Here is a 111,646-nt window from a genome sequence, read left to right as displayed (position 1 = left end):
TTGATTGATTGCCTCAGTTGTATTATTCAGCTCTAAACATTTCTGAAGGTATCACAAAGCTTTATCCCTGTCCTTGTGCAGGTTGAGGCTGATTAGAAACACTCGTTGCAACATCACCCTGGTAACAAACCTGGAGACTGCGGACAACAACAGGAAGTGGAGGTGTCAAGTGACTACCAGAGAAGAGACTGCCGTGGTGTTTCTAGACTTCAGGTCTACTTTTCTGTTTGAAAGTTCTTTATTTGGCAAGAGTTTAATTTTTCGGCTCTCCCCAAGTGTCCTTTTCAACTGCCCATGGCTCGCATTCTGCTGTGTGTGGTTGTGACCATCGTCCTGGTCACAGTGGGAGTGTTTACATGGAGGAAGGAGAAGAACATAGTCAGAACCTCTGCAGCAGACCACCTCCAGACAGTTACTACTTCTGTGGGGCTTTGAAGTATTTCTAAACTGACGTAACATAAAAGAAAACTTTTTTTAATCTACCTGAACGAAAATGTATCTTGCAGAGTAATTGAAAACAAAGCAATAACAAAAATGATGAACTTTTATTCTGATTATTAGTGGTGACAGTAAATGTGTGTAAAAGGATTTTAATATGATAATAATGATAAATCTTATTTGACTGTGAAATCAACTCAGAATGGTTTGGGGTCATCAGGACTATTGTGCTGCAGTTAACAATGTGAATTAATGCTTTATTTTGTGTGAGCCCAACATGTCCAATAACATACATATATATGGTACTGACTTTGCTAACCTTTTTGTATTTTTGTTTAAACCATCTTCATTTAATAAAGTTTGAATTATGGAGGGGAAAAAATCATTCTAGAACAGTGGTAAACTAGTAGGTCGTGGACCCCCTCCCGAATTAAGAAAAGGCAATCCCGTCATGCGTGACTCCTCTCCGGTAACATTATTGCGGTCAGCTGAACCGTATCTTACCCGGATGGCTGATGTATGTTGTATTTTTTGATCTGCTTAGGAGTTGGAGGAGGTTGGCCCTATGTCATATACCAGTATTGGTGTGACATAATACATCTTCATGTGTGAGAATTACCATTTGTGGCGAGTAAGTGTGAAAAACTTAAAATGTATGTGTTACAATTGAGGGCTTCGCAGAGCAAACTGAAAATCTTTTCCTTTAAAAAAAATTGCTAAACACTCATTGAGGACACCGGACGGACATTTAACCTCTCTACCAGATCTACCAGTTTTGGAGGAGCCGTATGCACCTGGGTCAGAGTCTATCTTTATAGTTGAATGGTGTTATGTTCCTATCTCTATACAGAGAACTGCATTTTACTTACTAACTTTAATTGCCTTGCTATGAATGCTTGCAGTTTTTCAGTATAATATTCTAAATCTAAAGGTATCTCTTCATCTATAGAGGCATTATATTGACCCACCAAATCTAGGCCCATGTTTTTAAAATTGCTTGATATTATTATTTATTATAAATCTATATTTAGAGGTTATAAAACCATATTGAAAGAGGATCGCAAAAAGAAATGCAGTTACGAAGAACACACACTGAACGACAGCCTCAAATTACACAAAGTGACAAAATAATTTCATAATTTTAATTCATATGCCATCAAAAACTCCATGGCAGTTTCCTGATTAGGGTTCAGTTTAGGAGCACGATTTACTTGGTCTGACAACCACAGTGCTGTTGGTGCACATGGTTTTGTAGAAGCCATTCAAGAACATGTTCTTCAGTTTGTGGAGGAAGTGGACATATCTCACTCCTGGTCCATAGCTGCAGAACACATGAGACACCTGCAAGCAAACACAGAGAAAGAGAAATTACAGAGGGCAGGAAGACTTCTGATGTGAGAGGAGGTGGGTAGAAGACTCACCTCCTTCCAGGCACGCGAGTCGCGTGAACGGTCCTCAGTGGGGCTGGTGGTGTACTCTGAGATCACTGTGCTTTTGTCTGCACCAAGTAATTTAACTTGCAGCTGGTAGATGGAATCATGTAGCTGACTCTCATACCTGACAGAAATATTTGTTTTTGGTTGGTTGGTTTTGCCAAGCTTTAAGTCAGACTCAAAATCTGGGTTTGATGCTGTGAATTGACTGTAAACAGACATTCAATGGCTAGAATGTTTTTTTTAAAATGGTGCATTTTATGTTCACTTACAGTTTCTATAGTAAGTAACACATTAAAATTACAAAGAGAAGAAATTCATAAGGAGGCCAATAGCTTAGAGTATATAAAGAATGTGCTCGTTGATTTACCAGTCTTGGATATGTATCTCAGGCTGGAAATTATCCAGCAGTTCCTCCCACAATCCCTCTGCCTTCAGATCCACGAGTTGCTCCAAAGAAAACCAGCTGGGAGGAAAGCACAGTCACTAGACTGATCAAATTACATCCCCCAAAACCACTACCATGATTTATTTAATGGGAGGTATACAAGTATAGTTATTATGTTACTACCTACCTGTACCGAGGCAACCGACAGACCACGGCACCTGCTGGGATACCACTTCTATCATAGGGGAGGACCTCTGTGTTTGTGGTCCAACCGCTGAAATCCTCTGAAATCAAGGCAGGCACGTGCACAAAATCATTAGCATACATCCTGCTTTTTTTTTTCAGTTTAAAAAATAATGATTTGTCCTTCTCCTCACCATCGGGCTGGAACCGTGGTGGTCCAAAATCTGGCTCATCAGGTAAATCAGGCTTGTGTGGAGGAATGTCTTTGCTCAAACCTTAGGAAAACAAAGGCAGAGGTAATTTACACTGATCTATCTATCTATCTATCTATCTATCTATCTTTGTATTTTTGTAGCTATATGGATTTAATAAAGCTTGAATTCTGGGGGGAAAGAAACTCCCTATCGAACACGGAAGTAGGACGTTATTCCATATGCCGCTGGAGAAATATAAGTACTTAAGTACAATACTTGATGAGTACTGTATAAACAATTTTGTGATTCATTAAAGCAATATTTGGCAATAGTAATAGACCACTTTCCTGAAGGCAGAAGAGCGAAAATTATCTATACATTATCAACTATCTATAGCAGGGGTGGGGAACCTTTTTCATATCGAGGGCCATTTCAATTTTTATAAAGTCTCCTACTATTACGAACACATACCTAGGGATGCAAAAAAAAGACAAAAAAAAGTCTATAACCACTGTGTTACTAAGTCTCATGATTGCTGCATTTGAGTTTGAATTATTTATTTAGCACACATGCATATAAAATCACCAAAAAAATAGAATAAAATGACAAACAAGTAAAATATGTTTTCATGATCATACAAAACAATAAAAAAAAGAGGTGCAGAGTTGAGGCAAGAGACCCGTACGGGCCTGTTCGAGGCCTCTATTCACAAAAACTGCAATACAACAAGATAATCAAGAAAATAAATTAAAAGAAAGAAAGATAAAGACAATAATAATAACAACTAGAAAGCACTCGGAGAGCGCAGACCTCCGCCAAGCGCAACAATTCCTGGCATATTGTGATTTCCACCATAAATATTAGTCCCACATATACTTTGACTACATATTTAGATTCCTTGACCATAAAAACATACCGTTAGCCACTGGAATCATAACAATATATGTCTTAGTTAAGTAGTTATTCACGAAAAAAAATTCACACTTTGAAACAATTTTACGTTGTCCGGCGCGAGCGCCTCAGCGGCGGCTACGAGGCACGTTCACGTGAGGTTTCAGCTTCGTGGCTATTAATTCACTCATCACAAAACTTGCACGCGTAATATTCTCTCTGTCGGTACATGGTCGTGTGAAAGCTGCTTGTTGAACCTCCAAACTCCGACGAAGAGCGTTAATTTTATCCAAACTCATCTGTCCTTTCAACTCGTCGAGTTTAGCGTGTTTCGCTAAGCATTTTTCGTCCGTGTCAATCAGTTCAGCCCACTACGTACATCACATGCTGTGTTCACTGACCCTGACCTTGACTCGGACATAACATAACCGTCTGTTTTATCTCAGAAAACGGGAAAATATTTCCTCTTGTTACGAAAGAAATTTCAGGATACGAAAGGCAAAAATACGCTACCGCTGCTACTCGCAGCTCGCGGAGTTTAGCGAACGGTCCCACTGTATAAGTGCACATATAAAATATAAAAATCTTATTGCGTTGCGGGCCGGTAGAAATGGTCTCGTAGGCCGTATACGGCCCGGAGGCCGGGGGTTCCCCACCCCTGATCTATAGGTTCAAAAGTTACAGCACACCTCTCCTGCTCGCAGGCTTTAATAGGCTATTTCAAAAGAAAATAGGCTTGAGGTACCGAAAGGTGAAGGATTCCGTAGGAGATTTCTCCCAAACGGTTTGGCTTCATACACGGATTTCCAGTCCAGTCCGTCGGGCATTGGTGCACCCAGCAGTCCCCATTCTGATCCACATCTGTTCTTCCATTCCGCGTCTGACATGGTGCCACAGATCCCAGCAAACACACTGATTAGACCACACCCCGATCCAACTATGTTGCAACTACGGTAACCGGAAATCTTTAAACACGTCCCGTGTAGGAGATTTTTTGTTTGTTTAGCTACAAACTTCCCTTTGAGTCCTGCAGTTGTTTTCCATTTTATTTTTAAGGTACCAATCTAACTTAATAATATGTCAGTACTGGCGTCACCAGTTGACTCCTGCGGAAAGGAGCTGCATTGTTTTAGGCATGAAGAACATGCAAAAATTATTCAATAAAATCAGATTCACTGTTGAAGTAAGTGTCTTTCATTTATTTATTTATTCAACTTTAAGTTACCTTCTTTTTAAATAATATAGATTCTGGTGCCTGGAAGTCAGCTGGGGACTGAAAAGACCCTCGGCCAATCAAAGGGATCCTAACAGAGCCAACGTGTAATATGCTGTTCTGTGATTGGTCCAGCAGCGATAGGGGCGTATCCTGTATGCAGGAGGCTGAAAAAACTGGTTGATCCATTCCTTACAATATGTTGGAGTCGTGATAGCACGTATTTGAAGGTATTATAATTTGCGAATTTTAAAAAATGTCATCAACAAAAAAATCTGTTAAACAACTCTCACTTCTCTACGTCATATAAAAAATACCTTCCTCTTGTGGTCATTTTATTTATAACATCATAGGTTTGGAACAAGAGAACGTAAATTTGGACTGCTTGAGAATTTTCTTCATTTATATTGAGGAAGGTTTGGCACAAAAACTTACTTCTATCTGGGGTGATTTGTTCCTTAATTCTTTGAAATGGGGCATACATTTTTTTTAACGAAAACCTTGAAACATTTGAATATGAATATTTAACAAAAACATACCATTATGTGAGGCAAAAAAGTATGTTCGGACTAATTGATAGTCATCCTCATGTTTTTTGTTGTTTATTTTCTAAAAATGCAACATGACCATGGGTTCAATTTCCTTAAAGGTGCTAGAGATGCAGGGACTCTGACACTCATGACACTCTGTATATTCTCCTACTCTTCCCTACACAGAGGCATTCTACACGCTACCATTCTATACTGACTAGCAACACTCACTACTGTGCAGTCACTCATCTCCTTCACCTGACCTCATCTATAGAGGATGTAGACAATGTGTGTTCCTACCTCTCATGTTCCTGTATTCTTCACCAAGCCATTTACATCATTTTTGTGAGGTCTACTACCATCTGATTCCTGACCTTGTGTCCTGGATACCAGTCATAGTTAGCCAGTGCCGGCTCAAAAATTACACAATAAAAGTATTTAATAGTATTTCTGGTATTCCGTAGTTGCAACATAGTTGCGACAACAGGTTCGCTGTTACCCCCACCACACACACACACACACACACACACTCAGAGCATCACTGCCATTACTGCTCCTACCACCATCACTACTTCTATTACTAATATGATGGATGGATGGATGGATGAGTTGGTTTGGTTTGGTTAGGGTTAGTTGGTTGATTGATTGCCTCAGTTGTATTATTCAGCTCTAAACATTTCTGAAGGTATCACAAAGCTTTATCCCTGTCCTTGTGCAGGTTGAGGCTGATTAGAAACACTCGTTGCAACATCACCCTGGTAACAAACCTGGAGACTGCGGACAACAACAGGAAGTGGAGGTGTCAAGTGACTACCAGAGAAGAGACTGCCGCGGTGTTTCTAGACTTCAGGTCTACTTTTCTGTTTGAAAGTTCTTTATTTGGCAAGAGTTTAATTTTTTCGGCTCTCCCCAAGTGTCCTTTTCAACTGCCCATGGCTCGCATTCTGCTGTGTGTGGTTGTGACCATCGTCCTGGTCACAGTGGGAGTGTTTACATGCAGGAAGGAGAAGAACATAGTCAGAACCTCTGCAGCAGACCACCTCCAGACAGTTACTACTTCTGTGGGGCTTTGAAGTATTTCTAAACTGACGTAACATAAAAGAAAACTTTTTTTAATCTACCTGAACGAAAATGTATCTTGCAGAGTAATTGAAAACAAAGCAATAACAAAAATGATGAATTTTTATTCTGATTATTAGTGGTGACAGTAAATGTGTGTAAAAGGATTTTAATATGATAATAATGATAAATCTTATTTGACTGTGAAATCAACTCAGAATGGTTTGGGGTCATCAGGACTATTGTGCTGCAGTTAACAATGTGAATAATGCTTTATTTTGTGTGAGCCCAACATGTCCAGTAACATACATATATATGGTACTGACTTTGCTAACCTTTTTGTATTTTTGTTTAAACCATCTTCATTTAATAAAGTTTGAATTATGGAGGGGAAAAAATCATTCTAGAACAGTGGTAAACTAGTAGGTCGTGGACCCCCTCCCGAATTAAGAAAAGGCAATCCCGTCATGCGTGACTCCTCTCCGGTAACATTATTGCGGTCAGCTGACCGTATCTTACCCGGATTGGCTGATGTGTAGCTGTATGTTATTTTTTGATCTGCTGAGGAGTTGGAGGAGGTTGGCCCTATGTCATATACCAGTATTGGTGTGACATAATACATCTTCATGTGTGAGAATTACCATTTGTGGCGAGTAAGTGTGAAAAACTTAAAATGTATGTGTTACAATTGAGGGCTTCGCAGAGCAAACTGAAAATCTTTTCCTTTAAAAAAAATTGCTAAACACTCATTGAGGACACCGGACGGACATTTAACCTCTCTACCAGATCTACCAGTTTTGGAGGAGCCGTATGCACCTGGGTCAGAGTCTATCTTTATAGTTGAATGGTGTTATGTTCCTATCTCTATACAGAGAACTGCATTTTACTTACTAACTTTAATTGCCTTGCTATGAATGCTTGCAGTTTTTCAGTATAATATTCTAAATCTAAAGGTATCTCTTCATCTATAGAGGCATTATATTGACCCACCAAATCTAGGCCCATGTTTTTAAAATTGCTTGATATTATTATTTATTATAAATCTATATTTAGAGGTTATAAAACCATATTGAAAGAGGATCGCAAAAAGAAATGCAGTTACGAAGAACACACACTGAACGACAGCCTCAAATTACACAAAGTGACAAAATAATTTCATAATTTTAATTCATATGCCATCAAAAACTCCATGGCAGTTTCCTGATTAGGGTTCAGTTTAGGAGCACGATTTACTTGGTCTGACAACCACAGTGCTGTTGGTGCACATGGTTTTGTAGAAGCCATTCAAGAACATGTTCTTCAGTTTGTGGAGGAAGTGGACATATCTCACTCCTGGTCCATAGCTGCAGAACACATGAGACACCTGCAAGCAAACACAGAGAATGAGAGAAATTACAGAGGGCAGGAAGACTTATGATGTGAGAGGAGGTGGGTAGAAGACTCACCTCCTTCCAGGCACGCGAGTAGCGTGAACGGTCCTCAGTGGGGCTGGTGGTGTACTCTGAGATCACTGTGCTTTTGTCTGCACCAAGTAATTTAACTTGCAGCTGGTAGATGGAATCATGTAGCTGACTCTCATACCTGACAGAAATATTTGTTTTTGGTTGGTTTGGTTTTGCCAAGCTTTAAGTCAGACTCAAAATCTGGGTTTGATGCTGTGAATTGACTGTAAACAGACATTCAATGGCTAGAATGTTTTTTTTAAAATGGTGCATTTTATGTTCACTTACAGTTTCTATAGTAAAGTAACACATTAAAATTACAAAGAGAAGAAATTCATAAGGAGGCCAATAGCTTAGAGTATATAAAGAATGTGCTCGTTGATTTACCAGTCTTGGATATGTATCTCAGGCTGGAAATTATCCAGCAGTTCCTCCCACAATCCCTCTGCCTTCAGATCCACGAGTTGCTCCAAAGAAAACCAGCTGGGAGGAAAGCACAGTCACTAGACTGATCAAATTACATCCCCCAAAACCACTACCATGATTTATTTAATGGGAGGTATACAAGTATAGTTATTATGTTACTACCTACCTGTACCGAGGCAACCGACAGACCACGGCACCTGCTGGGATACCACTTCTATCATAGGGGAGGACCTCTGTGTTTGTGGTCCAACCGCTGAAATCCTCTGAAATCAAGGCAGGCACGTGCACAAAATCATTAGCATACATCCTGCTTTTTTTTTTCAGTTTAAAAAATAATGATTTGTCCTTCTCCTCACCATCGGGCTGGAACCGTGGTGGTCCAAAATCGGGCTCATCAGGTAAATCAGGCTTGTGTGGAGGAATGTCTTTGCTCAAACCTTAGGAAAACAAAGGCAGAGGTAATTTACACTGATCTATCTATCTATCTTTGTATTTTTGTAGCTATATGGATTTAATAAAGCTTGAATTCTGGGGGGAAAGAAACTCCCTATCGAACACGGAAGTAGGACGTTATTCCATATGCCGCTGGAGAAATACTTAAGTACTTAAGTACAATACTTGATGAGTACTGTATAAACAATTTTGTGATTCATTAAAGCAATATTTGGCAATAGTAATAGACCACTTTCCTGAAGGCAGAAGAGCGAAAATTATCTATACATTATCAACTATCTATAGCAGGGGTGGGGAACCTTTTTCATATCGAGGGCCATTTCAATTTTTATAAAGTCCTACTATTACGAACACATACCTAGGGATGCAAAAAAAAGACAAAAAAAAGTCTATAACCACTGTGTTACTAAGTCTCATGATTGCTGCATTTGAGTTTGAATTATTTATTTAGCACACATGCATATAAAATCACCAAAAAAAATAGAATAAAATGACAAACAAGTAAAATATGTTTTCATGATCATACAAAACAATAAAAAAAAGAGGTGCAGAGTTGAGGCAAGAGACCCGTACGGGCCTGTTCGAGGCCTCTATTCACAAAAACTGCAATACAACAAGATAATCAAGAAAATAAATTAAAAGAAAGAAAGATAAAGACAATAATAATAACAACTAGAAAGCACTCGGAGAGCGCAGACCTCCGCCAAGCGCAACAATTCCTGGCATATTGTGATTTCCACCATAATATTAGTCCCACATATACTTTGACTACATATTTAGATTCCTTGACCATAAAAACATACCGTTAGCCACTGGAATCATAACAATATATGTCTTAGTTAAGTAGTTATTCACGAAAAAAAATTCACACTTTGAAACAATTTTACGTTGTCCGGCGCGAGCGCCTCAGCGGCGGCTACGAGGCACGTTCACGTGAGGTTTCAGCTTCGTGGCTATTAATTCACTCATCACAAAACTTGCACGCGTAATATTCTCTCTGTCGGTACATGGTCGTGTGAAAGCTGCTTGTTGAACCTCCAAACTCCGACGAAGAGCGTTAATTTTATCCAAACTCATCTGTCCTTTCAACTCGTCGAGTTTAGCGTGGTTCGCTAAGCATTTCGTCGTCCGTGTCAATCAGTTCAGCCCACTACGTACATCACATGCTGCGTTCACTGACCCTGACCTTGACTCGGACATAACATAACCGTCTGTTTTATCTCAGAAAACGGGAAAATATTTCCTCCTGTTACGAAAGAAATTTCAGGATACGAAAGGCAAAAATACGCTACCGCTGCTACTCGCAGCTCGCGGAGTTTAGCGAACGGTCCCACTGTATAAGTGCACATATAGAATATAAAAATCTTATTGCGTTGCGGGCCGGTAGAAATGGTCTCGTAGGCCGTATACGGCCCGGAGGCCGGGGGTTCCCCACCCCTGATCTATAGGTTCAAAAGTTACAGCACACCTCTCCTGCTCGCAGGTGGGCTATTTCAAAAGAAAATAGGCTTGAGGTACCGAAAGGTGAAGGATTCCGTAGGAGATTTCTCCCAAACGGTTTGGCTTCATACACGGATTTCCAGTCCAGTCCGTCGGGCATTGGTGCACCCAGCAGTCCCCATTCTGATCCACATCTGTTCTTCCATTCCGCGTCTGACATGGTGCCACAGATCCCAGCAAACACACTGATTAGACCACACCCCGATCCAACTATGTTGCAACTACGGTAACCGGAAATCTTTAAACACGTCCCGTGTAGGAGATTTTTTGTTTGTTTAGCTACAAACTTCCCTTTGAGTCCTGCAGTTGTTTTCCATTTTATTTTAAGGTACCAATCTAACTTAATAATATGTCAGTACTGGCGTCACCAGTTGACTCCTGCGGAAAGGAGCTGCATTGTTTTAGGCATGAAGAACATGCAAAAATTATTCAAAAAAAAAAATTATTCTGTTGAAGTAAGTGTCTTTCATTTATTTATTTATTCAACTTTAAGTTACCTTCTTTTTAAATAATATAGATTCTGGTGCCTGGAAGTCAGCTGGGGACTGAAAAGACCCTCGGCCAATCAAAGGGATCCTAACAGAGCCAACGTGTAATATGCTGTTCTGTGATTGGTCCAGCAGCGATAGGGGCGTATCCTGTATGCAGGAGGCTGAAAAAACTGGTTGATCCATTCCTTACAATATGTTGGAGTCGTGATAGCACGTATTTGAAGGTATTATAATTTGCGAATTTTAAAAAATGTCATCAACAAAAAAATCTGTTAAACAACTCTCACTTCTCTACGTCATATAAAAAATACCTTCCTCTTGTGGTCATTTTATTTATAACATCATAGGTTTGGAACAAGAGAACGTAAATTTGGACTGCTTGAGAATTTTCTTCATTTATATTGAGGAAGGTTTGGCACAAAAACGTACTTCTATCTGGGGTGATTTGTTCCTTAATTCTTTGAAATGGGGCATACATTTTTTTTAACGAAAACCTTGAAACATTTAAATATGAATATTTAACAAAAACATACCATTATGTGAGGCAAAAAAGTATGTTCTGACTAACTGATAGTCATCCTCATGTTTTTTGTTGTTTATTTTCTAAAAATGCAACATGACCATGGGTTCAATTTCCTTAAAGGTGCTAGAGATGCAGGGACTCTGACACTCATGACACTCTGTATATTCTCCTACTCTTCCCGACCATAAAGGCATTCTACACGCTACCATTCTATACTGACTAGCAACACTCACTACTGTGCAGTCACTCATCTCCTTCACCTGACCTCATCTATAGAGGATGTAGACAATGTGTGTTCCTACCTCTGCATGTTCCTGTATTCTTCACCAAGCCATTTACATCATTTTTGTGAGGTCTACTACCATCTGATTCCTGACCTTGTGTCCTGGATACCAGTCATAGTTAGCCAGTGCCGGCTCAAAAATTACACAATAAAAGTATTTAATAGTATTTCTGGTAGTCTCCTGGTTATATTGGTTTCAGTTTGATAGGGAACTTATGTGTAAAAGTTTTCTTTTTTTCAAAATGGTAGAAGAGCAACATTGTACGATGGGTACTTTTCGAATGGATTACTCAGACATCACTGACTGTATTTGTGGTAGTAGCCTACCATGTATTACTCCAGACTTCATTGTGAATTATGAATAATGAATTATAATACAGCAACTGCACTTTGCATCTTTTCATGTGGACATTTATTGTCTCAACAAGAACTTTTTGTTCAATAAAACTATTGTAAGTTATTCAATTATACTGCTAAAATGTATACATTTGTTTATAGAAAAGCCAAAAGAATGTTTATGGGGCTCGTTCATTCGAACAGAATTAAAGCGAAACGATGATTCTCCAGCAGGGGGCAGAAAAGCACAGCTCGGTAGCTATTCTACCAAAAAGAATAAAAGAAGAATCTACGGGGTGTGTTAAGGGACTTGATTAGAAGTGATTCCTGAACCAGGAATCTAAAAACTGGTATTTCACTGATTATGGCTGCTCACTTAAAAAAGCGAGTGTATGAGGAATTTTCTAAAGTTGTACAGGTGAGCACCAGAAAATGAATAGAAGCTCTTCATTTACATCTCAAACTGAGAATTTAAGTCGGCTCAATTGTCAGCTAATCAAAGATGGCTAATACGTCTTAAGCTATGCCTGTGAAAGAACACAAAACTGGTTTAATGCCACTAACCGACCTGAATCATTTGATACTTAAGTTTATAAAATATCATTTGTGGTGTAATGCTATGTCGCATTTATGATATCATATCATGTGCTCTCTTTTATATTTCACCCATCAAAAGTCATCAGCCTAATTCCAAATAGACCACAGCAAGATGTTTATCCTCACTTTAACGTAACATTAAATTCAGTTTCTCTTTAAATGAATGACACATGCATGGTTGTGTGGTGCCTTACTTTGAGGGGGTTTTTTTGTCTTCACAGATTCCCCATGAAGAAGCTCCAGCCAAGAAACTACGTTTGTCCAAACCCAGCAAATCTGCTGCTCTTCACATTGACCTTTGTAAGGCCACCAACTCCACAGATGCGCTTCAATACTTACTTCAGTTTGCACGCAAGCCTGTGGAGACGGAGAGCGTGGAGGGGGTCATCAGGATTCTGCTGGAACACTACTATAAGGTAAAGAACGCGTGATGGCCCACAAGTGTTCTCGCACAGATAACTCTTTTCTGTGGCAACAGGTAACCTTCTCATTTGAATGTGAACTGTATAATATATATGTGTGTGAAGCTCTATAGACATGTCAGTTTGGTTGGGTCTAATAAAAGAGACATGATGCTGACGACAACAATGTTGACAATTGTCTTTCTACTCTCAGGAAACGGATAATTCGGTGAGACTGAAGATTGCCTCGTTGTTGGGTCTGCTGTCCAAAACACAAGGCTTCAGTCCCGACTGCATCGTAGACGATTTCATCAACACACTCGCCAATGAGAGTAAGATAAACCTGTTTACACCCCTTAAGTCTTTAGTTATTGTTGGTCTTATGTCAACAGAATATTTGGATACTTGTACACTACCAATACATGATGGATGTAACTTTTATTAGATGTTTGATGTAAATTTTTAAGCACTGTAAATTGATAGCACATGTGAATTTAGTGTTTATATCTTCAGACATACTTTACCAATTTTAGCTAAAAGAGCCCAAGCAAATGTAAATAAATGTTTGTTACACTTTACAAAAATATTCTGCAATTGGGTTATTAACTCAAAAATAAAAACTTTCACAATAGTGATGTTAGGATGAGCACGTGGGTTAGATTATTAGCAGCCTTCTGTGTTTAGGTAGAACAACACTGCACGGGAACAGGTGAGCAGCCAACCTTGACCTCTCTCGCTACAGTCGAGAGATGCACAGTAGAGCTTCACCTGTTGCTTGCAAACTCAGTAATCATGTTTAGATTCAAACAGATTATCCTGATGCCTCGAGTTGTTTGTATCGCAGAGTCACACCAGGTCCTCGCCCAGCTTCTTGACACTCTTCTGGTGATCGGTACTCAACTACCCGAGAATCCTACAGTCAGGCATCGACTCATTGAGGTGGCCTGCAAGGTATTCAATACACAAACAGCCGACAGCGTGTGTACACTCTATCACTATAAATCCTTTTTACAAAAGAAATCCAGAAACAAAAATATAGTGACATTCAATTTCAACCTATATATGACGCCATAAATATGCTTTTATCCTAGAACAATGATGAGGGATATGCATTGCTGAATATTGAGAATCTTCCTTTCCCATCTTTCAATTTTTCAGCACCTGTCAGATATGTACTTTGGGGTGAGGAACAAGTGTCTGCAGCTCCTGGGATGTCTTGGCCTGGTGGACTCTCCTCTAAGTAAAGATGGTGAGGATTTGATCTTGTCAGTAGGGTTGTGTCTAAGTACTCCACACACTCTTAACTCTCTAAACCGCCAGCATGAAGCAACACCTCATGCTGACCCCTAAAACTACATTTATTAATTCTGAAACTGCAGTTTGGTTGGGGGAAAGATCCCCATGCAGCTCAAGAATTAAAGTATGAAAAAATTGTATTGTTTGTAACTAAGTAATGTTTGATGGCTTTCTATGATTCCTCCGTCGCATCGTGCAAATCCAGGAGGACCGAGGGACGTCCAGAGTATCATCAGCGACTACTTCGTCGACCAGGATCCACGAGTCCGCACTGCAGCACTTAAAGCCATGGTAAGACAAAGCTTGTGCAATAATCCAACATCCTATTGGTGGTTTGGTGCACTAAGGAAGCAAATCTTCATTCACGCTTCAGTATGTGCATGTATTTCACTTTTCCATATATTTACAATACAGTATGTTCCACATGTTCGGTTTCTCTCTGACTCGATTTTGAGCTGCTCTGAATTGTAACTCATCTGATGAGGAGACAAGTGCAGGAAGGCAGATCCTTTAGGGTGTTCTGTACAAGCTTTTATCAGGTTCTCCCTCAGATTGGGACAAAGTATTTAATAACATCCTGATCCAGAGTCCTCAGACTGGGTTGGAGGTTCACCTCTAAGAGAGAGGGACTCTAAACGCGCAGCCAAGGCAGCACAGAAGTGTTTTCAGGACAAATCTGAAACAATCAGACAGTAAGAAGGATCCTACAGCTGCTAAATAACCTTTAGAGACCTTTAGTTAAAGAAGCAGCTGTGTTATAAAGTACTAAAAGCTTTTACACGACATTTCCTCCACTTAGCATTTACTTCATATATTCACAAGGGTTGGTGTAAAAAAACAGAACAAATGAAAGATTAAAAAAAGAGGTTATTTTAGCTTTTGATCTTTGAATGTAACCTTGTCCCGATCAGGTTACACATTCAGTTCCAATGTTCATCTAAATTTGGTTCCAGGCAAACTTTTGCAGGCTTTAGTCACAACCTAGTGAGAATACACACGTTATTAACGTTTCACCATTGAGCCTGAACCAAAACTCTCCTCACTAAAGAGCTCTTTGAACAAGTTTTCTTTTTCTGTACTTACTATGTATGTTTATTGCGTATAGAGTTTATTACGTGTGTTCTTTGGTTTCTCAGTTGCAGCTACATGATGGAGGTGTGAAGATACACGAAATCATCTATGAACAGGTACGATTGTGGGTTTTCTAAAATTGCCTTACGCAATTAAAAATAACGACGCACCCGCGCATTCACGTTGGTCACGTGCACAGCTTTGGCTGACGCCAATTTGTATTTGTGCGTCTTTGCAGGCCTGCAGGCTGCTGTCAGATGACTATGAGCAGGTCCGCTCTGCAGCAGTGCAGATGGTTTGGGTGCTCAGCCAGCTCTATCCTGAAAGGCAAGCTAACTATGCTTCCTTAAAACTTAGATTGGACACATGGAGAGAGATAAAAATTAGATTGGTTTCATTTAAAACGACATTCAGCTTCCCAAAATCTTCCAGTGAATTATCACTGTGTTTATGTCGTTGTCATGGTGATATGAAGCGTTCTGATTTGTTCCCTGGTTAACCTCCTGCTGCTAAACTGTCGCTTGTGCCTGGTTTAATCAGCATTGTGCCCATTCCTTCATCCAATGAGGAGATCCGGCTGGTCGATGATGCATTCGGGAAGATCAGTCACATGGTCAGTGACGGCTCCTGGATGGTTCGAGTCCAAGCGGCCAAGACGCTGGTGAGGAGCAGGAAGCCTTTCACATCAGGCTGAGGCAAACAAACCTATAAAAGTGAATCTTTTTTGGGGTTCAGGGCTCAATGCTGCAGGTCAGTCCTCATTTTCTGGAACAGACACTGGATAAGAAGCTAATGTCAGATCTGAGGGTGAGTAATTAGACTTTTTATTTTCAATCAATTTATCTCTCTTCTTTGTAAATAATAATAAATGAAAGGGAGTCACAATTTCCTCTCTGTGTTTAGAGGAAGCGTACTGCCCATGAACGTGCCAAGGATCTTTTTGCTTCTGGAGAGTTCTCCTCAGGCAGGAAATGGGCAGATGATGCCCCCAAGGAGAAGCTAGACAGAAACACGGTCAACCTCATCGCCTCGGGCGCGTGCGGCGCTTTTGTTCACGGCCTGGAGGACGAGATGTTCGGTAAGGCGACGCAACTTTATGTCGAGAATCGGGATTTTACCGAACGTGGTATTTTTGAAACGCGCCTTTTTGTGATCTGCATCCAGAGGTGCGGATTGCGGCCGTGGAGGCTTTGTGCAAGCTGGCGCGCTCGTCTCCGAGCTTCGCAGAAAAATGTCTGGATTTCCTGGTGGACATGTTCAACGATGAAATTGAGGAAGTGAGGCTGCAGTCGATCCATGTGCTGAGGGAAATCTCTACCCATATAACACTGAGAGAGGACCAGCTGGACACGGTCTTGGCTGTATTGGAGGTGGAATCACCAACTATACGTCTCACTCCTTCTTTGTTTAATGGTCTTTCAGCCTGATATCTGATGACACTGTTGTTGACCTCCAGGATTCGTCTCGTGACATCAGAGAAGCTCTACATGAGTTAATTTGTTACACCAACGTCTCCACTAAAGAATGTGTCCAACTGGCTCTGCTGGAATTGCTGAAGAACCTCAGCAAGTATCCAACAGACCGTAACTCCATCTGGAAGTAAGAGTTTGTGTGGAATTCAGCTGGTTTGGATCCCAAAACTAAGGTTTTTACACTGACTGTGATGGTTCGGACGTTTCTTATTTTCTCTGTCAGGTGTCTAAAGTTCCTGGGTTCCCGTCATCCAACCCTGGTGTTGCCGCTGGTCCCTGAGCTGCTCAACACACACCCATACTTTGACACTCCAGAGCCTGACATGGATGACCCTGCGTGTATCCATCAAAAGCAAAGCCCTGACCTGACGGTGCAGGGTTGCCAGTTATTTTGTTTACGAGATCTTTGATTTAATTCAATTGGTGAGAATGTTCAGTTAGAATTTTGGGAGAGTTGGAGTCTTTCTGTCTTGACTCGTCAATAATCTCAGACATCGCTGTGCTGGTGTTGGTGTTCAACGCTGCCAAGTCGTGTCCCACTATGCCAGCCCTGTTCTCTGATCACACCTTCAGACACTACGCCTACCTGAGAGACAGTCTGTCACACCTCGTACCACCTCTGAGGGTGAGTGCCAACATCCTGATGCACCTTATTTCATAAATATTGACGGTTTCAAGGCCATTGGCAAAACTGAAATCATTCAGTGTCCATCAATACTTACAGTTACACAGAATCTTGATCCAGGAAGTGAGAGTTTGTTCACAATTTCATCTTTCAGTCACTGTGTCCTGTTCTTTAGTTGCCTGGCAGCGGTCTAGACTTGGTGGACTCCCGTTATGGTTCGGGTTCTGTGGAATCGCCCCAGCTCTTTCTGCAGCAGAGTCTGAACAGGGTCAGCACCATCCAAAACCTGGAAGCACCTGGAGCTCAGGAGCTGCTCGACCTCACAATACGGTAAACATGTCTACAAATATCCACATTAGCAAAATTTATCATGCAGAATTCAGCTTCAGAATGATCAAGTATGCTTGTAAATGACTGATGCAATTTCTATTCCTGCCTGTTGCCCCGTGACTCGACTGTTAATGTCGCGTTATGCTCTCCTCCATGTTCCAGAGACCTCCGGCGGCTCGGAGAGCTGCAGACCGAGTTAGCTGGAACCGCTGATTTCTGCGCGACCTACCTGCGCTGTCAGCTACTGCTCATGAAGGTAGAAGCATCTGTGTGTGACTCCTGATTGTGGTCGATTGTGAAGATGATGCCAGGAAGACTTTCATTTTTGCTGTTTCCTCAGGCTCTGCAGGAGAAGCTTTGGAACATGGCGATCCCCCTGTGCTTCAAACAAAACGTCACGGCAACAGCAGCGGCTCAGCAGGTCGGCACACATGCATGCGTCTACACCGTCCTAATCATGCCAGCACAGCTGTGAGCTGCGTCCAGCCTGCGAAATGTGTGCGTTGGTGTTTGCAGATCTTGGAGGAAACGTACAAACTGGAGTTCCTGTACAGTGGGTTGAAAAATAGACAAGTCGCCACGATACATCACGTCCGTCTCCAAGCCAAAGCTCTGCAGCTCATCCTGACTGCACGGAGCAGGCCAGGGTTAGCGCGTGCACACACACACACACACACACACAAAATCAGTGTTGACGAATGCTCAGCTCAGATGTTCCTCTCTTGTCTCTCCCCAGACAGGAAACTCTTATCAGCAGCTGTGAGAAGTTTGTGCAGGACATGGCATCTTTTCAAAGGTAAAAACTTTATCTTCCACAAGTATTAACAGGGATTTAAGGTTGAAAAAAAAAAGGGGATTTAAAGCATCGTTATCAAAAGGAGCGTCCACACAACTATTTACTGTCAGCTGTACATGATCAAGCTGGGTTATTTTTTGCATATACCGTATTGGCCCGAATATAAGACGACCCTGATTATAAGACGACCCCCTCTTTTTCAAGACTCAAGTTTGAAAAAAGACTTTTTGAACACCAAATTTAATTTTTATACAGAAAATAATTACAGTACATATGAAACAAATGATTATATCTTCGACCCACTTTTCTCCAGATTGTCGCTACATTTCCCTATTTTCTGTTATCTCTTCTCTTAATTTCTTCTCTTTTCTTTCTTACCGCTATTTTTACTTTTCTTCTTCGTGCTACCGCTATTTTTACTTTTCTTCTTCGTGACAGGGGTTCGCTTTGGCCTGGGACGTTAAGTTCAGCATTCGCTTTAAATATATCTGGCGCCATCTAGCGTTGTGAATGGGTATAATGTCTAGACCGCGAATGTAAGACGACCCCCACTTTTTCAGTCTTATTTCAACGCAAAAAACACCGTCTTATATTCGGGCCAATACGGGTAAATAGTATTTGAAGGTGCGGGTCCCTTCTGCACAGTTGAACCCCATCCTTTTATTTTTCTTTGCACCTGACTTCCTGTCCCACATGCGCCACATGTGCCAGATTGCTGCCTCGTGCTCTGCCGCCCGGAAAAATAGTACCGGAACGCCAGAGCTGCAGCGGAGTCAGAATGGAACAGAGCTGCTGTTGAATAGCAGACAGCTGATGGGACTAACCTGTTAATTGGGGGCCCAGAAGGGGCTACTGCTCTTCAACCAGACCTACTAGCTGGTTCTCCCTGCTGCCTCTAATGATGGCAGAGTGTTGGGTCTGCCCCCCTGCCTACTAAAGAAATATATATGAATATATTCCTGTGAATTCACAGGTGTTTGTTGGTAAATGAGGATGTTGAGCTGAAGATGCTTTGGGGGTTTTATGAGAGTGAAAATGTGTTCTGGGATTCTCCGTGTGCCCGTCAGGCTCTTTGCGTTGGAGATGCCTCACCTGCAGGACAGCTTTGCAGAGAAGCTGTTGGAGGTGATGCCCCGGCTCTCTTCCTGTAAACCGGTGGAGCTGGTAAAGATCCTGCAGACCACCCTGAGACAGAGCAGCCTGCTGCAACTGGCGCTACCTGAACAGGTACACGTTAGAGAACCGCGATCAATGTTGTGATCCGCTCATTCATGTTTTTGGATGTGTTGCGGCAGATTCACAGAGCGACAGCCACCATCATAGAGCCAACGGGGGAGTCTGACAACCCACTGCGCTTCACTTCTGGTCTTGTGTTGGCACTAGACATTGATGCAACACTGGAACACGTCCAGGACCCTCAGAACACCGTGAAAGTACAGGTGAGCTGGATGTGAAGCTAACCCAGAGGCCTCCACAGGCCCTGGAACCGTCTTATTTTACCCCTCAGAATTCTGCCTTAAACTCAGAATCCTACTTCAGGCAAACAGCGGTTTATCAAAAATCTAAGGGTTAATGCGTCTAAGGTTAGAATTCTGACAGCTGCTGCTGTTTTAGCAACAAATTGGGCAATGTCTGTTTCTTCAGGTTCTTTATCCCGATGGCCAGAGTCATGTGATCCACCCCAAACCTGGAGACTTCAGAAAACCAGGACCTGACAGACACAGACTGATCACGCAGGTTTACCTGTCACACACCTCATGGACAGGTCTGTAGAACTCAGAGGAGCATATTTAGGTCAAATTATTGTTCTGCATTAAACCTGATGGGTTGTCTTCTGGTTTATTAGAGCCTCCTCCAGAATTCTAATGCCACAGCTTTGATCTGCTCGATTTACCTCATGCTTTTTCTCACTCCCATTAATCTTCTCTCTCTCTCTCTCAGAGCCATCTCAGATCGAGGTACGCCTCCTGCTGGCGTACAGCTCCTCCTCTTCCTCGTCTCTTTCAAAGTTGGGATGGTGTGACAGCAACGACTCTCTCCCGACACCAGAGGCGACCGTGGAAGGAACCATCCCCTTCAGCAAGCCCGTCAAAGTGTTTATCATGCCCAAACCGCCGCGCCGCTAACGGAGACGCGCTGAGTTCTTCGTCTCCGACACGAGCATCAGCGTCACTGGAACCGGACTTTAAATATCCAGTCCAGCATGACATCTTTGTTTCTGTATCTCTCTTTGAAATATAAAAGTTGTAGATTTGATTCATTTTTGGCATTTATTGTACAAAAATTGCTGTTTGTGTCGATTTTTAGAGAAACAGCCCGCTCTGAAAAGGTTCTGTGTGCCTTAGCTAAGGTGATTGCTAAGGTAATCATTGATTAATGATTGCTGAAGGTGTCTTGCAATCAAGGAGAAGCTACACTGATGTCAGAGGACAAGCAACCATCATCGCCCTATTTCTTGCCCTGCTGCAGGAAGATAGGCATCCAGGGCCTCGCTCAGGGGCCCACAGTGGTGCTGAGGGTGAGTGTGGGTGAGTGGTGGTGCTGCACCCATCGGCTTCCTGGCCATGACCTGAAGTCCATTTTTTTTCCTTCTTGGTACTTGCTGGTCCCTACATGAGCCTGGTCCTGCTCCAGGTTTCTTCCTGTTAAAGGGGAGTTTTTCCTTGCCACTGTTGCTTGTCTGGGGTCAGGCCCTGGGATTCTGGAAAGCGCCTTGAAACAATTTTGATTGTATAAGACGCTGTATAAATAAAGATTGATTTGGTCTTGGGTTTGAACCAGCAATCTCCTGATTACAAGCTCACTGCCACCACCACCACCCATTAGCATAAGCTGTGCACACACTCTCCCTTTGTGGATGCACAAGGTAACTTTACCATCCATGTTGGTGCTGGCATGTCGCAGCAGAATCCCTCCCAGGTAACCGTCCTCTCTCTGAAACATTAAGGCTGAAAAAGCAGGAGCCAGAATGGCGTCTATATGTGGTAACTAAACATACACATGTAGTTTGATTTTGACTTGACTTTATTAATCGCGTATCATGAATGTGTTGAATCAGTGGGTTCAGCGACATGCGGTCAGGGGAGGCACGCCCTCATCGTGGAAAGGGGGGAAAAAAGTTAAAAGAAAAAACGCATTAAATGGTTATTTATTCAGTGATTTGCACTATAAAGTTATTTTCCATCTGACTTCTCCAGTTTTAGATCACAGTTCTGCCAGTTCATAACGATGTCTCACCAACACCTCCACCCCCTCCCCGTCGCTGTTCAGTTTACCATTCAGTTAATAGTACTTACTAATCTTTTGATAACAGAGGATTATATTTCTTATTACTGGTTGGCTGAAATCCATTTCCCCCTGTTGAGGTTATAAAGAGAAGAGTTCAGTGGTAACCATTTTGCTTCCTTCTGTTCCGTGGGTCAGTGGAATTGCTCAGCAGGTGGAATGGAAGACTCCGCCCACTTTGGCACCTTTGCCAGCTAGTTTATTGTATTCAGCCACAGCCTTTTCTGTCTGCAGCACCGTGACGTCAACGCCGGTCTGTTTCACAAACTCCAGCGTGGCCGAAGGAACCTGGTGGAACAAAGGAGGACATTCAATCAGTCCTTCCATAGAACCAGCCAGAAGACACCCAAGCACTTAGCTTGTAATCATACTGAGAACCTAGAAGCACGTTTCATTTAGCTGATTAAATGTGCCAGAACACAAAGCATCTTGAAGGTCTTCACAGCATCCAGTTTTTGAAATTACACGCAAAACTGAGCTCAGGTGCATCCTGTTTCCTTCAGATGTTTCCACAACTTGATTGGGCGCCATCTGTGGTAAAATCAGTTGATTGGGCATGATTTGGACTTGCTTCTCTCCAAAGGTCTGCAGCATTGAAGGTCCTAATGAGCACCGTGGCCTCCAGCCTTCAGTAGAAGAGCAGGGAGGTGACCTAGGACCATATAGGTGGTGCGTTGCTGTGTGGAGATGGGAATTGGGCTTCTGTATTTCTATTTTCTGCCACTTTAATCTTTGACTTTACTACATTTTGGATAGAGATGCTTCTATTATGTTTAACTTCAGCTGCAGGTAACAAAGTAACAGTTGTGAATTTGTATTTGTACTGCAGGTATAAATACAGGGGGTTTGCTTTCTTTATAAGTTCTCATAGTCAATGGGTTAAAACTGACAAACTCTCTTAAATCTTCCAAATATCGATGCCTCACCTGCAGGGCCTCATTCATGCCTCTACCAATGACCAGCGTGTCGATACCCTTCTTCAACACCTCCTCCAGATCGGCAGGCTGGACTCCTGGGTGATGCTGGAGAGGGAACAGTGAACTGAAACTGTTCTACTTGCTTTTCTGCTTGTGTGTAAATTGTGTTTAGTTCCACTGACGTTAGTCCCAGTCTCTCTCCAGTCCCAGGCTCGGCTGCCTCCAGGCCAGACTTTACAGTCCTTGTAACTGGTGGAACATCCCTTCACCTCCATGTGGCCCCAGGAGAGAGAGGAGATCTCAGGAGACGACATGTTTCCGTGACACCACGGGCTGGAATATGAAAAATCAGCATTGCGGTTTTTGACAGCAAAAACAGTTAATCATATAAAACTTGCTAATATAGCCACGCTAGCATGCAAGTTAAGTGCAATTATGACACTATTTTGTAAACATCAAAATTAATCATATTAAAAACACACTGTTCAAAACATTAAACTGTGCCACTCGAAGTGAAATTTTCACAAATCTGTAACAGAAAAGAGATTAAGTTCAATTGTTCGTGGAGAGAGGAAAAGTGGCATGCCTGAAATCAAGATCAAAACCTCAAGAATAAAGTTGTTCTTCTTGAGAACTTGTGAAAAATTCACCCTAAATAAAAATAATAACCATCAATGTTAAAGGAGGAGGGTTTATAAGGGTTTATAAGATCGGTTGCATTTAACTTGTTTTGTAAGTTGAAACCTACAGTCAAATTCTATTTTTATACACTGAATCTTGTTGCCCAGAAAATCGGGGGAAAAATATATAATATGACTTAATACGACTGATGCAATAATAACATGTTAAAGCTGCAAAAGAGGAAGAAAACTGAAGTTTGAAATGCTGGAAAAGCAAAATGTAGGAGTGCCTCTTACCTCGTCAATCTTCCTCCTCAGATTACTCTTCCTCCTGCCATTAAAGAGAACCATACAGTCGATATAAATAGTAATGCTAAGAGGATGTCCTTTTTGTTTGTTTTTACTATTATTTGGGTGTATACATTCTGTATATTCCATAAACTATACGTCAAAAGTTACATATGGTTAAGTTGCCTTATAAGTTATTTTTATTTAACTCTGTCCAGTAGAGGGTGCCGGAGAGCAAGGAACATTTGTAAACAGGCTTGGAAATCAACTCATTTATACACAGTAACATTAACAGGACATTCTTTGAAAGGGGTGTTTTTAAATGCAGCTAGAAACCTGTCATTGTGTTTAGAGTGTTGTGGACTATTGTATTTAAGCTAAATAGCTTATGTTTCAGTTATGATAATGTGAATTAGTGGAAGATTCTGCTTGCACGATGTGAGGCTGTGTTCGCTGGGGCATGTACGAGGGTACAGATCTGAATTAGGCTGGAACGGAATTACTAATATAACTGAAATGATTAATTAGAGTTAACGACAAAGCGCAATGAATAAAACTACCGCATTAACTGAGAATTGATTTGCACAATGGAACCCAACTGCAATATTGCATAGGATTTATCTCACCTCGTTCAGTAAGTTTTGGTCTGAGCGCTACGCTTTTACAAATAATTATTTTTCTAAATTTCAAGTTTCTACACAGGGCTAGAACCGTCACAGCGGAAGTCCGACATGTGTAGTATCACGTGATCCGCGTCGAGCATCCTGATTGGATATTGTTGTTTGAGGTCATTTCCTGTCGCTTTTTCGGCCCTTGAAAATACAGTCTCTACCCTCTTTATATTATTTTATTGGGTCTTTATGGTTTCGTTTTAAACGTGTATTTCCAGAAAATTCGGTCTGGACCCGTTTTTAAGGTTTTTAAGTTTTACCTTCACTTTCGAAGACCTTGAATCACAACAGCACGCACGTGATTGACACGCCCCCTCCGCCTGAATTTATTACAAGTGGGAGTCGCTCCTTTATTCTCTTTAAAGATGTTTGTTATCATATTTTACAGGTAAATATTTTATTCACTGTTCACTCATCAACAAAGACAGATCGGAATTTCCGGACCGATGTAGCGGCCTAAACACTATGTTGTCATAGTTTCATTTCTCCATGTGTTTTAAACAAGACAACAACGCTGTTTCACTACCTTTTATTAAATCTTCATCCTTAAGTACAGCACAAAGATACTCTAGAAACTTCTTGATGACGGACAGCTTATCAGCTGACTGAGATGACCTCAAGATTGAGGAGAGGAAGTCGTACTTCTGTCATGAAAACTGCAATAATGCAGCTGTTTAGCTGACACAACCTGAGCTTTTAAGGCTACCACATCTGGATGACAGGCACCACAGGCATGGTCACACATGAACACGTGTTCGTACCAACATGAAATGATCCGCGAGGTTTAGTAGTTGCAGAACTGTCTGAGGAGACCAAAGTGGAGTAAATATAATAGTAAATATAAGGCCACGTATCTGTTGTAGCTGAAAACCTGAGAACAGCCAAGTAATTTGGAAAATATTGACATTTCCTGTCTGTTCTTGACCATTAAGGCTTTAACATCTGTGCTGTAGAAACAAATGGATGTAGGTACACCAACACAGCAACACATAACAGTGGGCATTAAAAAGTTACAGAAAAACACTTGTCAGTTGAATGCCATCACCGTGTACAGATGTGATGATCTCTTGCATGTACAAAAATTACGCTCAAACACACAGTGATCCTAACAATAATAGACAAAAAAACTTCTATTTCAGTCTATTGGACACAGTGGAATTTGAATATCACGCTGATACTTCCCTAATAGTGTCACATGGCAGGATGTCAACACCTATACAACCATATTCCAATGTAAACATGTATGATTCTTTTTTAAAAACCATTTTGTAAAAGAAAAAACAACAAAAATACACAACAGTTCAATCTAAAGACATAACCCATGAGTCTCAGTGGAATCTCCCTATTGGCAGTTGGGACAGTCTGGAGTCCTATATTCAAACTATCTCCTCACCTACTTTAATTCTTATGAATGAAATAGCATGAAAGAATGATGAAAAATGAAAACAATTGTATATAAATGTTAAATGTCCCTGGTTTCCAGCTGTGTGAGACAAAACTGGTAAAATAGCAACAATAACATTTCTCACATTCTCTTGTTGTGTTACTGCAGAATTAAATAACTGCGGTAGTCTTTTATTAGAGAGCATGTAGAATTCAGTGATCTACGTGATTTATTCCTATTTATTGCTCCTGGAGCTGATATAAAAAAGTGGAATAAAATCTGGAAAAGCTCTGACTTCAACAGGATAAGGTGAAACTCCAGTGATCCCTCCACCATGAAGTAATTGGAAGGCCAGGACTCCATCACACTCGCTGGTGGCTTAGAGTTCCTCCATCACTGTTTCTGTATCATGGCTGTTTCCTGGCAACAGGGGAGCTAGCTCTAAAAATAAAGAATAATGCATATTACTGGCAATATTAGATGTAAACATAGTAAGTGCTGGAGTCTATCCCAGTGGGAATACACACCAGTCTGTCACACAGTGCATGCATGTGCACACACACACACCTAGTGGAAATTTAGCATGTCAAATCCACTTGATCTAAACTGCCACAATGAAGCATAAGGAATGGTTTTTCCTGATCTGACAGAACATGGTGGAGAGGCAGTGTTTAATAGCTATTCTCAAACATCTTTCCCTAAAAGTGGAATTATTGTTTAAATAGACTACTTAACAATACATGTGATCTCATAGTTGATAAATAAATAATCAGAAATCAATATAGTAATTTGAGTTGCATATCAACATTACCACCAATATTAGATACTCCAAGTCTCTTATTCAAGATGCCTGTGAACAGGTACGTTAAAGTTCACCAATAGCTGTAACCACACCTATATCCATCACTATACACTTGATGATAACTTCAAAATGCAAACTTTAATCATCATTATAGCATCTACATATCTGTAAATAGCACCAAATTGAAGGAAAGGCATCTCCTGTGCTCGCTCTTACCTTTCATCTCAGTTTCCACCTGGTCCTGTTTATCTGTGTCTGAGTTGGGACAGTCCTCAGCTCCTTCTGCTTTCTGTCCTGAGGAGCTCCGGGCAGGCTCAGCTGCTCTGGGTTTCGCCGGCGCCTGTTTACTGGCTGCTTTGTTCCCGTCCACGGTGTCCATTTTCACAAGGCAGAGAGTCTGCAGCAGACGCATCGCGTCAAAGTTCTCTCTCGAGTACTGGTCTCGTCTCCTCAAGAGCTCCAATACCTGACACGACCAAACAAAACTCCGATGAGGACACACTCACCTCGCATCATTGCCACGTTCGTTGTGTTTTGATGGTTCTCATTTTAAATTAATATCAATAATATTGTGCAGCGCACCGATGTTGCGTGTTTCCAGCTGTGTGAGACAAAACTGATAAAACAATCAACAACAATAATATTTCCTGTTGTGTTACTGCAGAATTAAATACAGCTGTAGTGTTTCATTACAGAGCATGTAGAATTCACAGTGATCGACATCTACCCGCTCAGGCCCAACGTCTCTGCGTTGGTCTGTAGCTCACATTTTATTACTACAACTACAGTAATAAAATGGTGCAAAGATTTATTCCTATTTATTGCTCCTGATACGAAAAGTGGAAGAAAATCTGGAAAAGTGCTGACTTTCCCAGGATATTCCAGGGGAAATTCTAAAATCTGAAAATAAATATGCTGTATCTCATAGAGAATATCTGCCTGCGCCTCCTTCATAAATCAATAATCTGTAACGCTGAGATCAACGTGAACCCATAAAACCGTGATTGCTGTGCTACCACACCTTGATGTATTTGAAGGACTTTAGCTCACTGATGTTTTCGTCAAGGAACAGCAGATATATAGAGAGATCGTCCCATTGGCCATCGGGGGTGGGCAGGACACCCACAGTGGGCAGTAACTGGTAGGTTTGGAGTGAGCGGGTGTACCCGTGGCACAAGAGAGGGCGCAGGCTGGCGTAGATCACTGCGGGAATCAGTGCGATGAACACGACCAAGTTGACAAGGCTGGGAGAAGAGAAACAGAGAGTGTGTGAGGAAATACGGTGAACATCTGAAATAAAAAATATTGATGAGCACATATTCAATTACCTGGCAATGTAAAATTTATGATTAAAAATACCAAATGTGCAATATTTTACAAAAGCAACTGAGCATAGCTTCACATCCCAATACCTGAGCAGAGAGAAGACCCCCACAGCGATGAGCTTGCACTGCACCTCATCCGGGACGTACGGGTCACTGACAAGCAGGCCAACGCGCAGCGCGCAGCCAAACTCGTCTGTGAGGGACGCCAGACGCAGGTAGTAGCCCAGGTAGATGCAGGCGCACAGCAGCGTGATGCAGGTCAAGCCGCGACACAGCAGGTAGTAGAGCAGCAGCATCCTCGAGCTGCGCTTGGTCATCAGAAAGGTCTCCACCAGTGGATAGTTGAAGCAGCCTTCAGTTGGGTCACTTAAGGGGGAGGTAGAGACAAGGAATGATACGTGATTAATAAATGCACGCACGCCTGATATGAAGTCATTCATCCTACCCGTCCGAGGTGAGCAGTCCTGACGTGGTCATCCGCTTGGCCAGAGTAACGGCGCGGTTGTAACAGTGGTCCAACTCTTCCATGATGAAGCTGAGGTCCGACTGCAGGAGGGGCGCCGCTGAGAACCTCCAAACCAGCGCGGGGGTGTACATCAGCACGGCCACCAGCAGCAGGATGTAAGGGAAAAACTGCAGGGTGCAAACGGACCTCTTTAGTCCCACTGACAACTACTAAAGTCACACAAATCAAATCAATCTTTATTTATAGAGCGTCTTATACAATCAAAATTGTTTCAAGGTGCTTTCCAGAATCCCAGGGCCTGACCCCAGACAAGCAACAGTGGCAAGGTGGCAAAAAACTCCCCTTTAACAGGAAGAAGAGGAGAGGAGAGGAGAGGAGAGGAGAGGAGAGGAGAGGAGAGAGAGGAGAGGAGAGGAGAGGAGAGGAGAGGAGAGGAGAGGAGAGGAGAGGAGAGGAGAGGAGAGGAGGAGAGGAGAGGAGAGGAGGAGAGGAGAGGAGAGGAGGAGAGGAGAGGAGGAGAGGAGAGGAGAGGAGAGGAGAGGAGAGGAGAGGAGAGGAGAGAGAGGAGAGGAGAGGAGAGGAGAGGGAAAATATCTACTTCTCTGCCATCATGTTTGTAGATGGACTCAGGTTAGTGGAAGAGTGAACTCACTCAAGAGTGAACATGAGTGTGTGTGGATACATGCGAAAGAAGAACTGAAAGGTGCAGACGGGTTAAAAGCTAATGATCACTTTTGCTCTCTTGACGCGTCGACACATGTCCATCCATCATCTTACTGTGAACAAAGTGTAGCGACCCTGCAATAATGTAGCACCTTTACAGACTTTGGATTAAAGATAGCAGGCAGCTACAGTGACGCTTTGCATTGGTTAACTTCAATATTAATGCATGATGCTTTATTTTAGACCAACCACTTATATAACCTTGTATATACAACAACACTGAATCAGTCACACATTTGTGTGATAATGCTCACTCAATCAAATCCGCTGACTTGACGAAGAGTGTGCGGTTTGGATCTGCTCTTTGATTTCTGCTGGTTTGTTTCTCTGGCTGGAGAGACAAACAGTCCCATCAGTGATGAGCAGAGCGATGGTGCTACTGAACCCATGCAATACTACTCTGACACATGATGTGGTACGCTTTAGATCATGAGATCTCATCACAAGTTAAAAGCTTTGGGCTTTTTCATTTTTTTGGACAGTCTACGTTCCTCCTCTTGGATGTTACTTATTAAAGTCTTTCCTTGTTCAAGTCCAAAGTCAAACTACATGTGTAGGCTTAGTTACCGTAAAATTACCTTGTGCAGCCACAAAGGGAGAGTGTGAGTGTGCACAGCTGCCCAGCAGTACGAGTCCACATATGCCGCTTGCTTCCACGTGAAGTTAGCAGGAGCAAAGCAGCTGATCTGAGTCCCTGAGGAAGAAATATAAGATGGTGTGAACATGAACAAAGCATCGAACGGCTTCATTGCAGACCTGAAGTGATGTTTAGAGCGTCGCCACTCACCAACAGAAACCTCCTGAGCAAAGGCCAGAGAGATGAGCAGGAGGGGCAGCCCCACCGCCACACAGGTCACCAACTTGTCCAACGCCAGCTCCGTCCGAACGCTGCGGTACCGAGCCTGGTTGGGCTCTTTCAGCAGAAAATCGCTGAACACATACTCAGTAGCCACGTGTGCGATGGCCATCTCACCCTTCTTCCCTTAAAGAGCAGAAATTAGTCCTGGATACAGACATAATGAAAGGAAAAAAACAAAACATTTAATCATCTTTTATTCGGATGACCTGAGAAATTCTTTTAAAAAAAACAACTGCTAAAGACAACTAAAAGTGGTAAATTTAGTTTACATTTAGAAGCTCATTAATGCTTCCAGAGCATAACAAAGATCACATGAAGGAAGTCATCGAAGTCGAAGTATCTGGGGTAGATTAATGTCGCCGTGTTCATAGGTCGACAACTCTTCATAATATGTTAATAAATTATATTTCAACCCCTTTGTTAATTACAACCAACAACAAAAGTGCGGTTGCAACGTTTTTTGTTGTTACTCACTTTTTCGAAGCGTTTTTGTTTTATAATACTGTGGCTGCACAACGCGTAAGTGATTCAAATTCAAAGATTTGAGTGCAGCTTCTTGAAAGATAAACAGGAAAATCGTGAATTTCTTCTTGCAAAGTGCCACATTTGTTTGACTTCTGCAGACACAAACCTCGAGTTTTAATTAATTCACATTAAGACGAGACCTTCCCTTTATTTACCAGCCGACAGATCCGAATAATGGAAAGCACCAGCAACTGACTTCCATGCATCACTTTATAGAACCAAATTCAAATATTCGGAAAGAGATTTTCAGAAAAGTTAATAACAAAATATAGCCGTCTTACCTCGTCCGCTCTGGTTGTTTAACTGCTGTTATGCATTAAAAAGTCATAATGGAACTAAATAATGCGCGTTATACAGATTATTCTACTTCCGGTACGGAAACGTTTTCCGGTTACTTTAAAAACAGATGCGTTCAGGTGCCATTTCGAAAATCCGACATTCTGTGATACTTTTAAGTGGAGCTCGGAATTTCTCTGATTTTAAATAACGATATACATTGTCTGACAGATATATATCTGGTGTATACCCATAAAGAAACAATGGCAGCATTGGGATTTAAAAACAAAATAAACCAAAAACAAGTTTTAATAAACACGCTGGACCACGACCGACATCTAAGACAAAAATTGTCTGTTCTTCTGATTGAAAGTATGGAATCACTTTGCTTTTGATGTAAACATGCACCTGAAACAGGAACATATATAAACAAACACATTTTTAATCAATGCCCAAACCCGTAAATTAGTGTCAGAAGTAGGGCCACTGGGCCGTGTTTACAGTCAGAACTGTTATAAAGTTCACAGATAAATTTAAAAAAGACAAAACATAACAAAATCATAGTTGCTGGTCTAAATTTATATGCAGTAGAATTCTTGTGTGACAATTCTGTTTTCAAACAGCTTAAATCCTTGCTATACTAAATCCATTTTATTTTTGTCAAAATTGTGATTTTTTTTTACCTAACTTTTTTATTTCTTCTCTACAATAAAGTAAAAATTCAGGCTTAGTGTTGAATATTTGTACCAGTAATAATTCATTTTCACAGTTTTACTACCTTAATATATGAGATGCATATGTTACAGCAGGATTATGGCAGCACTAACTATCATCAGCAATATATGTAGCTTAATCTGAAAATGATAATTCATCTCAAATCACCTCAAAAAACTACCATTTGAAAAAGAAAGGTTGAATCAGATGGACACTTTTCCGCATGAAAATTTTAATTCTGAGTTTAGAAGACAGCACAGAGACAACACTTGTTATCGAATAAACTCCACATCTTTCCTACCAGCTTGATTAGGTCAGTTTGGAGAGAGGAAGGTTGTGCACTGGAAACAGGAGGACACAGCTCAGGCGACACAGTAACCGTGTTCCGAGTGGACGAGGGCAAAGAGCTGCTTCCCTTCTGCCCAATGAGACCGAGACTTTTCTAAAAGAGCATTTCTCAGAACAACTGATGTGGATACTCTCAGGCTGGTGTGGCAGCTGCAGAAACTTGCCTCTAAACTGGTCATCGGTGCCAATTTTACCACTGAAATCCAAGTCAAAATAAAATCTTGTTCCTTCTTATAAAATGTTATGGTTAAAATAAAACTTTGAAACTAAAAACACAGGGTTGGCTAAATTCGGCAGCATTTCGATAGCAAACGCTGCTCTCATTTCACAATAAGTCTGTTTTAAAGTAAAAGCAGTAAACCTCTGATGAAATGGCAGTCAATATATTACCAAGCCACACGACACTCACGGCAACATGTCTACTCCAAATAGAAAATATAACATATCATTTACAGTAGAACTAAGAGGTGGCCAGCTATTATCTGTACAGAACAGGCAGAGTATGTACAACCCAGCCGAGCAAACGATTAGCCAATTTCAGGAGATTTTTATCTTCACAACATGGAGAAGCATCGATGGAGCCGTGTGAGGGGGTTTGTTCCATGGAGGCTGTAACAAGGAACGGATGATGGAACTTGCTCATTTTAAACAGTATATAGTCAGTGTGGCCCGTCTGGATAAGGCAATCACTGCGCGATGAAGATAAAACCGCCCAAATTCTTTCAATTCCTCAGTGTTCGCCGTTTTCACATGTTCCCTGGACCAGTAAAGTACAAATACCACCCTGAGCATCAAACAGCTGCGATGTGAATACGGTCAAATGCAAGAAAGACAGGTTGTAGCAAAGGGGTGATCCACGAGCTGGGCTCCTGGACAGATTACAATAATGAAATTCACTTTAGCATGAACATTTAAAGCCTAATAAAGGCAGAGCTCCATCCGTGAGTCAGTAATCTTGTGGTAAATGCGATGGATTTGACGTGGTGGTGACTAAAGTGCTATGAAAATGACAAAAATGCTTGAGATTGTGGCGTTCTAGCAACCGCAGACCATCATCCCGATGAACAGGCCCAGCAGGAGCATGTTCATAGGTCACGACAACAGGCGTGTTTCCACTGCAGACGTCCCTGGTCAATACTGGGGGCAGGAACTTTACAGGAAGCATTCTGTGAGAGCAGTTGTGTCTCCCCCGCGGAGTGGGACCCCCCCGGTGGCGTCGCGGGTTTCGATCGTGGCGTCACAAAGCAAAAAATGATTAAGAAAACAGCGGTAATGAGCTAAACGCGGAAGGAGCTGTGGCCATGTTCCAAGAGGAGAAAGCCCCTCAAAGGATTTGAAAATGCTCGTTTCTGTGATTTCTGGTGCCCGATCCAAGTACCCCCCCTGGATCGGGGACTCGGCTAGGCCCTGTAAAAGGTCTTAATAATGGTGGGGAGGTTCCTATTAAATTGACTCTAATGTCCCTGCAGTGGAAACGTGCCAAACCTCTGCTGACAGATAAAGTGCTTCATCCTGCCGCCACATTGTTTCAGAGGTGAAGGTTGAATGGAAGCGTGCACGAGAGCGAGCGCGACGGTCGATCAGAACAGTGATTCGACGCAGACGTTTACAGATGTTGGGGGTCGGCTGCGGGTAACAAGGCATAGAAGTGGAACGACAAAAGGACACGGAGATGCCATCACGAGCGCGGACTGTTCTGGGCCGAGTTTAACGAGTCTCTGTGGCTCCGCCCCTTCTCCCGCTCTTCCTCCTCTTCTGAACGTAAGGGGCCGTTGAGGATGCTCTGTCCGTCTACATCTGCACTGTCCGGGAAGTTCAGGGTCCAATGCGAGCGGTGTAGGACCAGGCTACATCCCTGCCCTTTTTCCTGAGCATCACCGACATGTCTGCTGTCGGCTCTCTCCTCCGCCACCAAAGAGTTTTTCGTCTTTTGTCTCGCTTCCTCTTCCTCCTCCTCGTCGTCAGAGTCAATGCGGTTGAGTCTTTTGCGGACGGGGCGGTCCTCGTCGGAGGACGAGTCCGACTCCGACTCCTCTTCCGACTCCTCCTCCATGCAGCGCCGCCGCTTTTTCAGCATTTGTGCGAGGCGCTGGCGCCGCTGCTGGGACAAGATCTCCCTCCTCTTCCCCCTGCCCATCCTCTCCGGCTCCTCCTCTTCCCTCTTCAGTCTCGTCCATCTGTCTAGGTCCTTCTTTTTCCTTTTCAGCCACCTGCCCTGGCCTCCGACCTCCTCATCTTTACTTCTCCTCTGCTGCTCCTTTCTCCTCTTTTGCTCATCTACCGCTGCATCCTCGTAGTCGTCCTCCTCATCAGAGTCTCCAGAAGAAAGTGGTGCTACGCAAAGACAAGAGGACAAAGGGTCATATGCTAATCCTCCTTAACTATCAAAAATACAGGCCTATGCATAAAGCAGTCACTGAATACTACAGAGGAGGATTAGGGACATTTTTAGAAAATATACTGCAGGTGCAAAAGGTTTCTGGGCCCTTTGGCTTCCTCCCAAGTACCTCAAGACATTCAAAGAGAAAAATCTGTCTATTCTATCCCGTCCTCATGTGTAAATGTGAGGTTTGGTTCTATTTTGGCCCTGTGAGCTGTAGCCCAGAATGGAGATTACTTCTTAAGGTGGCAGAGAACATGTGAGGAAGGTTCCTCTGGGGCTTCTGTACAGGAGGTGGTGGCAAACAGACAGATATTTTGGGAGTCGATGATGATCAGAGCTATAAAGGTTATTAACGGTTATTAACGGACGAACCATCGCTGTAATCGCTGGACAGATGCTCCTCTCGGTGCCGTCTGTGGAGGCTGACTTTGCGCCTTTTGGCGGACGCCCGCGAGTTGTCCGATGAATCGGAGACCTCGCAGTAGTTGACGTCCTGGCGCTGCCCCCGTCTCAGGCCCCGCCTCTTTTTGTCAGAGTCACTGTCGGTCATGTCGCTGCACCACTCTGCGAGAGACGAGGGCGAAAAGGCAAAGGTTAACGGGACGGTAACGCTAACCCTCGCCACGACCCCACCCGCAAATACTCGCCCATTTCTTCCTCGCTGTCGTCCTCCTCTTCCTCGGAGGAGCACCTCCGCCTCCCTCGCTGCCACTTCCTGGCCTTGCGCTGGGTTTGGATGGGTTTGCGTTTACACGACCCCCTGGAGTGGGCCGTCCGTCTGGAGTGGGCCCTGCTGTCCACGCTGCCGATGTCGCTGCCAGCATCTTCATCTTCGTCATCATCATCTGCCACTGACGCACCGAAATCTTCATCCTCTGAGCTTTGGATGGGAGGAAATGAGCCAAATGAAGAGTGACAGAAAGAGAACGTCAGAGTCTTGGAAAAAAACAAAGCACAATTTCAGCCGAGAGCGCTGGTAAAAGCGTTATATTTAGTTCTTTTTCAGTCCTAACAAAGTAAAATATACAAAAACATCTTTGTTACAATCCATCATGTCCTTGTTTAAACAAGTTTAAATGAAATATTTGATGACTTTCTATCAAAAGTGATATATTTACTTTTATACATCAACTATAGGGTAATTAAGTTTGGGTTTTTTCTACAACTCTTCTTCTTCCTTGATGATTTTTTTTGTGTCTCTTGATTTTAAAGACCATTTTTCAGATGACTCAAACTGCACAGATATATAGTTGATGATTAAATACTCATAAAACTATCTGAACTCTAATTTGTAACTCATTATGAACGGCTCTAACTTAAAGAGCTTTATTTAAAGAGCTTTTGGGGGCCGTCTGCACGCTGTGATCACCTGTTGCTGAGCAGAAACTCGTCTTCACTCTCTGCCGGTGTGCTATCGCCCTCCAGGTCGTTGAATCGCCGCCTCTTCCTGTTGATGGCAGGACACGTCTGGCTTCGAATGGGCCGCTGACTCTCTCTGTTGTCCTCTGAGAAGTTGGCCAAGTCTTTGCCGCTTCCTGCTCCAATATCAAAACGGTTCCCATTATTTCTGCTGTGATTTTTGATATTAGCTGCCAGCACAACACTTGTCCCATTTTAAGAATAATACATTTTCTAAAAAAACAAAAAACAAAAAACTGGTTCTTCTGTAGAAAGAGCAGGATCCTGGCTCAGTGTAAAGACCTCAACTCTATCAGGAGATGGGTGCAGCAAGACTCAGATGGATTTAAATATAAATATTAATTGCTCTATTTCCCTGCCAGGACCTGTCGGTGAGCTGTCCGCCCTTCTGCTGCTTATTTTCTCCCCCCAGCCACCAGGCCACGGGGAGAGAGCTGAAATGGGCCTGTTAGAGCGCAGTTTAAGATTTATACAACAAGATTTTAGCAAGACATCCTCAGAGAGTTGACTTTTTTATGTGCTCTTGTGAGGACATTTTGGCTGGGTCAAACATCAAAGAGCTGTTTGAGAGTTCAGACAAGGTTTGATCTGAAGATATTTGATGTGATGATGGGCTTGAAATTGGGAAGTGAGCTGTTTGTGACTATGTGAAGGTGTTGGATGTGTAGTATAAGATCTAGTGCTAATTTTGTGGGTTTTAATCCCCCAAATTGTCCACTCACCGTCACAGAGCTCCCTGATGTCCTCCTCTATAGCCTCATCAATAGCATCATCAAAATCATCAAACCTGCCAAAGACAGACACAGAGTTACGGTACATTAGTGTTTTTATGGGCCAAACTTCACCGTAGTTCATCATCTGTTCATCATTTGAACTGATACAAGCCATCAAACCAACAACCAAAAGCAAGCCCCCACGTTAGCAGCAGTAATTAGAGATGACATCATGCTCTGTATCTAGTTACAGATGCTGACAGTCCCACCGACCTGTAGCTGATGTGCTTTCTGGTTCTCGTTGACCTCCGTCCCAGACCTTTGTTTTTTTTGGATTTGATTTTTGCCGACGTCTCGTCCTTCTCTTCGTCTGCGTCTCCGTCCTGAAAACAGCAAATCAACCCGTTTATTGATGCACACGAAGTGACAGAAACAAGAACGTGATTCTTGTTTCTCAACTCACATGAACTTTCAAACAACACACTCGTGTCACTGCATTAACTTGTATTAAAGGTGGACAAAGCTGTGCTCTCCCATTCAAAATAAAGCCAGCCTGAACTATCCACTAATTCAACAACAATAATGGTTCTATATCACCTCTTTATCACCCAAATTCAAATGAATGAAAAAGTTTCAAAGCACATTTCAATATATCTTTCATCAAGAGCTTCATATTGTATGAAAAAAAACACTTAAACTCTGTGCTGAGACAACAGAATTGGTCTCAGTATTAAAGGAAAACAGGGAAAAAATTTAAAACAAAATTACAGTGAATAAGTTGCAGTTTACAGCCGGGTGAATATCATGATGTGTCCTTGTTTGATGGTTTGATATTTGGTGAAATGCCTGTATTGTGATAACATAACACACATTTTATATCCAGAAGACAAGCAGAGAGAAGATTAACAGTGTTTTTCTTGTCATTATTGCCCCTGGATGCTATGATGTGATGCCTACATGGTGAAAGTCTACATTTCTGTCATTAACAAACCCAGATTCTGGCCTCCACTCACCCGGATGATGTTCTCCTCGCTGATTCCCACGTACACCAGCCTCTCCCTCCTGGAGTGAAAGCAACAGCAACATGAACAACCACATCACTTAGTCTCCCCGCGGTACAACCACCACGCGTGTTGGCCTTCACCTCCTCTCCGCGCGCTCTTTTTTCTTCAGCGCGCTGTCCAGGTTGTGCAGCTGCTCCTCCAGCTTCTCACACAGCAGCTTCTGAGCGGACGACAACCAGACGGCACAAAAAGTTAAACGACACCTACGTGTGTTTTTGTAATCAACATCTTTCTTTTCACTCCAGAACATCTCCTACGCGGCTCCCACGCTTGCTAAAAACTGCGTTCTGGTCAGGTTACGGCTCATTAGTCGTGTCCAGGTGACATCGGTATTGTCTGTTGCACACATACAGCTTACATGCTGGCAGGGCGGACAGAACCACTCTCCGTCTGGAATCAGCATGAGTGGCGGCCTCAAGCAGGCGGTGTGGTATCCGCTATCACAAGAGTCACACAGCAAAATCTGGAGGGGGGGGGACCACAGACAAATATAGATATTTGAAACAAAACATCGCCATGACGTGGCTTTTTAAATGCAGGTCTTTGCTGGCGGCACAAGACATCTGACATGATAATGCGACGGCTTCCTCAAAGTTGATCCGTTCTCACCAGTTCGGGGTGGTTGGGCAGACCACAGTGACTGCAGGCGTCCTCTATTGGATTTTCTTCAGACTTACAAGATTCTTCTGAATTCCCTTCTTCCTGCTCTGCTTGGTTCCCATCTCCTTGTTCCAAGTCTCCTTCTCCGTTCAGCTTTCGCTTCTTCAAGCGGAAATTGGACCAGCGGCGACGGTGTCTCCTTTTACCCTGAAACCACCGCGGCCGAACGGTGAACGAGCAGAAGCAGAAGCTAAAAAGTTCTAGCGGCATGTAACAGATTACCCTCTGTTTCCTGATGTGAGTGACAGAGTCTGCGGTCCCTGGTTTCTTCGAAGCCGAGTCTTGCTCGTCTTCGTCGTCCTCTTCCCTCTCCTCTTCCTCCAGCTGTTTCCGCAGTGGCTTCTTCCTCGTGTTCTCTGCTGCCTTCGAGCTGGGCCTACAGGTGGACAAGAAGGTTCACGTGTCTTTATTAACATGAACTAAAAGGACATTTTCCCAGGTGTGTATGAGTGTTTTCCAGCGCGTCACACACCTGCAGATCCTTGCAGATCTTCGCAGGGGCATGCCTTCATCCTGCACATCCTGCTTGCCTTCTTTCTCCTGCCTGTCTCCTTTCCCCTTGGACTTGTTTCTGCGCTGGGGGGGGATTTTGATCTTTAACCTGATCCCTTCTTTCTGGAGCTCCGAGAAGGCTTTGTCGGGAGGCCGTCGTTTCTCCTCCGCCTCCAGCCGGCTGTCCTTCACCCCGGCTTTGGTCTCCTCCACCTTAGGGTCCTTCTCCAGGTTCTGTGTAACGGGTGGAACCGTGACAGCCAACTCGACCTCGGGCTCTTCTGACGTCTGGATGTCAGGTTTCTGTTGAGGGCTGGGCTCTCTTTTCTGGTCCAGTTGGTCTTCTCCTTTGGCCGTTTGTTGGTCGGAAGCCTCTAAGGAGCGTTTCACTACGGAAGCATCTACAGAATCCGGCTGTCTCTCGGAGGTTTCAGGCTGATCGGGTTTTGACAGATTAACGTCGATTTCTGGCGCCGCAAGACCCACCATCTCGTTCTCAACAGCTCCTTTCCTGACCAGCACCGTCTGTCGCCTGACCTCCCGCTCATCTTCCGCAACTCTGGAATTCTGAGCGTCCGAACGGGACCTGTGTGGTTCTTCCGGCTGGGCGCCGAGAACTCTGTGATGCTCGGAGGGGCTGCAAATGACACCTACGTGACCCACGAGCCCGATGACTCCGTTTTGTCCCTCTCTGTGGGGCAGGGTTTGGGATGTTCTCCCGCTGGCGAGGTCCTGCCTTGGCGTCGTCACCGGGACTTGCTGTTGCTGGGAGGCAGCCTGACCAGCGATCGAGTCGGACGCGTTCCCCTCTCTCGCGCTGCCGTCTTTAGTCTGAGTCACTGAAGGGTTACAAACAATGATACTGGAACTGTTGGTGCTGGTGTGGTGGTTGCTGTGGTAACTCTCTGCAAGCTTAAGTTCTCTCTTCTTCAGTGGTATCTTCGCCTGCTGGATGCTCTTGACGACCGCTCGCTCTGCCTCTTCCACTTTGTTCATTTCTGGTTTTGTCGTGGTGGAATGAGGCGCCATGACGACCGACACAGAGTTTCTGGGGGCGTCGGCGTTCCTGACTTCCGATTTGATGACGGTCGTGATGGTGCTCACGCGGTTATTAAAGGGGGGGGATTTGCAGCACAACTTCTCCTCTTTCACTTCGGTGCTTTCCAGCTTGATGGGCTGCATCTGCTCCTGCTTTACAACTGCAAAATAAAATACACACAAGTGCACATCAGTACAATACAAAGTCAAGGCATCCAATAGGTCTTTTGGGCGCCAGTAAAGCACCAATATTTAGTGTTAAAGCAGAACTTAAAATAAAAGACAATCCAATCAAACTGAACTAAATTGAAGTCAGTTCAGTCCAGCTGATCTGAACTGAAAACATGGATTACTTTATTCCCTTTCCAGTCTTTCCAGTCAATTTGAAACCTTCCTTCCTGGAAATTGAAGTCACAGTTCTCGATAGCCGGGGGCTTCTGACCTCTCCAGCAGTCGTTTTTAAAGTGGAGGCCGAGGTTCATAATAATAAATGTGTAATACAGGATGATGACATTTGATTTATTTAGCTATTAAAGTACAAATATTAGTGCAAATCCTCGCTGAAAACGCAGCACCTCAGCTGAATTGTAGTTTGTGATAAGTTATTTTGGGCTCTAAGACAGGGAGCTACTGCAAACAGAACCAACCTGGGTAAACTAAATTTCTCAAGCATTAAGGCAGCGTAAACAAGGTACGGATCCATTGGGATGATTATCCCAAATGCAGGTCAGAGACGCCAAAAGCCAACAAGATAGCTGTCAAATTCCAAAAGAGCTGCAGCAACAGTGAAGTGACCACTCTAATCAAACAGAAAACCAGGAATCTATGTGCTACTATGCAAGACTCAGACTCTCTCAGCAACCAGATGGGGGCTGGTATTGAAGGGCCGCTACTTTATTTCAGTCCGCATCGATAATCATGGGGGCAGTTCTGAATGGTGCCTGTAGTGTCTAAAGGGACAGTTCTGTCTTGTTAAAACATGTTGACAATAGGCCAGAATAATTATCTTCATGATAATGATCAGATACACTCAAAGTTTTCCCAATTACGCGTTATTTTGTGTCTAATATCCCTTTTGTGGAACAACACCGCCACCTACCGACCAGCTCTAGTATTTCTAGTCACTTGGTTCTTTGAATAATCTTTATTCAAGAAGTGTCAAACAGAAAGTGTCAAACTTCCTCATCATCATCACTCAAAAGCCCACCTCAGCATCTGCACAGCTCAGATCCTTACTGGTCCTCAACGGCCACTTTGGCACTGCCCCTTCTCATTCAATGACCACCGCATTTTAAATCAACACACGTGTCAACTCAAAACAAGTTCACAAAATCAGAAACTTACTTTCTATATTTGGGAGGAGCAACTGTATGAGTTACACAACACAGTGCTGAATTTTTCAAGTCAAAATGTCAGCAGAAGAAAGTTATAAATAAATGCTGACATTAAGGCCATGCTTTCCTAAACAGCTCGGGCCTCATTTCCAGTCTACATACCAGTATCTTTCTGCATGGGGCTGATGCCCCCCAGTCCAGCCTGAGTCTGCTCCTGCTCCTGCGTCGTGCTTGGATTCACCTGCGCCTTCAAGAGTTCCAGAGCGTCGGCCAGGTCGTTACGTGACCTGAAGCGAGATTGAAAGGTCAAAAGGACTATTACAAAGGACTAATTAAGGATATAAACAAGGAAAATACAGGAAAAGGATGCAAAAAGCAGCTCCAATTGCAAATTTAGTGCTGGTTTATATGTATAAAGATACAAAAGGGATGCTGGAACTACCTCACGATGCACGTCCACGTGGACCCGTCTAAATCATCCTGCTCCTCTGTGTATAACCGGATATTCTGCTCGTGGTCCAGCTGAAGCCAGTACAACAAGCCCTGCCGGTCCCGGCCTACAGGCTGCAGCCGCATCCTCTCCGGGTCCTCCTCATTGATCGCCGTCTTGAACTTCAAGTTCTCGTCAAACTGACACTCGCACAGGTACTAAAGGGCGACACAACAGGTGTGGAACACAACAACAGCAGATGAACAAGGCCCTTGAGTCTTGTGTTGGAGAAATTAGGCTGAACTGGTACCTTAAGTATGCCGGATTTGCACTCCATGGACATTTCCTGATACCCCTTCTGCTCCAGCTCCCACGCCCAGGTGTTGTTGAGATCCTGGCAAACCTACAGGAAACAATTGCATCCATGACTGGGTCGCCGGGAGATCGCCAAAGCTCACCGAGCGGACGGCACTATACTTCAAAACCTGTTTGAGATTCAAATGCAGCGCATGGCAAACGTCTGTGAAGGTGGACGTTAATATCAATCGCTAGCGTTTTTCAGGTTTCACCTCTTGGGGAGCGTAAGAGAAAGAGCAGAATTATCTTTAGGGTGAGGGTTGACTGAATATAGCTGCATTCCCAAGGACAACTGCGCTTCCCTGTATCACTTTCAGGGTTTGGGAGACGGACAAGACACATCGGAGGATCTGCGCGTCTGAGCTGACGTTTCCTCGCGTCCGGTGAGGCGAGTTGGGATAAAAACGGCACACAAACGGCGGGACAGTACTCACCTTAGCCAGGTATTTCTCCCAGCGGTCAGTGGTCACAGACTTCCCCAGCTTCCTGAGCAACTTGATGTGCAGCTCCACAAGAGGTTTGGGAACTACAGTGGTTAGAAGAGAGAAGAGTTTAACACAAACACATCACGCTCTCTTATACCAGAGCTGTAGCTCTACACCACCTCCAGATGTGTGCAGGTGTTTAATCAACAACTATAAATTAGAGACCTATAAATTACCACACGTGGGGGGGGGGGGGGGGGGGGGCGCGAAATTGATCCCCTGAAATAAGTTTCTACGTCACATCATCAAAACAAATGAACCCTGAAAGGGACTGTTGCCATGCAATAATCATTTAATAACGGAATAACCGCTAACGATGCGGCTATAGCGGGCGCCCAGGCGCGGCTGATAACAGCCAAGTTTCGCTTCCTAAACACGTTTGACCACCATAAAACATCGCGGTGAACCAGCCGTGGGGCTCCGTGGAGCGGATCGAGCGAAAGTCGAGCGGCTCGGTGATGCTAGCTACTTAGCCAGCGGCTGGAGGTCCTACTGCGCTTGTGCACGTTTGACATCCGCTCCAGCGTTGGCCGAATAACCGTCCGGTCGTTAGGTCGCATCAGCCGCACAATGTGCTCCGAAAGGAAGGGGGGGGGGGGGGTACAGGAGTTCCACCGCACATGAACATAAAGATGCTGATGTTGGTCAAATGGGACAGTCTGGCTGGCAGGGTAGGCCGGTGGGTGGGGGGGGAATCCCACCTGACAACAGTGTTTGCTAGCTGCTGCGCTGCATCATGGCTCCCACTCTGGTGTGAACAGCAGCCCCGACAACATCGTCGACGAGCTGTCACAAGAAAACATTCGCAGCCGACTTGTGTTGTTCGGCTCGGCTGTGTCGGAAACTTTAGCTCCGACACGCTGGTAGCCGAACTGTGTTAGCTTCCGAGTGTGTTCTCCGCTCATTTCTGTCCGAACGTCCATCTGGAAACTTCTCACCTTTGGCGGAAGAAAAACCAAGCGAATCCTCAAACAAGCGGCGAAACGCGCGATGGATGTCATATATTCCTACCATATCTGCCCCGCTGACTGCTATTTTTTCCTCCATTATCAGAGAAATGGTGGCGGACGCCTTCGGTTTCTAGTGTCGCAGCTTTCTACACTTCCTAGCTCAGGCAACAACAACACGGGCGACCTCTCACCTGCGGTTGTGTCCCGCAGATAGCGCTCCATCTGCGGGAAAGTCACCTCCGGGAGATCCAGGGCACCCCCGTAGCGCTCCAGGAACGAGCAGACCTCCGCGAAGCTCGGGCAGAGCGCCGGGCCGGAGCTCCTTAGCACCACCGGAGCCGACATCTTTCCAGGCGGAGAGAACAGGAGGGGAGGGCTCGGTACAAGGATGCGAATGAAATGAATGAAGTGTCGTCTACCGGTGTCAAGCTGCGCGCGAGAGAGGCGCCACTTCCGGTGGGGACCTAGAAAATAAAAGCGCTCCGAGCGACGCTGCTTCGGCTTCATGCACGAAGATATTGTCGTGCACGAATCATTGTTATTTGTCTTGATCTAATACTTCCTCGACTTTATTCATTGTTGTGTGTTTTTTGTTCATTTTTATTGACTTTATTGGAGCATTTCACATCAGTCAGTGTAAGAATTGTAATGAAAAAAAGATGGTAAGAGGGGAAAAAGGTCAGTATGGGGGAGGGGGGAACCCTATAATATCTTTGGTATGTCGACCTTGACTTTGCTGGATTAGTGTCATCATTTCTGATTAGAAGTGGTTGATTATTAAATCACTGTTTGTATTTTTTAGTTTTTATGGATGAAATCCAGAAACTCCTTAAAAATCAAGGATAAAATAAACCTAAAATAAATCAAATGGATGCTAGAGTTCTGTCACCTACGTAATTCTGAACACATTTGTGGTATTAGACGTTCAGGGAAGAACGTGAGAATGAGCTCACCAGGAAAATATAAAGGCTCACCGTGGCAACTAACAAACTCTGATCACAGAAACTAATGTAGTAAAGTTTAAGAGTAAAACAAAATAAAACATAAACTAATGCATAATGATAATCCAATAGGGTTATAACTGCTGGCTGTTGACAGACCAGTCTTGCAGGCCAATAAATGTCCCTGATAAGGCTGGAGGCCACAACCTCAGGAGGATAGTCAGTAGCCCCCTGACTCAAGACCACCATCTATGATCTACATGGCAGGAGAGGACAAGGCGCTGTTCATGGGGCTCCACTATGCTGACATGGAACATAGATGTGGGAATCTTTGAATTCGGGGTATAAATAAACCCAAGGATAAATAACTTTGGACAAAATGGAGGGACCTACGATTACCTGCGTTACAAATGATTCATATACTGTACATTTGTGTAAACGCGAAATATACACTGCATAACCAAAAGGATTTTGGAAGCTTTGCAAGATGCGGTGGGGTTGGCCAGTAGGTGGCGCTGCTACACCAAAACTACACCAACTCACGCTGATAAAAGAAGAAGAAAAAGAAGGCGAAGAAGAAGACGCGCGTCGGCGGAAGCGTTAATAAACGAAACAGCGGTTTTTTAATCGGCCAATGCGCGACTTGATTTTCACTCGTTTATCAGCTTTTACCTAATGCATGCAGTACTTGTTATTAATTAGTTAATTAGTAAATCCCACCGACATCTGCGCCGTTGCTGTAACATACCCCAAAGCTGTGGCGTTACCGATTAGAGGAAAGTCGCCAAAGTTCGAGCTTCGTGGCTCGAGGAAAAGAGTCATTTTCTCCCAAAAGTCCGCTGGTTTGACCTACAATGGGGCTCCTGAAAAACCTCGTTCCTCCCACCGAGGGAGTGCGACACGAACAGCCCGAGACTACGGTGGAGGTGGACGGCCAGAAGCTGGGCAGCGGCACGCTGTTCGTAGCTGAAGCGTAAGTAATGCACATGGCGCTAACCCCCAACATTGGCTATAGATTCCTGTTACAGATGTATTATTCTTATGGATATGAGGCTAAATCAGCAGCCTCAGTTTTTTAGGCTTTGTTTTGAAGCTGCTACACTTTGTCGAATACGCGGCGATCATAGTTGGTTTTAATCATCTCATGATTTGATCAAGCGGGCCTCCGTCGTCAAAACCAATAGAAATAAATGTTGGTTTCTGCTCCTTAGGCTTTTGTCGTGGTTCGATGGCTCAGGAATGGGTTTCTCGCTGGAGTATCCCACCATCGGCCTGCACGCCATCTCCAGAGACACCAGCGCTTACCCACAGGAACACCTGTATGTCATGGTCAATGGAAAGCTCTCAGGTCAGGCTCAAACCATGCATGAGGATGTATTTATGGAGCCAAATCACGATTATCACCTCCTGAACACTGACAGATGCACGTGTGTTGATGCTTGTCCACATTTCTATCACTTCACTACTGCTGCTAAGCATCATGATTTCATGATTATTGAAACCAATATTATAGTAAAATACGATTCAAGGCCTTTTGAACCTCAGACCCCTTTGAATCTTGCACCAGATCTCCTTTTGGATTCCAGTAGGACCCTAAATTTGCGCATATATCCTTAAGGACCAATATCACTTGAGCTCTCTGGTGGTGGAAACTGTTAGTCATTGTTAATAATAATAATAATACAGTCCAGAATCTTCATTCAGGGATCTTGATAATTAAAAAGTCCCCGAGTCTGCTTCCTCTCCAAACCCTTGACTGATTTCTCCTACAGAGGAGGATTTCTTTGTCTATTTTTTTAAACTATCTTTTGGTGAGAATATATGGAAAACCATGTGACACATTCCTATTTATTGGAAGAGGCACGCCGTCCGATGTGTCTGAACGCCTGATTTTGTTGCAGAAATATTTAAAATACATTTTTTTCAGTGGAAAAAAACACTCCAGGTTAAGAAATGACCCAAAGCTGATGTTGATGTGTTCTCCTCCCAGATGAGAATGAGGCAGAGATGAGGGAAAAAGCAGCCGGGGATGAAGCTGACAGCGGTAACAGCGACGATGACGGCGATGATGATGATGATGACGGGGTGATCACAGAGGTTCGATTTGTGCCGAGCGACAAGGCGGCACGTGAGTGATCCCACTAAAACTGATGACAACCGGATGTTTCACAGAATCCCACTGGGATATTCTCATATTCTGAAAGTATTTTAATTCAGTTTTATAAACTTTGGATGCTTTAAATGGTCAATCACAGTATTGATAAGATTTAATACACATGTAGATGTGTGATGGCTCTGATTTTATTCCATTTTTATGCCTCAGATGAGCAGAGCTCTGCTGCTTTTCTGTATGTTGTCTTTAAGAGAACGGAATGGTAGATGCAAAATGGCTCTCCAGTGGCATAAAGTATTGCACAGTGTCATTTCTTCCAAGTAAATCTGCTGGTGTGAACTCTTTTGGAATTCCTGGGAGTGTTTAGGTTCAGCTGAAGGCTTGACTGGTCCACGTCAACATGTAGATGGCGTTCCGATAAAGGAAATGCACGTGGAAATATTGAAGCAGTCTAGAAGTAAAAAGAAGAGTTCTAAAATGCCCAATGACCCCAAGTGCATCTGGGTGTTGCCAGATTAGTGAAGGAGGCGGTGACGCTGACGCCACAATGTGTTGACCTCAACCCAGAAGCAAATATGTGGCAGAACTGGAAAACATGTACATGCCGGGGGAGGGGGGGGTCGTTCACAGCGCTCAGCTTTAGGCATGTAAACGCACAAGCACTCATTTCTGTTTAATTAACTCCCGTTAATAAGTGCCCAAACGTGTGTGTTTTTACAGTGGAGTCCATGTTCTCAGCCATGTGCGAGTGCCAGGCCCTTCACCCAGACCCGGAGGATGAAGACTCCGACAATGACTTTGAAGGAGAGGAGTACGACTTGGAGGGGGCCGGTATGGGGGAAACATTCCAACACACACCCAACACAACACACACACAAACACACATAACTTCAACAGTAGAAATTTGCTTTGTTTGCATGGAACTTACCAGCCACCAGGACAACTTTTAATTGTTAATGTAGAGTTATTTGAAACAAATAAGTATTCTGTGTAATTGAGTCATTTGGACAGACAAGGCTGACACTCTTTTCTCTCTATGATCCATCTCCATCCTGTCTGTTTGGCATCGGACTGCAGAGGCAGGTAAGATCTGCTACTGGTTTTAAAATAACTCCTGCCTTCATGTAGAGCATCGGCGAACTGCCTCTTACGTGTCCGCAGCATGTTTGTTGTTGCTAAATGTAACATGATTGTGGCAGAAAACATGTTTATAGCTGGGGTGCTAGTTTAACTGGTGATCAGGCTGCAGCCATATAGTTTGAAAAGGTGTTCTAACATGTTAGGCTTTAGTTGGAACTTCTGACATCAGTACCAGGGCTGATGGGCAAGCGATTTCTCTTTTGGCGAGTTCAATCAGTTGATTTCCATTAAACGTCCAGCAGGCGGCGTGGTTTTCATCTGCTTCCTCTCCTGCTTGGAGAGAACGTAAAAGTTGCTTTAAAACTCTTCCAGTGAGGCCGAGATATTATATATTGTGTTCTGCTACTAGAACACGGCCACGGTGACGTACCGACGTTCTACACCTGTGAGGAGGGTCTATCGGCTCTGACGCAGGAGGGCCAGGCCACGCTGGATAGGCTGGAGGGGATGCTGGCGCAGTCGGCGCAGCCCTTTCACATGGCCGGTGTCCGAACGGAAGAAAACAAAGCTGAGTTTGAAGGTTTGTGTCGAAACACCTTGAGATTTTAGGGCTGTGGCACGTTGAAGGTTGGGAATAGCTTATCATTGCTGCTGCTGATGATATGACCTGTAAGGGTTCTCTAAGAAGGTCGTGTGTGTTCACAGATGGAATGGAGGTCGACGCAGCATCAATGGAACCAGGACAGTTCGAGGATGCAGATGTGGAACACTGGTAAACAAACACAATAGTTGGGCCTTTTAGTTCATTGTCACAGTTGGATCCAAAATCTGCAAATATTAACTCATCATAATGATGGTTTAACATTAAAATCTAACTTCTAGACTTCCTCTAATTAGCTGTTTCGTTTATCGTATTCCTGGTGTTCAGCCAGTTTAATCATCTGTTACTCAGTGGTGTCTTTATTTGTTTCTCTCTCTCTCTAGATGGAAATAATCCTGACGCACCAGTTGCATCATGGAACTGAGGAGAAGCTCTGAGCTCTTATCGCCACTCTCACTGTACTTAACTGGTTTCTCTTCTTGGATCTGGTCCTGTTTTAGTCTTTGGAGCACTTCTCATGTTACTGCTGAAGGCTGTCGATTCAGATTCCTGGATCCTGTTATTATCGACCAAAACTAGACTTGTTTTGTAAGTAATTAGAGAACTTTGTATGATTGTCAATAAATGCATAGGTTTTGTATGTTTTCCAACCTTTTTTTACACTTCTTATCAAAGCGCGGAGGAATCTGCTGACAGGCAAACACACACACACAGATAATCTGCATTTTTCAGCTTTGTCAATTTATAGTCAAAGTCCGACGGAGTCATTTTAAAAACCATTATTCTTCAGCGTCTCAGCTTTCTGGACGTGCATGCTTCAGTCTCGTGTGCTATTGGACATTAACAACCTTCTAAAAACATTTTAAATATAAATTTCACTATACAGTCATATTATGGCAATAAAACCCTTAATTAGCCTGTTGGGGCTTGTTTAGTTACGACCAAAGGGGATTTTTTTTTATTTTTTTTTTAAAGCTTTATAAACACTCAGAATCCTCTTGTCCCAACAATCAGCAGCCATGGTCCCTCTGAGCATTTGAAACTGAAAACGACGCCCACAAACGAGTATTTTCAGTTACCCATTTGCTCACTTCACAATCCAATTAAAGAACAACAGTGAAGGTCAAAATAAGGCCTGTTGGAAAAGAAGGTCCAGAAAGGTCTGGCAGACTTGGTTTGTGGTTCCCAACAGAGACATTTCATGAAAAGAACAAATTGATAATGAATCTAAACACATCTGGAGATGGATGACTTAAAGAGGAGCAATGGGAAGGACCCAACATGCTTAAAAATGGGTTTACTGTCCCATTTAGAGCCCTTCTTCTGTTATGCTGCAGCCAAAGGTGAAAAGGTGTCAGGCTGCTCCTCTCCCTCCACACAAGGAGGAGTGTGACAGTTTCAGCTGTCCAACAGCTCCCAGCTGATGGGACTCAGCCCTATATGTGCAGCTCCACAGAGCCAGGGGGGACAGAGGTCCTGAGCCGGGCCAGGAGCAGATTAAAATTGTAAAATGGAATAGATACAATCATCTCTTGGCTTTTTTTCTTTGCAGATTAGCAACACATGAATAGTATTTGCTCTTTAAAGCCTGAATATTAATAATGAAGCTGATTCTGGGGGAGAAAACAGCTTTCACTGAAGGCTGAAGATAAAAAGTAATAATACATTTGGTGACAATGCAAGTCAAATAAACAAGCAACTATATAGTAAAGAATTTAGTTGTTTTTTTTAAAAAACAAATCATGCTACACTTTTCTCATATTTTCTTAAATTTATTCAATTTTTAACTCTTGATAAAATACAATTGAATGGTGGAAAAAGTACAAATAAAGAGATGAAACATTTTCACAGGCGATAAAGTCACAGTAAAGCAACACAAACGTACGTACGTTTGCAGGCAGTTGTGCGTTTTCAGTTTCTACCCTCCTCCAAACATTAGCCAGTCAGCATAAACACAGAACTCTGCTCCCTGCAAATATCGGAGCGACCTGAAAGACGTGTTTCCTGCTTGTGCATGCACGAGTGTGCATGTGTGCTCATGTGCAGATGACAAAAAATAATCATCTTAAGTGAAAAGAAAACTGGTTTTAGTTCAAGTATTAATGACTGCATCTATTCTGGTCTCCTGGTGATTAAGAAAAGGTTAAAAACCAGTCAAAAATGTTTAATCCGTTAATCTTTTAACTCCCTACGTTCTGTCCCACGACCTGTCCAGCAGAGCAGCCTCTGCTCGCCTCCAGTAATAATAATGTTATACATGAGATAAATGGAAAAAGACCCCTGAATCTTGGTCTAAACTCCTGTTTCTCACCAATTCGGGGTTTGAAACGGAACTAATCCCACTGATTTACAGCAGATTTGTGCAAACCTGGAAAACTGCTGAATACGAGTGTCTAGCTTTAAACAAGCTAAAATCACAAATGTCCAGTAAAAAAAGAAGAACTGTGCACAGGCCACAAAATAGTCTGTAGACTAAATTACAACTTAGACTAAATTAGACTAAATTAGAACTTCACAAATTGTGCTTTGAAGATTAACGCAGCAGGAGGCGTTCAGGCGTCTTAAACATTGAGGTAAACCTGGAGACACCGAATATTGACTCATGTCATCTTCTTCTTCTTCATTGAAGGATGAAGCTGTGGAGGTTTCCTCGTCATCGCCGGGATGATCTGATCACACATCAGCACCGAGGCCATCATGCCTGCACACAAGATCAACGCGGTTTTAATCTACAGGCGCCACAAAGTGAAGTAAAGTTGCTGCGCAGGTACGTTTTAACGGATACGTGTGCAGCAATTTGGGCTTCAGATAGTTCTAACAGGACAAAACCTGTTTCTGCTCGCTCAGGACTTTGACCTTCAGCACAGCGGAGCGGCCAAAGAGCCCTGGACGGGTCTTAAGGGTGCACGTGAAACCATGATGGCCTCTCACCTATGAGAGGGCTGATCCAGTAGACCAGGCTGTACTCCAGAAAAGTGTTTCCACCGCAGGGGAACTGAATGGAAAAGGCCAGAGCTGGGTTACATACGGCTCCCGTCACTTCTCCACCTAGACACACACACGGCTGTTAGTGAATGTCCAAACACTATATACAGTAAAGTTTCTACAACATTCTACAAGGATATGAAGCATTAAAGTGCTTGAACACTTGTGTTTTGGTCCAAAAGGTGTGTCTCCATCCTAAATCTTGTTATTTTCTACCCGTGAGGCCCTTCTAGGTCGACCTCTAACCCAATAAGTACCGAGAGATTTGTTTTCCTTCTTATCCAACCATTGGACTTTGATTCGGTCCTGTTTGATCAGATAGCCCCGTATCGTGCACGGCGACAGACATCGTACCTGCGTAGACCACTGCGGTGATGATCCCAGCTACCGCGTGTACGCGGTATTTCTCCTTCAGAAGGCTCAGGTGCGTGATGACCATCTGAACCGCAAAGGCGCACAGAAACTCCACGGCGACAGCGTGGGGCAACGGCGCGTTGATGGGGCTAGCGCACCGGAAGCCGAGCAACTTGTGCCGCACGTGCAGTCCAGACAAACCCAAGCCCCACAGCTGCGGCGCCGCGGCACGCGCGGCGGCCGCAGCGGCGAACTGGCACGCGATCTGCCGCAAGGCGCAAGCGCGCGAAATCCTTCGGCGGTACGCGTTCTCGAGAGTGCCGGAGGGGTTCCCCACGGCCCCGCTTAACGTCAGCACGTGTACCACCGTTACCAGGTAGGTCAAGGTGAGCGCGAGCCCGGGCGCTATGCCGCCCACTTCCGACAGCAGTTTCAGCTCGTGCGCGCAGCAGCAGAGTTGGAACGTTGACACGAGCTCCACCGCGTACGACGAGAGGCCGGTGCGCGCGAGAGCCTTCGAGGCGACGCTGCGGGTGACGTGGCTCAGCGCGACGATCCCCGCCACCAGCCCCAGCGATACGAGCACGTCTGCGGCCATGGTCGCGCTCCGGCCCCGGTCCCGAGGAGTGGATCCTCCCGGGGCTCCAGCAGCATATGTACGGCGGAAGTTATGCGCCTTTCCCTCCTCTCTCCTCCCTCTCCGTCAGCTGTGCGGAGGAGAAACTTTGTGCAGTTTAAAAAATAAAAGCACTTATTTTGCAAATGAGTGTGTGGGCTGCTGATACAGTTTTCGGATTGATCATCTTCATTTTCATAAATAAAGCTGAGCTGTGTTGAGGGTCCAGCGTGCAAATAGTTTGACATTGTTTGTTGAAAGAGCAGTTGGATAATTATAAGTATTTCCGGTGGCTTGTTTTTCTTTTGATTACCTATTAAACTGGTATCTTACATTTAAAAAGAAGTTACTCTTCCGGACTCAGATGACCCAGATGTTAAGCAGGAAAACAGCAGCTTCTGTTTTTCCACAATTTTGGTTTCTGATGTTTCTTGTGTGCTTCGGAGACCATTTTTAACAACAATCTGGGGTGCTTGTGTCATGTTCGATGGTCTGTTTCTCTCACTTTTTTTGTCATTGCCTTTTGTTCCTCTTGTTGAACGAAGAGGAATCATAAAAAGAGAGCAATTATATTAAAAAGATGACAGTGAGATTTAATTCTAGTCGAAATGGAACTCAGAGTCTAGCATAATTACATTTATATTACTCCCATGTGTCTGAATGGATAATAAATGATGAAAAACGTGCTTCTTTGCAATATACTTGCCAATTTCTCAATTTAATGAATAACATATTACATAAATATTTAAAAAAAACTCATGAAAACTAAATGATAAAGCAGAATATTACTTCTTGTTATATTTAATGAAAAATCTATTGCTCAAAGATTCATCAACCCTGCAATTGATTTCAAATGAGAACAAAAGTTGTCTCTTAGAAAACATGGACCAGTTCTATTTTCAAAAGAGTAGCTGTCTTCACGGATAGTTCCTACTGTCACTTAATGTCGATTAAGAAGAAATAACAGGTATGTTGAGAGAACCAACAATAGGATATCCAGCAAACACATCATGATTGTTGTTTCTAGCAAATCTGATTATCTTAAATAAACATGTATATTAATAAATACGTTGAACCTTGACTTCTGTGCATCTCTTGTGTGCCCCTGTGCATCTGCCCCAGGCCTCAACAGATCATCCCTGGCTGTCATAGGGGATCTGACCTCACCCATGCTTCTGGTCACCATGGTTACACCATGTGGCACTCCTCCGTTTTGGCTCGATGTCCCATTAAGAATCTAAAATAAGATCCCGGAGCTGCATTTGGTTGACATTAAATATTTTTCAGTGTTATTAACATGATGTGATTTTATGGTTTTTGGGAAGCCTCCTGTTATTGGGCCTTCTGAAAGATCGTCTCTGTGAAGCTACAAACTGTGTTTGGGCTGTTCTAGTCAAACGTACTTTCTTATTCAATAAGACAGCAATGAAATTAGATCCGTCATGTGGTCAGACTTATCTTTAATCCAAGCCACAGTACGACAGCCTTACCATCCTGACCCTGAGATATTTTTAATTTCAGCTCTGAAGTCACACATGTTAAAATCCTGCTGCTTTTGGATGCAATATTAACATCATAATCTACGCATTTGGATAAAGGACACATGAATCATTTTGTATTTGTGCTTTGACTCAAATTAAAATTCTTTGCAGGTTTTTTATTATTACTTTTTTTTATAAGAAAAAGCTTTATGTTTAGTAAGACTATGATTTTTTTTTTTCTTTCAAGATCTGCAAAACAAATCCTGAACCCCAGCAGGTTACAGCTGAACTGGGTTGTTGAAAATATATTTACATAATACATTACTAATATTCTCTATATATAGTATACAAATTTGCTTATCCGGTTCTTTTCATACACACCTGGTTTGCTCTGTCTCAATTAGTCAAGTTTGCGCCAATTTTAGTTGCAACATTACGTAATTTTACCGTATAATATTACGGACCAACAGCTCCCCCTGTTGGTGTTTACCGGGAGTTACAAATGCTGCGACGCACAATCGTTTAAAGGCTCGAATAAGATGATTACACCCGTTTTCGTTTTTATTCATTGAATACTTTTGGTTTATAAGCATTTTCAATAATTCTTTCAAAGCAGCTGCATCTCGAAATCTGGTTTGGTGAAACTCACAACATATATCAACACATACAAATTGCACGTTTATAACAACATGAAAAACAGACTAATTAGGTGTAGGACAAACAAGATTAGCGCAAGCATTTCCAACGTCAAATATTGGCCATAGGACCTAACACTAATGTAGATTTTACATAGTATAATATTTCAGCACTATTTTTTTTTAAAAAAAAGTCCAGCAATCAAATCAAACATTACATTCAATTAATACTACATTCATAAGATACAAATAATTATCTTTGAACCAACACAAAAAAAATGGCAACTGGATAGCAGTTCATGTGGGAAAACTTAAAATACTGCGTATTCTGTGCAAAATGATCTGTGATTAAATAATGCAATCGAATGTATTTCAAGTAAAAACAAATGAAGAAATACACATTAACATTCAACACAACTGGCTAACTCGACAGAAGATATAAAAGTGGTTTTACAGACAATATATAAAATATGAAGTGACTTATTTAATACCAATCGAGGTTCTGCCAGTGCAGCTGAAGTTTTTGTGCTTGTGGTTGCAAGAGACAACAGTCTCAGAGAGAAACGTCTCAAGAAGACGTTACAAGCAGGACAGAGTGGCGGTCAGGACATTTTCTTATGTCACTGTGGTTTAGAAATTCCATTTCTGTCCATGAAGTCTTTGAGCCTTGTGGGAAAATCGGTCATCACCCCTGTTGCACCTAGGTCAAATGCCCTCTGAAAGTCCTCCTCATCATTAAGCACCCAAATGTAGACCTGGAATCAGACGCGTGCGCAGAAGGGATATCAGTTTCCAGCAAAGACAAGGCTAGAAATGGTGTAAAGGGTTTAAAAGCAGAGTCGTACCTGGATGCCTCGGTCTGTCAGGTGCTTAAACAGAGATTTCCTCATCAGCAAACTGCAGGACAGAAAACAAAACCCTCATCTAAGGAAGTAGTGTAACGTTTGATGCAGCTGTAAACAAGACATATGGATAAAAGTAGACGTTTTTTCCACGTGGCTTACATGTCAGCCAGCCAGATGAGGAGTCGCTGTCTTCTATTTAACCTGTTAGGACCCCGAAGCCTACAGAAAGAATTGTAAAGCGTGTATTAAAATTGTGTAAACACTGGGGTATTTTAAAGAAACAAATACTTTTCCTAATGTGATAAACATCTGTAAATATTGTCAGACTAATGTCAAACTACTCTGGACTCTGAAGTACAATAAAGACTAAATTTGTTTGATCACCTTCGGAGTGCAGTCATGCATTTATCTAGTTTACTCTGTTTTTAAGATGGACGGATGTGTATCTACTTGGAGATAATGGAGGGCATGGGGATCTCCAGGAACTGCTCTTTCAGGGGGACAAAGGGCAAGAGGCCAGTGTAGAAGAGCCCCAACAACTGTAAGACCCTGGGAAGGCTGAACAGCACTGGAATACTCGGGTTCTACAAAAGAAAAAGAAAATAGGAGAAGGGACACATCTTTATTGCACCAATATTTCTAAAACGTCCATAAAAATGAACATAACCTGAACATTTATGGATGTTTCGGTTGTGCGTGTAAGACAAACAAACACACCTCTTTGTAACACTTCTTTACAATCTGGTTGCTTGAATTGCCCCAGACAGTCAGATGCTCTCTGTCATACTTAACAACCAGCTCAGAAACCTGTCAGGAAATGGAGTTATTGTCATTATTATATTATGGGATATTTTAGGATTTAATTCAACGTACTGGACGGGGCGAATGGGACGCACTTTTTTAATGAGCGTGTCGTCGTTGACTTTGATGTCTATGTTGACAGGAGTGTAAGGAAATGCCTCAAAAACCTCTCTGAGGAGGGGGATGCGGGTGTCCTCTCCCCCCTCGCAGAAACACTCTGCATAGAAAAGCACAGCAGCGTTGGTTCCGACTCACCTACGAATCCTTGCAGCCTCCATCAATAGATCAAAGAAAAGTCAACCGCATGATGCATTGATGATAAAAGTACCTCTCTGAAAGGTTACGCCCAGCTTGCACAGATATGAAGGGAGTTCCTGCGGACAAGACAAGATCAGTAAACGTGACTCCGAAAACACGACTCATGTCACCCGTAAAGCTCATCAAATGATTTCTGGCGTCACATTTCTGTGAAGTTCCTCAAAAAAAAAGACCTTTTCTTGATCAGTTGACTCAGGCGAAGATACGCGGCGAGTCAGGTGACCTGGAGCACATGATCCATCAGCCCCAAGGTGGGAAAGATGTAAGCACAGGTTCCCTCTTTGATTCCAGTCTAATCATTGTTTTTAAGCTCAAGTTACTTTTATGGTTTCAATATTTGTCCCTTTGTCTGCAGCCAAATCACAGAAGATGATCTGGGAATCACGTCAACGGGCATTTTCTCCATTCCCGGAGCTCTGCTCTGTTATTATCACTCACGGAGTAGGCCAGCTCAGAGACCCGCGTGTCCGTGCCGGTGCACCTCTCCAAGTTGGCGTCGTGTGAAACCACGACCTGTTCGTCTTTGGTCAGGTGGCAGTCCAGCTCCAGCATGTCGGTGCCCAGATCCACGGCGCTGCAGGGAAGGAGGTAAAAGGACGGCTGATGGAGAATGTCCGGCAGGGACGTGTTAAAGAGCAGCGCGAACCTCAGTAAAGTCACAGAATTTGCAGTTGACAGTTGAAGGTTCGACTCACAAAGAGTTCCCACTTCACATACACACACACTGACCACAGTCATGAGGTCGCGTCACACACACTTGCGCCACGATCCAGAAAAAACAAAGTCAGGTGAAGTTTCAACTCACTGCTTGAAAGCTGCCATGGTATTTTCCAGGTTCTCACCTGCGCCTGCAAAGTAAGACAATCTTAGAGCTGCATCTTCACCGTCGTTGGACTACTTGATAGTATGAACATGTAGCTCTTGATAGTATGAACATGTAGCTCTTAACATCCCATAGATTCAACTCTGGCAACACAGGGATGCCGTGGCCCTTAAACCAGGTACTGGTGCTTTTGGTCAGCATCTTTATAAAGCTAGGGAGCAAAAGCTAACGTGAAGCTCTCTAAAATCTGGTAGGTGCTGCGCTGACCTTTGACCTGATAGAACATGGCTCCTCGAACCATTCCCGGTGGTGGAAACTACACCGAACCAGCGGCAGCTTGGATTTTGAGCACCTCCGCTTTGCCTCCAGACAGAACCAGACTCAGAACCAGACCATTTACAGCAGGGACGTCCTTGAGGTCGGGTTTTCTGTCCTACCACCATGGATCCTACTTTACTTGGTGAAAGCATTCGGCTTGGTACGATAGAAACCCCGGCTGGATTGTGGCCCTCAAGGTCCGGGTGTGGACGCCCCTGTTTTACAGGCTCAGGGAACCTTTGTAGGTGGTTTGAGTTAATTAACTAACCACAGCGTGACACCATGAGTCTCCAAGAGCTACTTTCTGTCCCCATAAAGTGGGTCTGGGGAACTGCGGCCCATGGAAAGGTACCGACACCAAGTGCAAAGTGGTTTGCAGACTTCTGAACCCAATAATTATTGGATGTCAGCGGTAATTCAGAGCCGTTCCCAGCGAGAGGTGGCCTGTGTCAGGGCGGCCAATGCTGAGCTCATGATTCCTCCTGGATCTCATCTCTAGCCACAGCTCATAGGTGTCAGCTTTATGATCCGTCTTCCAAACGCTGTAGTCCTGTCGGTGAGCTTCACTACACCAGTCCGTAATTAATCCTGAATGCATGCAGGGATTTAACAGGAATCGGGTTTACCTGCATTCATGAGCTGTGAGTGGTCACCAAAAGGATAGGATCACTCATACCAGCAGCTGGAATTCATCTTTTCCTCTGGAGGGGTGGTTTATTTAGCCTTAAGAGATCGGGTTATGAGTTTTATATCACAGGGATGCGCCGATTTCCCTGGCAAGACGTGTTGGGTGGTATTTTCAGACCCCAGAATCTTTAAAAGTATTCATAAGTTACTTTGTATCTCATCAATGGTGCTACAATCTGATTCAAGCTATCAGTTATTTCATATGAAATCTGTGTCTGGACTCATGGAATCATTCTTGCAACACCGAACAAAGTGTCAAGGCCAAAAGGTGGATTTTTGACAGACACAGTCAAAGGAAACCCACTGACCTCCCCGATGGGAGATGTGTCTGCTGATGAAGGTCTCTTTCCTCCTCCGGTGCAGCAGACCGGGGCATTTCAACAGGAGGGCAGAGGTCAGCATGTAACCCGTTACTGTCGACAGGATATACACTGCAACACTCATCTCTGTCTGCTGGAAATACACAAACCCAACACAGCCATTAACCTACAAATGCTGAGCAGGTATTCACTGGCAATTATAGCTCGAAATGTTAGCCAGGCTAAGAATGAACGTCTTACCTTGTTTCGCTATATTGTTGTGTTTGGTGTCAGCATATGGTCGCTTCTATAGAGCAGTGGGAAAAAACGCTGTTATAAAGATAATCCAGCCTTTGAAACAGTTTGCGGTTCACTGCTGAGTGACCGGCGCTGAGTGACCTGTACGCGCATGCGCAGTAGTCAGAACTAGCTACTTCCTGCTTTCAATCTGTTTTCATTGGTCAACTCGTTACACGCGCGCACGCAGATTATATAACGTTTTTACGGCATTAACCTTTTACACAGCAGCGCAATAACAAGTTTACAAAGACGCTAATTAGTAAGTATGAAGTAAGGGGATAATGAAACAAAACTCAGCAGGTGACATATAATGCTTATTTGTACAGGGCACAGGTCATTGCCCCCATATGCTATGCAGCAAAGTCACTGAGTTATAAATTACTTTGTACTTGTAATCAAAAACAATCCAGTGTGACTATTATAACGTCTCAGTGCGTTGAAAAAAATATTTTTCCTGCATATTTTCTGGTGTTTAACCTTATCGATAGCGTTTTAATTTTTTCCTCTTGTAATTTCTGTGTGACAAACATGTGTATCGGGATAACGGACAAAACAAGGTCCTGTTAGTAGAACTTATTTTATATATTAAGAAATGTCAACTCGAAAGACTGATCTCTGATCCTATTAACCCACCATGTTATTTTTCTATTTCGTTACCACACAATACACACTCCAAGTCACAGTCAAAGTTCAATAAAGTGCAAAGTCACGGTTGAGGGAGACTTTTGTCCTCGTGTCCACGAACCGATCAACCTCTGTATTTAACTGTTTCATCCACTAGATGTCGCTAATTTGCAGCTGTTCAGCGGGAGCGCCATATGAAGCAAATACTTCCTGGTAGTCACGTTAATAAGAAGATTAATCGTTTTTTTCCCCCCCTTATAGACAAATTGCTGGAGGGATTCATCCTAGACAGGATAATCCATTTCATAAAGTCACCTTTTATAATTATCAAATACCTCCTTTAAAAGCGTTAGCTCAGAAACACCTCCAGTGCTTAAGTGTTGACTTCTGCTACATTTAAGAAGTTGGTTGTTGTGTCTATATTGGCCCTTCACTGAGCTGATGGACTCAGCCTCTGGCCCGAAGGTAGCTGGGATATTTCCAGTTGTGTATCTTATTAGCAATCAACCAATCGTGAATGAAAATGTCCTACAGAACAATGTCCAAGACAAACTGTCGCACATATGTGTCAGTCAAAGTTCACTATATGCAATAAAGTGTGTGTGCAGCTGTGGTACACACACTGAAGAAAATCACTTCCTCTGCTCCGGGACTTTTCTTTGGGAAATGTACCATTGAAACAATATTGATGTGTAAAAAAATAAGCCTGCAAAATGCTGAAGGGTTTATCGCTTCATCTGGAAGAGTGGGACCGTCTTCAAGGCGAGTATGAACAACTTCAGGTCAGTTTTATTTTGCTTGATTATACAAATAAAGGCTGGTAAGACCTACTCAGATAGAGTAATCACTCTTCTAATCCAGGAGACTCACAGATTATACCTACAGAAACTGGAGGAAATCTCACAACTACAAGACAAATGCTCCTCCTCCATTTCTATTCAGCACGAACGGCTGAAGGAGGTGCACCAAATGGTGAAACGGTAAGTTGCACTGAAATAGGTGACATGGTGCACAATGGCATCTGTGTTTGTTAAGAGTGACTGATATCAGTTAGATACATCTAGGCTATATGTAGCATATATGTTTTTTTTAACAGACTTTATTTATGTCGCCCATAAGATGCAACACAGGAGCGTCTGATGAAGATGCTAAAATCCTGGCTCAGATCACAGGAAAAATACAGACCATCCCAAGTGCTTTTGTTGAAATGGAAACTTTTCTTCCCAAGAAAAATGGGTAGCGCCCCCATTTAAAACCAATCAAACAACAACAAATAAACCTGATCTCATATTGGCAAGTTCAATTTAAATGACTACAAATATATGCAATATTGTGCAATGTTGCAGATTATACCTCCGCCTGATCCTTGGAAATGTGAATGTGACTCTTCTCAGCAAACAGGCTAAGTAATAAAAGCTTGAACTTCAGTGCTCTTAATCATTTCTGTAAATAAAACATGACTGTTTGCTCATCTTATTAAATTTTGAAACAAAGACTTGCCTACAAGGATGAGTACGAGAAGTTCAAGCTGTACCTCACCGTCCTCCTGCTGCTGTTGTCCGTTGTATGTTATTTCTTCGTGACCTACAGGTCAGTACCATCATCATCATCACATCATCATCATTATCTTTTCAATCATCTTCATCATCTAGCCACTTTAGCATCGTAGCTAGTGATTGCGCAGGTCCTAACGCAGCTCCATATGTCACTGTCTTTAGAGTTCTTGATGCAATCCTCAATTTCCTGCTCTTGTGGTTCTACTGTACTCTAACTGTCAGGGAGAGCATCCTGATTTCCAACGGCTCCAGGTCAGTCACACTCTACCAATCTCATCCTACCAAAATAAGCAAAATCGATAAATGTTTAAAAAAAAAGAGAGGAATTAGTCATTATTCAGGTAATTTTGAACTATTTTGAGATAACAATGTATTTGTTTTATAGACAGCTTAACAGAATCACCTTAAATCACATAAACATGTTAAGATATTAGTAAAAATGAGGGTTAAAAATACACAATATAGGAAGAACTATGCACAATAACGCGAATGTGAAAATATAATAATAATGTGTGGGGTAAGAAAGTGGGTTTGGAGATGTAAGGCCTAGCAGCTAGAAGATTTAACTCCAACCGAGCGGATGATGGGATGGAAAGGAAGGGAGCAGGACTGGACTAGAGTTTAGGAGAGGATGAGGGTGTTTCTAAGCTCTCAGTGGGGTTTGATGAGCAAGATTATGCCAGAGCAGCAGGCAATTAAGGCGTTTGAGGAGTGGACAGAGTTATTAGATCTAAAAAGATAAAAATATTTGCTTATTGAGCGTCATTGATTGATTTTTTATTGTCTTCTATGGCATTGAAAATGCTCAACATGCTGTTTCAGTATCCAATATCTTGTCTTCTGAAACCTAGAATCAAGGGCTGGTGGGTTTTTCATCACTACATTTCAGCATTTCTGTCTGGCGTCATGCTGACATGGTGAGTGGAGGAGAGGAAACACCCAAGACAGCAACTATGAGAAATGATGTTGCAGTAACCATAGTGATCGCTCTTTTCTTTGACTCTTAAGGCCAGATGGGAGCCAGTACAGGACATTTAGGAACCAGTTCCTGGCCTATTCTTTCTACCAAAGTGAGCTGAGATGATTTTAAATACCCACATTACTCATCTTTGATAAGTAAAAGCAAATGCTGTTAATATTCATGCTCCAATCCTCTTAGGTTTTGTTCAGTGTTTGCAGTGTTACTATCAGAGCGGCTGTCTCTATAGACTACGATCCCTTGGAGAGAGACACAACTTGGATCTAACCGTGGGTGAGATAAACCGTTCAAATGCACACAACAAAAGCACAATTACAAAGCTAAATATTTACTCCCCATTGGAAAAAGTATCTAAAAGTCACCATTTGGTCAAATTTAAGATGTCATTCACTATTCCTATGGATAGGTAATCACTATTATAAATGTGGAAAATGGCTAAATATCAAGGCGTTGGCCAGAATATTACTCTTGATAATGCAGAATTAAGATGCCCCTGGCATTAAAAAGAGTGAAAAAAACCCAAAAAACCCATTAAATATTTGACAAGCTGGATTTTAGCCATGTCTGCTTTGCCCAAGGCAAACTGTTCCTAAAGGGAGCAGACAAAGTGTGGCTCACTAATCTGTGTACTCTGGCTGAGAGAGACAGGTTAAATTTGCCCTGGATAACATCACAGGGGTAACATAAGAGTATTCCAGCATCCCCTGAGTGCTGTAAATTTAAGTAAAACCAGCTAAATTAAAAAAACAAAACAAAGCAAAAGCATAGATGTGTGTGAGAAACTGGGTGTTTTTAAACACAACTCTGATTTCAGAGGGATTTCAGTCATGGATGTGGAAAGGGCTGACATTTCTCTTACCATTCATATTTTTTGGTCATGTGAGTAGACTCATGATTAGTTGCTCAGCTCTCGTTTATAGAAATGACTTCTTCTTTTTTTTGCAAGGTAATGGTACGCCTTCAACTTTACACTAATTGGACTTTTTTAATCTTCTTTGGTAGTTCTGGCAGTTTTTCAACAGCCTGTCTCTGTTTAAAATGGCTCGAGACCCCGACTGTAAAGAATGGCAGGTCAGTGCCTTCAGGACGCTCAACTAGTTGAACTTTTAGTGTCATTTGCTGACAGTGTGGTCATTCATTGATGTAGTCACTGAAATGACTTCAATAAGCTTTTATGTTAACTCACAGAGTGCCTTGTGTGTTTTAATTCTAGGTTTTGATGTGCGCCCTCTGTTTTCTTGTCCTATTCATGGGAAACTTCTTCACCACTGTTGCTGTGGTCCACCAGAAGTTCAAGAACGGCAATCAGAGATTAAAACGACTGTAATAACAATGAAATGTATCGTAAATATTTTTCTCTGGAGTGAAAATCTGTCTTTATTGCCCTCTCCAATGTTATTGTAATTTCACACAGGTAAATACAGAACGATTAAAGACTTCCATGATGGGAGTGAAATATTTTGTGTGTCTAAAAATCATTTTGTAGCTTTGATGCTTGAATAAAAAGTTTTTAGAATTACTTACCAACTTTTACCAAGCACTGACTTCTAAGAATGCAAGAAATACAATCTCAAGAAACAAATACAGCCAATCCAAGAGTGATTTCATTACCTTCACTCATCATCACTTAGTTATATTATAGTAGTACCAATCTATAGTATCTACCTTCAGATAAAGCATCATCAATGTCTATCCTCTTAAGTAGTAATTCCTACAACTACATAAATCAGAGTGCTTTAATATATGGTAAGAATTATTTGATATATTTAGAATACATAAATTCAATGTGAATCATGGCCTTGTAATCAGCAAATAAATTTCCAAATGAGTTTTAAAAAATATACCCCCCCTCACTTCCATTTCATTTCGTAAAGTAAAGATGCACAAATTCTTTAGCTCGACACAGTGTCAGACATAATAACTTCCGCCGAGCCAGCTTTCTTGGTTTTATTACATAACAATGACCCTTCACATATACAACGGAGATGATTATTTATTTATGGGAGTAACATACGTGCTCACGGGTGCAATTAGGTAATGCAGGGTGGACCGGTCCACATGAGACACGTGACCGCGGCATACAGAACTGTAAGTTCTTTGTTTTTAACCGGGTATATTTCAGACCTTTTTTCGGAATATATATTGAATATATATTGTTTTTATATTTCAAGCAGACATAAAATATCCGCGCATTTAATGCACTTACAAGTTAGGAATAAAAGAGCACCCCCTTAGTTAGGCTGCACTTGGTTTGATCCCACATGGCGTTAAGTTTCCTTCCGCGTTGAGCGGCGCTTGTGTGTGGGCACGACACGAACTGGGGAGGCCGAGGTAAGGACCTAACTATTATCCGCGATATCGCTTTGCGTCGAATTAAAGTGTGACATTTTGCGAGAATTATATGCCAGCTCTCGTAGGTTCACATAGAAAATCAACACTCCGGGTAAAGAGGAAGTAGAAGAACTTCCCCTACGAAAGTGCGGATTCCCAACCAGCTCAGTCACAATAAGGTTAGACATAGTTATCTTCATCTTAGTCCTGTGTGAGTTAAATTGCTTTATCCATCATGGCATTTGTACGGGATGTTTAAAATCGCCGGTTTCCTTCTTAAAACCTGCTGCTATGACAGCGGCAGAGTCGTGTAACAATGTAATAGGCTTCGTCGGCCGTCCCTCAGCTTTTATTCTGTCATGTTTGCAGGGTTAAAGGAGCTAAACTGCCCTGGTTACTTTGCCAGCGGTTATTTTGCCAGCCAACAGTGATTGTGTTCACATGACTGAAGATGAACCCTTGTTCCTCTCACCCACAGCGAAACGTGCTAAATATGCTAATTTAATAACTTCTTAAAGTAAACAGTCCATCAGCGTAACATAAGCTTTGTTTCTAACAGCGATCCCCACCTCTGAATTACGTCACAATCATAATATTAATGAATAATAAGTTTTAATTCGGTTAAGGCCGCGATTTTAATTACATTGATGACCTGTGGGTCAACATCCTTTTTAATAGACTTGGAAAAAGGTTGAATAAGTCAAATGTTGCCTTACAGCTTTATTATTTAACGTTTAGTGCAGTGCCTTTTGTATTTAGTGCCTATAATGGTTTTATTTAGGAACTTATCTACTGTCATTGATGCAACTCGGGCTGATAAATCACTGATTATTTTGGAAGGTATTTCCTAACTTCCGTGAACCGTAGTGAGAGTTCACAGCTGGGATCACACAGAGCCTTTTTTTAAATTGTGAAATGATCATTTTGCCACACAGGGAGCCGCCTCACATGTATGAAGTCTAAGTGGTTACGTTCTGATACCCTGCAACACCCGCCAACAGCTGTCTTAGCATGGGGCGGCTTGCATACATCCCTACAACATATAGGAGCTTTAAAATAAATGTATATGATTGCGTTGAACTCGCTGGGATGTGAGCATTCATGGGATGTTTTCATATCCATGGCCCTATCACATCCCTTAAAATGCTCCATGAAAAAAAGAATTTCAAAGTCAGGTCCTTCACTTGGCCTCTTTTTATACTCCTTCAAGCTTCTCTGAAGCAAAGTAAATCTCTTTTTTTCTTTGTAGGATCCTTAGATAATAAACATGGATGCTGAGACCACCACTGAGAGCACACCCTTGGGGGAGGAAGTGGAGCCTCTTTTCAGCAACCTGGACATCTTTCTCTTTTCCTTAATTGTAGGCATTGTTATTTATTGGTTCATGTTCCGCAAGAAGCCGGAGCCTGTCCCCGAATTCAAAAAGATAGAAACACAGTGAGTATCTATTGAGCGCCACGGCCGGACATTATCTTCAGTAGTAACAACTACGTATTCGAACATTCTACATCTTTTATTATATTTCACCTCCGGCTGGGTATTGTTAAGCTTTTAAGTGTTCTTTAATTTATCCTTTGTGGTCTGAGTGAATTGAAAGTTTTTCGTAGTTGGAAGAAATGCAACACTGATATTTTCTTATTAAAATTGATTTTAATATCATCTATTTGTTATGGTACTGTGAATGAAAGTGCGTCTCTGAGCCAACATTCACGTTTTACCACTTGTTAAGAAGTGACCGGGCGTACTGACATTTGACACTGTTTCCCCAATTGCAATTTTGCTCTAAAATCAATTTACTCTATAATAGAACAGCGTGTAATTTAACTTTGGACATCCGCCCTCCGCCGCTGCCTTTCTGCGGAGCGTGACCACCTGACGCTTCATTATCTGCCTTTCTAACTTTGCACTGGACTCGTGTTTGTGTAGCGTAGCGACGTTGCAGCTAAAGCTCCTACGGTTGTTTACTCCAAACTCACTAAAAGTAGTTTGCCCGTTTCACTGGAGACCTGTTTCACAGCAACACTACTTACAATGCGTCTGTGAAGCTGCCACATGGTTCCTACTGCTAACGTAGCATAGCAGGAAAAAGAGTAGGTTTGGGCGAGGAGTGCACACCTTCAACTCTGATTTGACAGGCAGTGACCTTTGTTTTTGCTTTCTTGTCAGTGTTCTTTTACACAGTTTGTACTCGCTGTGCCCCTCTCTGAATGCCCATTCCGTCTCCGCCTGTGTCCCCTCCCCTCCGCAGCTACCAGTGACTGCAGAGGCCCGGCTGAGTTTATGCAGACTCTCCTGCCATTGGCCACATTTTAGTCCCTCCCCAACCACACACGGGTCTTTAGGGTTACCAGAGTGAAAGACAGAGCTTGGCCTCACCCAAACGTGCCTTTTGTCCCAAGTCTATCTCGGAATGTCGAAATTCAAAAAGGATAATCTTGGGTGAAAGTTGGAGATTGGCTAGAAAGGGAAGTAACCTCTGACCCCCTGTGCTGCCTTAGGGGGGAAAGGGACAGGGAGCGTAAAGCAACACCAGACGGCCTCCTCTTCTGGGAGCTGTGATTACCTAACTGTTAAAAGGGGTGTAGCCTTCAGTCTTTCCTGTGATTTTGTATTTGGCCCTGAACCTAGGTTCTGGACAGAAACCTAATAGGGCTCCAAGCTCCTTTTGTGAGCCTTTTCCAAAGGTGGGAAGCTGAGGCAGAAGACAAGCAGCTCTTTGTTTGCTTCTTTTTTTCTTCCCGTTTTCGTGTTCCTGGTATTTGTGTCTCTGTTCTGTCCGCGTGCGTGCTCATTCGGCTGGACAGCTGTCACAAATTGAATCCTTTTATGATAAATGAGGTTGCCATAGCAGTGATATCCCCCACTGCTTCAATGTGGGCGGAGAATAGTCAGGGGGAAAAAATACCATTCAGAACCCCCACCAACAGGCTGTCGCTACAAACCATTGGCCTTTTAAGATTGTTTTTTTGGTTCCAGCCCAGAGTGAGGAAGAGGGGACAGACATGCAGAGTGTTCTCAGTGTTTTTCATGAGTCAAAATTGTGTGGCAGCTCTGCTACATTTTATGGGAAAGTCAGTTTCCCACCATTGTGTCCTCATTGGTTGCCAGATACTGGCAGAGCTTTGTGTGAATGTGTGTGCGGGGAACAGACGCTGCTTATTACAGAGAGCGGTGCAGGCAGAGAGGAAGGGTTACGATCGTCTCAGAGCTTCTACGGTCGAGGAGGACAGCTGCTGAAACTGTCTAGCTCCTGTTTGGACTAGGTTTATGCCCTTTTTTCGTGGTGGTGGTGCGCTGCCATCCTGGTTTTTTTAAAGTGTGGCGGTTCCAGGTGTGGTCTTCGCCTCTGGAGTGAGTGGCAGTAGTGAGCAACAGGGTTACATGCCATGGGCTGCGTGTTCTCCCTCCCAGAGGATAGGACAGATGCTGCTAAAAGGTCAGTAAAACAGTTACATTTATCTCTCCCTCTTTGGCTAAGAAGGAGAAACGAGTCTCAAAGGGTTGCACGCAATTGCGCTCTACTTGTTTGCTCGACTTCATCAGACTTTGTGGTCTGTTTTATAGTGCCGGAGCTTTGACTCCGATTTAGCGGCTAACCTTGTCACTGTTTGTTGTCATTTTTCTGTTTTTGTTTATTGACGAGACGCTAAATAGTTTTGAAGACCAATTTTCCCCGTAGGTTATGTAACAGATGCTGGTGAAATCGGTTTGACGACAAATTTCTGAGCCTTGCAACAAGGTCTCCGCATGTTTTTGGTTAAAATGTTGACACCGTTGTCGTGGGTGGCCTGTTTTGTCGTGAGTCACAGGATACCAGCGTAATGTTTTATTTAATTTCCTCGGGCATCTTTAAGCCTCAGATCTGGTTAGATGTCTTGATGTCATTTATTGTAACAGCAGAGATCACCTCTGATTGTCGGTGATGTAAGCATTATTGTTAGAAACATGAATTATTACCCGCTCGAGATAAAATATCATGCAGAATGAAATGGGGGGAAATGAGATCTCAGGCTGATCCAGCTTGTTGTGGCTTCTACCTGCCTGTATACACTGGAACACTCTGGGCATGGCCCTGATGAGGCGATGGATGTTCTCAGGCATCTCCTCCCAAACCTGCATCATCACGCAGTGGTTGACGCAAAACTCAATGTCCCAGAGTTGCCTTGTCAACGGCATCGATGCCTTCCAGGAGCTGCTGACACACTCCAGCAACGTGAGGCCTGGCGTCGTCACGCAGCAGGAGGTCCAAGAGCCTTCTCCATCTCCCTGAATCTTCTCCCAAATGTGTCTAGACTCCCGCGTCCCTCAGGTCTCCCCAGTGTGAAGAGATCACGGTCCCCGCTGTGGCGTTCTCTGGGTGGGATGGTCTCGTTTTGGGCATTTCTCATCCTTTTCCTCCTCCAAAAGAGCAAAGTGTCAGGTTCCAACGGCGTGGTTGCCCTCCTACCCTCTGCTCCACGCCACGTGGTGCACCGGCCAGAGACGATAAATTGTAGCCGCCACCTGGAACCCATTTCTTAATAGCTTGACGCATTTTAGGCCTAGGCATGTGTGTAAAACACCAGTGGGGGTAGGTTAATTCTGTGTTTTGGCATAGGAAGAAGGTAGCTAGGCTAAAAAAGAGTTGGGTCAGGCTTCTTTAGAGGCACAAGCTTTTATGGCAAGTGGAATGGACTCCACTCACCTGAACTCTGTACACTGCAGCGTTATATATTGACAGTATATTAATCCATTTAATCCATTGTGACGTCTTTTCGGGAGCCTTGTGATGTGTTTTACATGATCCACTCAGACCTTTATTCCTCTTAAGTGGTCTTTCCTTTGATTCGGCTCTCCAAATGAGCCGTGTGCCCTTCTTTCTTCAGCAACCCTGTGATTCTTTTCATCCAGTCCTGAACACCAGCTTCAACTGGGAAATTCTAACTACCGTGTAATAATTGGGAAATAACAGTTGTTACTTGTCTGTGAATATAAAGCACTGTGGTTTATATCGTCAGACCTGCCCTAATTGTGCTGACGTCTTGTCTTCCTCCCCCTCAGAGCACCTTCCACAAGGGAGACCAGTTTCATTGAGAAAATGAAGAAAATGGTGAGTGAGTTTAAGTGGTTTGTGAAAATCTCTCCTTTACTTAATGTGATAAATACATTAAAAGTTAATTTGTGTAGTCTGTAACGTAATCTCTTTGTTTTCTCTACTGTTTGTAGCCTTTAGCTCTTAAAATCCTGCATATATAGAGCTTTTGATTCGGAACCCGCTTGTTTTGCTGTAAAATAAGACAAAGAAATAGTGACAAAAAAGTAAAACTTTGGATGGAGGTTTGGTTGATACTCAACTGGCACCATATGAAAGTTCTCACAAAAACAGGAGCAGATGGAGCTCCATGGGGCTATTTCCTTGTTACAAACGCTGTGACGGGTAGCAAATTTACAGAGCTAGCGGGTTTATTTTAGCCTGCAGACTTTTAGAAAACGGATCTGAATCTCTTGTTTGTTTGTGTTTGTTACCAGGGCAAGAACATTATTGTTTTCTATGGCTCCCAGACGGGAACAGGAGAGGAATTTGCTAATCGGCTGTCTAAAGATGCTCAGCGGTATGGAATGAAAGGCATGGCAGCTGACCCAGAGGAGTACGATATGGTAAATTCACAAAGAATTCATCACCAGCGTGATGTCCAAATACATACACAATATTATTGTATCTATTTTGGCAAAATAGGTGAACAAAATAAAATCTTGCGACGTATTTTTAAAAATGTACTTAGAACTTGACTTTTTTTAGATCAATAACGATGTTTGTGGGATGTTTCAGGCGGAGTTGGCTCGCCTGTCCGAGATCGAAAACTCTCTTGCCATATTCTGCATGGCGACGTACGGAGAAGGAGACCCGACCGACAACGCCCAGGACTTCTATGACTGGCTGCAGGAGAATGACGATGAAGACCTCTCTGGACTCAACTACACCGTCAGTCTGAATTTATTTGTTATTACACATGCTTCAAAACGTGCCTGTTTAAGATTTTAAAAGGGCAAAAGTAAATAGTGTGTTTAGATTTTACAGAAAATCTAAATGAGACTTCTGGACACATTCGCTTTTCCTTCATTTATGCTGCATAAAAATGTGTTTTAAATCATCTTCTAGGGTAATTAGGCAAGAAATCGGCTGTAGTTCCCAAATTCTTGCTGTGTGCTATCTTCAGGTATTTGCTTTGGGGAACAAGACCTATGAACACTACAACGCCATGGGAAAATACGTTGACAAAAGACTGGAAGAACTTGGGGCCAAACGCATCTTTGACCTCGGCTTAGGAGATGATGATGGCAAGTGAGTGTGGCTAAAGAAATGATCTCTACGAGCCTGTAATAGACGCTAATAGAACAGGTGCTTTGTCTTCAGCAAACGGGCATTTTAAAGTACTTACTACTGACAGTTTTTCCCCTTCATTTCAGCCTTGAAGAAGATTTTGTTTCATGGAGAGAGCAGTTCTGGCCGGCAGTATGCGAGCACTTTGGAGTGGAGCCCTTAGGAGATGAATCAAGGTGAGTTAATCCAGTTAATACAAGCAGGCGTCTCAGTGGTCAGTACTTGAGCTAACATCTTAGCATTGTCTTTGTCATTTGAAAGGTGGATTTGATATGATGTCCATGTTAAGCAGAAATATAATTATGCCTTTAAAAAAGGGAGGGGGATTAATGTAAATTTAGATCAGCAAAGATTTCTGTCCTTCATAAACATCAACATATGCGTGTCACATAAGCATTAGCACCGTAATTAGCCAAGTAGGCTCTCGCATCTCTCATAATTTGTGTTATGTCTGCGGAGATTAATGGCCAGTTATTTTTTTCTTGCAGCATACGGCAGTACGAGCTGAAGGTGCACACTGATATTAACATGAACAAGGTGTATAGTGGAGAGATCGGGCGTCTGAAAAGTTTTGAGGTCCAAAAGCCGTAAGTACTGAAGAACTCATGACAGCACCTTGTTAAGTGTTTGTGTTAGCTGTAGCTCTGCCCCCTAGTGGACATCTTGTTTTTTCTTTTTCTGTGGTTTAATTTCTGCATTCAAATATTGCTTTTGTCCGCTTTAGACCCTTTGATTCAAAGAACCCTTTCCTGGCCCCAGTCACTGTCAACCGCAGGCTTAACAAAGGTGGCGAGAGACACCTCATGCACCTGGAACTGGACATAACAGGCTCCAAAATCAGGTCAGTTTGGTTGTCTCTCATCTCCTGTAAATGTTTCATGGCTCAAGGTCACGTTTTGGTTGTATTTTCAGGTACGAGTCGGGAGACCACGTTGCCGTTTTCCCCACAAATGACTCAGCACTGGTGAACAAGCTGGGACAAGTCCTTGGAGTTGACCTTGATGTCGTAATCTCTCTCAACAACCTTGATGGTACAGCGCTGAATCCACACAAGGACCTTGAGCTCATGTGTTGTCACGTATCTGAGCGTGCAGGATCGCCTCATTTAAACTGATGTGAATTGCACGCTATTATCTCTGTATACCCATGTTTATCACGCAAAAGTCATGACAGAGACGGGTCATTAATTTCTTTGAGAATGTTCTCATGGTCGTATACTGAATAACAAAGAGGACTTTTAATGGATTATTACTTGAGTCTGTAAAATATGCCTTAATTGTTTGTTTGTTTTTCCAGAGGAGTCCAATAAAAAGCACCCTTTTCCCTGCCCCACCACCTATCGCACGGCTCTCACGCACTACTTGGACATCACGCAACCGCCTCGCACGAACGTCCTCTATGAGCTGGCGCAGTACGCCACCGATAGCAAAGACCAGGAGAATCTGCGCAAAATGGCCTCCTCCTCACCCGAGGGCAAGGTCTGTGGCACCTGTGCAGGGTGTGGTGTTACAATGAAGGGTTTAGACATGGAAGTTAAAGGTTTTTATGGACTATAGCGACGCATATGTTGGCATATGCCTACCTGGAGTGCACGGTGTTTCTCCTCTAATTGTTTCTGGGACGTTCAGTTTATTTTTTTTCTTTATTTTTGCAGTCACTCTACCAGAACTGGGTGTTGGATGCCTGCAGGAACATTCTGGCCATCTTGGAAGACATGCCTTCTTTGAGGCCTCCTATTGACCATCTGTGTGAGCTTCTACCTCGTCTCCAAGCTCGCTATTATTCCATTGCCTCCTCCTCTAAGGTAACTTAGGACTTTTAATTCAGACACGTCTCGGTAACTTAAATTAATCCAATTCATTGAAGCGGTTGTCGTTTTATCCCTGTGGAGGCCTTCGAGAACTAACAGCTGCCGCTTAAAGGTCCCCTTTGGAAGGATATCTGTTTCCGTGTGGTTTATTTCCTGCTTGTCACAATTCCTGATTATCATTTTCCTCCTTTCTGAAGGTTCACCCCAACAGTATCCATATCTGTGCAGTCGTGGTGGAGTACCAAACAAAGACCGGCCGCCTTAACAAGGGAGTTGCCACCAACTGGCTGAAGAACAAACTGATATCTGATAACGGCCACAAGTCCATGGTTCCCATGTATATCCGAAAGTCCCAATTCCGGCTGCCCTTCAAGGCCACCAACCCGGTGCTCATGGTCGGCCCTGGGACGGGCATAGCTCCCTTCGTGGGCTTTATCCAAGAGAGAGGCTGGCTCAAGGAACAAGGTTTGTTTGTCCTTGAGGGGGTCAAAGTCCTTGAGATGGTTCATATTTTTCTGCCCGTTCTTGGTTGCAGTAAAATGTTGGCATAAAATATCTGAACAACCATAAAAGAAGGTGTAAAGGTTATTTTATTATTTGTTATTTATGGATACGTTTTTAAATAAATAGTCAGGTCATTGTGGATACAGGTATAAGTACGATGACACAAAACATAGAACTTTTTCATGTTTGCTCAGGTTTTCAGATTTGCTCAGAATAGGTTTTTTTTGCAATGTTCCAATTTTTCTGTGCTTTTTTCCCCTATTTATAGGGAAGGAGGTTGGAGAGACTGTGATGTATTTTGGCTGCAGACACAAGAATGAAGATTACCTTTACCAGGAGGAATTGGAAGAAGCGGAGAAGAATGGTGCACTGACGCAGCTGAATGTTGCCTTCTCCAGAGACCAGGAACACAAGGTGGAGTTGACCCACTCTTTTTAGGCATCTGAACTGGGCTGCATGCAGGAGTCAGCTTTCAGAATAAACTGATGAGCTAAGTTGTCATCTTCATGAATTGGTTCTTTTTTCTTTTAAAGGTCTATGTGCAGCATCTGCTAAAGGCCAACAAGGAGCATGTGTGGAAGTTGATCCATTCAGAAAATGCTCACATCTACATCTGTGGGTAAGTTGACAAACGAAACACCGGTGTTGGTTGAATTTGTCTCAGCGTTGGTCAAACGCCAAACCCACCCTCAGGATTTCTTTTCCATTAACCACACATTGTTGATGATGTGTTATTAGCGATGCCAGGAACATGGCCAAAGATGTACAGCTGGCCTTCTACGAGATAGCAGAAGAGCAGGGAGAAATGACGCGGAGCCAGGCCACAGATTACATCAAGAAACTGATGACCAAGGGACGCTACTCGCAGGACGTCTGGAGTTAAACGACCTCGGGTTCTGTAGCAGTTGCAATATTCAACTGAAGATTATGCTTCTTTTTTTTTTTTTAAACCTTTTGTCGTCTTTTATCACAGTAGAATATATATATATATGTGCGTGTGTGTACATATATGTGCATGTACATGAGAACCATCAAGAACTACAGGTAGCAAGATGGTAAGCCCTACCTCTGCAGGTTTTGTTAGTAAGCCCACTAAATTTAATAAATATAGTTGCCGTTGAAGTCAAACCTGCCAGGTGTGTTTCAAGTGAAGAACTCTCTAGTTTTGTTTACTTGCAGGTCTGCACACTTGTGATATATTATCATAATGTCAATAGGGTTGAGTGGTTCCCTTTGTCACCTGATGAGAGCTCTCTTTATGATCCAACATTTTAAAGGGTTTACGACACAGACTGGCTGCACCAAAACTTAAGATGCACAAAGTAATAATCGGAGGTTGGACATTTCAAACCTACGTGGATAAACAACTCTCCCGCAGTAAACACTCATCAAAGTCGATGCTTTGTAGGTGTCACGCCGTGATGGATCGTTTCGATCATTCGTGGTAGTTATGTTGACCTTTTTAATGAGAGGTTTTTCCTCTTATGCATGTACTACTTTTGATTTTATTCAATAACACTGATATCTTGAGCCAGTTGCAAAGGATGCCATCTTTTCAAGATATAATGTATGTTTTTTATTTCTCATTAAAGCCTATCTTTAAATGGACTGGAAATGGAATTGGGAGGAATCGTATTTTTATAAAAATTCTGAAATATTTTAAATGATCCTCAAACCTGACTCCCCATCCCCGAAAAGGCAGTTCACTTTTATATGCATTAGACAGTACTTGGATTTGTTATATGGCAGCAAAATGTATGTTCATTGTTTAAATATATCTATATACATATGCATTATTGCGTGGAAACAATGTGTGAAACATTTTCAGTGCCTTTTTAACACTGCCTTATATGTTGACATTAAAGTCAGATGTTTTATTCTCTTTGTAAAATGCATTCCTTCCATGTTTATATTGTGATGGAAAACCACTTTACCCCATATTGTCAGCTTTCTTTCAGCTTATTGTGGAATTATTTGACTTTAATGGAAATTTTGGATGAATAAACTTGAATAAATTGTCAATCATGGTGTCACTAATTGCGTTTGAGTAACTTTGACAACTGATAACCAGTATAGTAATGGAAATACACTCACAAGAGAGCCAAAAATATGGAAAATCAATAAATTATGCACTTTTTTCATGCGCCAAGTTGGTTTCTGAAATGCCATCATGTATTTATATACAACACAATAACTTGGAAAAATAAGTGTATGAAGATAACACCACATATAATGCATACATTATTCCTGCCCAACTACGTGAAAATGTATTGATATAATGTGAAAAATTAGGTAAATAAATTGTTAAAATGAACAATTCATTTACAAGCTGTAAATGTATTGACCGACATTCATTATAGTCAATCCTCAGTCACTAACACAAGATGGCGATATTGTGATTATTTTCACTCATTTCGAAGAAGAAGAAATAGCTCTAGAAGCAGCAGAAGAAGAACTACGGAAGTAAAGGTTGTAGTGTGCGTTTAGCCTTTTGTGGCGCAATACTGTCAGCTTAAGTTTTTAATTAAAAAAATTATACTTAGTTGCGTTTCCAACACATCACATAATAAAAGATGGCCACTGGTAAGTCATATGGTATAATAAAGTAATTTGAGTTAGGTTGTAATTTTTGCGTAGACGTTCTTGAAATGTTAGTTAAACTGTTAGCTACACCGTTTAGCTCCTATTTAAAATAAGTTATCTAACTTATTTACTTGAGGAATATTTCAGTGTCTAGTAGAAGCAGGCATAATTTGTAATAAACATTATCTCTGCCTTACTAGTTAACGATATTGATTGGGCGGATTGGGCCGTTGTAGCTAGCGTTAGCAAGTGTCCCATGCTAGCAAATATGAACATTTCTTTGTTTGTAACTCTACTTCATGAACCAATGAATAATACACGTGTCGCGTCTTTTGGTCGAATGTTGACGTAGTGTGTTTAGATTTTGTTTAAAAAAGAAAAGTTTTAAGATCATTTTTATTAAGCATTGCAGCAGGCTTCGTTAGCTTTAGCCTAAACCGAAACTTGGTTGACCACCATTTTAGCTGACTGCATGGTTCACTTTGTTTTTTCCAGAGGCTAGAGACGGTAAAAAAATAATCTTTGATTAAAAAACACACCCCATCCCCCAAGAGGGATACTTAAACTATGCAAATATTGCAGTCATACTTGTCGGCCCATATGCAGCACGGAGCCAAGCGCGCGCGCTGTGCTTTTCGATTAGCAAGCTATTTATTTAGCTATTTATAGCCTCTCTGTCGTTTTTTGCCATATTTTTTGCCATATTTTTCGCCATATTTTTCATTAGCAAGTTGCTATATTAACTTTTTATCTCTTCCCACCTAAAAATGCCGTCCCTTACTTCATCTTAATTTGACCGATCATTAAATTGACGATTTACCGGGTCGCTTCTTGATTTGCACTCACGTAAATCCGCTTCCCTTTCAGATTCGGGCTATGGCGGCTCACAAAGGTAATCTTAATTTAGAAACGCACTATTATTTCAAATGTCATTATCCACTCGTCGTTTGTGTGCCTGTGTAGGAAATCCCAACTGGATTTTATTTAAATGACATGCTTTCTATTTACAGCTATGGAGCCTACGGCGGTCAGCAGGAGGGCCAGGCAAGTCCTCTCCCCAACTTGCTGTTATTCTTTGGAAGTTTCCAACATTTAAAATCAACTCAGTGCTTTTTGTTTTACAGAGCTATGGCCAAGGGAATAATGGCTCTTTTGGAGGACAGAGCTACAGTGGCTTTGGACAGCAAGGTGCAACTCAAGGTATAGTGGGATCTGACTGTAAACAGCATCTTTTTTCTTATAAACGTGCGGCTTTTAACGTGCATTTCTCTTGTCATTTATCAGCTGTAAATTCGAGTTTTGTATTTTCCCATTGCATAGTACCTGATCAACCTTAGTATCATCTTAGTCTGAAGATGCGCGAAAGATTGTTTTGCAAGAAACTGTTACTCATCTAACTCTGGATTTTGACAGATGCTTACCCGCAGTCTCAGAACCAAAGATATAACTATGGAGGTGCAGATTCAGCTGGGTAAGGGTCTAGTACAGATCAGCTTCATCTAAATTGCTAACTCGAAAAAGCCCAGCAATCATTCATTGGTGCTATTGGATCTTTCCACTAAAAAGGTATGGAGACAAGTCATCCTTTGAGCAGCAAGGTTCTTATGGCGGCCAGGGCCAGGCGCAGGCGCAGGCGCAGGGAGGAGACAGCTATGCACAGCGTGGCGCCTATGGTGGCCAGGGGCAAGGAGGAGACAACTATGCACAGCGTGGCTCCTATGGTGGCCAGGGGCAGGGAGGTGATGGCTATGGACAGCAGAGTTATGGAAGCCAGGGGCAAGGTGGCTCTAGCACCTATGGAGGAGGCCAGGGACAAGGCGGCTCCGGTGGCTATGACAGATGGAGCGAATGTACAAGCAATTTCTTTTTTTTCTATAAATTTTCTATAAGATTTGCTCCAAGGCTGTTTGGTGATTTAGCATTTTCTGTGCATCAGCCGAAGGTAGTGGGAGGTTTGGACGTGACCAGGGAGACCGCTCCGAGGGAGGAGGCTACAGAGGCAGAGGGCGTGGCGGCTATGACTCTGGTGGTTATGACCGCGGCAGGAGGGGTCCTCCTGGTATGGGGTAAGTCAATGTTGTACTGCTGCCTTCAATCTAATGGCCAGTAACGTGATACGTGACTTATTGCCCCTCTGCACCGTGTCTAAACCACCATCCGAGCACGTTGATTTTGACCAAATCTGCATTGCGTCACAGATTTATACGTCGTGTTTGTATTTATGTAGTGTCGATACGCGGTACGGTTTTGGAGAATTTCCAGAGGTGTTGTTTTCCTGGATCCTGATCAAAACGCACCACCATAAAGCCATGTCAGCAGGCTGTTGGCCCACACAAGCGTTCTCCTTTCTGCAGCACATGAAAAGGCGGTGGTGGTGTTCACACTCTGTAGCCTGCAGTGGGAAAAGACACTTTAGAAGTGGTGTATTTGCAGGATCGCTGCAACACTCGGTGCTTTTTGGTACATAAAACCAAACGCAGATAGCGCTAAAGCAGCGCTCAGCCTTGGTAACGAGCCAACGCTCCCACATACGTCCACTCTTTGTAGCTGAACTGGAAAGAATGGCTTGTTTTTACGGGGTATTTTACTTGGCAACCTTTTTTCCATGAGATTGTTACGAGGTTATTAACATCTTATTGTTCTTTGGTGTGGTTCTTGTTTTCCGGAATAATCTCAACAGATTCTTTATTAATATCCAAAGCATGTGCACCCTTTAGATGGGAGTGAGGTATTACGCTAACATTCAGCCCCCTGCATATCCAGGGCTAATTCGATTGACTTTGTCTCATCACAGTTTTGCTTCTTTACTATTTAATTGCAGAACAAGCTGTCCTTTACTCTTATACCTCGTGGCTGCAACGTCAAAAATCGGAAGGGGACAGTTTGCTTTGCAGCACAATATTGACGAAATCAGTGGTTTTTACCTGCGCAAACGGATTCTTGAATTCAGTTTTTGAAGACGAGTCAAAAGATTTTTGTTTTTAATGATCAGAACAATGTTTGAATGAACCAAAGGGTTCGAAGTGATGGACAGAAACGGGAAGCTTTGGTGTTTTTGGTGGTTGAACTAAGTGTCGGCCTGACATGACCCCCAAAAAAAATCGCATTTTAGCTGCCACCAATGTGAATTCAACAAAATAACGGCCAGATCAGACAAGCGGTCGTCTGAAAATAAGTTTCCAAGCAAAGGAAGTTCCTCCAAAAGGAGTGTGACGTTTACCCGACAGGACAAAAGGACGTAAAACTCCGTCTGAGTTAATCGGCGTCCGTCCTTAATCACAACCGAGCCACTTCCTGTTTGTCGCACGTCGAGGCGAAGCACATCTCCAGTCTTCTGTTTTGTTCTGCAGTCTGCATTGGTGTGCATCTTGTGTTCTGAGCTCCACGTGTTAGTTTCCCTGCTCCCGTGTGGACTAGAACACTTAACTCCAGCTCAGGCTCGGAGACCCGCATCTCCGGTTGTGTCAACTTCAGTAGGTTTCATTCAAATATGTCTATTTGACGATGGTGAACGTTTGTTAACATGGATCTACATTTTATACTACAGGTATTCAGAATGATGTAAAACGTGGACGTCAGTTAAAGGATCTCATATCCGCACGCATTGGAAGATGGTTGTAATTGGCGCCGTGCACCAGTTTACGATTCCCATCTAGCTGGTTTTGTAGCTTTCTCTTTACAATCTGGCCACGGAGACAAAGTGCCAAATTCTCTGTAACTGGTTACATGTCATAAATAAATGCCTTCACTCATCTGCCAATTCTCCAGTCAGACCTGCCGAATCATCTGTTCATTGATCTCTAACAACAAAGACTAATTCATTCCTCGTGTGAGACATTTCCACCATAGTTGTACACCCAGGAGTGCACACTGATGATGGGGATGTAGGGGAGCTTTGAGCTCTCAGTTGGGACAAAGGAAAAGCCATCATATCTCCAATTTTTCCTCTGCAGAGGTGGTGACCGTGGTGGCTACAAAAATTATGGTGGTAAGTGATGAACATCAGAACTGTCATATGGAGAAGACAAAACTTGATTTAACAAGAGGGGCATTTTGTCAGTGAAGCCAAGTCCAGATCCCAAGTGACTCCACCTATTATTCTTAGCGGGAATTCTCAGATGACTTCAGATATGGTAGAGAACATGGAGCATGGGTTGTAAAATAATGGTATTTTGCATGAACACGAGGGCTGATTGTAAATATGAGGCGATCCCAGGATGGAGGAGGAGATCTTTCTAAAACATCCCAACATCTGGATGCTTTTATCTTTGGTGTAAAGTTCCAAAAGCCTGGAAATAATGTTGTAAGGTGTTGGTCTGTGGTACACCGGTGTGAAAACATCCACCAGAGAGCTGTAAACAATAAGTTTTTTGTTATTAATATGCATTGCTAGGGATGAGGATTAAAACATTGTTTAAGATAGAAAAGTGACCGATTCCTCTGGCTCAAGTGTTGTCTTTCATCCTCTCCCCTGTTTTACAGGCTCTCGAGACTACGGCTCACGGGACGAACTGGGTAAGAGCCCACGCCGGTCACGGGAACCCAAAGGTCCTCCCGGTGGTCCCAAACGTGTCATTTGAGGCTCGTGTCCATCTGTGTCTTCACAGGCGACGAGTCGGACAACTCTGACAACAACACCATCTTTGTCCAGGGTCTAGCAGAAGATGTCACCTTACAGGAAGTCGGTGACTACTTCAAACAAATCGGCATCATCAAGGTATCGTTAATAATTATTACTGTTGTTATTACCACTCATGTTGAACGTTACAGAACCATCATCCAGCAGAAGCCACACATGTCCTGCTTGAGTCTTATTTCTTTGACCTCAGATTAAGTTTTAGTTTAATTTTGGTGGTCATATCACGATGCATTAGATCAGGGGTGGGCAAACATTTTGATTCGTGGGCCACAATGGGTTCTAACACAAGGGGCCGGACCAGGAGCAGATGGATGGATGGAGTGCTTTGGTAACCTCACCTCATTGGAGAAAACATGTGCTTTAATTTCAAATGAAAATGAAGAAAAGCATTACAACAAAATATCTGACTTTGGAATGAGTCTTAAAACACTTAAAATCAAATGAATAAAATTAAAAAAATTAATAACCATTTCTATTTTAAAGCACTGAAAGTTCTGTTATCCTTCAGGATATCACCATCACTCTCCTCCTGACTGTCTTTTTTCTAGTGGGAAAACACCAGAATTGCAGTGAAAATATAACATTAACAAGGTTTATTCATTTAATTTTTCAAGTTTGACGGGCCGGATTAAAACGTTTAACGGGCCGCGTGTGGCCCCCGGGCCGTAGTTTGCCCATGCCTGCATTAGATCAATAAATCTGACTTTCGTTCTTAGGTTAACAAGAAGACCGGCCTTCCAATGATCAACCTGTACTCTGACAAAGCCACCGGGCAGCCGAAGGGAGAAGCGACGGTGTCGTTTGACGACCCCCCTTCTGCCAAAGCGGCCATCGATTGGTTCGACGGTAGAGCCGCCTTTGATCCTCTAACTTCGCCTTTTCGCAGCTTCTTCGCGCCTTGAACGGCTTCTCTTCCCATCGTTTCAGGCAAGGAGTTCAAAGGCAAATCCATCAAGGTGTCCTTCGCCACCCGCAGAGCCGAGTTCACGCAGAGAGGAGGAGGAGGAGGCGGCGGCGGGGGGAGAGGGGGCCGAGGAGGTGCGCCATCAGAAGAATCCAGCAGCAGACGCCATCTTTTGACACGTTTGCGTGGCTGAATTGTGCTTTTTAATATTGTCAGGCTTCAGAGGCCGCGGGGGCGGAGGAGGAGGAGGCGGACCGAGCTTTGACATGAAGGGGGGAGACTGGCCGTGCCCCAACAGGTCCGTCGTTGGGTTTTAGCCACCAGGTCCGCAGGAGTTTGTCGCTATTCATACAAAATTCTCGATTTCTCGTGCAGTTCTTGTGGAAACATCAACTTTGCGCGGCGACATGAGTGTAATAAATGCGGTGCCCCCAAACCAGGGGATGCAGGATTTGGATCTGGAGGTGAGTGACGGCCTTAATTGATAGTTAAAGGTAGTCGAGAAGGTACGACTCGCTGACGTTGGTGTTTGCAGATCGCGGAGGCCGGGGAGGCTTCGGTGGGGATAGAGGCGGCGGCTTCCGAGGCCGTGGGGGCGGCTTCCGCGGAGGAGACCGTGGTGGATTTGGAGGAGGCTACAAAATGGGAGGAAGGTGGGTTTTTACTGGATTGATGTCTTTCTGTAACCACCAGAGGGCGCCATCAACCAGCGAATCAACGACATGTGCCGGTTTTGACAATTAGGTTTAAATAATTTTCCTTTTTTCAATCATTATGAAGCCAATTATTGTTTAATAAGGTAGTTTTTTTATTTCACTACATCTACGGGCCTAGTCACATTCTGTGAGTCTAGTTTTTCTACCTACTTCACTTTGTTATAACCAATAACAGAAGAACGAGTTCTCTTTGTTTTAAGGCATCTGGCATCTTTACAGTTGCGTGGTCGTAGAAATGCCCTCTGGTCTTTGGAAACTGCCCCACACACCTTTATTTCTCTCTCTCTCTCTGCAGAGGTGACCGCAGAGATAACAGAAGAGAACGGCCATACTGAAATGTCCCGCAGGTGAAAACCATTCTAGCCCTGGATGTCACCGTACAGGGGGGAAGGGGGGGGGTTAGTCTAGAGAGCCAGGAAGACCCCAGACGAGGCATTCTGAGCGGTGCCCTTCTTTAGCAAGTGCATCAAACAGTTTTGGAGTGAAACAAGAATGGATTCACACTGCTGTATGGGACTTAAGGGGCTGTCGCGTGGTTAAATGGTTGTTTTTTTGAAATGTAGTGTGTTTTGTTTTATTTCTTTGTATATCTTTTTAATTTTCTCAGAGGGTAGTTGGATCTGTCTGGTGGGGTAGTCTATAACCATTGTTTTGTATGAGAGGAATAAAGCGTTTTACTTGTTTTTCCACACTTATTAAAAACTCATGTCTTCTCTTCGGTGTTGGTTTAAAGTCCATGTTTGCGGCTGATGTAACTACAGTACAAGAAGCTGCCCAGTTCTGCTGGGTGTGGAGAGAGAAGGGGGCGGTGCTGGGGGGGGGCTACTGGTGTTTGGATAAGCTCCATTATTCCTCACAGGCAGTGATGATGTTTACAAGCAGCCGCATGCTCCCAACGTCTAGAGCAGAGCGTAATGGAGTTGTACGGGGTGCACATGAATGCATCATGAGAGCGGTGTGGGGATAATTTTGCTGGGATGAGCTACCAGCCTCCGGACTGGTCTGGCTCGAGGCCAGGTATGAGCACCACTTTTGCCCTAATGGTAAGCATCCTCGTCTCCGCCGGGACGACCACCGGATCTCCGCTCCAACTGGAGCCGCAGGTACGTAAAGGATTTGTTATTTAACCATCTTTATTGCGAGTGCAAGAGAAATGCAGTCCCAATTTTCTCAAGTTTATTTACAGAAGGTATTTATAGGAGAAATGGCTGACTTTTACCAAGAAAATGTTTATTTTTGACTGATTATTCCTTTTAAATTATGCGACTGTTTGCAAAATGACAAAATTGACATTTTAATCAGATTTTCAGGCAGTGTTTATGATGAGCAGTGAATGATCTCATTCAGTTTGGGTCATTCTGGATTCAAGGGGGACTTTGACCTTTGATCTTCCAAAGCTCATTACCCAAGATCAAAGCCAATGAGCTTTGAGAATGAAGAAACCTACCATGTTACCTAACCATGCATTACTACTCATACATACTGTATGTTCAAAAATGGAAAAAAATATTTTAAAAAGCTTAATTGTGACAATAGTAACCAACCAAAGAATGAAATTTCTCTACTGAACTGCCTGTTTTCAAAATAAAATGATTCTCGCCAGCATGGCGTCATCCAAATGTGTTCTATGTTGGCATTTATGAGCTGAGCTGCTATATAATTAATTGTGTTTCCATAACATCGCTGTTACAGACAGAAACGCCTTCTGGCATGTTTAAATAGAAGCATCTCTTTTTTTTTGGCAAAATGATTTTCCTGCCCATCTGGAACATAGTTACACACACACACTCACTGTTTTAATATCAACACACATAATCCAAAATTGCACTAGTGTCTGTGTGTGGGTTTTAGTTTTTACTGTAGTTTTTTGCTGAAGCATCACTGTTGTGACAATTCCAGACCTTCCTAGAGAAATACGGCTACCTGCACCACGACACACACGTCCACAATGCAGACGAGATTCACTCAGCTATCAGGTAGGTCTGAAAGAACCCAAGACATCCAGCAGCAATTGATGATAATAAATCCATGTGTATGGATGTTTCCTCCCAGAGTCCACAAATATTAAATCCTACCCAACTTTAGTTTTTAGGGAACTATTTCTCAACCCCCTAATCACATTGTAGCGTCATCTTTGCATTGTTTGAATTAGCCTTTTAAATACTTCCCCAGTTGGCAGACAAAGAGCTGCTATAATAACCTGATGTTTGGAGCCTCCTCAGGCTGGTCTGTAATGGTAATGATGCAGCCAGTAAGACCATAAATGGCGGCTTTATCTCAGCTTTCCTGATTTTAGGCATGTTGGTCTCTCAGGAACCAGTTAACGCACAAGATAAAACCGGAGGCTTTCCCTTGAATTGAGCTCGATGCCTCGTCACGAGACCAGTATGAGTGGCGCCCATGATGGGATGCAGCCGCTCATCTTCTCATTAAGGCGCCTCAGTTGGTGGATGTCCTGGTGGCGCTTTCATCCTCCCAGTTCTCTTCCAGTGCAGAGAAAAAATGACATGAGTAACAACTGATGAAGCCTCTTGGCTGAGAGGTGAAAGGTCACCCAGCAGGCAGTCCAGTTGACCCGCTTCAGGCTGAGGAGATCCCCATAGAACTGTCTTTCGTATTAACTCATCATTCCTAGAAGGCTGATGACACTCGATCCCTCTGCAGCGACTTCCAGAGGATCTCTAGACTCCCCGTCACAGGCCGACTGGACAGCGCCACCCTGAGGCAGATGTCGGAGCCTCGCTGCGGGGTCTCAGACGAGGGCAGCCAGAAGAACTGGGCCCAGAGGGTAAAGGCCACCTTTACCCGACAGCGCCGTAAGGCCCGTTCGGCGACCCAAGGTATTGTGAGACCGTTTCCTGAAGAACTTTTCCACCAACCAGTCGCACTACAACCCCACAGCAAACTGATTGTTAAAGCACTGGAGGGTTTAAACCTCCACATCTGGGTCTTCTCCATGTCTCCACGTGTTCCGGCCCTCTCGGGATCTTCCTGATGACGTGCGGATCCTCTGCATTCCTTCCCGCCTCTGAGGAGGTTGGCTAATATCAAGGGAATGCAGAAGCGGCTGATATTTCCTGCCGTCTCCACGTGTCGGTACTTGACAGGTTGGCTCCCGCTGGATTCATTCACCTGTGGCGGGCTGGTGCCTGACTGATTAAACCGGGTAAATGAGGGATTGTTTTGGCAGATTCCAGCATGTTCTGGGTGTAAAAGGTCATGATTATAGTCCCGAAGCAGAGCAATATTTGGGGGGGTGTCCATCCTGAGGTCAGCTGATCTGAAATATTCAAACACACCTTGGATAAACTTCACTTCCAGGAAGTTGAACAGTGATATTTTCTGATGTTTTAACTCTTAATTATTAACAAACCTCAACTTGATAATAAGTTAACGTGCGATAGACTCAATGTGCCCTTTGATGCGCCTGTTTGGTCACTAAAACTTTAGAATTACAAATGCTTTTAGTGTAATTTGGTTTGCCTGTAGTGGCGCCACGCCACGCTTACCATGAATCCTGCCTCGAATATTGTTTTGGAAGGATTTACGGGGACATGCCGCCACGGTTGCATATTAAACATAAACATAAACCCTTTTAAAACGTTCAGAAATACGCAGTGACAGTTGCACATGTGCCAGACGACCCAAAGTTAATATCACCTCTGTGCCGGCAGCGCTTATCAGACCATCTCAAGCACTTCCTTACGTATCTGATCAACTCACCCAGCCCAGTCTGCAGCTATAGAAGGCGTCAGGGTAATTGTTTCCATATGGGAAGTCGGGGAATGTTTGTGTATCCGACTTCCTAGATCCTCTGTGGTCCTCAGAGACGGCTCAGTCTGTTTTGGAAAGAACGTTGTGCTGTTATATGGATATAGAAATGGATAAACCTCACCTGTGTGAGGAATAAAAGAGTCCAGGATTTTGAGCAAGTTGTGCTTTTTAACATGAAAAACTTTAAATTAGGGACCACCTATTTCCCATGAGCTAGCAGCATGTGGATGCTTCTTTATTTGTACTTGTTGTGACCTGAATGGTGAATTTGTGTTGCCTCATTTAAACATTTGAAACCTCATTTGTGCCAGCGGTGAGAAACACTAAAGCTTCTGTGTGCTGGTGCAAGCTGGAGCCAAAGATTCCGTCCCACAAACTCCACACACTTAATCGCTGCAGATATCCAGATATGCTCCTTTTCCTCAGGGTGCCGTTAAGCTTCCACATTCTTGGCTGTAGTTTCTCTGAACCTCCAATTTTTTACACGGCTGAAGCTGAATGAGTTACTCAACGCTCTGCATCCATGTTCCCCCAGACAGGAAGTGGTACAAGCGTCACCTGACCTACCAGATTATAAACTGGCCGCGCCACCTGCCGCTGAGCTCTGTGCGGCTGGTGGTGCACGCGGCCTTTCAGCTGTGGAGCAACGTGTCCAACCTGGTGTTCCGCGAGGCCAGCGAAGGTCCTGCAGACATCCGGCTGGCTTTTTACGAGGGGGACCACAACGACGGGACGGGGAACGCCTTTGATGGTCCAGGTTGGAGTATAAACCGTGTTCGCGCCCAGTTACGCCACTGCTGGGACGGGTTCCTCTATTTTACATTGTAGATTCTCTCTGAAGGCATCGAAATAATGAACAAATGGGAATTTAGGAAGCAAAGAAAAAGTGTAAAAAAAACCGGACAACATGTTTTACATTCTTCAAAATAAAATGAGCTTTGGACACTGTTGGCCATCTCTGGATGAGCTTCATGAGGTGGTCACCTGAAATGGTTTTCCAACCATCTTGAAGGAGATGCTGGGCGCTTTTGGGCCCCTTTGCCTTTTCTCTGCGGTCCATCTCCTCCCAAACCATCTCAATAGGGTTAAGGTCCGGTGACCCCTGGAGGGGGGTTTAGGGTCATTGTCCTGCTGTGGTTCTCGTGCTGGTTCCGTGTGCGTGGGAAAGCACCCCCTCACCATCACACCTCCTCCATGCCTCAAGGTGGAACCAGCATGTAGAGACCAACTCTTCACCTTTTCTCCTTCGCACAAAGACAAAGGTGGAACCAGAAATCTCAAATTTGGACCGATCAGACCTAAGCACAGATGTCCGCTGGGTTATCTCTCCATTAACTGTGTTTCTTGGACCAAACATGCAGCTATTTAGCCATAAAGGCCTGAGCCACTGAACACTTGGTGATGAGACGTGTCTGCTACTAGAACTCTGTGTGGCATTAATCTGGCCTTTAAAACCTTGTCAGGTGACCTCATGGAGCTCAGGTCAAACATAGGAAACATTTTAGTAAAATAGGAAAAAACACTGAACTTATTTGTCCCTTATTTGTGGTGGTGTATAATGATAAGATAGATAATTAAGGATAGATGAGATGAGCTATAGAGAGACTGATTGATTGAGTGGTCATTCATCATTCGCCTCTCCTGAACCTCAGGAGGAACCCTGGCTCACGCCTTCCTGCCTCGACGAGGCGAGGCCCACTTTGACCGCGCAGAGAGGTGGACCCTCAACGGATACAAGGGCCACAACTTGTTCATGGTGGCGGCTCATGAGATCGGCCACACCCTGGGACTGGAGCACTCCCCCGTCCGCCACGCTCTCATGTCCCCCTACTACAGGAAGCTGGGCCGCAGCCTCGTGCCCAGTTGGGACGACATCGTTGCAGTTCAACAGCTCTACGGTAAGATACACACTTGTTCTTCTATCTTTGTGAGGACTTTCATCAATATAATACATTGCCCAGCTCCTTACCATCACAACCAAGTGCCCAACCCTAACCTAGACCCTAAGCCAGGGGTGGGCAAACATTTTGATTCGTGGGCCACAATGGGTTCTAACATTTGACAAAGGGGCCGGACCAGGAGCAGATGGATGGATGGAGTGCTTTGGTAACCTCACCTCATTGGAGAAAAAATACACATCTTGGGATATGGAGAAAACATGTGCTTTAATTTCAAATGAAAATGAAGAGAAGCATTACAACAAAATATATGACTTTGGAATGAGTCTTAAAACACTTAAAATCAAATGAATAAAATGTGCCTTTTTAAAAAAAATTAATAACCATTTCTATTTTAAAGCACTGAAAGTTCTGTTATCCTTCAGGATATCACCATCACTCTCCTCCTGACTGTCTTTTTTCTAGTGGGAAAACACCAGAATTGCAGTGAAAATTTAACATTAACAAGGTTTATTCATTTAATTTTTCAAGTTTGGCGGGCCGGATTAAAACGTTTAACGGGCCGCGTGTGGCCCCCGGGCCTTAGTTTGCCCATGCCTGCCCTAAGCTCAACCTTAAAACCAATGTTTCAACCCTCATCTGCTCAGCCTGGACAGTCAAGCATTGTTATGAACAGTATTAAATGCAGTTCTGTGTTGAACGTATGTTGCACCACATTTTATAGCGTGTGAATGATTGAATTTGGTGTTCCAGGAAGGTTCTCCTTCCTCCAAGTCAAGAGTAATCCTCTCGGATGAGTGAAACAACTTCCGGGCTCCTTCAACAGTCCCTCTCTGCTAGACGTCGACAAACAACAGCCGACTTTTGCGTTCCCTGTTGGCAAACATGGTCAAACACCCATGACTGTGTTTACCGCGGCGTCTCTCCTGGCATGTAACAAACAGGTTTCCACACGCGTCTGGTGGCGACAATTGCACGAGAGCGCTTGTCTGAATGGTCGCACCCAAAGCAGCGAGCGGCGTTCCCTTACCGATATGGAGCTGCAAGTGAAGACACAACACTGCAGGAATGTTAGCATGTCTGCAGCATCGCTGCCTCTGACAGAAATCCGTCGTGACATGAAGCTGAGCTCAACAGAAGCTCTGGGGCAGGCGGTAAACTTCCCTGTTTAATATCCCAGGAGCTCCATCGGCTCGCTCTCGGCAGATACTCTCCTCTCATCGTCGTATCCGTCAGCGTTTCTCCTGGATGCCACCCACCTTTTCCACTGGGTGGCTCAATTAACAGCGAGATGAGAGATGGCTATTGTCTGTAATTTAGCGTCAGGTGATTCTGCCCTGCGGTGATTTACCTGCTCAGGCCACATAAAACTGGCAAATGTGGAAAAGAATCTGAAATGACTGCAGAGATGCTCCACTTAACACAAACACACACACACACACACAGATCCTCACATCCCTATCTTTGTGGGGACTGTTCTAGACATGCTGCTTCACCCATCTCACACCCTAACCATCCTAACTAACTCCCTGATCTTTATCCTAACCTCAACCTTACAACCTTAACCCCAACGATCCTTTGAAACTGTGGGTTCCAGCAAAAATGACTCTACTTTACAAATAAGTAGTAAATGTGAACACACACGCACACACGCACATCTTTTAAAGCTTCGTGGGAGTTGCAAGTTTTTACCCTTCAATATTAAAATGGACATGCTTAATGCTCCAGTGCACGTTTTGTCTCCATTTCCTTTTTTTGTCATGTGAATCATCAGTATACATGAATCCAGCGCCATCCTGTGAAGGACCATGTCATTGTTAACATTATCTTCTCCTGTTTGCTTTCCGGCGATCTCCGGTTTTAAACGTGCTTTAGGCTTCCGTGTTTCCCAGCCTCATGTTCCTCATGATAAACTGTTCTTGCCCTCAGGTAAACCATTGAGCAGTCACCCCGTGAGGCTGCTGGGACAGGTTTTGCATGCTACCCTGCAGGATTTAGAGTTTACAGAGCTTCATAACCAGCATCGGGGCAAAGGTCAACCTCTCTACTGCCAGGGGGTCTTTGACGCCATCACTATTGGTGAGATTGACATGGAGGTTTTATCATTATGTTCATCAGTTATTGGTACCTGAATCTGGAGAATCTGTACAAATCAAGGACAAGAAGCCTGTTTTCCCCCTTTAATCTGCATTTAGACCAGAATGAGACAGTATTTGTGTTCCGGGGTAACATGTACTGGACGGTGTCCACTGATGGGAGTGTTGGTGGTCCTCGGCCCCTCCTTCAGCGCTGGTCCCACCTCCCCACAGCCATCGAGGCTGCTACCTTCTCCCCACTGGACTTCAAGTGGTATTTCTTCAAAGGTGCTGCTCATTATTGTGACTCCCCTCCAGTTATAAAGAGCACAACTAGTGACATCACCCTCTTTATCCACGGCGTACAGGGAAGCGGATGTGGCGCTATGCGGGTGATGTGCTGGATCCCGGTTTCCCCAAGAAGAACACCGACCTGGGTCTCCCGCATCATCCCGACTGTGCCTTCTATTACGCTCCTCTGGGTCACATGGTCATCTTCAAGGGGTCCCGCTATTTTGTCCTGAACCTCAGAACCATGATTCAAGAGCATTACTACCCTCGCCGGCTGACAGATTGGACCGGCGTGCCCTGGGGGACAAACGGGGCACTGGCCCGCCCAGATGGACGCCTGTTCTTCTTCAGAGAGAAGAGGTTTTGGAGATTCGACCCAGTAAAGGTTCGAGTCACTCAAGAAGGCCAGTGGGCTGAGGATCTGAGCTGGACCGGCTGCACCGGTCCTCAGAGTAATAACATCCTTTAACTGAGTAATAATTATAGGTGATGTCCTGGAAAACAATGACTTCACCCTAAAATCACCCAAAAGAGGACAACAACACTGGCATCCCCGTGTTTCGAGGAAACGCTGTAAACACACAAACACACCAGCTGCTGCCAGGACGTTTGTGAAGGAGAGACGAGGTCTAAAGGTCACGTTTGTCGCCCCGTACTGACGAGCGCATCTGTAAATCCAATCTATTTACATTTGTTCAAATGTGATTAAAATGCAATTAAAATGTTGTGAAGGCTGAATCATGAGTCCGATATGAAAAAGATGTGTAATTAATAAACAGCAGTTTTATTTTTACTTCTGTATCAATGAAACTAAACAATCAACAAACACATAAATGTGCCTCAAAGTTGATGCCCATTTTTCCCTCTTTTCCAGTCATTTGAGTTTGTTGTAAACTGTTTGTCTGCACACCCACTAACTCATTTTTATCTAAATTATCTGCTACTCAGGTTTTAATCTAAAGGAAAGCTATTAAGTAATTGATTATGTTTATCATTTTTTACTATTTCCTCTTAACTTAAATGTATAAATGCTATTAGATCATGAACCATATTTAAATAATGCACTGTGGCTTTGATTTATCCAACATACTGTAAAATCACTGCAGATATTCTCTCTTTTTATACGCTAATATTAAATATTTTTCAATTAAATTTAGAGCTCTCGTGAGAATAATTAGTGTAATAAACTATTTAAGTCTTTGCAAAACTTGACAACATACACGTTAAAACACAAATATTAGAAGAGAAATGACTTCAAGTGCGCTCAAGTGCAACATTAAAGAGACCGAGAGAGTCCATAAAAACTGGTTCTAGACCCTTAATTAAACCAAGATTGGGGGATTTTTGTGTTTATCAAAGTCAAATCTCTGAGTAGACCATGTCCTCGTCCTCTTGGGGACACCTATTGCATGATAGTTGATTCTCTTTATATCGTTAACTGTTAAATGAAGAATTCATCCACGGATTCGTATCTGTACATACGAGCCGACAGAAGCTCAGCCATAGTCCTGCTCTCTGTGCAGGCCCCGTGTCCCGGGCCCTCAGTCGGCCTCTCCTTGCCCCTCGTGGCCACTTTTGGGCACTTCCTCGCTGAGCCCTGTAGGTCTATTTGAATTTGTGGTAAACACTCCATCAGCACCTTAGATAGACCCCCTGTAAATGGTGGCCCCACGGCTTTAGGGCTCTCAGAGCTGGGAGCCAACAAAAGCTCCGTGGAGGCAGAGCGAGCAATGCTTTGGACTGAGGCGGGGACTCCCGTGTCCACATTGGTCTCCTCTTCAGCCTCTTCCAGGAGGAGGTGGGAGAACGATCTGGTAATGGAGGGGCGGAGGAGGGAGTTGGTATTGGTGGATGTGGTGGAGAACGGCGAGGGACTGCTGTTCTGGGAGGAGTAAGAGGAGCTCCCAGATGGGATACTGGAGCAGCTGCCTGATTCCAGACTTGCTGCTGCACCAGGGAACGTGTCGAGGAGAGGCTCAGCGTGCGGCACGTGGACTCCTAAAAGCCAAACACACTTGAATTACGACATACCACATTTACCTCCTAAAAAATAAATAGTATAATGATACCCTTCAAATCTAGGAAAGAGGATAAGGGGAAATGAAGAGACTGGCTGTGACGGGAGACTTCCAAGAGGATTAAGGCCACGGGTTGATATTTAAATGACAGAAAAACAATTGAATTGTTAGAATTCCGTCTTTGGATTTGACCTCTTCTGTGTACAAGTGTTACATAATGCTTCTAATGTTCTGGGACTTTTACATCTTGCCGGTCCACCTTGACCTTTGGAGAATCTGCAGGCAGCTCGTCTGAGATGTGATTTTTCTGGGACGTTTATTACAACCGTGTTCATCACACTGGCATTTCCTCAGCGTCGGCCCCGGCGGCCTGTAAACACACGTCTGCCTACCCTGCCCGTGCGCTGCGAGGCTGCGTGGAGAAAAAACGTGTCCCTGTCCTGAACTCCTGTGCTGCGTTCCTGCGGAGGACGTGCTGGGGCAGGTCAACGGGAACGCGCAGGTCAGGGGTCGCTCAGGTTGAGCCGGGGGCTTCACCTGTGGCCCAGAAGGAAAGAAGACGGGGATTACGGCTTATAACAGAGATTTAGAACACTGACATTTACATACTTAACACAGAGCATATGTTAGCATGTGGTTGTCATGGTAACCATGAATCTGTCAGATATTTAATCAGTCTTTTTTCTTGTATTCCTTAGTTAAAAATTGCTTATCAAGTAAAACAAATCCAAAATATAACATCTATTTATATTCCTGTGGATCAGAATAGTTAAAAATAACCCAAATGTCCGTCATTAATCTGTATGTCTAATGATCAGAAGCACATTTATCACTGCTCTTACTTGGAAGAGAACCTTGTTGCCATCCAGGTCCTCTGTCTGCCAGCGTGTGTTGCTGATGGGGCTGCAGGGGTTCGGCAACAGCGGAACCAGCTGGCCAATTTCTTCCACCCTGAACTGCAGCACGGCTGAGTTGCACGGCTTCGCCCTGACCCCCGGCGACAACTGCTTCAACGCCAGTTGCATGCACAGCCCAGGCTCTGAGGCAAAGTAAAGAAAATCGGAACATTAAGATAAGGAGGAGAGTAAAACTGCAGCTCCGCCGGTGACATGTACCGCAGTGCAGAGTGAACCAGCAGAAGCCCGTCTTCTGCTCTTCCGCCTGTCGCTGTAGCACCGTCTCGTAGAAGTGCACAGCATCCTCGTAGTTGTCGTAGCCACTGTACAGCGTCAGGCGTAGGATCTCTCCTCCACAGTGCACCGGGCGAACCCCCCACACAGGCATCCCCGCACCCAAACTATAGAAGTCTCTACTGGGCAGCAGGTAGGGCCGTATCAGGGCAGCGTTGAGAGAGCTGCCGGAGGTGAGGGGGATCCCGCCCGGCTGCCTGCCACAGCTCTCAGTGTGGTGGTACTGCCACGGCGGATGCTGAAAGTAGTCCAGCGCTTTGAGGATACGCTCTTCTCCGTACACCTCGTGGAGGAACAACGTGATGGCCAGGGAAGGGTAGCCTAACACACCCAACGACAACATCAGAGAGACGATCTTATCCTAAATTGGATGTGAATCTACGCTATGGAGCGCCATTTACCTGCCGTGGGACAGGCGCGGGCGGAGGTCCTGAATGAGGAGGCCCGCTCCGACACGTGGAAAATGCGCAGGCTTGGGTAGAGCCAGCGGATGAGATGGTCCAGGGTGTGTTGCAGCAGCAGAGAGTCTCCAGGGTTGGCCAGGAGATGCAGATGCATTCGGTGGGGCTGCTGCTTCTCCTGCTGCATGGTCTGTCTCGTCCTGAGCTCAGCTGGAGTCACAGACACAGGTGACAAGATGCGGGGAAATGTTACATTCTTGGGAAAAGAACATTGAAACAAAACAAAATATGAGTGTTCTTACAGCCAGAGGACGGCATCCTGCTGCAGTCGGATCTGAAAACACACAAATGCAACCAAAACGTTACACTGGAGACAGAGCACAAACATCTGTCTCCATCTTGTGGCGGCGGGAGTGCAGACGAGCCTGCGTCCAAGGGTAACCATGGCAACCCGGAAAACTAACGATTGCTACCCCAAAACGCTAAGAAATCAACAGTCGCAGTCCTTAAAGTGGACTGTGAACGTCTTCCAACAGTTAAATCATCATATTCAATTTTTCCGGCGGTTTCCCCCGGAACTAGACACATTGTGTCTTTTGTTTCTGACGAGCTAGTTGGTGTTAGCCCGCAGCTAACGCAGAAGTTCGGACTCACCCCGCTGTTTCCGCTCCGGAATCCGGGTATTCATCCTCGCTTCTCTTCAACAACGCCGCTCCCGGGAACATAACAACCGGGCCCAGAACCCCGGTGGGTCCGGTCCGGCCTCCTGCACGGAAGGTTCGCCCGGAGACCACAACGTCCGGGGAGAAATTGGCCACCCGGTTTCTCTCAAGTGCAAAAAAAATGGACTCTTTATTGGGGCGGTGACGTCAGCAAGAACCCATGTTTAACACCAAAAAGTTGGGAGCATTAAACAGGGTCCAGAAACCCAGAGGGAAGTTTCAGCTTAAATCATGTTGGAGTGATTATGGAGAGCGCAGCCGGGGCGAAAGGGAAGAGCAGAATGTGCCAGTTTGGATGTAAATCCGTCCATAATAACAGGAGCAGATGGCCAGGGTGTCACAATATGAGACAAAGGAGCAGCACGGGATTAAAGAGAGGAGGAGGAGGAGGAGAGGAAGAAAGGAGGATTCTCATAAAGCCTGGAAATGACTGTGAAGAGCCTTTGGAAGCTGTAGTAAAAGCATGAGTTCAAATGAAAATATCAAATGATCAATGACAACATGCTCCCAGAGGCTTTAAAACATCTGACCACATAGTTTTGCATCCTTACAACTATCACCATGTGGTTAAATTACGCTCCGCATCTGGACGGGGATCTGGGGCAGGATTCAGTTTCTCAGTCTCACTTTTTGATGTCCTGCACGAGAGATGGATTCCACAAACTTACAAAAACACCAGGAGAGAGCGAGGAATAGATCCTCGTCCTCAAATAAGTGACCCTGCGTTAAGGGTTGTGCGTCAACTTACTTGCTTAGCTGCTAAATCCAGTTTCCAGGATTTTTTTCACGACATTCTCATCTTCATTTTCAAAAAAGCCAAACTCATATTGTTACAAATATAGCTGAAGCAAACCTGCTTGTGTTTTGGTGTCACTCCAGTTTGGGAATCCTTCGCTTTGTCTTCAAAAACATCTTAATCCTATTCCGGTTCTAAACCCTCAACATCCTTCACATCTTCTGGAAAGGCTGAGAGAAGTTGATTCAGTTGGGTTCAATGGCAGAGATGGCACATCGCCCCGGCTCAGTGCAGATTCTGGGATTGTTCAAGTTGCAGCTAGTAACTTGAGCAGGTGATGTAAGTGTTAGTGGGCTGAGCAATTAAGAGAAGAGAGGCAGTTGGGAAGTTTGCCAATGAGGGCCTTATAAAGGAATAAAAAGCATGTGGGAGCCACGTCATTGAGCTGGGAGGTCAGTCGGTCCAACCGAGCTTTACAGAGTACAGTGATAAATCTAAAGTAAATATCATCTAGTGGTTTAACAGTGGAAGCATGCATGTAAATGATGGCACCATAATCTAAAATGGGCATGAAAACAGCTTCAGCTAATCTCTTTCTGGAATGGACGACAATGGAAAATTTGATTTGTTTCGATAAAGGGAAACAAGTTTTTTTTAACAAGTTGATTGCTAAGGGAGTTGAATGCAAGTCTATCATCCATCCAAATGCCAAGAGATTTGTGTACAGAGACTCAATCTGGGAACCATGTTTAGGGCGTACATTGTTATCATTTGGGAACAGCACCCATTCAGTTATTTGTGCGTTCAGGGTGTGTTTAAGATGAATAAATTCTGTCTGGAGAATGCTGAAGGAAACTTGCAGGTTTTTTATGGCTATTTCAGTATAAGATTGTATCATCTGCGTATAAATGAGAATAACAGTTTGATAACAATGAAAATACATTATTTATATAAGGTGTGAAGAGGATGGGGCTTAAAATTGCACCCTGAGGTACCCCCTTAGTAATGGGTCAGCGATTGGAATGACTAGAGCCAAATGAACCAAACTGCTGTCCATCTGATAAATCATTTTAAACTAGGCAAGTCAAGGTCCCAAAACCAGTATTATTGTTATTATTTAAAATTCCAAGGAGCAATGCGTCAGCCTTAGAGATGTCAATGAATATGTGTGAGTTCTATGCTGTGGCTTAAAACCAGACTGTTATGAATTTAAAATGGAACACAATATGGAACAGTAATCAGACTGATACAAACCTCAATGGTTTAAGAATAAATTCAAAATTCCTGAATAAGATAAATAGAAAGTGCTGAATCACTGCATCACGTGTAATTTCAGTTTTCCACACAGGTGATTAAAGGTCATTTGGGCCAGGTGTGGTCAGAGTGAGGGGAGACATGAGACAAATAAAGCACAGAACACTTGCATATTTGTAGATCTCAGGGTTCAACACCATAGTTCCCTCCAGAGTGGGGTACAAGCTGCTGGAACTGAACCTCTCACGCCTGCACCATCATCACCACCTGGATTGGAAAATACACCAAAAATGGGTGGTAGAGCAGAGCGGACCATCAGAACCACCCTCCCCAAGCCCATACTTTTAGCTTCAACAGGTGACCCACGTGCCCAGTGTCAACAGTCCGGCTCAACTTTTTAGCTTGTGGTGACACCTGTAGGGTAGAAGGGGTTGGTGCAGTTATATAGAGGGTAGAAGACTGATGACTAACAGGGTAGTTCTGTTTGGCCCAAAGTGTCCCATGGAATCCGATGATACTTATGACATGTATTATAGGCCTCATCTCAAAATGTTTAACTTTAACATTTAACGATACGCGCTCATCGTCCCTGACGTACTCTTCTCCGCAATCCAATGAGTGAAATTATTACCTTTCATTTCCACTCAGTCATCTCTGCTGGTCACATGATGCTGCTACCAAGAATAAAAGTTCTAATCTATTTCAGGCCTTTGTTTCTTCAGTGTTTTGTTTTTTCCCGACCAAATGTATTAACCTTATCTGATGTCCTTCCCTATTGTGAAGACCATCTGAACTTGCTTCATAGACACTTAATGTAAAGAGTAACTTCACGGTCTATTATATAATCCAATTTTCGACTGACAAATGTGAAAGTTGAATAGAGGAAAAACACCCCAAAAGAATTCAAATCATTTTTATTTAATTTTTGTAGCCCCAATTTACAACCGAAGACATCACATGACACTAATGGTGAAAGAGTTAGATTTTATTTAGATTAAATAAAGCACTGAATAGGCAGTGCAAAAGTGCAAGAAAAAAACCTAAAAAGAGCATTTTAGCCAGTTTTCTGCTTTCACCGATTGAATTTATACAGTTATCCACATCTGTTTTAATAATTTAAATTTACCAGTGATTTTTTTCCCACTCGCTTCGAGCAGCTCGTCTCATGAGGACAGTGAAAATCTCTGGCCACTGTGGACACATAATCCCAGAAACATACATAAACTGGTGAATCTACCTGATCCCCCAAAACCAGAAGAAAGTATTCCAACCAATCAGGGGGCAGGGGTGGGCTTCTGCACCAATGAGGTTTGATGCTGGCGAAGGGGAGGGGCCAGATGTCTCCGTTTATCGTTTCAATAGTGACGACACGACGCTGATACAACCTTTAACTTTGCCTTGGGAAATTCTTACAGCAATTGTCTATAAAAGTGAAAAAAAAGCATTTTTTCTAAATTTTTCTAAATCAAACTGGGGATAAGAGAGACAATCACATTAATTCAATGAAAGAAGCCTTTAAAATCAAGCTCGTGCTCCGTCTTAAATCCTAGTTAACTTAAGCTACAGAAATCGGGAAAACAGCTGAAATCCGTTCTCTAAGTTGTGGGTATAAATACAGTAAACAAACTGATCAGCAAAGCCACTGAGCAGCTAAAAAGCAGGTTGTTAACAGTTAAAAGTCTGGTTTTATTCTCAGTTGTGGAATGATGATTGTGGAAAACAGAAAAACAGAAAGAATCCCTCATCTAGAACGGTTCAATCTGTGATATTTGGACACAACCAGCTTTTGAAGAATATTCTGCACGTTCACATTCTATACTGTAGCTGGCTTTCTGGGTGTGACATGTTGGACTTACAGCGCTACAGTATTGCAAAGAGCAACAGGTTTGCCCTCCCAGGGCCACCGATTTGGACTCATTAGGCGAGAACATCTGTTGTAAAGCAACATAAATATCAAGCATAAATAAAACAAGCGCCATTGGGCAAATATTACCATTATTCACACAGAATAGGTCTTTGTAGAACATGCCTCTCAAATCAAACTCCTCCGTTCTGTTTGATATCTCACCGTTATTGTCCACAGATGATAACCCTCAGTATGTTACATTCTGTTTAAAATCAGAAATAAGGCATAATTGCACTTCAGAGTACATATAGAGTACTGGTAATATGAAATACATATATTTAATGGCAGATACCATTAGGCTTGTAACTTATTCATTTTTAAACACATTTATTTTTTCTTAAATCCAGGTAAGAGTTATAGATGCCTCATTAATACTGACTTTTACACATATTATAACATTATTGACTGAGCAGTTTAGACCCAAAACAAATTACTTCTGTTACCATTCACTGAAATGAGGAGAGAATGTGAGACTGAACTGTGGTAAAGATAAATAACCATAAATGATGAACAATTCACTTCATCTTTAAGCTTGTAGGCCCAGTGTTGATTGGCAAAAACCCGTCAGATCCAAGCATCATCTGAGCATTAACACCAGGCCAGCAGGCGAGAACTGCCATTGGAGGGAGGTAAACATAAACAGACAAAAGGCTTAACGTCAAACAATAAATAAATAGCAAAATATGAGTGATCTCTCAATAAATTAAAGTGGCTATTCCCTGAGCTGAACACCATTTATGCCGGAGGAAAAGGCACTTAAAGGCTTCTCCGCCACCTCATGGCATTGGCAAATGGTGTGTTAAAGCGACACTTTCTCTTCAAAGTGGCATGTTGGCATGTATCTGTACATGATCCCTGTGTATCCTCTGCTGCAAAATAGGACAAAACGAGATTCTTGGTCGCTCTTAAATCCCGCGAAAGTCTCCTTTCAACATCAAATCGGAATGACTTGCAGCCAAAGCAATCCGAGAGGGAATTATCTGTGGTTCGTCTTTCGTAAGTGCCTATTGGGGATTTCAATGGCGCTCACTTGTAAGGGCCAGGAGCCCCCCATGATACCAGCCTGAATGGCCACACCAGTGACCACAGCCAGGTCAGGGTCGATGGATGTGTTGGGTTCCTTCCCAAAGTACTCGCTGATCAGCCTTCTGATCCGAGGGATCCTTGTGGAACCTCCAACAAGTACAATCTCATCCACGTCGCCTTTCTCCAGGTGGCCCTCTGCTAAAACCGTCTCCACCGGAGTCAGAATTTTCTGGAAAAGGTCCTCGTTGATCTCCTCAAACACCTGTCGCGTGATCACAGTCTGGAAGAGGACCGACGTGGCGCTAGAGCCTTCACCGCCAGAGCTGCGGTCCGCCTGAAGGTGCAGCGGCACCTTGATAGTGACACTGGGCTGGAAGGTGAGGTTGATCTTGGCTGATTCCACAGCCTGCCTGAGATGGTGAATGTCCTCAGTGAGGGTGGGCGGGATCCCAAACTTCTGCCGAACTTCCTCTGTAGTGTTCTGCAGTAATCTCTGGCTGAAGTCTTGACCCCCCAGCTTGTTATTTCCTGCAGAAAAAAGCACCTGAAACTCAGTCGGGTCGTCAAGCAGCCAGGGAGGGGAGAACCAAATCCATATCCAGATTATATTCTAAAAATCACATGTAATTCTTTAAGGCATTACCTGCCATGGCTCTGGTGAGGAACATGCCCCCCTGTTTGTTGAGCAGTGAAATGTCCAGAGTTCCTCCTCCAAGATCAACCACCAGCACATTAAAAACATCTATCTTGTGTAGTCCGTAAGCCATGGCTGCAGCCGTGGGCTCGTTGATAACCCGCAAGATCTCCAGGCCTGCAGGGTGAGGGAAAAGATAATTATTCTTGGAATGAAGGCAACGCTGTTTGTGTATCCAAAGAGTGTGGTCCGGGCAAATATTAGATAATATTTTGGATTAAAGTCACTCTGGTGGAGTATTTTAAGATATTTGTAGTCCAAAAAACATGCCACGCAGCTAACACAAACCAGTTCAGAGAACAATCTAGACCCCGGAGCTAGCAAGATTAATTCTTCTGCCCCATAAGGTTTTCAAGATATGACCCTGAAGATGAATTCCAGAGGTCTCCAAGGGGTGAAACTCGAGAGGGGTCAGGCCTAAATCTGATTCTGAATCTGAATCCAGCTACACAACCTTTTGGTACGCAAACAGGACAATTACAATGATAATAATCACGACACAGAGATAATTACTGACCAGCCAGTTGAGCAGCTTTGACTGTGTAGTTCCTCTGACGTTCATCAAATTCTGCAGGCACCGATATTACTGCTTTCTTTATGGGCACGTTCAGCTGTCGCTCGGCCATCTTCTTCATCTTCAGCAGCAGTCTGGAGCCGATGAACTCGGGGGTCACCGTAAAGGTCTGATTAGTGGAGACAAGGAACTCTGCACTTCCATTGTTGTTGATCACCTGGAAGTGAAATAGTGATGGGAAATTTAAAAAAACAACTTGAGAGTAATGGGCTGTACATTCATTTTGTCTAAAAATACATGGTTGTAAAGCTTCCATGAGATTTGCTCTGCTTATTTTGATGTAAATGATCCCAAAACCTGCGATTAGGAATGCGTTTATTCACAAAATCAGGCCGTATTAGGAAGGGTCTCAGGAATACCCACCTTGAAGGGGTATCGCGAACTCTCCTGCTCCAGGAGCCCCGGCTCAAAGATCTTCCCGATGAACCGCTTGGCATCGTAAATGGTGTTCTGTGGGTTTCTTTCGGACAGTTCGGCGGCTTCGTGGCCAACCAGCACCGCATTGGCCGTGAATGAGACGCAGCTCGGGATGCTCAGCCTGCCTTCTTCGTCTGCGATCACCTCCACATCCCCGCTGCCAGGGTGGAAGACACCGACAGAACAGAAGGTGGTGCCCAGGTCCAAACCGATTACTCTTGGTTTCGGAGGGGGCAGGTACTGCTGCCCTAGGTAGCCAGCCAGAAACAAGGCCAGGATAGCAGAACCTGTGGCAAGTGAACACCGCACTCAATACCGGCATGTTACCCGAAAGAAGGCATGTTGCTCGACTTACCAAACATTGTCATTTGCCCCGACATCGTCAGACACCGGCGTAAAGTCACAAGCCTCTAGAAAGTTAATCTTACTGAGTTTTCGTTGAGATGACGTCTGTGTATGGGGGCTCAATGGTGAGCGAAAGGAAGTTTTAAGACTGAGAACGAAATACACGTCAACTGTGCATCATCCCGATGCATGCTGGGTATTGTAGTATTGTAGTGACGCGCAAATCCGGGAGACGAAGGATAAAATGTTATCCTTAGACTACATTTACCAGCAGCGCTTGTGACGTTCAACGTAATAAAATTAAATCGCAAATTTCCGTGTTTTCAACCAATTAGATAGAGCCAAGACATTTAGGTTTTAATGGAGCGTTAATTTATTTCTCAAAATACAGGCGTCGAGGGTTTTAAAGTTTAAATCTAAAGTGAGAAAAAAATGCACACTAAAAAAATGCAACTATAATTCCCAAACAAATACTTGCTATAATAAAAAAATGAGAGATGTTTTGCAATGAACTGATTAAATAACCAATTTTGACAAAAAGGCAGATTTTGCGAAATTATTTTATTTAAAAAAAATAGTTGCTTTGTCACTCTTTCAGACTTTGTCACACAGCCACATTCACACATTTAAAAAAAAACCTTTAATGAACCGTTTGCCCACACCAAATTCCACAACAATCATTTGGAAAACCAATAAAATTGTAGCAGAAGGGGGCAGAAAGATGTAAAGATGACAAATAAAGGCTTTCAAATGGAAGAATAATTGTGAAATAGATGTTATTGTAATAAAAATACCACATTGAAGACAGTAAAATAAAGACCTTTAAAACATTTCTCTCCCTAATAAAACCTTTTACATTAGGTTTGTGGCTAATGAGTTCATCATCATCATCATCATCATCATGAGTTCAGCAAAATAAGAGAGCTGTCTTTAAAGTTCGCAGACATTAAACGATGTAAAGGATAGTAAATCAGGAATATACACTGTCAGTGAGCTGCTCTGTCTCCTCCTTACTATCCAAACATTCAGATGAAATGAAGCAGCCCGAGTCTCTGGGACAATCACTATCTTCCTCCTGTAGATTGTGAGAGGCTGTGTGCTCTTTTGAGTCCCTGTTATCACCTACAGCCAAAACAAACAAAGCAAATATGTTAAAGCATTATGACAATACAATTAGAGACTTTAACATGTGCCACATGTGTCAATATGTAATAAACTATAATCAAATGCATCCAGCTACACCAGACTTTGATCTTTATTGACGAGTGATATATTTGAATGGACTTGTTTGGATTAAAAGCTATGCAATTTAAAAGGATCAGTAAATACCACCCAAATAAAGGTCTTTAAAGACTGTAACAAAATGTTGTTTATGAATGTGTTTTTGGTGAACTGTTCCTTTTAATAGATGTAACATCTTGTCTTGGTAGCCAACCTTCTGTGTTGAAGTATTCAGCTGCAGCAAGAAGTCTGTATCTGTGCTCAGGGTCTTTGATGTTTAGCTCAATCAGCTGTTTCTTCTGTGGGTTCAGCAGGTCCTGCACTGTCTGGCAGCCCTCAGGCAACAAGGCAGAGGCGTAGTCCTGCCACAACAGTAAGCAGAACTGAGGTCAAATAAGAAAACAAACAAACAATGAACTAAATATTAAAAAAATTCACCCTCTATACATTTTGTGTGTGTTTTCAGCTTTTTGGTGTGTGCGCCACCGGGCTTTCTCCGACGTCTCTGTCAACATTTGCCAGCTACAGTATCGTGCATCATATGTAAACATACTCAGGGTGATCATATTTCACCTCCACCTTTCCTGTCCTGTATACACAGAAAGGCTCTTTATTGTCGTAATGCTGAGGTCTGGATTAAATATCAAGGGCTTCCTTAGAGAGTTGCTAATTATTTGGTGTAAATAGGAGTTCTTCCTTTAATATAGATGCAGCTATTATAATTAAAATCCAAATATTTTATCTTAGGAATTTGCGGATCATATGTCAGTAGCTCTAGTGGTCAATAAAAGTTAAATACTGTATCTCGGCTCTACAAGTGTATTTGTTTATCGGCATGGCAACGATGCAGTTTGGTATTTACACTTAGAGTAATTTCTTCAGTTCACTCTAGGCTTCATGTAAAGTCTGCGGCTGTTGTGTCAAATCGCAGTTTAAGCTTTTCACCTCTCACGCTTACTGTGTTTTGAGTCATTACTTTTATGTTGGATGGTGGGGTTCAGACAGCAGGGGCGCTCTAGCAAGGCTCTGTGCAGCTTCCGTGTCACTGATTAATTAATTAACTCGGGGACGCACCAAACAGTGCATGGAAGACAGTCCACACGCACCGGTGAGTGGGTGCTTTTGTTCTACTGGAATCAAACTTTAATACATGAGTGAGTGCCGAGATGCGGCCCGCATTTGTGGTAAAACGAGGTGTTGTGGTTTGATATTTCATGTTTCCCTCTTGGATTTTTTGGGGCCTAATGCTATTTTGAGAGGCACTTTAGTTTAAATGATGTGCTCAGTCTTAATTATAAGATTAGAATGAAGCATATCATTTTAAGGCAACCTTTCTATTATTTATGGAAACCAAATATTTAATATATTACCTCGATCCTTCGATCACAAACAACTTATTGATTCATTTTTAGGGGAAAACCTGTCTTTGGTGGCTAATCAAGATTGTAACCATTTTGATATAGATGTTCTGAAATGGTAAATTTGAAAGAAAAATTGAAAGCATCTGACTTTTGTTTGCTTCGTCCTGTTTTCAGCCTTCATCAGCCATCTCAGAAATCATTGAGAAATAAATCTGAATAATTGAGTTGAGCCTACGGTCATTTTCTTCCTGGGCTTTCAACGTTGGATCAGCATTGGTTTGAGGAACAGCGGGACAGTAACCTTCATTCTGCTGGCCTCACCTCAAGGTTTAAGCTCTGCAGTAACTCCAGCAGTGACTGAGGAGGAGCTCCTTTGCACAGTTTCTGTTGTCTGACCTCGGGCGCTTCCTCTTCCTCCAACACGTCGACATAAATGAACTTAAAGTTGCCCACTTTGTTGTTTAGCACGCCTGTCCAGATGCCCATCGCAGGCTTACTGATGATGTCGATGATGTCACCAATCTAGACCACAAAGTTAAGGAACTTTTCACGAACAGTTCTTGTTCATCTCTTTATTCCATCATAACTGAGCCAATTGTGATCCGTGTGGTGTGTTACCTTGAGTTTAAGGGAATCTGTGTCATACGGGCTGGGGTCAAAGTCTGTATGGACGCGAGCTCTGCCACAAAAGCGTCCCTGATAGGAATCGCACTCCCCCGGGCTCTGAGTTGCTTGCCGACAGGAAACATTGGACTCAATCGTCACGCAACCTGAGCACACAACAAAGGCACTGGTATAAACCAAAAATAGGTCTGATTCCAAAGGTTGAGGTGAGATGTGGTTGGTATTTGAGATCCAGGAGAAACAACATCATCGCTTTTGCTTCTGCTCTACGGACCAGAAAATTGATTGCTGAAAGTACTGATGACCCGAGAGGGTTTTGGAGTCCTGTATTATTAAAGGGGAAATGACAACTGCGATGAAACAAGGATCAATTCGCCCGACAAACTGGAACCATAAAACTCTTTTGGAAGGAATTTAACAGCAATTTCGTGCTTCATCCCAACACCTCCCAAAGATTTCTGGTTGTTTATTTTCAACTATTCTACAATTGCTTTCTTTAAATGTCCCAAATCCTCCCAAAATACACAGCTTTTTTACATAACTCCTGTACTGGCGTCTCTTCATTGGAAGTTCCATTAAATTTAGAATAATTTTAAAAATTCTTCTCCTGACCTACAAGGTCCTCAGAGGCCTAGCTCCATCCTACCTGGAGGAGCTAGTGACACCTTACCAGCCCAATAGACCGCTCCGCTCTCAGAATGCTGGTCTACTTGTGGTTCCCAGAGTCTCTAGAATGGGGGGCCGAGCATTTAGCTACCAGGCCCCCCTGCTATGGAACCAGCTCCCTGTCCAGGTACGGGAGGCTGACTCTATCGCTGCTTTTAAGATTATGCTTAAAACCTACCTCTTTGGAAAAAGCTTATTGTTACTAATTCTGTAGTTCCAGTTACTATCATAGACAGACAAACTATCATACTTAGGGGGTCGTCTAATTGTTAGGTCACATCTTAGCTATGCTGTTATAGGCAGGCCTCTGTCACCCCACTGGGCCATGGTCTCGTCTCGTCTCCTAATTAATTCATAACGGCCATTTCGAACAGGACCAACTTGAGTTATGTGTAATTACACCTATGGAGGACCATGTGGCTGAGTATTGTCCATGAAATTTCAAACTAGTTTAATGTTTGAACAGTTTTTTTTGGCAACATTGAGTTAATGTCCACATAATGTGGCTAGTCTTTGGACCACAGGGAAACGTGGTAATAGTTGTCTCAGTTTGTTATTCGCTAATAAATAAGAAAACAATTTCAATCCTTTTTTAAAAGTGTACGGTAGAAAATTGACTTGAAATTCAGAAGTCATTCGAGTTAATATTCCACGATTAAGGATCTAAAAGAAATTCATACATTCCTCCCCAATAACATGTTGCTACTGCATCTGTTGACCTACAAAAACACCATTCTTGTATCTCAGTCTTGAACAACATGTCTAGGGCCTGTACTTACTCAAGGTCCTCGGTTCACAGTAAAGATTTCCCAAGATGTCGCCTGTCTTTGAGGTCTCGTTCTCAGTCCCGGGGCTTTTCTCCACATTCCCACCCTGTCAGGCACACAGACGGACAGTTTCTGAGGAAATCAAGTGTCTCAAGTGAATTTTGCACCGACGCCAGTTCACTGACGGAGCTTCTCATGAGCTTGGTTGGGATTTGCCACCACGCTTATACTAAGAGATTTAAAGAAAATACAGAGCGGCGCATAATCCCCCAACATGCAATGATCCCCGACTATTGTCAATCCAGATTAAGGTATTATTCACAAGGTCTATGTATAGAGAGCAGCCTGTAGATGCAGCATGTAAACAATCAAGACCAGGGACCCCCTGTGAAACGTGCCTGTTATGAAGAGAGATTTCTGAAATCCAAACAATTCTGACCTGGTGTGAGGTGAATTTTTCTTTTCTCCTCTTCCTGGTCTGTTGGGTTCCTGTCCGCTCTTTAGGTTCCGTCCTGGTTTTAATCTTTCTGGTGCCTGTGGAGTCAATCGCAAAGCAAAACATGCGCACGTGTCATTATAACACATGCCTTCTGAGCAGCGTCGCTCTCTCTCTCTGAAACCAGCCGAGTTTCCTGAAAAACCCTCATTGCTTCTCCGGCCTGCTGCAAGACGCCAGCAAACTTTGCTCACGATAAATCATATAAATCTAATACTCAATTTCACTCCACTCTGGAGGAGAACATAATCTGGCTGTCTAATGGTGAAATTAAGCTTCCTGGAATATTTGAAGGTTTTGCTCATCATGACAGTTTCTCAGGTGAGACGCCTTTTTATGTCCTTTTTATTCAGATTTTCAACACTTTTGTGGTGTTTCATCATCAGAAAGGTATAGAAATTGTGTTTTGCTTGTTGCTGACAGGTTGTAAAATCTAAATAGCTTAATAAAAGTGTGTGTCATATTGTGAGAACTCACCCAGAGCTTCATTGTCCGAGGCTGATTTGGTTATATGAGTTCTGAAAATAAAGACAGGCTTTAATATTTCATTACACTTTTTCCAACCACGTATTCCAAAGTGCAGAGCTGAGATGGATGTACAACGAAACAAAGGCTAAAGTGGAAGAACAGCGATGTTTATCATCAGAGGTCTTCATAATCATTTGTCTCCCCCCAAAAAACAACCTTTTTACTGACAATGGTATGAAGATTTGTTTTCTAGTTGTTGTCGATCCCTGAAATCAGCATTATGTGCTTAAATGAGCGGAGAATAAGCAAAGCGGGGAGCTGCTGAAGAGGTTTTCTGCAGCTGGTGGGATGAATCGGTAAAAGCCCCTCCTGGATATCGCAGCTTTGCTGCTGAAAAGCTCTTTCACGGCAGATTTTACACACACAACATTCAAAAAAGGAGCAAAACTGACTCTGGGAAGAAGCCTCTTCCTGCCAGAACTGCTGAAGTAACACAAGTTTTGATTAAATTAGTGTAGGTAAAGCCATCTCTGCATCTTATTTCTCACCTTTTCTTTTTGTTGGACTTGTTCACCTGCTTCTGAGGCGCCTGCTGCAATTAAATAAAACATTTCTTAAAGTATGCTGTTTAATAAGAGATCAAATACACCTATGGGGTTTCCTGTCTGCATTCATTCGGTGCCTACAGCGATTAAAAATGCTGCGCATAGATAATAAATACATTTCATCTATAAAACAGATGCAAAAAAATAAAATCTTTATTAAGCTGACACCATCTAGTCACAGAAAGGAAAGAGGCATCTCTTGATTTGGATTTTGTTCATTTGATTGATAGCTCAATCATGAGCTAAATTAAAGTGAAAGATGACCTTGAATTAAAACCGCCAGATTTTAGCTGCAGCTGTCAAATGAATCTGCTCGTTATTTATACATAATCAGCTTTTGTTTGTGTTGGTCTGTTTTCCAGAACCGTCCTACCGTTGGCAGCAGTCGTCCCGGGTCCTGCAGCTCGGTGCTGTCGTCCAGCAGCAAGGCCACGCTGCAGGAGCGGCTGGGAACAGGCGGCGCCGCGCTGCAGCTCTGCACCGCCTCGTACAGGCTGTCTGTAGAGCCCCCCTGACATCAGACACAGGCGCATAGCATGAGGCCAAGCAGCAGCAGGTACAAACGGGCCCAGTTACATTCTCCGCCTCGTCCAAATTTGTTTCCACCTGAAGGGAACTGGTTTAACTCCCCTCCCAGCTGCACCAGTGACACGTGCAACAGTCAATAACCATCTAAAAGCTCCATTTTTATGAATGAATTGTGCTCATCTTTTTCTCTTTCAGCATTTTGGTGGGGGTCCAAATGTGATAAAACACCAGTATGATGCTGATTAGTTCACTCAGGATGGATGGATGTGTGATTACAATGTATTCTAATTAAAACACCGCAGCCCCCACCTCACCAAACAAAATCTGTATTCTCTCTTCGAGATTATCTGTTGACGCAGACATTGTTTGACCCATTAAACCCCCAACGGAGTCGGTACAATTAAATAATTCTCTCTTGTCCCAGTGCAAGTGAGGTAAGGAACAGGAGGAGCAGCGAGCTCTCACCCCAAATGTTCCTCGATGTATTAGAACCACGACTTCAGCTCCAACCAATCAAACATCTCTGGGACGACCTGAAAATGTCCGTCTGCTCCCCATCTGACAACCCCTGTGACATAATACCAAAGAAGACTGGCGGAGTGCTGTTGCTGTATCTTTCCCTTCTCTTCATCAGTATCAACAAAGAGATTAAGTTTTAATCAACTAATTCTCCTTATGATTCTAACAGCAAAGAGAGGTTAATATATAATGAATTGATACCAGTTTCCAGTTTTTTATGCAGAAGTTTTAGCTTTAGCTAATTTAATTTTAGCAGAAACTCCAGCTGATTTTGTTGGAAAATTACAAATGTCTGTTGATGGTTTAGAAACACTATTAATGGGCTTAAATATTAGTTTCGGGCCTGTGTGTCTTGGTCTTTGTGTAAACTCTAAAGTCAACGGTGATGGCATGATTTAACACCCTCATCATCAGTCAGGTTAACCTATGGCCTGGGATCAAACTGGAGCTGTACACTGGAGGGATAAATACATCTCTGATCCCGTCCAGCACCACCATCATCGACTTAAGTCCACCGGTCCCAATGGACTGTAAGCCCAACGAGAGACAACAAAGGGCCCAAAACACAGCAGAGGTCCAGCAGAGGAACCATTCCAACTATCATCCGCCTCCTCGCTATCCGCCCTCAAAGGTGGATCAGGGATCGATGGATTTACCTGACAGCACACTGTGGGATCTCTCAGGCAACTGGGAACAGTGGAAAAGCTGCTGGGATGTCAGACAGAGGCCGATATTTATAATCAACACTTACAGCATGTCGGCGAACAGGTACCGAGCGGGAAGGATCCAGTGTGACCATGAGTCGGAGAAGCCGAGGCCCATTATTACATAACCACAATCTAATAATTGGTCAAAATGATAATCATGCAAAGAGATTACAGCCAGATCCACTGTGTTCTTTTCGGTTCTGGTCCAATCCTGTAACCTGCCGCCCAAATGTTGGTATTTGTATTTAAAATGACTCCGTATACAGCAAAAAAAAGGCACGTTTGGTCCCAAAAGAGCATTTAGTAACAGACCCGTTGAAATGTTGCCTGACGTGACGGCCACAGTGGGAGAAATCTGCCACTTACCAGGGAGAAGCAGAAAAGGTTCATATCTGCTGGTCCAGCCTGCCGTTGCTGTGCCCGGTGGAGGTGAAACGGTGATCGGAGAGACAGTCGGAGGCAAAAGAGAAACAAGGGCTCAGTGTGAGTTCAGTCTGGCCTGCCGGCTGTCTTCACAGATTAAAGCCACAGCGAAATCCCTTTGACTAATCCAATAGATGGACCACCGTTCCTCCACCGGCCAAAGCACAATTCAATCATGACAACAAGGATCTCATTGGTGGAAATAAAGGATGGAGCTTGTTTTTCTTTTCCTTGTGAAGCTTTGTTCAGAAGCCATTTTTATTTTAAATCTACGCTCTGTGCGGAATGGAAGTTATTTCTGTCCATGGTGTGTTTAGTGCTGCACATTCATTCTCAGTTTCCTTTTCCTGTTGCAGCAGGAGAACACAAGTCTCCCTTCCCTCCCCTCTAGAATTAAGCAGAACAGCCAGTTAACCGATACCAAAATGACCTACCAAAAGCATGAAAATGTGTGCTTTTAGTTACACTTGGAGTGGAGAACACAAGAGAACTACACTGGATGAAGACACTTTCCCCAGTAAGAACACACGTCTTTAGAGGTCTGCAGGAGGAACCTGGATTAAAGAAACCACCTCAAGAACAGAAGGTCAGACCTGAAGACCACACAGATGCTGGCAGCAGACAAGACAACATGGGAGGGGGGGGGGCACACAGACTGGGTCCAAACATCATTAACATTGTCTCTTTATTTTACTTCAGTGTCCTGAAATTTCAGCATTCACACTGGAACACTTGGAGTTTGGTGGTCAATTTGTTTTTCAGCTAGTTGGCACCAACTAGCATTCACAACCTGTATTTGAGCTAAGCTGATTAGTTTCTCCTCTTGTTACTGTATGCAGTCAAAAGAGAAACACAATTTAGTCAAGACTGGGTGCTAAATGTCGACAACAGACACACAATAATACTGAAATTAGATTAGGAGCATCTATGTTGATGCAGAAAACAACATGCTAGCCAGTGGCATCTATTTTATCTTCATGTTTTTTTACATACACTGCAGCATGCATGGTGCTCACACCCTAAACTGTCCTAAACACACTTCCCACATCATTGGCAGAGCACAACAGCGCCTCCTCTTCCTTGAGGAAACTCAGGACGACCTGACATGGTCCGCAGGATGCCACAAAAAGCCACTTCAGAGGGTCAACCCGGTGTTGGAGCAGGGCCAGGTCCGGTCAATTAAGAATTCCTAATACTTGAATAACTCTTATTTCATTGTAGGGCTGTGAACTGTTGTGGGATGACAATAAAACATCTTGACTCTTGAATACAAGCCAATGAATTTGCTCAGCAAATGCATATTTTCACTCGTAGTTGCTTTTCTTCACTTGCAGACAGTAAAATGCAGTAAACGCTGTCATTGTTTGAGCCCTTTCAGCACTTTTGGACCAGACCAGCTGCTCCCAAACAACTCTGATTCAATGCAAAGATTTAATTAAATTTAATTCATAGGTATTTAATTTGAAAGAACATTTTCAAACACACACACACACACACACACACAATGATGCAGAGTTGATAATCAAGCAAAACATCGACATGGATGTAATATAAGACATTTGCAGGGACACCAGACACGGCTAGGGTGCACTGCATGGCACCAGTCAATAGTATAACACACACTTACCTTGTCCTGAAGTTGCTGGTATAATTTAATACGTTCATTCAATAGATTTACTCTTCTTTAGTGTAATTTTCAAATTACTTTCACTAACAGTGACCCAAATAGCCTCTGGCTGCTACACTTCCCCCATAAGTGAAATCAGGAAGGGATTAAGTGTGCGTGTGCGTGTTTGTGCAATAGAGAGAGGGGGTGGGGCTCCAATGCCAATCTTATTGTTATTTATGTTTATGCTGTTTTAACATAATAGAATATGAAAGTGAAGAAAATATCTGTCTGTCTACAGTATCTCATGATTCTGCTGCTAGTTGATGCTAAGCGATAGCTATAGTGGGCATGATGATGGCTGCTGATTCTGGCTTCATCGCCGTCCTCATCCTCCTCCACCTCAGCGTGGCCTTTGACACAATCCTCATGTCCATCAGACACTCCTTTACTCCGTTTTCTCTGTCCGTTGGCAACTCTTCAGTCTGGCTGTCATAGCCAGCCATATTAATAATATCACCCACTCACCTTGGCTGAGCCCCTCTCTCTCCCACCGGCTCCTGCTATCCTGGTCCATGCTCTTCCTCCTTCTAACCCATACTCTCCTCTCATCTGTCCACCGTAGGGTCGAGGCCCTTCGCTCTTTCGGCCCCTCTGGAACCCTGTCTGACATTCAATGCTCCTCTTTTCATATTAAACTGGCGTTCTCTGTTTAACCTGTTATGTGGTTGCTTTACACCTCACATTTTCTTATAGTTTAATCTATTTGATTTATCATTATCTGAGCTAATATCAATGACCATTCTGTATTAAACTCAGATTACTGCCATTACTGGGCGGGGCTTATAAAATAGAAACAATAATAGACAACTTGCCCTTAAATGAAGCTATAGACACCCTCAGTGTCATAAACTGAAACCACAGACTCGATTGCGATTTCAGTGATGAACTTTCTGATAATCTTGGTCAAAACAAACAAAACAAAAACCAAAGTGCCAGATATTCTCCTCTACAAGCAACTGTTGCACATCCTGGCAGCGGTGACACAACAGCGCCCCCCAGTGACTGGGCTGGTAGGTGACATGTTCCTTCCCCTCCGGGACCGAGAGGCTACTTGATGAAGCAATTTGCTCCCGACCTGATCAGGAAGTGCGACGAGGGCTTGGAAAATATTGCACCCAACTGATTGCTGCTTGCCTTGCAGCACTTCTATTACAGCTGTATAAAAGAC

General features: G+C 43.4%; 16 protein-coding genes and 3 long non-coding RNA genes across 32 annotated transcripts; 8 read left to right on the top strand and 11 right to left on the bottom strand.

The window, feature by feature from the left end:
• Window positions 1–1,565: 1,565 nt before the first annotated feature.
• On the bottom strand, window positions 1,566–4,584 carry LOC130534745 (F-box only protein 50-like). Its single transcript, XM_057049249.1, has 6 exons — window positions 4,273–4,584; window positions 2,637–2,717; window positions 2,447–2,543; window positions 2,242–2,337; window positions 1,860–1,995; window positions 1,566–1,779 (listed from the first exon to the last, which is right to left on the bottom strand). The coding sequence occupies exons 1-6, from the start codon at window positions 4,412–4,414 to the stop codon at window positions 1,633–1,635; spliced, it is 699 nt and encodes a 232-aa protein (XP_056905229.1). The 5' UTR covers window positions 4,415–4,584; the 3' UTR covers window positions 1,566–1,632.
• A 171-nt stretch (window positions 4,585–4,755) lies between these two features.
• On the top strand, window positions 4,756–6,376 carry LOC130534747 (uncharacterized). The gene is made up of 2 exons (XR_008952960.1): window positions 4,756–4,970; window positions 5,989–6,376. It is a non-coding gene; the product is annotated as an uncharacterized LOC130534747 (long non-coding RNA).
• Window positions 6,127–10,469, bottom strand: LOC130534746 (F-box only protein 50-like). The gene is made up of 6 exons (XM_057049250.1): window positions 10,169–10,469; window positions 8,554–8,634; window positions 8,364–8,460; window positions 8,159–8,254; window positions 7,775–7,910; window positions 6,127–7,692 (listed from the first exon to the last, which is right to left on the bottom strand). The coding sequence occupies exons 1-6, from the start codon at window positions 10,308–10,310 to the stop codon at window positions 7,546–7,548; spliced, it is 699 nt and encodes a 232-aa protein (XP_056905230.1). The 5' UTR covers window positions 10,311–10,469; the 3' UTR covers window positions 6,127–7,545.
• A 1,572-nt stretch (window positions 10,470–12,041) lies between these two features.
• Window positions 12,042–20,627, top strand: ints4 (integrator complex subunit 4). The gene is made up of 24 exons (XM_057049946.1): window positions 12,042–12,201; window positions 12,602–12,796; window positions 12,996–13,113; window positions 13,626–13,732; window positions 13,940–14,030; window positions 14,283–14,368; window positions 15,214–15,264; window positions 15,387–15,475; window positions 15,689–15,809; window positions 15,884–15,955; window positions 16,052–16,226; window positions 16,313–16,518; window positions 16,605–16,747; window positions 16,844–16,959; window positions 17,112–17,245; window positions 17,421–17,575; window positions 17,738–17,831; window positions 17,916–17,996; window positions 18,092–18,222; window positions 18,312–18,371; window positions 19,439–19,598; window positions 19,667–19,810; window positions 20,016–20,136; window positions 20,313–20,627. Exons 1-24 carry the CDS (start codon window positions 12,148–12,150, stop codon window positions 20,495–20,497), a joined length of 2,889 nt encoding a protein of 962 aa, XP_056905926.1. The 5' UTR covers window positions 12,042–12,147; the 3' UTR covers window positions 20,498–20,627.
• An 875-nt stretch (window positions 20,628–21,502) lies between these two features.
• Window positions 21,503–24,239, bottom strand: aamdc (adipogenesis associated, Mth938 domain containing). Its single transcript, XM_057049947.1, has 5 exons — window positions 24,108–24,239; window positions 23,491–23,524; window positions 22,756–22,906; window positions 22,583–22,678; window positions 21,503–21,944 (listed from the first exon to the last, which is right to left on the bottom strand). The coding sequence occupies exons 3-5, from the start codon at window positions 22,885–22,887 to the stop codon at window positions 21,804–21,806; spliced, it is 369 nt and encodes a 122-aa protein (XP_056905927.1). The 5' UTR covers window positions 22,888–22,906; window positions 23,491–23,524; window positions 24,108–24,239; the 3' UTR covers window positions 21,503–21,803.
• Window positions 24,240–24,666: 427 nt separating this feature from the next.
• Window positions 24,667–30,640, bottom strand: panx1a (pannexin 1a). Of its 3 annotated transcripts, none has more exons than XM_057050276.1 (8): window positions 30,518–30,640; window positions 29,640–29,855; window positions 29,431–29,546; window positions 28,109–28,296; window positions 27,751–28,029; window positions 27,360–27,582; window positions 26,555–26,804; window positions 24,667–25,977 (listed from the first exon to the last, which is right to left on the bottom strand). In XM_057050276.1, exons 2-8 carry the CDS (start codon window positions 29,818–29,820, stop codon window positions 25,916–25,918), a joined length of 1,299 nt encoding a protein of 432 aa, XP_056906256.1. In that variant the 5' UTR covers window positions 29,821–29,855; window positions 30,518–30,640; the 3' UTR covers window positions 24,667–25,915. The 3 variants fall into 3 exon arrangements, with proteins under 3 accessions (XP_056906256.1, XP_056906257.1, XP_056906255.1); XM_057050277.1 differs by having other exon boundaries at window positions 29,640–29,834; window positions 30,518–30,621; XM_057050275.1 differs by lacking the exon at window positions 30,518–30,640 and adding an exon at window positions 30,186–30,206.
• Window positions 30,641–31,436: 796 nt separating this feature from the next.
• rsf1a (remodeling and spacing factor 1a) lies at window positions 31,437–43,309 on the bottom strand. The gene is made up of 17 exons (XM_057049346.1): window positions 43,091–43,309; window positions 41,899–41,990; window positions 41,418–41,510; window positions 41,120–41,325; window positions 40,840–40,964; window positions 38,286–39,504; window positions 38,036–38,189; window positions 37,763–37,960; window positions 37,512–37,616; window positions 37,234–37,313; window positions 37,103–37,151; window positions 36,363–36,472; window positions 36,099–36,163; window positions 35,327–35,492; window positions 34,605–34,837; window positions 34,330–34,521; window positions 31,437–33,908 (listed from the first exon to the last, which is right to left on the bottom strand). The coding sequence occupies exons 1-17, from the start codon at window positions 43,242–43,244 to the stop codon at window positions 33,253–33,255; spliced, it is 3,897 nt and encodes a 1,298-aa protein (XP_056905326.1). The 5' UTR covers window positions 43,245–43,309; the 3' UTR covers window positions 31,437–33,252.
• A 1,086-nt stretch (window positions 43,310–44,395) lies between these two features.
• Window positions 44,396–48,284, top strand: clns1a (chloride channel, nucleotide-sensitive, 1A). Its single transcript, XM_057049348.1, has 7 exons — window positions 44,396–44,813; window positions 45,052–45,188; window positions 45,831–45,968; window positions 46,674–47,036; window positions 47,443–47,613; window positions 47,739–47,805; window positions 48,018–48,284. Exons 1-4 carry the CDS (start codon window positions 44,695–44,697, stop codon window positions 46,901–46,903), a joined length of 624 nt encoding a protein of 207 aa, XP_056905328.1. The 5' UTR covers window positions 44,396–44,694; the 3' UTR covers window positions 46,904–47,036; window positions 47,443–47,613; window positions 47,739–47,805; window positions 48,018–48,284.
• Window positions 48,285–49,385: 1,101 nt separating this feature from the next.
• On the bottom strand, window positions 49,386–51,671 carry aqp11 (aquaporin 11). Its single transcript, XM_057049347.1, has 3 exons — window positions 50,974–51,671; window positions 50,566–50,682; window positions 49,386–50,335 (listed from the first exon to the last, which is right to left on the bottom strand). The coding sequence occupies exons 1-3, from the start codon at window positions 51,569–51,571 to the stop codon at window positions 50,235–50,237; spliced, it is 816 nt and encodes a 271-aa protein (XP_056905327.1). The 5' UTR covers window positions 51,572–51,671; the 3' UTR covers window positions 49,386–50,234.
• A 1,947-nt stretch (window positions 51,672–53,618) lies between these two features.
• On the bottom strand, window positions 53,619–58,210 carry gdpd1 (glycerophosphodiester phosphodiesterase domain containing 1). Of its 4 annotated transcripts, none has more exons than XM_057049473.1 (11): window positions 58,058–58,210; window positions 56,760–57,950; window positions 56,475–56,517; window positions 56,108–56,243; window positions 55,680–55,725; window positions 55,447–55,568; window positions 55,268–55,357; window positions 55,001–55,134; window positions 54,710–54,769; window positions 54,551–54,602; window positions 53,619–54,460 (listed from the first exon to the last, which is right to left on the bottom strand). In XM_057049473.1, the coding sequence occupies exons 2-11, from the start codon at window positions 56,791–56,793 to the stop codon at window positions 54,326–54,328; spliced, it is 852 nt and encodes a 283-aa protein (XP_056905453.1). In that variant the 5' UTR covers window positions 56,794–57,950; window positions 58,058–58,210; the 3' UTR covers window positions 53,619–54,325. The 4 variants fall into 4 exon arrangements, with proteins under 4 accessions (XP_056905453.1, XP_056905454.1, XP_056905451.1 ...); XM_057049474.1 differs by having other exon boundaries at window positions 57,437–57,950; XM_057049471.1 differs by having other exon boundaries at window positions 57,806–57,950; window positions 58,058–58,209.
• Window positions 58,211–58,217: 7 nt separating this feature from the next.
• On the top strand, window positions 58,218–62,708 carry LOC130534860 (ion channel TACAN-like). 2 transcript variants are annotated; one of them, XM_057049468.1, is made up of 12 exons: window positions 58,297–59,502; window positions 59,582–59,700; window positions 59,840–59,956; window positions 60,067–60,126; window positions 60,215–60,310; window positions 60,439–60,528; window positions 61,128–61,193; window positions 61,285–61,346; window positions 61,436–61,528; window positions 62,070–62,134; window positions 62,258–62,326; window positions 62,469–62,708. In XM_057049468.1, the coding sequence occupies exons 1-12, from the start codon at window positions 59,434–59,436 to the stop codon at window positions 62,580–62,582; spliced, it is 1,020 nt and encodes a 339-aa protein (XP_056905448.1). In that variant the 5' UTR covers window positions 58,297–59,433; the 3' UTR covers window positions 62,583–62,708. The 2 variants fall into 2 exon arrangements, with proteins under 2 accessions (XP_056905447.1, XP_056905448.1); XM_057049467.1 differs by having other exon boundaries at window positions 58,218–59,700.
• An 817-nt stretch (window positions 62,709–63,525) lies between these two features.
• porb (P450 (cytochrome) oxidoreductase b) lies at window positions 63,526–74,283 on the top strand. Of its 4 annotated transcripts, none has more exons than XM_057049464.1 (17): window positions 63,526–63,586; window positions 63,673–63,765; window positions 64,836–65,023; window positions 68,627–68,675; window positions 69,095–69,223; window positions 69,396–69,548; window positions 69,784–69,908; window positions 70,034–70,123; window positions 70,436–70,534; window positions 70,672–70,788; window positions 70,860–70,978; window positions 71,244–71,425; window positions 71,602–71,751; window positions 71,955–72,222; window positions 72,530–72,675; window positions 72,795–72,880; window positions 73,000–74,283. In XM_057049464.1, the coding sequence occupies exons 3-17, from the start codon at window positions 64,854–64,856 to the stop codon at window positions 73,142–73,144; spliced, it is 2,028 nt and encodes a 675-aa protein (XP_056905444.1). In that variant the 5' UTR covers window positions 63,526–63,586; window positions 63,673–63,765; window positions 64,836–64,853; the 3' UTR covers window positions 73,145–74,283. The 4 variants fall into 4 exon arrangements, with proteins under 4 accessions (XP_056905444.1, XP_056905445.1, XP_056905443.1 ...); XM_057049463.1 differs by having other exon boundaries at window positions 63,571–63,586; window positions 63,664–63,765; XM_057049465.1 differs by lacking the exon at window positions 63,673–63,765 and having other exon boundaries at window positions 63,529–63,586.
• A 404-nt stretch (window positions 74,284–74,687) lies between these two features.
• Window positions 74,688–81,818, top strand: taf15 (TAF15 RNA polymerase II, TATA box binding protein (TBP)-associated factor). 3 transcript variants are annotated; one of them, XM_057049429.1, is made up of 16 exons: window positions 74,688–74,844; window positions 75,712–75,736; window positions 75,855–75,888; window positions 75,969–76,044; window positions 76,258–76,315; window positions 76,411–76,694; window positions 76,781–76,910; window positions 78,798–78,832; window positions 79,327–79,359; window positions 79,452–79,561; window positions 80,200–80,329; window positions 80,411–80,521; window positions 80,604–80,685; window positions 80,763–80,851; window positions 80,923–81,040; window positions 81,399–81,818. In XM_057049429.1, exons 1-16 carry the CDS (start codon window positions 74,835–74,837, stop codon window positions 81,436–81,438), a joined length of 1,365 nt encoding a protein of 454 aa, XP_056905409.1. In that variant the 5' UTR covers window positions 74,688–74,834; the 3' UTR covers window positions 81,439–81,818. The 3 variants fall into 3 exon arrangements, with proteins under 3 accessions (XP_056905409.1, XP_056905410.1, XP_056905408.1); XM_057049430.1 differs by lacking the exon at window positions 78,798–78,832; XM_057049428.1 differs by lacking the exon at window positions 78,798–78,832 and having other exon boundaries at window positions 74,696–74,844; window positions 75,855–76,044.
• Window positions 81,819–81,966: 148 nt separating this feature from the next.
• mmp28 (matrix metallopeptidase 28) lies at window positions 81,967–89,879 on the top strand. Its single transcript, XM_057049427.1, has 8 exons — window positions 81,967–82,206; window positions 83,003–83,079; window positions 83,768–83,943; window positions 85,413–85,634; window positions 86,530–86,775; window positions 88,705–88,854; window positions 88,971–89,138; window positions 89,219–89,879. The coding sequence occupies exons 1-8, from the start codon at window positions 82,081–82,083 to the stop codon at window positions 89,608–89,610; spliced, it is 1,557 nt and encodes a 518-aa protein (XP_056905407.1). The 5' UTR covers window positions 81,967–82,080; the 3' UTR covers window positions 89,611–89,879.
• LOC130534839 (uncharacterized) lies at window positions 87,024–88,100 on the bottom strand. The gene is made up of 2 exons (XR_008952975.1): window positions 87,806–88,100; window positions 87,024–87,648 (listed from the first exon to the last, which is right to left on the bottom strand). It is a non-coding gene; the product is annotated as an uncharacterized LOC130534839 (long non-coding RNA).
• Window positions 89,880–89,904: 25 nt separating the features above from the next.
• On the bottom strand, window positions 89,905–93,975 carry LOC130534834 (protein FAM124B). Its single transcript, XM_057049426.1, has 7 exons — window positions 93,405–93,975; window positions 93,053–93,084; window positions 92,751–92,960; window positions 92,275–92,670; window positions 92,002–92,198; window positions 91,552–91,696; window positions 89,905–91,139 (listed from the first exon to the last, which is right to left on the bottom strand). The coding sequence occupies exons 1-7, from the start codon at window positions 93,473–93,475 to the stop codon at window positions 90,583–90,585; spliced, it is 1,608 nt and encodes a 535-aa protein (XP_056905406.1). The 5' UTR covers window positions 93,476–93,975; the 3' UTR covers window positions 89,905–90,582.
• Window positions 93,976–96,359: 2,384 nt separating this feature from the next.
• Window positions 96,360–100,619, bottom strand: hspa13 (heat shock protein 70 family, member 13). Its single transcript, XM_057049882.1, has 5 exons — window positions 100,435–100,619; window positions 100,026–100,366; window positions 99,606–99,819; window positions 99,038–99,205; window positions 96,360–98,922 (listed from the first exon to the last, which is right to left on the bottom strand). The coding sequence occupies exons 1-5, from the start codon at window positions 100,457–100,459 to the stop codon at window positions 98,345–98,347; spliced, it is 1,326 nt and encodes a 441-aa protein (XP_056905862.1). The 5' UTR covers window positions 100,460–100,619; the 3' UTR covers window positions 96,360–98,344.
• Window positions 100,620–100,966: 347 nt separating this feature from the next.
• LOC130535063 (SAM domain-containing protein SAMSN-1-like) lies at window positions 100,967–110,575 on the bottom strand. Of its 3 annotated transcripts, none has more exons than XM_057049885.1 (11): window positions 110,437–110,575; window positions 108,753–108,800; window positions 107,006–107,143; window positions 106,576–106,619; window positions 106,037–106,077; window positions 105,503–105,597; window positions 105,076–105,169; window positions 103,625–103,776; window positions 103,328–103,528; window positions 101,860–102,007; window positions 100,967–101,546 (listed from the first exon to the last, which is right to left on the bottom strand). In XM_057049885.1, exons 2-11 carry the CDS (start codon window positions 108,774–108,776, stop codon window positions 101,395–101,397), a joined length of 1,089 nt encoding a protein of 362 aa, XP_056905865.1. In that variant the 5' UTR covers window positions 108,777–108,800; window positions 110,437–110,575; the 3' UTR covers window positions 100,967–101,394. The 3 variants fall into 3 exon arrangements, with proteins under 3 accessions (XP_056905865.1, XP_056905863.1, XP_056905864.1); XM_057049883.1 differs by lacking the exon at window positions 110,437–110,575 and adding an exon at window positions 109,244–109,873; XM_057049884.1 differs by lacking the exon at window positions 110,437–110,575 and adding an exon at window positions 109,244–109,873 and having other exon boundaries at window positions 106,576–106,616.
• LOC130535064 (uncharacterized) lies at window positions 102,709–110,087 on the top strand. The gene is made up of 4 exons (XR_008953029.1): window positions 102,709–102,753; window positions 106,995–107,188; window positions 109,271–109,395; window positions 109,867–110,087. It is a non-coding gene; the product is annotated as an uncharacterized LOC130535064 (long non-coding RNA).
• Window positions 110,576–111,646: the final 1,071 nt, after the last annotated feature.

The sequence above is a fragment of the Takifugu flavidus genome, chromosome 12 (assembly GCF_003711565.1).
Source record: "Takifugu flavidus isolate HTHZ2018 chromosome 12, ASM371156v2, whole genome shotgun sequence".
In the NCBI taxonomy this organism is placed as follows: Eukaryota; Metazoa; Chordata; class Actinopteri; order Tetraodontiformes; family Tetraodontidae; genus Takifugu; species Takifugu flavidus.
Note: the sequence above shows the minus strand (reverse complement) of the source record. Positions and strands in the feature narration are given on the sequence as shown.

Excerpts from the sequence above, each read along its gene's own strand:
- porb (XM_057049464.1), top strand. The coding sequence starts at position 64,854 with ATGGATGCTGAGACCACCACTGAGAGCACACCCTTGGGGGAGGAAGTG. Across the intron at positions 71,752-71,954 it reads CCATTGCCTCCTCCTCTAAG|GTTCACCCCAACAGTATCCA; the intron begins GTAACTTAGGAC and ends TCCTTTCTGAAG. Across the intron at positions 72,676-72,794 it reads CCAGAGACCAGGAACACAAG|GTCTATGTGCAGCATCTGCT; the intron begins GTGGAGTTGACC and ends TTTCTTTTAAAG.
- LOC130535063 (XM_057049883.1), bottom strand. Across the intron at positions 107,144-108,752 it reads ACCTTTTCTGCTTCTCCCTG|GGGGGCTCTACAGACAGCCT; the intron begins GTAAGTGGCAGA and ends GTCTGATGTCAG. Across the intron at positions 102,008-103,327 it reads TGCAGAGCTTAAACCTTGAG|GACTACGCCTCTGCCTTGTT; the intron begins GTGAGGCCAGCA and ends CTGTTGTGGCAG.
- LOC130534745 (XM_057049249.1), bottom strand. The coding sequence starts at position 4,414 with ATGTCAGACGCGGAATGGAAGAACAGATGTGGATCAGAATGGGGACTG. Across the intron at positions 2,718-4,272 it reads ACGGAATCCTTCACCTTTCG|GTTTGAGCAAAGACATTCCT; the intron begins GTACCTCAAGCC and ends TGTTTTCCTAAG. Across the intron at positions 2,544-2,636 it reads ACCACGGTTCCAGCCCGATG|AGGATTTCAGCGGTTGGACC; the intron begins GTGAGGAGAAGG and ends CCTTGATTTCAG.
- LOC130534746 (XM_057049250.1), bottom strand. The coding sequence starts at position 10,310 with ATGTCAGACGCGGAATGGAAGAACAGATGTGGATCAGAATGGGGACTG. Across the intron at positions 8,635-10,168 it reads ACGGAATCCTTCACCTTTCG|GTTTGAGCAAAGACATTCCT; the intron begins GTACCTCAAGCC and ends TGTTTTCCTAAG. Across the intron at positions 7,911-8,158 it reads GAGATACATATCCAAGACTG|GTATGAGAGTCAGCTACATG; the intron begins GTAAATCAACGA and ends TATTTCTGTCAG.
- gdpd1 (XM_057049471.1), bottom strand. The coding sequence starts at position 57,941 with ATGAGTGTTGCAGTGTATATCCTGTCGACAGTAACGGGTTACATGCTG. Across the intron at positions 56,518-57,805 it reads ACACATCTCCCATCGGGGAG|GCGCAGGTGAGAACCTGGAA; the intron begins GTCAGTGGGTTT and ends CTTACTTTGCAG. Across the intron at positions 55,358-55,446 it reads ACGACACGCTCATTAAAAAA|GTTTCTGAGCTGGTTGTTAA; the intron begins GTGCGTCCCATT and ends ATTTCCTGACAG.
- taf15 (XM_057049428.1), top strand. Across the intron at positions 75,737-75,854 it reads GGCTATGGCGGCTCACAAAG|CTATGGAGCCTACGGCGGTC; the intron begins GTAATCTTAATT and ends TTCTATTTACAG. Across the intron at positions 79,360-79,451 it reads CGGCTCACGGGACGAACTGG|GCGACGAGTCGGACAACTCT; the intron begins GTAAGAGCCCAC and ends GTGTCTTCACAG.
- panx1a (XM_057050276.1), bottom strand. The coding sequence starts at position 29,820 with ATGGCCATCGCACACGTGGCTACTGAGTATGTGTTCAGCGATTTTCTG. Across the intron at positions 28,030-28,108 it reads GGACTGCTCACCTCGGACGG|TGACCCAACTGAAGGCTGCT; the intron begins GTAGGATGAATG and ends CTCCCCCTTAAG. Across the intron at positions 27,583-27,750 it reads GGGGTCTTCTCTCTGCTCAG|CCTTGTCAACTTGGTCGTGT; the intron begins GTATTGGGATGT and ends CTCTTCTCCCAG.
- LOC130534834 (XM_057049426.1), bottom strand. The coding sequence starts at position 93,475 with ATGTTCCCGGGAGCGGCGTTGTTGAAGAGAAGCGAGGATGAATACCCG. Across the intron at positions 92,671-92,750 it reads CCGCGCCTGTCCCACGGCAG|GCTACCCTTCCCTGGCCATC; the intron begins GTAAATGGCGCT and ends TGGGTGTGTTAG. Across the intron at positions 91,697-92,001 it reads GCAACAAGGTTCTCTTCCAA|GTGAAGCCCCCGGCTCAACC; the intron begins GTAAGAGCAGTG and ends TCTGGGCCACAG.
- aamdc (XM_057049947.1), bottom strand. The coding sequence starts at position 22,887 with ATGTCGTCTCCTGAGATCTCCTCTCTCTCCTGGGGCCACATGGAGGTG. Across the intron at positions 22,679-22,755 it reads GGAGAGAGACTGGGACTAAC|CATCACCCAGGAGTCCAGCC; the intron begins GTCAGTGGAACT and ends TTCCCTCTCCAG. Across the intron at positions 21,945-22,582 it reads GCATGAATGAGGCCCTGCAG|GTTCCTTCGGCCACGCTGGA; the intron begins GTGAGGCATCGA and ends TTGTTCCACCAG.
- rsf1a (XM_057049346.1), bottom strand. The coding sequence starts at position 43,244 with ATGTCGGCTCCGGTGGTGCTAAGGAGCTCCGGCCCGGCGCTCTGCCCG. Across the intron at positions 36,164-36,362 it reads AGAAAGCACATCAGCTACAG|GTTTGATGATTTTGATGATG; the intron begins GTCGGTGGGACT and ends TGTCTTTGGCAG. Across the intron at positions 34,838-35,326 it reads GAGTTTCTGCTCAGCAACAG|CTCAGAGGATGAAGATTTCG; the intron begins GTGATCACAGCG and ends TCCCATCCAAAG.
- clns1a (XM_057049348.1), top strand. The coding sequence starts at position 44,695 with ATGGGGCTCCTGAAAAACCTCGTTCCTCCCACCGAGGGAGTGCGACAC. Across the intron at positions 45,189-45,830 it reads GGTCAATGGAAAGCTCTCAG|ATGAGAATGAGGCAGAGATG; the intron begins GTCAGGCTCAAA and ends TTCTCCTCCCAG. Across the intron at positions 45,969-46,673 it reads GCCGAGCGACAAGGCGGCAC|TGGAGTCCATGTTCTCAGCC; the intron begins GTGAGTGATCCC and ends GTGTTTTTACAG.
- ints4 (XM_057049946.1), top strand. The coding sequence starts at position 12,148 with ATGGCTGCTCACTTAAAAAAGCGAGTGTATGAGGAATTTTCTAAAGTT. Across the intron at positions 15,810-15,883 it reads TCCAAGCGGCCAAGACGCTG|GGCTCAATGCTGCAGGTCAG; the intron begins GTGAGGAGCAGG and ends TTTGGGGTTCAG. Across the intron at positions 16,227-16,312 it reads CCTGGAGGACGAGATGTTCG|AGGTGCGGATTGCGGCCGTG; the intron begins GTAAGGCGACGC and ends ATCTGCATCCAG.
- mmp28 (XM_057049427.1), top strand. The coding sequence starts at position 82,081 with ATGAGCTACCAGCCTCCGGACTGGTCTGGCTCGAGGCCAGGTATGAGC. Across the intron at positions 83,080-83,767 it reads GAGATTCACTCAGCTATCAG|CGACTTCCAGAGGATCTCTA; the intron begins GTAGGTCTGAAA and ends ATCCCTCTGCAG. Across the intron at positions 89,139-89,218 it reads CAAGTGGTATTTCTTCAAAG|GGAAGCGGATGTGGCGCTAT; the intron begins GTGCTGCTCATT and ends CACGGCGTACAG.
- hspa13 (XM_057049882.1), bottom strand. The coding sequence starts at position 100,459 with ATGTCGGGGCAAATGACAATGTTTG. Across the intron at positions 99,820-100,025 it reads GTTCGCGATACCCCTTCAAG|GTGATCAACAACAATGGAAG; the intron begins GTGGGTATTCCT and ends TTTCACTTCCAG. Across the intron at positions 99,206-99,605 it reads CAAAGCTGCTCAACTGGCTG|GCCTGGAGATCTTGCGGGTT; the intron begins GTCAGTAATTAT and ends CTCACCCTGCAG.
- LOC130534860 (XM_057049467.1), top strand. The coding sequence starts at position 59,489 with ATGAACAACTTCAGGTCAGTTTTATTTTGCTTGATTATACAAATAAAG. Across the intron at positions 59,701-59,839 it reads GTGCACCAAATGGTGAAACG|ATGCAACACAGGAGCGTCTG; the intron begins GTAAGTTGCACT and ends GTCGCCCATAAG. Across the intron at positions 59,957-60,066 it reads TTTCTTCCCAAGAAAAATGG|ATTATACCTCCGCCTGATCC; the intron begins GTAGCGCCCCCA and ends GCAATGTTGCAG.
- aqp11 (XM_057049347.1), bottom strand. The coding sequence starts at position 51,571 with ATGGCCGCAGACGTGCTCGTATCGCTGGGGCTGGTGGCGGGGATCGTC. Across the intron at positions 50,683-50,973 it reads CACCGCAGTGGTCTACGCAG|GTGGAGAAGTGACGGGAGCC; the intron begins GTACGATGTCTG and ends GTGTGTGTCTAG. Across the intron at positions 50,336-50,565 it reads CTGGATCAGCCCTCTCATAG|GCATGATGGCCTCGGTGCTG; the intron begins GTGAGAGGCCAT and ends TCTTGTGTGCAG.